General features: G+C 34.8%; 1 protein-coding gene across 2 annotated transcripts; it reads left to right on the top strand.

Moving 5' to 3' along the window:
• Positions 1–55,508: 55,508 nt before the first annotated feature.
• LOC148944063 (homeotic protein spalt-major-like) lies at positions 55,509–132,710 on the top strand. Of its 2 annotated transcripts, XM_089100081.1 has the most exons (7): positions 55,509–55,708; positions 99,382–99,456; positions 110,124–112,745; positions 119,601–119,734; positions 120,964–121,264; positions 129,254–129,424; positions 131,688–132,710. In XM_089100081.1, coding segments are annotated over exons 1-7 (3,402 nt in total). In that variant the 5' UTR covers positions 55,509–55,611; the 3' UTR covers positions 131,690–132,710. The 2 variants fall into 2 exon arrangements, with proteins under 2 accessions (XP_088956207.1, XP_088956208.1); XM_089100082.1 differs by lacking the exon at positions 99,382–99,456.
• The last annotated feature ends 11,469 nt before the right edge of the window (positions 132,711–144,179 follow it).

Raw genomic sequence — 144,179 nt, 5'->3', positions numbered from 1 at the left:
TATTTTCTTTTTCCCTAAGAGACTATGTCAATATAAAACGAATAGAAATTAATTAAGAAAAACTTTTTCCACAAAATAAGTCTTTCAAAGAAAAATAAAGAACTCCATTAAACCAAAATTGAGTAAAAAATAAAATAAAATAATCTACCAACCGTGAAACTACCACAAATCAGCATCGATAAATAAATAAAAGCCAAAACGAACAGAAATTGCAATAAATAACTGAGTCAAACTCAAAATGAGCAGAAATTAACATGAGTAGGGCTCAAAACCCCCATGCCTTCCAAAGGTCAGAACATAATCCCGTGGCCTTGGGATTTTAAGACGTTTTCAACATTTTTTACCTTCTCATATTTTAGTTCTTTAATACCATTCTTTAATTGCGCCGTATATACATTATGGATGCATTATTTGGTCTAGTAATTTCACGTGTAATTTTAATCGAGTGGATGTTCAGCCAAATAAAACAGTGAGGTTAATAGATAAATATGATACAGAAGTTATAAGTACAGGGTCGATTTTTTGAGTCAATAGGTTTTTGAATGCAGGTCAGATAAGAGATTTTAAGATTGGTATTTTTGTGTTTCAGAGTTTGAAAGGTTTTGCGCCTGATGTTTTTAGTAATTTTTTTTTGTTTTAACTCATTTTTCCATGGATATGCTACGAAAAATGCTGGAGACCTGGTAAGTGAGCCAAGAAGTACGGTTCATTCTAGCCATGTGGCAAGGCACTTGGGTCCGGTTGTCTGGAATACTCTTCCAGACTCAATTCGGGAAGCGGAAAGTATCCCGCAATTTAAAAACCGGTTAAAGAACCGGTTCTTGGGTGGGAGGCACTTGTGCTAAATCCTAATTCATGACAGGGTAAACCCTCTATGCTGAAGCTGCGCTAATAAGGTGTGTTGGAGGCTGCACTATTACCAATCCACTGAAGCAAGGTTATAAATTTTCGAGCTTTGCGTAGGTATTCAATCGACAAGACAACTTTTACCTGCCTATTTAGCATCGATAAGACTAGGACCAAACTGCCATTTCGACGACGACCTGGAGCACGTCCACCGACCATCCAAACGGACCTGTTTACGGTAGCCCACTGCAATATACGAGGTCTCAGATCTAAGTTTGACAAGTTCCTAGATTTGGTGAACTCGGTCAAGCCATCTATCATGTGCATCACTGAGACCAATCTAAACCAAGAAATTCAGAGCAGTGAGGTTGCCATACAGGGATACACGCTCCTCAGGCGGGATCGAGAGCGTACTGACGGCGCTAAATACGGAGGAGGAGGTGTCGCTGTTTATATACAGAGCCATATACCTTATTCATGCCTGAACCTACCAGATTCAGCAGGCGAAGAAGCTCTGTGGGTCAGGGTGACCCTCCCAAATAAATCCGTGATTGTTGGTACCGTGTATACCCCCCAACTTACCAGATTACCAGCTACCTTGAAACATCCCTTGAATATATTCGGGGCAAGTATGCTAAGTCTGTCATTATCCTTCATGGAGACTTCAACGTCCATCATAGCCTGTGGCTTTGCTGCAAAAATACTGATACGGAAGGGTCGGATTTGTATGATCTATCTCTCTCTTACGGCCTGAAAAAACTTGTCGATTTCGATACGTACCACGGCCCAAACGGATCATCTCGTATTGACCTATTCCTTACAGATCACCCTGACTCCTTTAAGGTAGACGCTCATGCTTTCACCAGTGACCACGTTACCGTCGTTGCACATGGAAACCTACCCAGTTCACCTCCATTACAACATGCACGAACAATCTGGCTATACAAAAGAGGTGATTGGGACGGTTTGAGAAACACTCTTTTTTCTCAGCAGTGGAGAGCCTTCCTCCTGGAAGGCCCAGAGAAAGCTGCAGATAGGTATCAGCAGACCATGGTTGACTCTGTCGAAAAGCATATCCCTTAAAAGTGGATCCAGGTGTCCAGTAAGGACAAACCATGGTTCAACACCCAGTGTAAGAAGACAATCCGAGCAAAGCAAAAGGCACACAAGCGATGGCTACTTTCGAAGAGCGAAGAGGACAGAATTGCATTCATAAATGCGCGCAAAGATACAGTTCAAGTAATTCGGTAGTCCCGGGTTCAGCATAAGGAGGAATTCGCCACCAAGCTTCAACTTGCCTCGGCAAAGTGTTGGTGTAAAATTATCAACGAGGCTTTATCATCGTCCAAGGGGACCGCAAGTCCTTCTCTTCAGAGTAACGGGACAGTAGTACAAGATCCACAGACAAAGGCTGAAGTTCTTGTCAACGCTTTTGCCGATTTCTCGAATCTAGACGATGACGTCAGAGAAGTGCTAAAATTATCTTACCAAACTAACACTGTCCTGAAAAGAGTGGACTTTTTTGCTCCCAAGATCATTTGCATTCCGGAGAACATGGATGTGACCAAAGCCACTGGTCCTGACAACATACCAAATGTTGTCCTCAAGTGCTGCAGTGCCGAACTAGCTGGACCCTTGTCATTGCTTTTCCGGCTGTGCTTTTGCTCCGGAACCTTCCCACGAATATGGAAGTCCGCCCATGTTGTACCTACTCTAAAGCCAGAAGGCGATCCAAGGAGCGTGGCCTTCAACTAGTCTATTAGTCTTATCTCCTGGGCTGTAAAAGTATACAAGAGCGTCTTCAGTAAAAAACTTCATCAGCACCTGGAGTCAGATATCCTAGGCAATCACCAAGACATGTTCCACCGGAAACGCTCAGCATTAAAGTATCCAGTGATCCAGTATCAGAGGTAGATAGAATTAGTGGTAATGGAATAGGACATCAGGCTACTATCCTTCGACATTGCGAAAGCTTTTGACAGAGTATGGCACCGTGGCCTGCTAAAAAAAACTCTATGTGTATGGTGTTCGTGGATGTCTGTTAAAAGTGATTGAGAGCTTTCTTTCCGATCGTTCACTGCGGGTTGTTCTTGACGGGTTTATTTCCCGTGAATATCCAGTGAAAGTAGGGGTACCCCAGGGCAGTGTCTTGAGATCTACGCTCTTCCTTATCTACATAAACGACATGGGAGATAACCTCGCAAGCCCTCTGCATCACTTTGACGACGATACTACGACACACTCAGGCGTCCCCAAACACGAAGACCCAACACAAGCCTCCCTTTCCCTACAGATGGATCTTTTGAAAATTGAAAAGTGGTCTGATGCACGGATGAACAACTTCAATGCATCGAAAACAAAGGAGCTTCTAATTACCCGATCAAAGGTGCCACGTGAACACCCCAGTTAGCTTTATAGCTTCAAAAATGAAGCTATAAAGAGAGTCGACGAGCTTCGTCTACTGGGGATTCATTGCTCCGCCAATCTCACTTGAAACAACCATCTTGATAGGGTGAGAACCTCCTGCGCAAGAAAGCTGGGAGTTACTCTTCGCTGCAAAAACCTTCTTCCATCAAGCTAAATCATCCCACTCTACAAGACTTGTATCAGACCCATAGCTGAATATGGATGCCCGCTATATGTTTGTGCTCCGAAAACGCTTTTGGCACCACTTCAGAAGATCCAGAATAGGGCAATAAGGGCGGGCTGCGCCTCTACACAAGAATTGCTCCAGCCTCTAAATGAAAGGTTTGATGTAGCGTCGATGGCTGTTTTCTACAAGTACATGAATTCGCCTCCCTCAGACGAGCTCTCTCGAATTGTGCCCCCCTTTGTCCAGCCAACAAGGCATACACGAAGGCACACAGCTCGGTTCAATTATCTAAAGGAGGATACACCGAAAACCGAGTACTTGAGGAACAGCTTCATCCGGCGTTGCACTTCTATCTGGAACGATCTTCCTGGGATATTACCCCTGGTGAGTTTGGGGCTGGAAGACGAGAGAGGCCAAATTAAGTAATTTTGTGTTTTGTTCTGTTATTAATATATTCGTTATATTATATTATTTTTTTTATTGTTTGTTTTTCATAATTTATTATTCAGTAATTATTATTATTATCTCTTTTTTTATTGTTCATTATTTGTGTTTATCTCAGTGATGATTTGGTTAGTTTTATAATTTAGTAAATGTGTACTGCTTGTGTTTTTCAAGCACATATGTGCTTTATTTGTAACCGGTCGTCAAGCCGGCATGAATCATTTTTAGTAAAGTTGTTGAATCCTGAATTGTCAGTTTAATATACATATACTGATATCTAGTAATCGAAATGTTAATATTATTTGATTTATTAAAGTTATAAAAGTAAAAACATTTATATTTTTCAGTGAAGTGTAAACTATGTTCTGGCTTTGAGAAGGCATAGGGGTTTTAAGCCCTACCCATGTTAATTTCTGCTTGTTGTTTCATTTATTTATCGATGCTGATTTGTGGTAGTTTCACGGTTGGTAGATTATTTTATTTTATTTTTTACTCAATTTTGGTTTGACGAAGTTCTTTATTTTTCTTTGAAAGCCTTATTTTGTGGAATTTTTTTTTAGTTAATTACCTTAAGGAAGAATGTAATTGGCCCATGAAAATACGCTAGACACAATACAATGAAAATATAGGATATATTTTGCCGCACAACAGCTGTAAAGCAATCTCTCTTTTTCTCTTTGATTTGAACCATTAACTTTGGAATCTTTTTATGATTTTGTTTATTTATGTTTTATTTTAAAACAAAAACAATTTGTGTTTATTTTGTATGTTATGTTTATGTTTTAATATTTGTATATTAATATTTATGTATTATATTTTTTATTTTCATATAATATATATAATTTATGTATTAATATCTATATAATGCTTATATATTGGGTCAGGAACAAAGGCAGGATTTTCTTTTGTGAGGGTGCAATAATAAAAACAAGTTTGATAATTTGAATACTTGCCCAAAAACAGAGATATTTAAGATTTTGGGGGAGGGAGGGAATCCAAGAGCCTCCTCTGTGAACGTCCCTGTTTTGAGTGATCAACTACTTGTTTTATAGATAAAGAAAAAGGCATGAAAATAATTTAGTGTGGATCGCAATGCTTTTCAATCCACCACTCAAATTCTTAGAAAATAGTCCATCCGGAAATTCAGGAACAGAATAACCCCATTAGATCGGTTTCAAATTTATATTATATGTATAAAGTTTTGGAAAATGTCATTAAATATTCATTGAGGGTAATCAAGTGAGCATGATTCTACATAATCAAATTGAGTGGTGTTCAACAACTTAGAAACAGTTTCAAAACAGATGTCGTGTCACGCAATGACCTGATTTATTCCAAGAAATTACTTTATTTTTACAAGGGTGCGTGACGGATGCCAAAAATATATTCTGTCATTTTACAGAATCGTAGTGCAGTTGGAACCATTTATGGGGGCCAATTCGGTAATAATTTTATTGATATATTATTCTTCCATTTATGCGTGCCAATTACCCAGATGCCAAAATATTCCTTTTATTTACTCTATTTATTTATTACCCACAAATAAAGAAAGAAAAAGACAACCTCATGAAATACAAGAAAACGTAAAATAACAAACATATTGAATAAACAATAACAAACATAACACAAACCAAACAAATATCATTGGCGTCAATCAGAGGAGGAGGCATTCGGCCCCCTCCCAATATTTTCTCTCTTCCCTGTATTTAAAAAATACGTTTTTCGTGTTTTCTTTGAAAAATGTTTTTTTTTGTACTTTTATAGAAAAAATGAAAAAAGGGTATTCTAACCTATATATATAAAAAAAAATATATTTTCATCCCATTCCCTTATTTATTTGGATTGACGCGATTGCAAAACATATTCAGTGCACAAGACAAAAAAAAAAAAAAACAAGACAGAAACTGACACAAGACAAATTATTATGAATGAATATGATAATTTTACTTATGCGATCATTTAGTTAACGGACAATGCCCGGGGTTCGGTTCCCGCTGTTGCAAGGTTTGGGGACAGGCTTGGTACCTGTTCCTGGAGAAAAGACCCTTGAACTGAAACGTTCGGAGTATTTCAGTCCTTTTTTTAAAGTTTCTTTCCTAGGCTTTAGATCTGTAAGTACCCACTGACATTGGTTCGCCGATTCGACTTTCTACTTTCTACTATTCTACTTTCGAGAATAAAAATACCTAATTGAATAGCATTCTATTTTGAATAATCAAACCGTTTGTGGAAATAAGCTGTAAGAAAGGAGTAACACAACTAAAAGGTTACTATAATTCTAAAAAACAATAGATTGATGTCAATACATACATCAAAAGAATCAGATTTTAATTTTAACTTCAAATATATAAGTTTCATCAAGTTTGATTTTACCCATCAAAAGTTACGCACCTGAGACAATGTGGATGATTTTCGAGAAAAGGGGAAAGACCCCCTAAAAGCTATAGAACCTTAATGAAAATCACACCACCACATTCAGCGTATCAGAGAACTCTACTGTAGAGGTTTCAAGCTCCTATCTACAAAAATGTGGAATTTCCCATTTTTTGCCAGAAGAAAGATCACGGATGCGTGTTTATTTGTTGTTTTTTTTTCCCAGGGGTGATCGTATCGACCCAGTGGTCCTAGAATATCTTGGGAGGGCTCATTGGAACGGAAATTAAAAGTTCTAGTGTACTTTTTAAGTGACAAAAAAAATGGAGGGCAACTAGGCCCCCTCCCACGCTCATTTTTTCCCAAAGTCACCCGATCAAAATTTTGAGATAGCCATTTTGTTCAACATGGTCGAAAATATTATAACCATGTCTTTTAGGATGACTTAATTCTTCGAAGCCCCCAGGGGGAGGGCTGAAAGTTATGAACTTTACCCAATGTTAACATAGTAAGGAGCGACCCGGCTCAATGGTAACCGAAACTCTAAAAAACGGTATTTTGATACAAATAGATACATTAAAAGAATCGGATTTTAATGCTGACTTCAAATATATAAGTTTCATCAAGTTTAATCCTACCCATCAAAAGTTACGCGCCTGAGAAAATTTGGCTGATTTTAGAAAAAAGGGGGAAAGACCCCCTAAAAGTTAGAGAACCTTAATGAAAATCACACCATCGTATTCCGCGTATCAGAGAACCCTACTGTAGAGGTTTCAAGCTCCTATCTACAAAAATGTGGAATTTTGCATGTTTTGCCAGAAGAAAGATCACGGGTGCGTGTTTATTTGTTTTTTTTCCAGGGGTGATCGTATCGACCCAGTGGTCCTAGAATATGGTGGGAGGGCTCATTGGAATGGAAATTAAAAGTTCTAGTGCCCTTTTTAAGTGACCGAAAAAATGGAGGGCTACTAGGCCCCCTCCCACGCTCATTTTTTCCCAAAGTCACCTGATCAAAATTATGAGATAGCCATTTTGTTCAGCATGTTCGAAAATATTATTAGTATGTCTTTTAAGATGACTTAATCCCCCAAATTTCCCGGGAGGAGGGCTGAAAGTTATGAACTGTACCCAATGTTAACATATAGTATTGGTTATTGGGAAGTATACAGTACAGACGTTTTCAGGGGAGATTTTTCCTGGTACTGGGGGGGGGGCTGGGGTTATTTTGGAGGATCTTTCCATGAAGGAAGTTTTCATGGGGTAAGGGACATTGCTATGAAGGGGACGCCGGACTTCCCAGCATTATTTAAAAAAAGATCAGAAATTAAATATAAAAAAACTAAGTTTTTCAACTGCAACAGCAGCAATATCAAAACTTTAAACGAACAGAAAATATTACATATATGATTGGGTTCACCCCCTAGTCAATACCTCACTCTTTAAGCCAGAGATTCTTTAGTACTTTCATAAGAGCTATTTATTCTGATTAAAGGCCTTTGTTATTAAGCGGTCATTTTTTAAGAATTGTAACAAAATACGAACTTTCGATTCAAGAGCAATTTATTGACTAGGGGGTGAAATCCCTAATAAAAGTATTAAAAATCCACGTATATATAAGTTCGTTACGTAAGTTAATTCGTAAGTGACTCATATTTATTACTAATAAAGAAGTTCGTAAATAAAATGAAACAAGTTTCGAGAAAGCCATTTAACCAAATAAAAGTAAATTAATATGAAAATTTTGTTTTAATGATTCATGTACTGTGAGCCAAGATCTAAACCTGCATTTATTCAAAACGTTCAAAAATTAAATAAAAAAAACAAGTTTTTTTAACTGAAAGTAAGGAGCGACATTAAGACTTAAAACGAACAGAAATTATTCCGTGTATGAAAGGGGCTGTCCCCTCCTCAACGCCTTGCTCTTTAAGCTAAAGTTTGACTTTCTCACAACTCTATTTTTTTTAAACAATAAAAAACTTTAGCGTAAAGAGCGAGGCGTTGAGGAGGGGACAGCCATTTTTAAAGAATTGGAACAAAATTCGAACTTTTGCTTAAAGAGCAAGGTATTGACTAGGGGGCGAACCCCCTAATATACGTATTAAAAATGTATGAATATAGAAGTTCGTTACGTAAGTTAATTCGTAAGTTACGTATATTTATTACTAATAAAAACGTTCGTAAATATAATTAAACAAGTTTCGAGAAAGCCATTTAACCAAATAAAAGTAAATTAATATGAAAATTTTGTTTTGATTATTCATGTACTGTGAGCCAAGATCAAAACCTGCATTTATTCAAAAACGTTCAAAAATTAAATAAAAAAAACAAGTTTTTTAAACTGAAAGTAAGGAGCGACATTAAAACTTAAAACGAACAGAAATTATTCCGTATATGAATAGGCTGTCCCCTCCTCAACGCCTCGCTCTTTACGCTAATTTTTTTTATGTTTTAAAAAATAAAGTTGTGAGACAGAGTCAAACTTTAGCGTAAAGAGCGAGGCGTTGAGGAGGGGACAACCCTTTTCATATACGGAATAATTTCTTTTCGTTTTAAGTTTTAATGTCGATCCTTACTTTCCGTTTAAAAAACTTGTTTTTTTTTATTTAATAAAAAAAGGACACAAAGACAATGTAGTCGAATCCATAAGGTCAATGATCTATTCAAGGTCTTTCATTATAAGGATTCTTTGAATAGTCTGTTCAAGGGAGCTCATTGTAAAATTTCTAGAGGGTGAGGCGAGGCTTCAAAAATCACCTCAAAGTGGTGAATTTTTCTATTATTATAGTATTTTTGGTATTAAATTTTTTCAACCTTCCCAGGGTGTCGCTGATTATTTGGTTTTGAAGGGGGTTAATTTTGTGGCCCTTAAGCCCATCCAGAGTCGCCTCAGTTCTAAATGGGTATTTGGAGAAATCTGAGGGGAAAACACAAGAGGTGTCAAATGATTTGCCCCCAACAACGGATTGCACTCCCGTCCAAAGGCATTGAATCAGGAGATCGGCAAAAGGAAAACACAGACCATTAGTCAGGATACAAAAAAGTTTTTTATAACTTTTCCAGAGTAGGTGGCCCATAGCCTTCACTGGGGCCCACCTAATAGGAGTAGCCCATCTTGCTTAAAATACAAGCCGCCTAAAGTATAGTTTAAATGTTCGTGAGCCTAAGAATGATTGTAAAACTCATTAGATGTCCTGCTTTGATTGAACTTACTTTGCATAAATTATGAGGCAAAAAGTGAATTTCCGCAAACCATATGCTAATCAAACAGCTCTTGGTAACGACGCATTGTAAATTAAGTGCAATCCATACCAATAGTAACCAAGCAATTCGCGGTAAGAAAACGTAGATAAGGAGCGACTTGGCGAAATAGTAACCGTAATTCTAAAAATATGGATTCTGATAACAATGCTCAATTTTACAAGAGGAGAGGATGTTCTGAGGGAATTGTCCGGTGGAAATTTCCAGCGGCGAGGAAAGTGTTTGGGGCGATTTTTCCTTGGAAGAGGGATATTCCACGGGGAGAATTTCAATAGGGTGGAATGTTACAGCCCGAATTTTTCATGGAGGGGGGGGATAATTTTAAGCATGATTTGAAAAACGATTAGAAAATAAATAAAAACTTTTTTTTAAATAAGAGTAGGCGAATGAGAATTTTCCAGGAGAACTGTTCGGGAGAACTTTTAAGGGGGGATTTTTGAGGGGGGGGGGTTTAATTTGACGTAGTAGGAATTTTACATGGGGGAAAATTCCTCCTACGTCAAATTTTCTTTGTAGGAATTTTTTGTGGGGGAATTTTTAGGGACGTTTGCCATGAAGTCGGAGGCGAATTTCCTGACATGTTTGAAAAACGATCAGAAATTAAATTACAAAAAAAAAAAAAATTAAACTGAGAATAAGAATCGGCATTAAAACTTTAAATGAAAAGAAATTATTCTGTATATGAGGGAGCTGTCCCTCCTCAACTTCTCGCTCTTTACGCTAAAGTTTGACTTTTTGTCCCAATTATTAAAGAACGACTCCCGAAACACAAGGTCCAATTAAACACCGCATAATTGGAAAAAGAAGCTTTTTTAAAGCATTAAAAATTTTTAGTAGGACGAGCGAGGGATTCAGAAGGGGGTGCCTCTCTGATACATGGAACAATTTCTGTTCGTTTTAAGTTTTAATGTTAACCCTTCCTTTCAGTTGAGAAAGAAAGTTGTCTTTTTATTTAAAATATTCTTATCAATTTACTCTAGGAAATTTGATAACAATAAATGCACCAAAAGATTCATCTTATGTAATATACATAGATTTTAGTAACTTATCAAAAATTCCTGATATAACAAATGTGCATAATTTAGAAAAAGGCAGTGAACATACCCAATGGGTAGATTTATCTTGATGGCGCTCGGCTAATACCTACAGGATAATTTTCCATGGAAAATTCCCCTACGTATACAATTCCCCTCAAAAATTCCCCTGGAGAATCCTCCATGTACAATTCAGCCCCCCCCCTCCTTGGACAATTCACTTCATGGACAATCCCTCCGAAAATCCCTCCCTTGCCCTCTTCCCCCTCTTGTGGACAGTTCCCTCCCGGATATCCCCCCACCGCAGTAAATTCTCCCCAGAAAATTCCATCCCGCGGATGATCCCCCACCCCTCACAAAATTAACTCTCGGAGACTTATCCATACATCTGAAATTGAACAGCCAAATCTTGAAGATTCTACCTATGCTCCAAAATACAGGTAGAATATATAGTGTAGAATGTCCTATAGGATTTATTTACATATATTTTCTTCTTGTTTTTTTCGAGGGGGGAGGGGTCGGAGGCTAGACCATAATAGCAGGGTAAGATAAAGGATAACACAAATATATGAACTGTTAAATACTAAATACTATAGGATAGTCAACACCATATAGTTTACCTATATTTCGGAATATATGTAGAATATTCCAAAATCTCTTCTTTTCATAATTCACTTTCCCTTTGGCTGCTCAATTTTACATGTGAGGAGGGGGTGAGTTTTCAACGGGGTAGTCGTCTGTGGGGGGATTTCCAGGGGAATTGTCCGAGGGGAATAATCTCCGTGGGGGATCTCCCAGAAGGAATTGCCCACGGGCGAATTCTTCAGGAGCGCGATTAGCCTAGAACTGATCTTGATGGAAGCTACTAAGTCAAATTCACTAATTAAGAAAACCTCGGGTCTCAGAATGTGCATTGTTAGGCAAAAATTTTCAAACTTTTCATAGTAATTGTTTTTTCTTTGGGGTGGGGGCTCCCCTTTTATTTCACAAATGAGGTTTTCACAGGTTCTGCTGGTTTTTAAATACTGAAGTGCTTTAATAAAAAAAATTGAACTTTAGTGTAGAGAGTGGCTGTTCGATTCCTCCTTATGTAGGAAAATTTCATTTTATTTCAAAAAGTAAATTCACCTTAGTAGTCCCCTTTCTTGGAGCATTGTTTTTCAAAAGTAAAACTTAAGTATAAAGAGTGGAGAAGGGGGTTAATTGACGGCTGCCTAATCACATATATAATATCTCTAAATGTGGTGTTAAAATACTAGCATTAATTATTTCTACAAAAACAAGTGTCCAAATATAAGGTTTCAAAAGCAATATTCAACTTAAAACATTCAACAACAATATTCAACAGAAAATATTTTTTAAATTAGGAATTCCTCCCTCCTCCCCCCCCCCTCACTAGAGATATCTTTACCGGAAAATAATACATTTTAAGCGTTTTGACTTTTTTAACTCTAATAAATAAGAAATTGTTAAGACTTTAAGGAATAAATATAAGTATATTTATATTAAACTAACAATTTATATTCCTTTGTATTTTTTTCATTGAAGTACAAAATATATTCTGGTCTTGGGAAGGCATGGGGGTTGTCAGCCCTACTCATGTTAATTTCTGTTTGTTTTGAGTTTGATTCGGTTATCTATTGTAATTTCTGTTCGTTTTGGGTTTCATTCATTATTGATGGTGATTTGGGGTAGTTTTACGCTTGGTAGGTTATTTGATTTCATGCTTCTCACTTTTGGTTTAATTGAGCTCTTTACTTTTCTTTGAAAAAATTACTTTGCGGAAAAAGTTTTTAAAATTATTAATTTTCATAAATCGTCAACTAACTAGCAGAACTAATGGCTCACTTTAAAGTTCTTTGTGAAATCAACGTGCTTTTTTGTAAATTCTTCTTGATAAACTCATTGTAAACTGCCATTTGACACCAAAAATTGCACTTCTTGGTGCCATTTCCAGAGTTAAAAGGCTAGCTAGCATAAAAAGGTACTATTAAAATATCAATGCTTGAAAATATTTAAATAGACATTTAAAGCTCCCCCTTCTTTTAAAATCTTCCTCCCAGCGTCCTTAGTAAGTGAAAACTAAAAAAATATTCTGAAAAAACTGCCCAATGAAAAAATTTTCATTAATTTTTTTTACGATAACAATTGTTGTTTATATATATCGTAGCAGTAAAAGTTAATTAAGAAAGCAATATTTAGGAGATTTCGAAAAATCGATTTGACGCGTACAAGAGACATTGGTACAATGTGTTCAATAGCTTAATTGGCTTTATATCATTTTGCGTAAAATATAATTCTATTTGCGAAAAAGGGTATAGCATTTGCGAATTGGACTGTATGAACGATATTAATTTTTGATTGAATAATAGGGATGTGAATGATCCTAATTAGTGATCGGACCGTTTGAAGGTGGAGAAAAAGGGTTAAACTGATTAGCAGTTAAGATTACCCCTCTGGTATGTTAACTCATAGCTTATTTATTATAAACTTGGAATACCATCAATCTATGAAAATGGTTAACAATGATAAAATGGCTTTGTGACTTGACCTAACTTTACTTCTTCGATGTGTTCTGTATAATACACAAGTGGCGTTTGAACAGTGTTGTCAATTTAAAATAGAGTCTAACGTTATAGTATACTAAAAAGTTGATACTAAGAGAGATTTAAATGGCAAGAAAAGAATTTAAAAAAAGAAATTCAGAACAATCCATAGAAATCCTTACAAATCAAGTAGTGAGGTGAAGATAGGTTTGAAGCATCAGGGATCATAAGCACCAATGACCCTAACCACCAGGGACCTCAACCTCCAAAGGTCCCATACCTCCAACCTCCAAGGGGCCCCTCATCAAAACTTTTTGTCCCCCCTCTTCCCCCAATTTTTTTATTTTTTTTAAGTTTTTTTCTAAATTTTTTTAGCATGTTATATTTTTCAAATTTTTTTATATCTCTTAGAATGACATGTAACATACTTAAAACAAAAAAAAATCACATTTAATATTTTCCAGATTCAACATGAGAATGATATAGAAATGTTAGTCGAGACTTTTACTATTAGGAAAATATTGTTTGTCTAGCACTTTTTTTATTGGACTATATTTGTTCTTGGACTTCGAAATTATTCAATTTTTTTTACGTATCTTAAAATGACATGAAATATACTTGTGGCTGTAACATTTGTACTCTATGCTTGCTCAGAGACACAATGTGGCTTTCCCACTGGTACTTTATGGCGGGATTATAAACACTACCTATTCTTTTGCACACATTAAATCAGTATTTTTTACGCAGTGGAGCGATATATACATAATTCAAATATTTAAAAAGTTGAATATGGTAGATTTTGAAAAATTGGGTGCATTTGTTAGTAGTATATTAGCATTGAATGATTATAAAAAGAAGCATTTAAACTATGAAATAAGTACAAGTGGTAGAACTATCGGAAACGTATGCGTGCATTGTCATGACAGTAAGGAATGAAATTTCCTTGGAGTACCGAAAAAATTCATCTCATGTGTTGGTGGATATGCGAGATTGAGATCTCCAGAGATGATTGCACTCAAAGAGAATGCCAACATAAAAATAATCGTTGATGATAGAGGACAACTCCTTGCTACTGTTGCAGGTAACACATTACCTACTGATACATCCTATCGTCAGCTTTCGGGTATTAGCATTCAACGGAAGGTCAAAAAAAGAAAGGCATACTCTTCTACTAATATCATAAACCATATCTTGTCTACGTGCAGACACTGTTACCTGTGTAAAAATAATGTTGTAATACACAGTGAAATTGCCGTAAAAATAAAAAGGGCATTTGTAGAAAATTTCACTATGGAAAATAAAGATGTATCGATGAAAAACATACTACCAGCAAACGTTACGACCATTGATCAAACAGTCAATGAACCAAATAATACCAAAGATGAAAAACATATTGAACCTGTCGGTGACATACCAGTAAAAATTGTGTATGAGTCAAAATTGAATAATGATTATTCTATTGATTACGAGCTATGAGAAGATAATAGCTACAATATCAAGAGAGAACATGGTGAACTATTTTATGGAACAGATTCAAAATGTCCAATGTTGATCATTGATATTAATAATGTTTCATAGTATATTTTTGTGTTAATATTCTACATGGCATTATTTCATTAAAAATATTTTATGCATTACATTTTTATATGTTCATTATTTTTAGTATGCTAGCATATCAATCGTTTTTAAGGTCTATTAAAACATTGGAGATGCAAAAAAAGGAATTTGCGTACATGTATTGTCAGAAACATGGGATAACATTCACAAAATCTAGGTATCAGAACGAACAAATTTTTTCTATCAACATCTTTGTTAGATACATCGGATAAAATTGACTAAATCTAAGTATCAGACTGAATAAATTCTTTTTCAACATCATTGTTGAATATGTCATTATGAAAAAATTGTAAGTAAGTAAGTAACAAACTCTTTCTTGAATTCACCTCTTGGATACACAATACGGAAATTTAATTAAGGAATTTATGAAAAAAATTGTAAGTAAGTAACAAACTCTTTCTTGAAGTCACCTCTTGGATACACAATGCAGAAATTTCATTTTAGAAATTATGAAAAAACTGTAAGTAAGTAGCAAATTCTTTCTTGAATTCACCTCCTCGATAAATAAAAAAGATATTTCATTCGAAAAATTATGACAAAATTCTAAGTAATCAACAAACCCTTTATTATTTTCACCTCTTGGATAAACGATGCAGAAATTTCTTTCAAGAAATTATGAAAAAATTGTAAGCAAGTAGCAAACTCTTTCTTGAATTCACCTTTTGGATACATAGTACAGATATTTTATTCAATAAATTTTGAAAAAATCTCAAGTAAGTAGCATATTTTTTCTTGAATTCGCCTCCTGGATAAACAAAAAAGACATTTCATTCAAGAAATTATAACAAAATTCTAAGTAGGTAACAAACTCTTTCTTAAATTCGCCGTTTGCATGCACAATGCAGAAATTTCATTCAAAAAATTATGAAAAATTTCTAAGTAAGTAACAATCTCTTTCTTGAAGTCCCCTCTTGGATACACAATACGAAAATTTCATTCAAGAAATTATGAAAATATTTGTAAGTAAGTAACAAACTCTTTATTGATTTCACCTCTTGGATAAACAAAAAAAGACATTTCATTCGAGATATTATGACAAAACTCTAGGTAAGTAACGACCTCTCTCTTGAATTCGCAGTTTGCATGCACAATACAGAAATTTCATTCAAGAAATTATAAAAAAATTCCAAGTAAGTAACAATCTCTTTCATGAAATCCCTATTGGATACACAATACAGAAATTTCATTCAAGAAGTTATGAAAATATTTGTAAGTAAGTAACAAACTCTTTCTTGGAGTCATCTTTTGGATACACAATGCAGAAACATCATTTAAGAAATTAGTGAAAAAATGTAAGTAAGTTTAGTAACAAACTCTTTCTTGAATTTGCCGTTTGGATGCACAATACAGAAATTTAATTCAGGAAATTATGAAACAAAATTGTAAGTAAGTAATAAACTCTTTCTTGAAGTCATCTTTTGGATACACAATGCAGAAATTTAATTTAAGAAATTATAAAAAAAATCTAAGTAAGTAGCAAATTCAGTCTTGAATTCGCATCCTGGATAAACAAATAAGGCATTTCATTCAAGAAATTATGAAAAAATTCTAAGTAAGTAACAAAATCTTTATTGTTTTCACGTCTTGCATTGTGTATCCAAGAGGCGACTTCAAGAAAGAGTTTGTTACTTACTTAAAATTTTTTTTATAATTTCCTGAATTAAATTTCTGTATTGTGCATCCAAACGGTGAATTCAAGAAAGAGTTTGTTTCTTACTTAGAGTTTTGTCATAATTTCTTAAATGAAATGTCTTTTTTGTTCATTCAGGTGGTGAACTCAATGAAGAATTTGTTACTTACTTACTTACTTACAATTTTTCATTATTTATTAAATGAAGTTTCTGCATTGTGTATCCAAGATATGACTTCAAGAAAGATTTTGTTACTTACTTGCTATTTTTTCATAATTTCCTGAATGAAATATCTGTACTGTGTATCCAAGAGGTGAAAACAATAAAGAGTTTGTTACCTACTTAGAATTTTGTCATAACTTCTTGAATGACATGTCTTTTTTATTTATCCAGGGGGCGAATTCAAGAAAGAATCTGCTACTTACTTACAATTTTTTCACAATTTCTAAAATGAAATTTCTGCATTGTGTATCCAAGAGGTGACTTCAAGAAAGAGTTTGTTACTTACTTACAATTTTTTTCATAATTCCGTAATTGAATTTCCGTATTTTGTATCCAAGAAGTGAATTCAAGAAAGAGTTTGTTACTTACTTACTTACATTTTTTTTCATAATGACATATCCAACAACGGATGTTGATAATGAATTTATTCAATCTGATACTTAGATTTAGTCAATTTTATTAGATGTATCTAGCAGAGATTTTGATAGAAAAAATTTATTCACTCTGATACCTAGCTTTTGTGAATGTTATCCCATGTGTCTGACAGTAGATGTATGCAAATTCCTTTTCTTACATCTCCGATGTTTTAATAGACATTCTAAACGTTTGATATGCTACCATACTCTAAAAATAATGAACACATAACAATGTGGTGCATAATTTATTTTTAATGAAATAATATCATGTAGAATATTAATATAAAAATATACTATGATACATTATTAATATCAATGAGCAACTTTGGACATTTTAAATCTGTTCCATAAAATAGTTCACCATGTTCTCTCTTGATATTGTAGCTATTGTCTTCTCTTAGTTCGTAATCAGTAGAATAATCATTATTCCATTTTGACTCAGATACAATTTTTACTGGTATGTCAGCGACAAGTTCAATATGCGTTTCGTCTTTGGTATTATTTGGTTCATTGACTGTTTGATCATTGGTAGTAACGTTTGCTGGCACTTTGTTTTAGTCCAAAAGTGCTACTACAAACAATATTTTTCTAATAGTAAAAGTCTCGACTAACATTTCTATATCATTCTCATTTTGGATTTGGAAAATATTAAATGTGATTTTTTTTTGTTTTAAGTATGTTACGTGTCATTCTAAGAGATATAAAAAAAAGTTGAAAAAATATAACATGTTAAAAAAAAGTTAGAAAAAAAACTTAAAAAAAAATTCAAAAAAATGGGGGGATGGGGGGCCAAAAAGTTTGGGTGAGGGGCCCCTTGGAGGTTGGAGGTATGGGACCTTTGGAGGTTGACGTCCCTGGTTGTTAGGGTCATTGGTGCTTATGATCCATGATGCTTCAGACCTACAATCACCTCACTACTTGATTTGTAAGGATTTCTGTGGATTGTTCTGAATTTCTTTATTAAAATTCTTTTCTTGCCATCTACATCTCTCTTAGTATCAACTTTTTAATATAATATAACGTTAGACTCTATTTTAAATCAACAACACTGTTCAAACGCCACTTGTGTATTATACAGATCACATCGAAGAAGTAAAGCTAGGTCAAGTCACAAGACCATTTTATCATTGCTAACCATTTTCATAGATTGATGGTATTCCAAATTTATAATAAATAAGCTATGAGTTAACAACCCCAAGGGGTTAACTTAACTGCTAATCAGTTTAACCCTTTTTCTCGACCATCATACGTTCCGATCACTAATTAGGATCATTCACATCCCTATTATTCAATCAAAAGTTAATATCGTTCATACAGTCCAATTCGCAAATGCTATACCCTTTTTCGCAAATAGAGTTAGCTTTTACGCAAAACGATATAACACAAATTAAGCTATTGAATACCTTGTACCAATATCTCTTGTAGGCGTCAAATCTATTACGCATCTAAGCATATTCTTTGTATTGTTGATGCATTCCATTCCTCATTCTTTAATTACCCGTGACGCATTCTTAACCAACGGAATACCTTTTCGAAAATACCTTTTCGCAAAAAAAAATTCGTAAATAGAGTTATTTTTACGCAAGTGGTACAATTTTCAACTTAAAACCATTCTAACTATAGCATTCTATTCCTCATTCTTTAATTACCCGTGACGCATTCTTAACCATCGGAAATTTAATTTGATTATTGAACTTAGAAGTAATTACCCTTTTCAAAAACATTAGTTGTTCTATTAATGAAACCGTGAAACGAAACCAGTCTGATTGCATTACACAATCTCGCTCCTAGTTCCAAAACGTGGGTGTTGCCTTAGAAAACCGTCTGGTAACTCATGTATCGTTCGTAGTTATAGGTGACTGTCCTTGGTAAGCCAATGTACCGGTTAAACTGCACTGTATATTCATGCCTCAGGCTTGTAGTCGTGAAAATACTCTGTATATTCTTGTGTCCCTGAAACTGTACACACTATCACTACTTTTCTGTAAGGTTTATTGTGTATACTTTTAAAACCTAAAAACGAACAATATTAATTAAGAAAAAAGTTTTTTTGATGAAAGTAAACCTGATGCTTAAAGCCAAAAAAGTAAGCGCATCGCAATTTATGCAACATACACTTCAAATAAATTGACTTATGATATTTCAATATGTTTATAGAATTTTGAAAATTAGTGCTTTACTGAAAACACAAAACTGACGCAACAAAGCAGGATTAGGAGCGGGAAAATCCTTAAGGAGCCTGCAGAAAATAAAAGACTAATATTTAAGGATCTAAATAATCTTATATTGGCCATAAAATTAATAAAGTATACTAAAATTAGTGAAGCACTGGTTTTACAAAACCCAAAAATTATAGTGAAATATCACAAGTCAGTTTATTGAAAAAATCAATGAATAATTTTTATTGCCCATCATCAGTAAATAAATTTACAAAGATGGAGTATGAAATGAAAAAGAAACAAACAAAGAAAAAAAGTACACATCAAGGCCGTATCCAGAAGTGTTACAAAGGGATTTGAACCTCCCTCTCGAAATGTTTGACTGACTTGTAAAAACATAGCAAAAATGTATATAAACAAGTTAAGGATGCGTTTTTCCAGGTTTTTTTTGTATAGTTTGCAACTAAAATTTTAGACAGTTTGTGGCAGGGTCACCCATAAGGGGTGGGGAATATTAGATATTCCTCCTGTAAAAAAATAAATACTACTTAAATTTAACAAAATCTTTAAAAATCACCAAATAGATTTCAAACCTTAGGTTCACATCATTAGATATTCTGTATGCTTACCCAGGACCGTACTTTTGACGACCAAGGACATTTTTGGGCCAGCACATTTTTTTAAAAGAAGGTTTCCTTAATTTTAACGTTTTTGTAAATGCAATGGCGTCTAAAGCTGCTGTGGTAAGATTTTTTTTGCTGACTTGAATTAATAAGGACCATAGTCTGTTTTACTTTTCTTCATAAAGACCAATAGCAAAGATAAAATTAGTTTTCCGCCCGTCTTTGGAAAACGTGAATATTTCCAAGAGCATTCTGGAAAATGAAAAAGGCAAATAAAGACATGACTTCTGTATTTTTTTTTAATTACAATAATATTAATATTGTAAAACAAATTGTATTGTAAAAGTAATTTCTTACTGGTTTTCTTACGGGTTTAAATCATGGATCGGAGGGGCTTTTTATTCATATTTAAAAAATCGATAAAATCGGATTGTCACCCGTCCCACATCCCTTCCCCCAAAATGTCACCCCTGGCTATAACTTTGGCGATCCGCACAAATTCTACATTTCGTATAACACTTACACGCTTATTGTCCCCTAACAGCGTTTTAGCTGCAGTTTTTTAACTTTTGGTGCTCATAGTCATATGCTGGTCGTCTATTTCTTTGATTTGATTACAGGCATACTTTTTTTTTAACCTCCTGATCCTCCTGATATCAATAGGCCTACATGACAATAAATATGAAAATGATTGTTTCCAAGGCAAATAGGACAATTCAAAGCCAAAACTCTTGCCCCCTCCCTCTTGATGAGTATAATCTTCCTAAAGATTAATTAGTCATAGATGCCAGACAGGGTTGCCACTCCTAGTGACACTACTTCTAGTGATTTTTTATATTGCCTAAAAGAAGGCACTAAATCAGCACATAAACCACTAGATTATTGAATAAAACCACCAAATCAGCCAAAAAATCACTAAAAATCTAGTGATTTGTTCACCGGGTGACAATCCTGGTGCCAGCCCAGAAGAATGGGAGCTAGAGTTACTCTAGGGAAACTCTCTAGGGGACTAGGGCTATTCTAAAAAAAACTATTGATTTTTATTTTTAGAACTCTGCTCAAGGTTAAAGCTTGGGGGTCCAACCTTTTTGGAAGGAATAAAAACTTGGCGTTCATGACGAAAACCTTTACTTTTAAAAGGAAAATAGGTTGCTTAGTTTCGTTTATATTTCTTATCAAAGCGCTTGAAATATTAACACTTGGAGCAAGTTAGAATTGTCAAATTCTGTCTAAGAGATTTTCTTTTAGAATAATGACAGGCATCTCATTAACGTATCAGAAAGACAATACGAATAATGATGGCAGACTTGCAATTAAACAACGTGCTTTCTATGTCTCCCTTCCTTTTTATCTAAATTGCTCTTCTCTCAGCATTCTTCTCGATGCTTGCTTTCTCAAAATGCCCTACCCACCAGGAAAGGAATTTTTGAGAGATATCTTGCTTTTAAAATAAAATAAACGCAATCTTTGATCTACGCTGTTGATATCTCGGTAAATTTGTAGTTTACAACATAGTTTAGCTAGGATGAAAGTAAATACATCACTCGATACTTTTTTATGCTCTTTTATAATTTAATAATTGTTTGTTACTGAAATTACATTTTGAACCATTAAAGGACTAAAAGGGCTCAAAATGGCCCATAGTAGCCAAAAAGTTCAAAAATATATTTGTAAAATAACTGGCTAGTGAGAAAAGATTGCTATTTGTAGCTGATTCAGGAAACGTAATTATTAGTCTTAGCAAAATTTTAGTTGGAAAACAAATTTGCAGATATTTTTAAAAAGAGCCAGAAACCCCTTCAAAAATGATCTCGGTTTTATTGTTATCATTCTCTAGAGTTTTCAGGGTCTTTTTAAAAAATCCTTGCAAAGTTGTTTTCAACACACCATTTTCCTATTAAAACTAAGGAAAATAGCAATCACCATTCCTGAATCAGCTACAACTGGTAAATCTTTCTTAATAGACAGTTTTTTTTAAGAAACCTGTTTTTCGACTGTTCGTTACTATGGACTGTTTTACCTTTTGGGGCCCCATTAAGGGCTCAAGATATAGGTCCACGCCCCCCCCCCCCAGAAGCGATTATTGAATTATGAAAGGCCATAAAAAAGGCATCGAGTTATGTATTTACTTTCATCCTATCTATTTTATGTGTTCAACTACAATTTTACCAGCATTTCTTTACCTGCTTTATAGTGTGTATAGACATTTGAAAAAAAAAGATCCCAATAGAAACTTACTAATTATATCTAAATATTTTTGAAGTATAAACTTCAAACAATTTTGAAGCGAGCTCAAAATGTCTTAAGGGGATGAGGGTGCTTCTGATGAAATTTCTGTTGAGGGAGGTTGTTGTGGTAAATTTTCCTTGAGGTGAGGGAAATCCTAAGAAATTTCACGAGGGGGGGGGTAGTTTTATTAAACTGATCATAAATTTTCGTTTGACAGTCAGTTGCAATGTGAAGTAAACTCCTAGCAGAATGAATCTACAAGATTTATTATTTGCATTCTTTCAAGAGAATTTTCAGTTGTTTCAAAAATTACGTTTGTATTTACCAGCGGCATATCCAGTTTAACCATGTTTGTTTTGTGTTTATCTTTGTTTCATTTCAGCATTATTTTCTTTCAGTATTCATTCAGAGTTCAAAGTGAACGCACCTGTCTAAAATTGAATATTTTATTAACATTATCAAACCAGTAAGCTTTTCCAGTGAGCCAGTTTTCAATAAATATTAGTAAAAATAATTTATTTTAGGATTTCGACAATATAAAGGAAAAACTAATAAAGGAAAAACTAAACTATATTTGTTTTTTCTATTTTTTGGTGATTTTCGGGTAATTTATATTATATATTTCTTATTTTAAGGCGAGTCGAATCACTGGTGTCTTATAATTTTCTTAAATAAATCTGCATGTATATCTATATTACATTATAACATCTGTAGCCTATACAGTGTGAATCAACAAATATTTTATTTCAAAATAAAATATTAAAAAAAATTTTTTTTTAGACAAAATTGGGCAAAATGGCATATTTTAATGGGCAAATTAAGTTTAGATCTTATCTAATTGAAAAACCTTATTTAAAAGATGATTTTTAGTCCACCTCTCGTTACATAATCAATTTGAAATCATTTAAATCAATCAGTTCAAATTATATGAGTCAAATCGTGCATTCTTGCAAATAAGCTCGGGCAGTGAAGAATAGGTGAAATGACGGAAGAGGCATAAAACCTACTCCTTTAAATAGAGCAGTCTTTTCAATATTTTTGTATATTTATTATCTTTTCTAAATTGTTTTTGCTGAACTTATAACTGCTTTAACCTTTTTTGCACCATTTCCAAGCAAAACGCAAGTCAGTCCCTAAAAAAAACATTAAAACATTAGAATCAGAAAAAAAGCATTAAATCATTAAAACAGATATACTAACGATGATTTTTAGTCCACCTCTCGTTACATAATCAATTTGAAATCATTTAAATCAATCAGTTCAAATTATATGAGTCAAATCGTGCATTCTTGCAAATAAGCTCGGGCAGTGAAACCTACTCCTTAAGAAGGAGTAAGAGGTATAAAACCTACTCCTTTAAATAGAGCAGTCTTTTCAATATTTTTGTATATTTATTATCTTTTCTAAATTGATTTTGCTGAACTTATAACTGCTTTAACCCTTTTTGCACCATTTCCAAGCAAAATGCAAGTCAGTCCCTAAAAAAACGTTCAAACGGGGCAATTCCATTTATTAGCCAGTGAAAACAGATACAAAAGTCTGGATGTTTCGACCACATATACAGGGATTGTCATCAACAGATATACTAAAGCATAGAGCAGTCTTTTCTATATTTTTGTATATTTATTATATTTTTTCTAAATTGATTTTGCTGAACTTATAACTGCTTTAACCCTTTTTGCCCCATTTCCAAGCAAAATGCAAGTCAGTCCCTAAAAAAACGTTCAAACGGGGCAATTCCATTTATTAGCCAGTGAAAACAGATACAAAAGTCTGGATGTTTCGACCACATATACAGGGATTGTCATCAACAGATATACAAAAGCATTAAAATTAAAGATAACATATTTATTCAGAATAGAACGATAACTTCCGGTCCACAAACAATTTAGAGTTTATTCACTAGATTTGTCTAAGAGAGTTCATTAACAGGGCTCATCCAAAGTCTTGAGTTGTAAATTTTCTTCTTTATCAGTGCCTAAATGCAGGGCCGTATCCAGGGGGGAGGGATTACCCGGTTTAAACCCCCCGAAATGTTTGTGTAACTCGTATAAACGTAATTTGTATGAGTTTTTTTAGTTTTTTTTGTATAGGCTACCCCCCCCCCCGGAAAATTTTTTCCCCTCCAAAAAAAAATCCTGGGTATGGCCTTGCCTAAATGTAAGTTGCATTTCCGATGAAGGTGGCAAATCTTCTTCATCTTCTCATTGCAAAAGAAAAGTTTTTGAATTTATAGTTATATAGGCTAAGCTACTTGACTGGTCACATCTCCCTATATACACGACGTATTTTTGACGTAATACCTTAAATTAGATAAGTTTTTCCAAGACTGCACTGCCTTTCTATGACGAAGAAATAAACGTTCAATTGGGGCTAAGTCCATTTATTAGACAGTGAAAACAGAATCAAATGTCTGAATATTTTGACCACATAAACCAAAAAAAAAAAACACAGGATGTAAAATGTTAGAAGCAGAGGCTGATGACCTCAATAGTGTCCCATAACAATAGTACCTTTTTATTCAGACCAAAAGCACTACTAATTGTCTTCTAGCCTTCAAAAATTGCAAAATACTTCTTCCATAAAATGTACACGACAATTTGTAGTTATACACTGCTTACTTTGAATAAGTCATTTTTTTCCAAATTTCCTTTATTAAGAATTTTACTATTTGAAAAAGAGGACGACTTTGATTGATTTTTAATTAAAAAAGTCTTTGTGGGTATAAGTGTAGATCGCGGATATAATTCAGCAAAGTTAATTGGATTTCTTATATTTGATTAAATAAAAAAAACAAGTTTTTTTAACTGAAAGTAAGGAACGACGTTAAAACTTAAAACGAACAGAAATTATTCCGTATATGAAGGGGGCTGTCCCCTCCTCAACGCCTCGCTCTTTACGCTAAAGTTTTTTTATTGTTTAAAAAAATAGAGTTGTGAGAAAGTCAAACTTTAGCGTAAAGAGCGAGGCGTTGAGGAGGGGACAGCCCCTTCATATACGGAATAATTTCTGTTCGTTTTAAGTTTTAACGTCGTTCCTTACTTTCAGTTAAAAAACTTGTTTTTTTTATTTAATTTTTGAACGTTTTTGAATTAATGCAGGTTTTGATTTTGGCTCACCGTACATGAATAATTAAAACAAAATTTGCATATTATATTTGGTTAAATGGCTTTCTCGAAACTTGTTTAATTTTATTTACGAACGTTTTTATTAGTAATAAATATACGTAACTTAGAATTAACTTACGTAACGAACTTCTATATTCATAAATTTTTAACACGTATATTAGGGGGTTCGCCCCCTAGTCAATACCCTGATCTTTAAACTATAGTTCGAATTTTTTTTCCAGTTCTTTAAAAATGACCTCTTAATCACAATCAGTTGATCAGTTGAAAAACTTGTTTTTTTTATTTAATTCCTGATCTTTTTCTTTAATAATGCTGGGAAATCCGGCGGCCCCTTCATAGCAATGTCCCTTCCCCCATGAAAACTTCCTTCATGGAAAGATCCTTCCATATAGCCCCCGACCCTCTCCTTCCCCCACCTACCAGAAAAAATCTCCTCTGAAAAAGTCTGTATACTTCCCAATAACCAATACTATATGTTAACATTGAGTAAAGTTCATAACTTTCAGCCCTCCCCCTGGGGACTTTGGGGGATCAAGTCATCCTAAAAGACATTTTTATCATATTTTCGACCATGCTGAACAAAATGGCTATCTCAAAATTTTGATCGGGTGACTTTGGGAAAAAAATGAGCGTGGGAGGGGGCCTAGTTGCCCTCCATTTTTTTTGGTCACTTAAAAAGGGCACTAGAACTTTTAATTTCCGTTCCAATGAGCCCTCCCACGATATTCTAGGACCACTGGGTCGATACGATCACCCCTGGGGGAAAAAAAAAGAAAAAAAAAAAACAAACAAACAAACAAACAAATAAACACGCATCCGTGATCTTTCTTCTGGCAAAAAATGCAAAAATCCACATTTTTGTAGATAGGAACTTGAAACCTCTACAGTAGGGTTCTCTGATACGCTGAATATGATGGTGTGATTTTCATTAAGGTTCTATAACTTTTAGGGGTCTTTCCCCCTTTTTTGAAAATCAGCCAAATTTTCTCAGGCGCGTAACTTTTGATGGGTAGCTCTAAACTTGATGAAAGTTATATATTTGAAATCAGCATTGAAATCTGATTCTTTTGATATATCTATTGGTATCAAAAACCCGTTTTCTAGAGTTTCGGTTACCATTGAGCCGGGTCGCTCCTTACTTACAGTTCGTTACCACGAACTGTTTGATGGATGGTTGGACTTGTTTAGCATCTTGTATAGGAAATCGACAATACAGTTACAAAAGCAAAATAAGAGATTGTCACGAAATAAGAAGTCATGACTCCTTTCAAATCTTTTTGAAACTTGCTTCATATTCCCGCGACCATAAATTGGGCACAGCTCATTGCTTACCCTTTTCCCATGTAGAAATATGGTCATAAAACTGCCCTGAGAAAAAAAGTTATTTTCAAAAAAATAAAAAGTCATGACTGTTTTTAACGCCATTAAAAACTTATTTTTATAGCCCCTTGATCATAAATTGGGTACACCTCCTTGTTTATTCTTTTACCATCTAGAAGTTTGGTCACAAAACTGCTTTGGGCAAAACAAGTGTTTCTCAAAAAACAAAAAGTCATGACTCCTTTTAACTCCATTTCAAACTGGTTTTTGTAGCCTTTTGACCATAAATTGGGTACAGCTCCTTACTTACCCCTTTTCCATGTAGAAATATGAACACAAAACTTTTTTTTAGGCAAAACAAGCGACTTTTAAGAAATAAAAAGTTATGACCACTTTTAATACCATTTGAAACTGGTTTATATAGCCCAGTGACCATAAATTGGGTACAGCTCCTTTCTTACCCTTCTCCCAGTTATAATATGATCACATAAAGAAATAAAAACGAGCAAAAATGGGGTTTTTATAGGCCAAATGAAGAGACTGAAAAAACAAAGCGAATGTTTCGAGATGACAAACGCCTCTCTTCTTCAGCGCGAAACAAAACGATGTATCAATAAAAGCTAAAAAATTAAAAGAATTAAAACCAACTACCTAACAACAATAAAAGCGAGTTATTCGCCAATATCCGCGATTTGCAGTTCGATGGCAGTTCATGTTTTTTTGGATTTTGTGCAAATCGCAGATATTGGCGAATAACTCGCTTTTATTGTTGTAAGGTAGTTGGTTTTAATTCTTTTAATTTTTTAGCTTTTATTGATATATCGTTTCGTTTCGCGCTGAAGAAGAGAGGCGTTTGTACTCTCGAAATATTCGCTTTGTTTTTTCAGTATTTTTATTTGGCCGATAGAAAACCCAGTTTTGCTTGCTTTTATTTCTTTATGGGATGTCAGGCCAATGTGATTTAAGAAATTATCTTAATCTGATCACAAAACTGCTTTGGGCAAAAAAAGTGATTCTCAAAAAATAAAAAGTTATGACTCCTTTTAACACCATTTAAAACTGCTTTTTATAGCCCCTTGACCATAAATCGGATACAGCTTCTTGCTTACCTTTTCCAGGTAGAAATATTGTCACAAAACTGCTTTAGGCAAAACAAGTGATTCAGAAGAAATAAAAAGTCGTGGCTCTTTTTAACACCATTCGGTACTGGTTTTAATAGCCCCTTGATCATAAATTGAGTACAGCTCCTTGCTTACTCTTTCCCCTTGTAGAAATATGATCACTATACTGCTTTTGGCAAAACAAGTGATTCTTAAGAAATGAAAAGTTGTTACTCCTGTTAACACTATTTGAAACTAGTTTTAATAGCCTTGTGGCCGTTAGCTGGGTACTTCTCCTTGCTTACCCTTTTCCTATGTAGAAATATGGTCACAAAACTGGTTTGGGAAAAAAATAAGTGATTTTCAAGAAAATAAAAAGTCATGACTCTTTTTAACAAGTTTTGAAACCTTGTTTTTATAGCCCCTTGAGTATAAATTGGGTACAGCTCCTTGCTTATTCTTTTCAATGTAAAAATATGGTCACAAAACTGCTTTGGGCAAAACAAGTGATTCTCAAAAAATAAAAAGTGATGACTCCTTTTAATTCCATTTCAAAGCGGTTTTTGTAGCCTTTTGACCATAAATTGGGTACAGCTCCTTGCTTACCCTTTTCCATGTAAAAATATGAACACAAAACTTTTTCTAGGCAAAACAAGTGATTCTCAAGAAATAAAAAGTTACGACTCCTTTTAATATCCCTTGAAACTGGTTTTTATAGCCCAGTGATCAAAAATTGGGTACATGTCCTTGCTTACCCTTCTCCCAGGTATAAAATGGTCACAAAAATGCTTTGGGCAAAACAAGTGATTCTTAAGAAATAAAAAGTCATGACTCTTTTTAACACCATTTGAAACTAGTTTTAATAGCCCTGTGACCGTTACTTGGGTACAACTCCTTGCTTACCCTTTTCTCATGTAGAAATATGGGTTCAACTGTCAACTCACGGCGTATAACGGCAGAAATGGTGTGAGGTGGGGTGGTTTTGGGTCAATCTTGGATGAGAGGAGATCAATTCTATTTTTCTTTCTTGTGCACAAATCAGTTCTTCCTCGGCAAGTAATTCTCAAGAAATAGAAAGCTATGACCCCTTTTAATACCATTTGAAACTGTTTTTTGTAGCCCAGTGACCAGAAGTTGAGTACAGCTCCTTGCTTACCCTTCTCCCAGTTATAATACGGTCACAAAACTGCTTTGGGCAAAACAAGTGATTCTCAAAAAATAAAAAGTCATGACTCCTTTTAACACCATTTGCAACTGATTTTTATAGCCAATTGACCACAAATTGGGTACTGCTCATTGCTTACGTTTTCCCCATTTAGAAATTTGGTTACAAAACTGCTTTTGCAAAATAAGTGATTCTTAAGAAATAAAAGTCATGACTCCTTTTAACAACATTTGAATCTAGTTTTAATAGTCCCGTGACCGTAAGTTGGTTAAACTCCTTGCTTACCCTTATCCTATGTAGAAATAAGGTCATAAAACTGCTTTGGGAAAAAAGTGATTCCCCAAAAAAAAGTCATGACTCTTTTTAACACCATTTGAAACTTGTTTTTATAGCCCCTTGATCATAAATTGGGTACAGCTCCTTGCTTACCCTTTTCCCATGTAGAAATATGGTCACAAAACTGCTTTGGGAAAAAAAGTGATTCTAAAAAAAATAACGCCATTTGAAACTTGTTTTAATAGCCCTTTGATCATAAATTGAGTACGGCTCCTTGCTTATTCTTTTCCCATGTAGAAATATGGTCACAAAACTGTTTTGGGCAAAACAAGGGATTCTCAAAAAATAAAAAGTCATGACTCCTTTGAATTCCATTTCAAACTTGTTTTTGCAGCCCCGTGACCAAAAGTTTGGTACAGCTCCTTGCTTACTTTTGCCCATGTAAAAATATGGTCAAAAACCTGCTTTGGGCAAAACAAGTGATTCTTAAGAAATAACAAGTCGTGTCTCTTTTAACACCATTTAAAACTAGTTTTTATAGCCCTGTGACCATAAATTGAGTACAGCTCCTTGCCTACCCTTTTCCCATGTAGAAATATAGGTCCCAACTGTCAATTCACGGCGTAAAACGGCAGAAAATGGTGTGTGGTGGGGTGGTTTTGGGTTAATCTTGGATGAGAGGAGTTTCTACATTTCTGTTTCTCTTTCTTGTGCACAAATCAGTTGTTCCTCATTATAAAAAAAAGTATGGAATACGGCATTGGACTTTACAGTCCCTACCGGCGGTGCTGATCTCCGTTTCTTGGCTTTTCAACCCTGAAATGGAATGGGGGGGCAACCATCCTATGCTTTCGCACACCCTTCCTGTTTAACTTCCCCAGATTTCTCCAGGTACCCATTTAGAGCTGGGTAAACTCTGGCTGAGCTTAGAGTCACGCCCTTGAGTACACTAGGGTTCGAACCCTCACCCTCTCGGACAAAGCATCCTAAATCCATGGCACGGATCCACTTCCTCATTATACCCAGAGCTTTTCTCCATAACGAGGGATTTCTGGGGGGGGGGGTAGTCATTGCCAATTATAAGCACTTATACTAAGGATATTCCTGCAAATTAAGGGAGGCTAGAAAGAAATGAGCTTATTAGAATCAGGCCTCTATTATCCCCCAAAAGGTCCTCTGACCTTCCTTCAAAAGTTGATTTGGAGGTGCAAAAAGTCTTCATATAAGTAATCGTTCACTCACAGTATAAGCTCTTAAATATTAATGGGGTTAAATGTGCCGCGACATGGTACTTTGTCCTTGAAGACATAGATGTTTTTATAAAACTTCTCAATAGTTTTAAATGATATCTTATCTTGGAGTTTTAACCCACCTGCTTGTTTGCTATATTAGCCAAATCTGTGGTTTTGGTGGGCAGAATGACCAAAACTGGAACTTTGGTGAGGAGCTACTGTTACTACTACTTCTACTACTACTAACAGCTCACCGCAGCACCAAGCCACCTGAGGTCAATACAGCTACGCACGCTCCTCCTCCATCCCAATCTATTCAAAGCCTTCCTTTTTGCACCCTCTAAGGAAGTTCCCATTTCCTTTAAACTCTTCTTTATGATATCTTCCCACCCCAGCCGAGGGCGTCCTGCTTTCCGTTTAGCCCTAGACGGTTGGCTGAAAAGGACATCTTCGGCAATCTGTCATCCTTCATCCCCACAACGTACCGTAGCCATCTCAACCTCTCTTTCATTAAAGCCATATAAAGCAGGGTGAACATTATTCTTCGTATTCTTCGCTTTTCTGAGCGCCCATTCTCCAGAGCCATATTTGACCACTGTCAGCACTGTAGCTTCTAATATTCTAGTCTTGGTTTGCAGACTTATCTTACTATTCTTTCAAACTTTTTTTAACTGTGAAAAAACACCCTGGGCCTTGGCTGTTCTACTTTTAACGTTTTCACAGAACACACCATCTATACTAAAAATTATTTGAAAAAAAACTACGTTTTCTAAAGAGTTAAAGAGGCCGAGTCAAAAGTTCGAACCTTAAAACGTACAGGGATTAGAAGGCACAGTTGGGGGGCTGCCGCCCCCAAAACCCCCCGCTTTCGCAGCCTTTAAATAAAAAAAATTCTTTAAACTGAAAGTAAGGAGCGACATTAAAACTTAAAACGAACAGAAATTATTACGTATATGAAAGGGGCTGTACCTTCCTCACCGCCTCGCTCTTTACGCTAAAGTTTGACTTTCTCAAAAATCTTTTTTTAAACAATAAAAACTTTAGCGTAAAGAGCTAGGCGTTGAGGAGGGCACAGCCCCTTTCATATACGGAATTATTTCTGTTCGTTTTAAGATTTAACGTCACTCCTTACTTTCAGTTTAAAGAATTTTTTTTATTTAAAGGCTGCGAAAGTGGGGGTTTGGGGGCGGCAGCCCCCCAACTGTGCCTCCTAATCCCTGTACGTTTTAAGGTTCGACCTTGTAACTCAGCCTCTTTAACTCTTTAGAAAACATAGTTTTTTTTCAAATAATTTCTGCACGTTTTTGTACAGTTTATTACTTATTATTGCTTGACTAACTGTTAGATGATTGTGTATTATTCTTTTCATTCTCGACAGGGTGTTTAAAAGGTCGACCTTGTAACTCAGCCTCTTTAACTCTTTAGAAAACGTAATTTTTTTCAAATAATTTAAAATAGAAACTGAGTTTCTTTTTTAAAATTTAAATTCAGTATATAAAAAATTTTCTCTGACGGTGAATCGAACCCGAGTTTTCCGCCTGACAGTCAGGAATCTCAACCGCTGCACTAAAGAGACATAATTGTAATTGTTTTTTAGTAAGGGGTATCTTTTTTTGACGCAAGCAAAACTTGATATTCGGTTTTTGGAAAACAGGGAAGGAGTGATCAGATTGAGCTGAAATTTCAAAGATAAGCTCCCAGGCCCCAGGAAAGCTTAACCTCTAAATTTCAGCCCAATCGGACAACGTTAAAGGGGGGCTGTGGTGGGAGGGTCGAAATTTCCTTTAAAAAATTTCCGAAAATTCTTTAAACTGAAAGTAAGGAGCGACATTAAATCTTAAAACGAACAGAAATTATTCCGTATATGAAAGGGGCTGTGCCCTCCTCAACGCCTCGCTCTTTAAGATAAAGTTTTAATTTCTCACAACTCTTTTTTTTAAAAAATAAAAACTTTTTCTTAAATATCGAGGCGTTGTGGAGGGCACAGCCTCAGTCATATAAGGAATAATTTATGTTGGTTTTAAGATTTAATGTCGCTCCTTACTTTCAGTTTAAAGAATTTTTTTTATTTAAAGGCTGCAAAAGCGGGGGTTTGGGGGGCGGCAGCCCCCCAACTTTGCCTCCTAATCCCTGTACGTTTTAAGGTTCGACCTTGTAACTCAGCCTCTTTAACTCTTTAGAAAACGTAGTCTTTTTCAAATTATTTCTGCACGTTTTTGTACAGTTTAATACTTATTATTGCTTGACTAACTTTTAGATGATTGCGCATTATTCTTTTCATTCTCGACAGGGTGTTTAATAGGTCGACCTTGTAACTCAGCCTCTTTAACTCTTTAAAAAACGTAATTTTTTTCAAATAATTTAAAAAAGAAACTGAGTTTCTTTTTTAAAATTTAAATTCAGTATATAAAAAATTTTCTCTGACGGTGAATCGAACCCGAGTTTTCCGCCTGACAGTCAGGAGTCTCAACCGATACACTAAAGAGACATAATTGTAATTGTTTTTTAGTAAGGGGTATCTTTTTTTGACGCAAGCAAAACTTGATATTTGATTTTTGGAAAACAGGGAAGGAGTGATCAGATTGAGCTGAAATTTTGAGGATAAGATCCCAGGCCCCAGGAAAGCTTATCCTCTAAATTTCAGCCCGATCAGACAACGTTAAAGGGGGGTTGTTGTGGGAAAAATTAACATGGGCTATTATAGGAAAACGAAGTTTTTCGTAAATGTAAATTCGGGGGATAATTTTTTCGGTCTGAAAATATCAAAAGGCCTTAACAGGTCAAATTATGCTTTGAATGAGTCCTCATTCACCCAGATCAGTTGCCAACTGTGGCCTGTAGGCGTGGATAAGAAAAAAAAAGAAATGAATTTTAAGTGGCTATATTTGGTTTTTTGAAGGAGTGATCGGATTGAGCTGAAATTTCGAGGATAAGCTCCCGGGCCCTAGGAAAGCTTAACCTCTAAATTTCAGCCCAATCGGACAACGTTAAAGGGGGGCTGTTGTGGGAGGGTCGAAAATTCTGGCCCAGTTTACCCCATAAAGATAAAGTCGGAGGAGGATGAAATTTTGCAAGTTTCTTAGTTTGAGCTTGGGCTACAAAATGCGATTACCGCCGTCTCTCTGCGACCTCTAGGACCTGAAATCGCTTAACATTGTAGTGGGTCACCTCTTTATAGAGGCACAAGTGTGCCTCCTTTATAGAGGCACAAGTGTGCCTCCTTGATACTACCAAGGTAAGTGAAGCTGCCCATCTGATCAATCTTTTCGTTACCCAAAGCCACCTTTTCATCTTCACTTAGTCCTAGCCTTAGTGACTTAGTCTTCTTAACATTAATTTTCAGACCTATTCTAGCACCTTAAACTCGCAAAACCTCTAAAAGTTCATTCGTTTTGTTCAAACTTTCATCTAGGATGCTTAAATTATCAGCATAATCTAAGTCCAGGAGAGTTTTTCCTCCTCATTTGATTCCGTGGTCTCCCATTGCCTTTCCTGTGCTCCTTAAGACGAAGTCCATCAACATGATCCATATAAAGGGGGATAGAACACAACCCCGCTTAACTCCTGATTTAATACGAAACCAGCTGCTAACCTCATTTCTTACCTTAGTCGCAACAGTGTTATTCTTGTATATAGCACTAATCACTTTAACGTATTTGTCTGGTATGCCATACAAGGATAAGACCTTTGCTAAAGCTCTTCTATCAACTTTTTCGAACGCTTGCTCATAATCTATAACACTGAGGACCAAATGTGTTTGACAACTCAGGCAGTTCTCAATTATTAACCTAAGAGTGAAAACTTGGTCGACACTTCCTCTACCTTTTTTAAAACATCACTATTCTTCTCTTAAAACTTTGTCTTCAGCACCTCTCAGTCTAAAAAGTATCATATTGCTAAGTAAGTTACTACCTACAGAGACTAGACTAATGCCTCGATAATCACCACACTCACTCTTATCACCTTTCTTATACAGGGGTTTAATTAAGGTTTTCCTAAAATCGTTAGGTACTTCTCCTTTTCAAAAATTTTTCATAATCTCCAGTAACTACTGCTTAAGAAAACTATTATTGCTTAAGAAACATTAACTAAAAATTACATCTTGAAATGAACCTTCTCCAAATAATTTACAAGCGTTTGTTTCAAAAGACATATCCCCCCTCCACTTGTAAGAAAAGGATAAACATGCATCCATCATTGTCCCTCTCAAGCAATCAATTAAAATAAACTTTCCGAAAAAAAAGTTTTTCAAAGAAAAGTAAAGGCCACATTAAACTTGAGATCAGCAGAAACGAATTCCTATAATAATTCAAACCCAAAACAACCAGAAATTACTATAAAAGAATAAATAAAGCCAAAAACGAACAGGAATTAAATAAACAATCATAGTCATGGCCGTATCCAGGATTTTTTTTTTCTTTTATCACTTTAATAACTATGATGTCTTTTTATGAAAAATGGATCAATCACTTAGATTGGAATCCTTATCCTTGGGAATTTGTAGGAAATTTACTTCCCCTTGAAGACTTTAACCTTTTCATTTTGAGTGAAATGAACGTCTTAAATTTTCAGCTTGATGTTACGGCGGTTAGAAGTGTCCTAGAAGGCTAAAAAATTGTATGGTGGAGGGTGTGATTAACCTCAAATTACCTTCAGCGGTTAAAATAGTACATGCGTTTTAATTTCTGATCAAGTGCCCCTCCCCCACCCAAGCTATTAAGATCATCCCTTCTGCACGAAAGGCCGCAGGGGAAATAACAGAAATACATCAGAGACACATGACTCTTTATATAGTCATTACATCTGCGTCGACTATGAAATAATTTGAGCGTAGCAAGAAGGACCACGTTCATATGTCTACTTGCATAGAACAGGATAAGGATGGAAGATCCCCCTAAAAATGTTCGTCCGAAGAGGTCCCTCCCTCGAAAAAATTCGAAAAATATGACTTTAAAATTTTTAAACTAAATTTTTGAAAATTCACTCATTTCAATTCCTATAAAGGAGCTAGAAAAAAACAAGTTTATTCATTTCTTATATCTGAGGGAGATGATATCCCCTTAACTCCCTCGCTCTTTACTCAAAAGTCTTACTTGCACTTTTCTTATATCACGTTAGAATGCAATTAAATAAAGAAACAAGTTTTTTCAACTGAAAGCAAGAAGCTACATTAAAACCTTAAAAGAACAGAAATTATTACGCATGTGAGGAGGGTTGCCCCCTCCTCAACACCTCGCGCTCAACGTTAAAGTTGTTTAGTACTTTTAAATAGGCTTCTTATTGTTCTAATTAAACAAACCTTGTATTTTAGGAGTCATTCTTAAAGAATTGGGATAAAATTCAAAATTTAGCGTAAAGAGCGATGTATTGACGAGGGGACAACCCCCCTCATATACATAATAATTTATGTTCGTTTTAAGTTTAGTGTTGCTTCGTACTTTCAGTTGAAAAAACTTGTTTTTTTAGTTGTTTTATTTAATTTCTTGTCTTTTTTAAATAATACCAGGAAATCTGGCTCCGGCTTAAGGGAAAGATCCCTCCTCTCCACGGAAATATCCTCTAGACAATTCAATCCGGGTGAAAATTTACCCCGGACAATTACCCTTAACACATCCATGCTGAAAAAGTCGGCAAAGAGAAAGCAAGACATAAGAAGAATTTTGTGCAGGAATTCTGGAAAATTCCCCTGAAAAATTCACTCCCTGGAAACTTCCCTGCCCATGGAAAACTCTCCTTGTCGAAAATCCACCCAGGAGAAAATTCGCCTCCCAACCCGAAGAATGTATGCATACTTCCCAATAACAAATACTATACGTAAACAATGGGCAAATTTTATAACTTAAAGACCTTTCCCCAGGGGTTGTGGGGGTCAAGTTATCTCGAAAGACATAGGCATTCGGCCTTTCAACTATGCCGAACAAAATGGCTATCTCAAAATTTTAATCGGACGAATTTGAGAAAAAATGGGCGCGAGAGGGGGCCTAATTGCCCTTCACTCTTTTTGGTTAGTTAAAAAGGGCACTAGAACTTTTAATTTCCGGTCTCTATGAGCCCTCCCGTGATATTCTAGGACCACTGGGTCTATACGATCACCCACAGGAATAAAAAACAAACAAACAAACAAATAAACACGTATCCGTGATCTTTCTTCTGCTTGCAAAAATGAAAAAAAATCCATATTTTTGCTGATAGGAGCTTGAAACCTCTAAGGCAGGGTTCTCTGATACGCTGAATCTGATGATGTGATTTTCATTAAGATTCTTTGAATTTTGGAGGTGTTCCCCGTTTTTTCGAAAATCAGGAAAATTTTCTCAGGCTTGTAACTTTTGTTGGGTAAGACTAAAGATAATGAAACTTATATATTGGAATCAACATAAGAAGCCGATATAAATTCCGTTTAATAGAGTTTTGGTTATTACTGAACCGGGTCACTTCTAACTTACAGTTCGTTACCACGAACTGTTTGAGTAAGACTAACTTTTGTTGGGTAAGACTAAAGATAATGAAACTTATATATTGGAATCAACATAAGAAGCCAATATAAATTCCGTTTAATAGAATTTTGGCTATTACTGAACCGGGTCACTTCTAACTTACAGTTCGTTACCACGAACTGTTTGAAAAATATGACTAGTTGGTAAATATGACTAGTTACAAGCGTTATTGTTTTCACTTGCCTTTCAAAACATTTATACTAAAATTTTAGTTGTTAAAAGCCAATATAGCTAAATGAGCTTTTGATTCTCGAAGTTTTTATATAAAAAAAAGTAGAAAAAAACGTAGGCCCTTTGCTCTTGTGTTCATTTCTGGACATCTGGATTGCTTTTTAATCCCTACAACGCTCTTAACTTTCATTCTAAAGCATTTTTTAAAGGAAAAGTTGAAAATCAAAACTAATTTTTTATCTTGATTATTTAATGATAAAAAATTTAAATTAAGTTTTATTTTACTTAAATTTATTTATATAAATAAAAATACAAAAAAAATTATTAATAAAAATAAAAAATTTGATTTTGAAAAGTCACTATTGAACAAATTAAAAGTTCATATTTTATCTAATACTTAAATTGCTTATGTTGGCCCTCTATTCTTATTGATAGGAGAACATCGCCAAGCATGAAAAAGCATGTTGTGAACAATATAGGGCCAGATTTGGACAAAGCCAACTGGAGATCTTGGTGACTTTTTGCTGTGCAGTTCTCAGTCTGCTTAAGCGCTCTGAGTAGACTTGAGGAGTGCAGTCCCTGACCTGCACTGATGGTAGACATTGCTTTTCTAGAGGTCAAAATATTTTCAATAATTCTAATGGTATTAGAATTACGAACATTAATCAAATATGTTTAATTAATTCGCTTAACGTAATATTAATTATATTATAGAATTACATAGGATGTTGCGACGTAGAGTTAATTGACATTTTGACTAACGAATACAGACGTTTTAAACTGGACTTGTTATGAGTGTTAGAAGCTCATCTTCCAGAGCTAGGAAACATGATTTTAAATGACATAAAATAGGCAGAGTTGAGTTTACAGGCAAGGAGTAGGGCCTCCATACTCCCAGGTTAATAAGGAAGCTTCTAAGTATTGCTTATATTTGGAACGTGTTAATGATAGAATTTTGACAATTAGGGGTGAAGATTATATAATGTTTATGATAGCAAAGGTATTTGTAGGATTTGTAAAAGCCATGTTTCCATTGATACATTCTTGGGTGTAGGGACCAAGAAACTTGGGTACAAGGGACTTCTGACACATACTACCTTACCCAGGTGTTTCAAGATCCATATAACTTTCATTTCATATTTTTTATAAGGTTTATCTTATAAGAAGTATAAGGTGAAAACGTATTTTTCACCTTTTTAAAGTTATATCTCCCTCTCCTCTCCCAAAGCCCTTCTGGGAAAAATTCCTACATAATTTTCTAATAGCGACCCAGAAGTAAAGCTATTTCAAGATACAAAATTGCAACTATCTCAAATAGAATTTAGAACCCCCGCCCCATCCCTAAATCCTTTCTCCCTAAATCCCTCTTCCTGTACAGAAAACAAACGCTGATATTACAACAACAAACAAGTATAAAAAAATCTCAAATAACAAAAATTACGAAATAAAAATTACGCAAAAACAGAACACTTACACAAAAAACTTATATGTTCTGTATGTATGTTTTCTTGATTTACCAGTGTTTTACGTTTTTCTATGTGTTTTTTGCAAATATTAACTTTACTCTTGTAATGTTTCCCACGCAACTTTTTCTCTTCTTTTTTTGAATTTTTTTATGACAGAAAACAATTGAAAAATAACTAAATTACTGCAAAAACTCTTTACAGTCTGTTTTTTTTTCTTCAGTGGTTGGTTTCTTCTAAACTTATTTTGCAAAAATTAGCAGTTTTCTTTCAACATTCCAACGTACCTTTTTATTCCTTTTTTTACATTATTTATGACAAAAAAAGCAATTGAAAACAACGTGATGGCAAAACAACACCAATTTCTCACGAAAGGTCCCTATTTACAAATGTCTATTCTATACCCTTTAACAGGATCCATGGAGCAATTGCCCTAAGTAAAGTATTGCGATAAGGGTGAAATTCAAGTAGAAATAAAAATGTCAATGTACAGAGACCGTAAAATCAAAATTATCCCTACAAAAATGTAATTGTTGCTTTACCGCAATTTCAAATACCTTTTTTCTGGTCTGAATATTGGCCACCTAATTAATATAAAGACAGTTTTTATGGCTTTTTGTTGGACTGGGACTGGATATTGATTCTTAAGAGGATTTTATTATGTAATTAGAATTATAAAAGAGAACACCAAAATTCTCATAACTTAATTTGTTTTTAGAACTAAGTTTTTCTGATGGAAGTAAAGAGCGAATTTCTTGCAAAGTCTCCCGATACTCATGGAAATCTTGGCATTGTGAACGATCCTTAAGCGTTCTTAGCTGATCGGACAACCAAGATCAAATATGCCTTCCTTGTTTTAATAAAAACCTTGTTTTACAAATGGTTGTTTTGATGAAAATTTGATATGCGATTGTTTTATTATAAGGAAATAGTTAAATTCTTATATGTATTTTCAGCAAAAAATAGTTATAAAGTTTTTCCCCCGGTCCCTAAGTGTTCCGGTGTCTTTTACCTCTGATCAAAATAATTATAATCTTCGCAATATGACAAATCATGTTCAAGTTCCATTTACTCCTTGCATAAGGTCAGATTTTAATCCTCTAATGGCGTGTCATATTGTTTGGAATAAGTTGCCTGAATCAGCTCAAGGGTGCCACTCATTCTGTTTGTTTAAAAAAATTTTTAAAATTCTTTGGCTTCGTAGAAGTTATTTTTATCTATGTTTTTATTTTTTATTTATTTTTTTTGGAGTCTATTTAATCTAATTAATTATTTTAGTTTATTTATTCTATTTTTTCTATACTTTTCGTTTTATCTATATTTTCTTTTCTTCTCCTTCGTATGTGAGTAAGTGATCATTTTAAATTTTCTTTTGTTTTTCATCTCTGAGTAAACAATTCATATGTCTTCCCCCTTTGTACAAGCCAATGAGCCTTTGGGGGAATAATAACATGTAATATTGTATGTGTATCTAATGAAGAATAAAACTTATCTTATCTTTACCTCTGATCAAAATAATTATAATCTTTGCAATATGACAAATCATGTTCAAGTTCCATTTACTCCTTGCATAAGGTCAGATTTTAATCCTCTACTGGCGTGTCATATTGTTTGGAATAAGTTGCCTGAATCAGCTCGAGGGTGCCACTCATTCGGTTCGTTTAAAAAAATTGTTAAAAATTCTTTGGCTTCATAGAAGTTATTTTTATTTATGTTTTTATTATTATTTTTTTTATTATTACTTTTTTTTAGTCTATTTAATCCAACTAATTAATTTAGTTTATTTATTTTATTCTTTCTATAGTTTTCATTTTATCTATATTTTCTTTTCTTCTCCTTCGTCTGTGAGTAAGTGATCATTTTAAATTTTCTTTTGCTTTTCATCTCTGAGTAAGCAACTCATTTGTCTTCCCCCTTCTCTACAGGCCAATGAGCCTTTGGGGGAATAATAACGTGTAGTATTGTATCGGTATCTAATGAAGAATAAAAATTAACTTATCTTATCTTTATATGAGAAGATATTGCAGATATTTCATTCAAGATCTGACATTCTTGGTGTTCGGCAGGGGTGGTTGAAGAAGTCTAAGGCCCTCTTTACGTATTCAATCTGAAAGTACAACCCTAAGGAGATCCCATCGCCAGGAAGATACACACAGGTTACCGAGGATGAACTATGGACCTAGACTTGCGACAGGAAAACCATCGAGCTAACAGGTGATACACATTGGCATGGTATACAAAACTCGGGACTTGGCAGTTCAAACAGGGTAGCAAATGTCAATCCTTTCGGACAAAACAATTCTGGTAGGATACGTTTTGACAGTGTTGGAGGGGTCACTAGCTCGATATTCTTCTTCAGTCATACAGATTAAAAATCTTCACGCGATTCCGGTTCAAACAAGGTGCAACATGCCCACTTCTCTGACGTCCATCTAGTAAGTCAGGAGCTTACAGGGCTTAGTATGTTTTTGCACGGAGTCAGGAGTTAGCTCCTTTTGCATCGAATCATGGCTTGACTCTCTACTGCTCTGATTCAGGACCTCTTTCATTTTCGTAATGAGTCAGAAGTTAGCTCGTTTGTGCAACAGGTTAGGATTTTGCCCGTTTTTGCCCCGAGTCAGTCCACAGATTTGACTTGGTTTGTATCGGTATCGAATCTGTGCACAGCTTTGATTTAAATCCCGTCTGAAAAGTACAAGGACTTAGAAAACTATTGAATCATGTCATTAAAATTCCACAACTTGAACTTCATTCTTTCTTTCACTGAATCAGAACTGACAACACGTTTTCAAAGTGAGTCGTGACATAACTCGTTTTGTTACTCACTTGGGGATTAGTTTGTTATTGCATCAAATCATTCTACTGCTTGGAATTATTGCTCACGTTCCATCTTTACTATTAATTCAACATTTCTTGAAATCTCAGTCTTTTCTCTATAGGCAAAGCCATAACGTCGCCTCTGATCAAGAGTGCATGTCCTATTCCTAAAATATTCGAATTTCATTGTGAAATTAATTTTTTTTAAACATGGTTTTTCAACTGAAACTAAAAAGCAACATTCAAACTTAAAACGAACAGAAATTTCTAGGTATGAAGGGGTCACCCCCTTCTCAACAGATCTGTTGGAATTCTGGCAAATTCCCCCCAGAGTAAAATTTCCCCTGAAAAGCTCACCGCCCCCGGAAAATTCCGTCCCCATGGAAAATTTTCTCTGTGGAAAATCACCCCAGCAGAAACTTCACCACCCCTCCCCCACCCGTAAAATATATGCAAACTTCCCGATAACAAATACTATACGTAAACAATCAGCATATTTCATAGCTTAAAGACCTATCCCCAGGAGCTGTGGGGGGGATCATGTTATCTCCAAAAGCATAGTTTTTGGAGCTTTCAACTATGTTGAACATAAGGCTATTTCAAAATTTTGATCAGACGATTTTGGGCAGAAACGGGGTGTAGGAGCGGGGCTAGCTACCCTCCAATCTTTTTAGTAACTTAAAAGGGGCTCTAGAACTTCTATTTTACGTTTGAATCAGCACTCTCCCGATTTTCTAGGAAAATCAGTTCGATAGAGTCACCCTGAAAAAAAAACAAAAACAAATAAACACGCATCCGTGATATTTCTTGTGGCAAAAAATACGACGTTTCACATTTTTGCACATAGGAGTTTGAAACCTCTACAGTAGGGTTCTCTGATACGCTAAATCTAATTCTGTGATTTTCATTAAGAATATTTGGCTTTTAAACGGCGTTTCTTCCCTTTATCAGAAATCAGGCAATTGATTTAATGAATTTTATATATTTTGAACAAGTAAAATAAGCCGATTATCTATTATAACTATTGATGTCAAAATCCCGCTCCTTATTTACAGTCCATTACCACGAACTGGATAATAGCTTTTGACAAGAAACTTAAAAAATAATACATTTTACATATTTTAGAATCAGTATAAATAGCATATTTTGTTGTTGTATATATTTCAATCGAAACTTCGTTTTCCCTAGTTTTGGTTTCGATTGACAAGGGTCGCTTTCACTTACAGTTTGCTAATACGAACTGCTTGATTCAAAGTTTTCTTAAGTGTCAGAGCGGCTACTATTCAGGGTCAATGCTCCCAGGCGAAACAAAATAAATAAAAAAGATGTGTATAAATAGGAAAACGAGAAATACTTCTATTTAATTTCCCTTTTATGTTACGTAGAAAGCTATGTTACATAGAAGGCTAATTTCTCCCCCCCCCCCCTCAAGCCTCTTTCTATCTGAAGGCTCAACAAGGGTTTATTTAATCTTTTGTGTTACATAGAAATATTTATCTCCAATAAGAGAGGAGGTATTACCCCACAGCCTCCCGAATTATAGGCTAGGTCCAGCAATGCTTCCAGGAATGAAGTGAGACTAGGTATTAATTTACCTCCCTCCACTCAAACCTCCTTTTGCTGAAGACTCATGAAGAAACAGAAATTTTGGGTATAACAATCTACTTTTTGATGCTTCGGACGTGCAACCCCTCTCCCATCCAGACAAAAATTCACCGGCCCTCCTTGACAATAGCTTATATGCAATTATACATCACGGAGTATAATTATATCAGGCAGAAATGAATAAACTTAGTTAAATGAAGCTTTAAAATAAATTTCTGTATTGACTGTTTATTTCGCATGGGCAACTTGCATCTTTTGGAACGAATGCGTCGCTGCGTGGCATTGTCTCTGAAACTGGGAATCTCAAAATATAGCTATTGATGGTTTTAACTTAACTGGCTATTCACAATTCTGGATGGATAGCTGTTTCTACCTCTTTTGAGGCAAACTTATTATTTTACATTACAAAATGGCAGAGTACCTCACTTTGCTGTGGCACAATCTTTCTTATTACTTCAAAAGGACACTAGAACTGTTAGTTTTTGTCCGATTGAACCTTCTACGGTTTACTAGTGCTATTGGTCCCTTGGCATCCCGCCTGAGAAAATAAATAAATAAACACGCATCCAGTATCATTTTCTTTGGATAAAAGCAAAATTTTGTATTTTTGTATATTGGGGCTAAAAAGCTCTACAATGGGGTTCCCAGATATACTAAATTAGATAACGTTACTCTTATCATGGTCGCTCACTCTTTTCGGGGGAGTTTTCCTTTATTTTCGAAGATTGGGAAGCTTTGTTGGCTAGTAAAGTTTGGTGGGTAACACCAAATTTGACAGATCCTTGTATTCTCTCCTAAGCAAATTTCTGTCAACCCTCATAGGAAAGGTCGCCTAAATTTATTTTAAGTTTTGCAAAGGCTTCTTAATGAAAATAATCATCATTAGCTTTTGAGATTTTAAGTTGTAATTTGAAGACGACTATCGTGGGTGTGATCTTTTCATAACAATAATGAGACTGTATGTGAAAAAATAACTTATAGAATCTACTAATCCCAACAATTTTCCATGTTCATTAAAGCAGAGAATACAACACCAATTTCTCGTTCCTCTTAACAAACTGAATATATCCAATTTGTACCATAGACGAACATTCCTAGCTGACCTAAGTCTAATTTGAAGCACATAATAGGTCTAAATTATATTATTCCTTACTGTCTATTTGACGCTTTTTCCATTGATTGCTCTATAGTGTGTAAAAGAGGAAGCATGGATTTCTATTGTACATTGTACAGATAAAGTCATGGCAATTAAGAACAATGGACTGTACCGACCAATTAGGAATAAGGGATTAGTAAAAACTGTTCGCCTGAATATATTTTTGTATAATAGGGATGTGTGTGAAGAGAAGTGACTTTGGGGCACGGGTCCTCCATCCTAGCTGTTACGTAGTGGACGGAGCCTTTTTTCTAATGAATTTGCGTTTTTATTTTGTCTTTTAATAAATCTGGCTCCTCCTACTTCTATGAGAAATTACTGAATGTCTACCAGAGATTTCTATCGAGCAATCTTTGTAAAGGAAGAAGGGGTAAGATCAAAGAATTTTAAGAATGACAAATTGATTTTATTCAAATCTCAGGTGTTTTTTTCTATTTTTTTAACTTAAAAAGCTTATAACTTTTTTGTATGCTGACTTATGATCCGCATTGCGCAGATACCGATCTCCTGATTTATTGCCTTCGGCCAATGCGTCCAAAGCAGTCCAATGCGTGGATGGGAGCGAATCATCCGCCACTTCCCGTGTTTTTCCCCAAGTAACCATTTAGAGCTGGGCCGACTCTGGTTGAGCTTACAGAGTCACACCATTGACTCCCATCTCAAAATAAATAACTAGCGACACCGAGACTCAAATCCGGGACACCGGGACAATCCGACACCGGGACACCGGGACTCAAATCCCTGTCCTCAAGATTTCAAATCTGGAACGCCAACTAATCGGCTAGATAGTGAAATCACAGTCTGAGAGCGAAAATAACTTTTTTTGTAAGAAACAATCATTTTGGAGATTTCTGCCGTTTTGTATAATTCTTCTGCTCTTTAAATGGTTTATATCGGGACACTGTTTACAATTCCTCCACGCTTGGCACGCATCCGCTGATGCACTTGATTTCTAAGACTCTGCACCTCATCGTCTCTTAGTAGTCTCTTAGTTGTCCAATACCCAGGCTTCAGCAAATCGAATGCAAAAATCGAAAGCGAAATTTGAAAGCAAAAATCTACTTTTTGGATTCAGCAATAGTCTAGTACCAAAACACTTGATCCTGTGTTCATTAAGATGAGGAGCTTCGGAGCTTTCAATAAGGGGCTTTCAAAGAATAGCCGTTATTTGGCTTGATGGTAGAAAAAACATTCGTGGCGGAAAAATCGTATTCCGGATTTCTTTGGTCCCTCTCAAAACAAATTCCTGAGTTAATTCCTGAGTTAATTCAGCTAACTTGATACTAACTTGATAACGAACTTCAATATTCATACATCTTTATTAAGTATGTGAGGGGGTTTGACCCCTTGTCAATACCTTGCTCTTTACGCTAAAGTTCGAATTTTGTTCCGATTCTTTAAGAATGACCCCTGAATCACAAAAGGTTAATTTAGAATAAATAGCTCTTATGAAAGGACTAAAAAAAATTTAGTGTTAAGAGCGAGGTATTGACAAGGGGGCGAATCCCCTCATGTGCGTAAAATTTCTATTCGTTTGAAGTATTAATGTTGCTCCTTACTTGCAGTTGAAAAAACTACATTTTTCGGAATATCTTGGCACTTTTCATTCAATATAATTGAATGTACTTTTATTATTATATTATTATTATTGGGTTTTCTGGAACAAAATTAGCTACGTACGTGCCTTTGACCTGCCCTCCAGCAATGAATATAACTTTTTAGAAATTAATTAAGTTTGATTGTTTTTAGTAATTTGAGCATATGAATAGCTTTGACCATTCTTTCAATTTTAGGATTTTTTTTTTAGGTAAAATCATTTAGAAGATGTTGGGAGTTTGGGTTGAAAAGGTTCCTGTATTGAAAAGAGTATCATTTTTTAACACACCAACTAGCTTGAGCCATGTTGATTGTTACGTTTACTACAGGGTAGAACATCAATACCTGACAGCGTCAAAAATCGGAAGTAGGCATTGTGTCTCACAGAAGACACTAGAATTGACAACCTAAATGTCCCCCGCATTTTTCAGCTCCCGGGGTAAGAACCCACCCATCAATTCCCTCCGACAAAGCATATGCCCCGTCGGGTCTTTTATTTTAAAAAATGGTAAAATTTCTATTATTGATCTTGTGCATGTACGGGTCACAGAGTGAAAAATGACCGTTCGTTGTCAAAGTCATAAGGATTTATCGTTTTATGACTGTCATTGCAAACGGACTCTGAAACCTTAAACTGAAGAAACCCTTAACCACTCATCTTGTGATGGATGCCTCAGAGACGGAAAGATTCTTAAAAAGTCAAGCTCACATTTCGGGTACTAATGTTCATTTTATGTTTTATTTTTCGTTCCTTCTCCCCCTACATCTGCTATGAAATCAAGGACCTGCGACAGTTATGAGTAAAAGTTGCTTTCTGCGCCGCAAGATCCGCTTTAAGATTTTGGTTCTTTGAGACGACACAATTGATCGGGTAATTAGATATCGACTATTGGGGTTCCACCGTAAAAGAAGTACCCTACACAATACATAAATGGTATTTTCCAGTTTTAGTTCATAATTCTGTTTGGCCTATATTCACGGCGTGAAGACTACAAAGCATCTGCTTTGTAAACGCAACTCCCTTTCGCCTTTTTCCGAACAAGACAATTGTAATGTTTTAGCTGTCTTGAATAAGCAAATATAATGGGGATATGTCACGTGATTTTATCACCTGCTTTTCATGTTTAAATACAAAAATAATAATAATTTACTTTTGTGCTTCGCAGGCATGTTTCAAGTTGTCTCAATACCACAGTTATGATGCTCGTGCGAGGAACGAGCTGTCAGCTCCAAGCGTAATCGCGTAAGGTCTATAGTACGTGCAAGCTTCAACACAAAGTTAATAAAATTTGACAAAATTTAGTTTTTTGTTCCAGGTGAGAACAAAGTAACTTCTGTAAGAATCGGAACTTAACTTTTGGAAATTATTTTTTGCGAAAATGGTTAAGTTTTGCGAATACTGTTAACTATCACCTTTCATATATTAATTTTTGCACAATCATTATCAGATTGGTAAAAATGGAGGCAAATGTCCAAATTTCTGAGAATGAATAAGCGTTAAGGCAGTTATGTTTTCATATTTATATTTCATAGTTTGTTTATATTTTTTTTATATGTTTGTGTTTTCATAGTATAGTATGTTTCATATTTATGTTTCATTTCATAGTTATGTTCATTACTCATTAAATTACTCATGTTTTAATAATCATTATAATACGCACTAAGGCATTAGTTAATAAATCGTTCCAGGTTCGCAGTTAGTTCCTATTAAATTTGAAGTAAATCCGTATTCAATTTTCAATGAAAGTTTTTACCTGGAAAGTGTTTTATGTTCTTTTTTAGCTATTGAGGAATAAGATTATGGGACATAAAATAACCATAATATAAGTACGATAACAAATAGTTGTTTGAGGTGTGTGGGGGAGTACAGTGAAATGTTCAGACTGTATTTTTGTTTTTTGGGCTTTTTATTGGTTTGGTGAACCCAATAGCAATTCATCGGGAAAACATGTTCGTACTTATTTGTATTGTCAGTATTGGTTGGGCCGTCATCTCATGCTGAGCTGACGGCTCATGCTACTGTCAGTCTTAAGGTAATTTTTATTCCTAGCACGCCCTAGCATAACTTGTTTTTGCAAGTTCATGGGCAGGCCAGAATATTTAGTTGAAAGACGTTGTTTTCCTGTATATATAAGTGTATATAGCTCAGCTATATTATATTAGTAAAAAAGCCTAACTAAAAACAGACATTGGGGTTGGGGGTCACAGGACTCTTGAACTCAGGGTCTTTGAACTTCTTGTCGTACAGTCATGTAATTCACTTGATTTCGGTGTTGGGATAATTCTACTATCCACTCCCTCCACGATTGAATTCGAACATATATTCCCGTCTGAACGCAAAACAGTTTTACGCATTGGAATAGCATTGGTCTGCTTCTACAAATACCATTGGAAGTGGGCCTAATGTAACAGAAAAAAGAAATACGTTTGGATAACGAAATTCATGACTTCAAGAGATAAAATAAATATTCTCCCTCCTCGAGTGCAATTCACTCCCTCTTAAAATGTGTAATTAATACACTAGAAGACTTAAAATAATTTTAAGTCTTCCGTTCTATATGAGCATATAGAACGCTATTCCGTTAGAACGTATGAATAAAAAACAGTGATACTAGGTACGTCTATCGAAGAGTGGACGGCGAAATTTTTCTAAGTCATTTCGTTGGTGCTTCAACCCCAGGGGGCCTAGAAATCTGGAAATCCTTGAGCTTGTGAATTGCTCTGTATTTTTTCTTAATTGCACCCCTCCCCCTCAAATCGCAGCTTCATCAAATTGTTACTGATTCAAATTGGGGTTATCCTAACAAACGATAGGAAAAAGAGCGCCAATTGGAGGCGGAGAGAGGTTTGCAATTGCTGCCCACTCCTCTTTTCCTACTAGATTTTGTGTTCCCCCTCGATTCGAACCTTTTTTTTTTTAATCTTCCTTGAAAAAGACATTTTTTGGTATTTCCATTGAAGGAAAATTGAAAAAAGTTGCCCCCTAGATTTTTTAAAATACTTTCCCCCTAAACATCAGTGAATTGGCACCCCTGGTTCGAAGGAACATACCCGTTCTTGTTGAAGTCAGACAGGTTGGTCCTGTGACAAGATGTTAGTAGTGCTTGTAGGTGCCTATTCAACATAAATTTTAAGACAAGTACTGGTAATGTTTTTTGAAGTTCAAGTCAGAGCAAATTTAATTTTACCCCTCTCCCCTCATTACCCCATTTCTCAGCCTGAATTTACCCAGGGATCAATTCTGACAATCATATGACCTATTACATGTTCAAGAAATTTCCTTAAGAAAGCACCATAGAATCCCATATTTATACGGCTTAGAGACAACGCGAATGACCTGTTTTTCTTTCAGTATCCAATATTCAATCAGGTCGTCCTTCTGACCTCTGTTATTTTAAGGCCTTAATGGGTCACAGTTTTGTCCTTATATCCTCAGTTATATATACACTTAAGGATAAGTATCTTTATTGAAGGAGAGAGTTCGTACAGTTGTCGTGTCCCACGGATATTGACTTGGATTATTGTATTTTGACACAATAAGTAATCCTGAAAATAGAGGGGATAGTGTAATCCGACACTTTAAACAGCATTGATGAAAATATAGATAAGTGTATATATTGAGCTTCGGATATGTCAAAACGCTTTAAAAATGAATAAAAAGGATCGCTGATCCAAAATGATTGAGGTTCTGAGGTTCTAAAACCATTTGAGGTTTAAAAATGAGGTTCTGAGGTTTAAAAATGAGATTAAAAATGAGGTTTAAAAATGAATAAAAAGGATCGCTGATCTAAAATGATTGAGGTCCTGAGGTTTTAAAACCATTGAGGTTCTAAGATAACTTCCTTTGAATTATTTCATATTCTGATTTTATAAGATGAAAAGTTAATATAATAGCTATAAATTTTTTTTTCCTCTAACACAGGGGTTCTGAACCGATTCTGGGCCATGACCCGCCCAAGCATGTCTAACATCCTTATACTCTTACCCCGTATTTTGCGCGTATCCACCTGAAGGAAGCTTAGGAGGTCATTAACTTTGTGACTTTTTTTAGTCATCCACTAGGCATATTTTATTCGAATGAAAAATATTGTCTATATACAACAACTTTCATGCAATGCATGACCTCTTTGATACTATATTTTTTGTATATTTTTTGCTCTTTAAATGCATGTACGTGTGACGTCATTCGCAAGATTTTTTTTTTTTTTTAATGGGTCCCTAGACTATATCAAGCCGAAGGGTGTACGTCCTGAAAAAGTCCCACCAAAATATTGTTATGCCCCACTGGCGGCCCCTGTGCCCCACGTTGGGAATCAAAGCTCTGACGGTTTGTAGAGAGGAGGAGAGCAAACCCCCCTTGAAAACCTGCCTGATTGGGGCTAGAGATAAAATATATATATATATATATATATATATATATATATATATATATATACAATTTTTACTGAAGAGGGAGACTTTGGGGGAGGGGGAAGGGAAGATCCCAAGCACCCAATTTCACTTTGAGAAATAATTAGAATTATGGAGACAATCGTAAAACGTTTCAGGCTTGGAGCGGGGGCCTGACAGCTGATGTTAACTTTATTAAGTCTTTAGTTCCATTTCCAGGGGCTATAGGGGGAGGAGAGGGTAGGCTTTTTGGCCAGAGTAATTATGTAGACGTTGTTTGGTTAAATTCAAGAAGCCCTCGCCAACCTTAAATTTCACACAATTTGAATGCTTTTTAAAGGGTCAAAAAATAAATATTTTTATCTTCTTTTGTCAAAAATAACGAAACAGGTAATCTTGCTAGAAAAACAATGGAAAACGTGGGACTATCGTAAAACGTTAAGATTTGGTGGTGGGGATCCTGGCAGTCATTGTAAGCTTTACTAAGCCTTTGGCTCCATCTTTAGGCTCTATGGGGAGAAGGCTAAGGCTTCTAGCCAGAACAACTCCCTAAATACTGTTTAGGCGAGTATAAAGAGTTCTGACCAACCTCTCCTTACAGAAAATTTTGATGAAACCTTCAAGAGAATACGCAAAAAATAATTTTGGGAGGGGTATATAATTGTTAAAAATTGAAAAACTAGGCGAATGACATCGGAAGAATAAGAAGTATAGGGGGAAATTTAAAAATTGGATGGAGAGGATCCTAAGGAACCCTTTTGTGAGTATAGTCTACTTGAATTAAAAGTTAATTATTTAAAAATTTACTCCATTTTTGTCATGTGGCCTCTTTATGAAACTATCATCGAATGAACGAAAGAATTATCATGTAGCCTCTCCAAACTATCGTCCGTTTTTTCTAAATAGCCATTTTCGGTGTTTGACATTGCCGTTTTCAGATTCTTTTTATTTCTTCTTGTGAGTTCCGTGGATATCTATCCCAGGAGAATTCTCTAGCTTTTTGACTGTGTGTGCCGTTTCCCCAAAGGAGTTTTAAATATGCCGCTGTTTCTAAACAAGGCCAAGTCAAGACAACGGGAGATCATGTAATTATGACTAGTCAAAAAATGTATACCGCTTCTCAGTAACGAAAAGAACTTTGCAGGTGAAGAGTAAATGTATTTAGAAATATATTTATATATATATATATATATATATATATATATATATATATATATATATATATATATATATATATATATATATATATATACATATACAGTATATATATATATATATATATATATATATATATATATATATATATATATATATATATATATATATATATATAACTGGTAATTGCAAAACTATTTGTATATATTTTGACAAAGGATCATAACAATTCAAATTGTTGCTAGAACTTGGAACTGATTCAATAATCAAATATCTTTGAACAGACTCAGTATGAAAAGACATTAAATTGCGTAAAGAGCAAAAAACATGTAATTGCAAAAATATGTGTATATATTTTAACAAGGGATTACAACAATTCAAAAACCTTAAGAAAGGAAACCAAAATTATGCAGTTTGGTAGAAATCGTTATTAGAAAAGGCATCATTACCGAATTTCATTTGATATAAGTATAAACAGTGTCTTTTTAAGACATGAAAAAAAAGTTACAAAACTTTTTAAGTTTAGTTCGGAATCGCTAAGGTTATTTTGTAAACTGCAAAAACATTACGGTGCCTGAGCAATAATTTTAATGTTTTAATTCAAACTAGAAAAGTAAATGAAAATTTTAAATTAGTTTGTTATTTTGTTAGATAAAAATCAAATCGCTAAGTGATTAAGCTTACAGGTTTGAACGCAACCAGTTATATAATGTCAGTAGGAAGGCCCAAAAAAAGAAAATTTGCAATTATTATAAATGATGATTAGATATTTTAACAAGGGATTACAACTATTCAAAAACCTTAAAAAAGGAAACCAAAAAATTGAAGCTTAGTACAAATCGTTGTTAGAAATCGGACTAGCTTTAATAATCAGATGTATATATTTCAACAAAAGATTACAACTATTCAAAAACCTTAAAAAAGGAAACCAAAAGTTTGAAGCTTAGTAAATATCGTTGTTTATCGGAGTAGTGATAAACAAGTACAAATCGGAGTAGCTTCAATTATCAAATATTTTTGAAAAGACTCAGTATGAAAAGATATTAAATTTCGTAAAGAGCTAAAAACTGGTAATTGCAAAAATATTTGTATATATTTTAACAAGGGATTACAACAATTCAAAAACCTCAGGAAAGAAAACCAAAAGTTTGAAGCTTAGTAAAAATCGTTGTTAGAAATTGGACTTGCTCTGATAGTCAAATATCGTTGAAAAGACACAGGACAAAAAGACATTAAATTTCGTAAAGAGCAAAAAGCTGGTAATTGCAAAAATATTTGTATATATCTTAACAAGGGATTACAACAATCCAAAAACCTTAGGAAAGAAAACCAAAAGTTTGAAGCGTAGTAGAAATCGTTGTTAGAAATTGAACTTGCTCTAATAGTCAAATATCTTTGAAAAGACACAGGACAAAAAGACATTAAACTGCGTAAAGAGGAAAAAACTGGTAATTGCAAAAACATTTGTATATATATATATTTTAACAAGGGATTAAAGCATTTCAAAAACCTTAAAAATGAAAACCAAAAGTTTGAAGCTTAGATAGTAGATATCATTGTTAGAAATCGGACTTGCTTTAATAATCAAATATCTTTGAAAAGACAGCAAATTGTTTCAAATTGTCTGCGGTTAGAAGAAAAGCGACAAGGAGAATTCATATATAGAAGCCTGAGACGGGCAGAGTGCCGGGGCCCGGCGGCAAAGCCACTGGGCTCCCGGTAGTATATATATATATATATATATATATATATATATATATATATATATATATATATATATATATATATATATATATATATATATATATATAGTATACTTATAATATATGACAAAAGATTACAATCGATATACCTATCAATACCTATCAATGTATCAATCGATACATTGAAAGCACCCTAACATAAATAAAAAATAAAATAAAATAAAAATCAGATTAACATAGAAATACCTGTTTTTTACTATTTTTAGAAAAAAATAAGGCTTAACGGTGGTAGGCCTACCTCGATTGCGGGAACGGCTATATATAGACATTCATAAGCAGGAGGCATATAAGGCCAATGTCCCCGAAAGCTTGGGACCTCATTCGATTTCATTCTATGTTTTCCTCATTTTTCTTATAATTGTTCTTTCTTATGAAGTCCCTCCGTCCCCTCACAAAATAAATTAATTCTGGCTAGAATCAACAATTTTCAATCTTGGGAAACTCTCAGTGGAATTTAGACTATTGGAAAATCAAAAAGCCCCACAAGTTGGAACCAAAACAAATTAAATTAAGAATATCAATGAAATATATAAAAAAAAAGGTCACAACAACTAAATCCGTTGTATGCTCGGTAGCAGAGGCGTCAATTCATGAAAATTTAAGGAGGGGGGAGGTAAAAATTTGGTTTAATATCAAAGGGTTATTGTTCAAAATCTAGGAAAACAATATAGGGGGGGGATTACAGGCCCCTTGACCTCTCCAATTGATACCACTGTTTGGTAGCTCTTACTAAAGATAAAAATATCATACAAAAAATCGTCGCCATTACGTCGATAGGTCGTATCTGACATTTCGAAACTTCCGAAATAATTGGCAATAACCGTTTGCTGAACTGCGTGGAAGGGGAGGATCAGCAGGCCAATGTAGGCTCAAACACACTTACACCCTCCAGGTCAACATATTAATCAGCTGATCCTTCCTTTGAGAACAATTTAGAAAACGACAATTATAATAAATTTCATATGACATTCAATGACATATGACCTTTAGGCGTGATGGCAACAATATTGAAGTTCCATTGGTCTTTTGTGATGTAATTCCGTAAGTCAATCTGATATTCTATGTGAGAAAGAGAAATCTGATAGCTTTACCTTTTTTACCTGATATTCTGTTTTCCCGTTGTTGGTTTGTCAAATTTTGAGCTACTAAAAAGAACAAGCTTATTGAAACTTACGTACGAAATTTTAAGCAAGTAAAACGAACTGAAATTTTGTAGTCGCAATATTTTTTACAAGTGAACTCTCAGTTTTTCTGTAAACACAGGGGTGGATCCAGTGGGTGGTTTTAGAGATACGTCTCCTCTCTCCAGAAGATCAAAACTAAAAAAATATCAAATAACATAGAAAAACCAGAAATTATTAGAATAATTGGGTAAATATTTAGTGGTTGACCCCTTCTGAAGGAAGTATGTTAATAAAGTAAAAGTAGTGTCATTAGATTCGTGAATTTACGCTCTTTCCGAGTATCAAGGTATCTTTTCTGACAATGTGCAACTTCCCTCTTATGGTACCAAATATATCCCTAGTAATCATGACCGTATCCAGAATTTTTTTTTGGAGGGGGGGGGGTAACAAAAAAATAAAAAAACGCATAATAAATTTGTTTATATTCATTTTGTTTAAGTGTTTACGTGTCGGACAAAAATTTCGGGGGTTCAAATCTACTAGCCCCCCCCCATCCTGGATACGGAATTGCTATGTATTTCTCCGTTAATTGAATTCCAATATACGTCAACGGTTCTTTGTTGGAACGAGTTTCTGCATTCTAAACCGGATGATATCCTGTGTCGCCGGTGAATCATTGTAATGTTGAATACCAATATTATTTTGAACGGTTAAAAAAAGTAGATCATAATGGAAACAAAAACATTATAATCTGATATATAAAACATCCTAGATATTATAAAGTAAAAACATTGTTTTTGTGTCTTTCTTTAGTATTATGTATTCATAGGGCTCTAGTTGGAGCCATCAATGGGGGTGGGGTGGAATGCATTGCCAGATAAGCGACCGTGATATTTGGAAAGACTGTGAGATAATGAATCTAATGATACTATACTATTTTTATTTCCTTTGCAAGTTTCCTTCAGAGGTGGTGAACTACTAAATATTTATACATAATCATCAAGTTCTCATGGGTTCAAGGGCTAAGATCTTGACCCCCCCCCCCCCACCCCGCGCTGCTTATTTGCTATTACAAGACAGTTGAGCGAATTACTCCAATGTTTGAAAAGTCGTAATTTGAGAAATTCTCGGCTACTTCAAGATAAATGTTGCCCTTTAAGATAGCCCCTAACTAAATATGGGCGCTGTAAAGGTTTTCTTGTTTCTTTCCTCTTTACCAAGGAAAATGCTTACCTGAATATGAATCACCATTTCCTGAGCTTTAAAATGACATACAGCATGGCAGGATTATTTCCATCCTTCTTAAACATATTAATAACTTATGATCATAATCTATCATATAGCCAAGAGTAATTACTGTTATGAAAAAATTGGCTCCTGTTTCGCCGCAGGGGGGAGGAACGTGGGAGTTGCGACCGTTCCATCCAATTGGGATTACCTGAAGGTGACTAGCAGCCAATCAGAAGGCAGATGAGGCGGGTTTATATATTTATTATAATCCAAGTGAAGCATATCCATATCTGCGCAACGCTAGTATGATGAGGGGATCTTAGAACACGGATCTTAGCTGTCATAACCAGACCAGAGGTCTAAAGTGGATATTTGTGAAAGTGCGAAGAATTGTCTTGTGATAAAACTGTGTGGAGAGTGCAGTGCTGGATAGAAAATGTCCAGGCGTAAACAATCCAAACCCATTAGACATTCGGATGAATTTGGTGTGGAACAGTGTATAGTAGAAAATAGATTTGAAGGCAAAGTGTCAGGTGAGTCATTTGAAATGGTGTGACCTTGAATGTACTATCACTTCACAATGTGCTACCTAATCTTAATGAGCAGGAATAAACACAGATTTGGTCTATAATAAGACAAATTCCGTAGATACAGAAAAAAACGAGATTATCACTAGTTAAAGGCGAAATGTGACTGAGTCTCGGTCTGAGTATTTGTTTTTCTATCCCTACGCTAAATAGATTATGCCAATGTTTACCAAAATGTTATAAAATCATATTGCGGGGTCATCCCGAATTTAGATATTAATTCAACTTTTGCATTATATTATGTATGCTATAAAATTCAGTTAATGATCAAAGTGCTAAATTTATTAATCATTAGCGAATATCCATGGGCGCCCATAAGCTAAATTGCAGGGTGGGGGGCTTACCAGGTCTAATCGGCATTTCCAATGCTGTATAATAGAAATATAAAAACAAAAATATAAGCCAGCATCATTCAGCCAGGTGGGGAAGGGGAAATAGAGCCACCCTCTCCCCCCCCCCATATGGGTGCCCATGTGAATATGGCCGTATTGTAATTCCAGAATATAAGAAGGCTATTATCTTTAAGGCCAGATTTTGCTAAGCTTGTCTGTCATTAGAAAATATCAATCAATATTTAACTGGTATTATTTTAATGATTTGGTCACATGAATAGCGAGACTCAGGTGGCTTGGTTTTGCGACAGTTTGGGTTGTCAGTAGGCCTAGCAATAGGGAAATTTTTCATCGAAATTCAAATGAACGTTGCTATGGAACTCCAGGCTAGCTTGATTTATATTTAATTCAAACCCAAAAAATAGCAATACATATGTGTTGCCAGGGGCGTCGTTTGGGGGTGGCAAGGGGGCAGTTGGCCCCCCTCCCCCAATAATGTAGATAAAAATATTATACACCCCATGCCCTTTGACTATTCAGATATGGACCCTTCTTGCCCCCCAATAAAAATGCTGGAGATTCGCTCCGGTGTGTTGCTGTGGTACAAATTTACTCCACAATGCTACTCGTTTCCCTCTCAATAGCTTATTAAGCATTTAACACAATCACTTAATTTACTCTAATAAAACTATACTTTCAATTCCGATAGAATTACTTTGAGACTTAATAATGTTACTCACTCTTTTGATAATCTAATTTAGTAAAAATCTACTCAATTTAAGATTCTAATCCAAAATATTACTATAATCTCCACCATAAAATATACAAAATTTTCACCTATCCATTTATAAGTATTTGCTTAGCAAAATAACGAGCCGCTTTGACGTATAGGGTTTTCTGTACCGTTTCAATGTTAAATATTAAAAACTAATGCACCATCTTACATGAGTGATATACAATATCGACAAAGATGGGCCCTTACGAAATGAGAAATAACTAATAATTACGTGTCTAAATGGATACTAATAATTAAGAAGGCAACGGAATGGCATAGAAACAGGGCTGTATCTTGGGGGATGATTACCCAGTTTGATCCCCCCCCCCTCAAGAAATTTTTTCAGACTCATGAAAAAGTACCAAAAATTCATAAAAGCAAACTTTGATGTGTTTTGTTAAATTTTTTTATAGCCCCTCCCCCCCCCCCAAACAACAATTGGATACGGTCTTGTACAGAACGAAAAAAAAAATGTACATTTTAACAAACGTTTACATGGTTTGTATGAGAATTGTACTCATTAAACTAAATTTTGAAACAACAGCTTCAAGCAATTCAGTTGCAAGCTCTTGTAGTTTTACTTAATATTTTATTTAACAAAAAATTTTGGCTTATTTTCCTCTTTTGATACAATTTTTATTCTAAGCTCAGTATTTAAAAATCTACCAATACTGATTTGAGAGTGATTCAGGTATTGGTGCTTACATTTGAGGGCCAGGGGGTGACCTGGGACAGGACCCCCCTGGGACACAGGTTGCCATCTAAAAAGTGTATCAAAAGAGGAAAATAAGCCAAAAATTGACGGCCAAAACTTCTGCTAAACTGTCATCTGTACAAAAAAAAGTGATAAAAGTGTACGAATACAAATAAAAAGACGAGACTCTAACAAAATTAAAACCACTTAAGGTTTTCCTGTCGGGAGTTCTCTCCTTATTATTATTATTTTTTTTTTGGGGGGGGGGGTCGCTCACGATAAAAGATAAGTGATTATAAAGGTTTATGTGTTCGGAAATTCGTTAACATTGATTTTTGTTACTTTTGTACGGGTCGGACAAAAGTTTTGGGGGATAGGGGTTCATACAGGGTACCTCCATTCGATATGGCCATGCTTTTGGATTCAGGTAAAATATATGCCTTAAATAAAGGCATCAAATAATTCACTTTGAAATGACCATTGTAGAAGATAATAGCTTATATAGTTGAGTAGGCTCAGAGGGCTGTTATTTTTTCTGTTTGTCTTGCATTCGATAGATCTTCTGTGATCTCAGCCGAGACTGTCACTTATTGGCATTTCCCCAAGATCTTGGGGTTTCAGTCCTGACCTTCGGAACTTAGGATATATATATATATATATATATATATATATATATATATATATATATATATATATATATATATATATATATATATATATATATATATATATATATATATATATATATATATATATATATATATATATATATGTATGTATGTATATATATATATACATCCTACGCTTAGGCTAATGAACTTACAGATGTGACAGTCAAGGCTGTTCCTATGAATGGGTAATAGGATCAATTTTACCTCTGAAGTGTGAGGAATTACGTGAAAATGCATAATTGTTGTGTATTTATGGTTAAAAGTGACAAATCTTACCAATGTCTGTTTGGATTGTCCGCTGCCAAATGACCTGTCCTGCTCTTGCAATTCAGCTTCCAGGGTACGGACCTTATGGTACTTCCCACCTTTTTGGTGGGAAGTTAACGCTGAAAAACTTGTTTTTGCCTGGAATTCAGATCGAATAATTTATCCATACATTAGCCTAAATTTCCAAAAATACAGGGGGGGGGACAAGTATTTTTCTATTTTTAAACAAAAATACAAAAAAAGTATTTTCAAAATCTAGGAGAGGAACGTGTTTGACTTTTTTAAATCCTTGGGGGGGGGGGGTAGTTTGTGTCTGCTAATCAATCGCTGCCATTTACACCCCTTGTTAAAAATGAAGTACGAGAAAACAGACTGCATCAATTCGTGCGGCCCGTTTAGCTAATTTGTTTTATAGATCCAAGTTCCACAAAGAATTTAACATAGCATCTTTTGAGCTAACACATCCAATTTCCCCCAATTCCCCCTGTAATATAGTGATTCTGTGATTCAAAAGACACTACTCACATGCAGCAAGCAAAGAAAACGGTTGCAGAAGGTCACATGATTAAGGAAATTTATTTCGACTTTTTTCAATGCATAAAGCTAAATCAACATAATTGTCGTTTATATCAGAACTATAATCTGCAGAGATTACGTTATGAATGGCACTGGCGCTATTATGACACTGGCTCATCATTTTTAAGGCACAGGTTGTTATTCAATTGCGTTAGTATTACATCCTTTAAAAAAAAGTAACTCTGGCATTACCCCTTTAACTCAGAGAATAAAGAGAAAGATACAAACTATGAAATATTATGTTACCTATCAAATAAAATTGATAGGAAAATCGAAATGTAATTGAAGTCTGTTTCTAGAGTATAGCGAGGGATCTCTACACTTAGCCCCCATACCTGGGCTATCATACTTTTAACCCATAATTCACAATAGCTTTTATACAATGTCTCTGCTTTTGCTATTTGAACAAATTTGTCCTCTAATACAAAGGCTTTTACATTTGCTCTCTAATTTGCCCTCTATATTATAAAGCCTTTTATATTTGCTCTCTAAATATACCCTCTAATAATATCCTTTAAACCTGGCTGGATATTGTCATTATCTCCTTATTATTTAATAAAATTTAAAAGGTTGCATACAGGCAATTACTCAATATTTATTTTGAAGACTCATATGAAAGGAGGAATGTAAGCTCATCAATCCCCCTCCCTAAGAAACAACAGGTTGACTATGTGGACAAAATCTTTAAAATTTGCATATTTAAGGGGTCTAGTCCTAAGTTCCCCCTAGCAAACCTCCTGTGTACCAGCCTGATTGTACAGTACTGACGTCAAAGCAATGAGCTAACTTCATTGCAATAGACCCTCAGTTTTAGGAACAGATTAAATAAAAAAAAAGTTTTTCGACTAAACGTAAGGAGCAACATTAAAACTTAAAATGAACAAAAATTATTACGTATATGAGGGGATTGCCCCCTCCCTCTCAGTACCTCGCTCTTGGCGCCAAAGTTTGACTGTTTGTTCTAATTATTTAAGAATGATTCCTAATTCACAAGGACCGTTTAAGTAGAATGAAAAGCTTTTTTACAAATTTACTTTATTTTATAAATTTACAATAAATTTGTGTTTCTTAATAAATTTACAAATTTATTAATGTGTTTATTAATAAATTTACAAATTTATTAATAAACACGATTATAACACTTCACAACTTACAACTATTGCACTAATGAAAAAAACCTAAGTTAAAAAAAACACAACACTATAGCGTAAAGAGGGAGGTACTTAGGAGGGTACCTCTCATATACGCAATAATTTTTGTTCGTTTTAAGTTAAATATGTATATATATATATATATATATATATATATATATATATATATATATATATATATATATATATATATATATATATATATATATATATATATATATATATATATATATATATATATATATATATATATATTTGTGTTCGTGCTTCAAAGACCCTTTATCTGCAGGCCAAAGACTTGTGTCACTAAATTGCATATCGACCTAACGTTTACTTTTATTTGTCACTTTCATACGAAACTTAAAAAAAAGCGGATTCAATGGTCGAAAAGCCTCTACAACCACAGAGATTATGATCATATACCTTTCAGAGGGATACCTCATTATAAGGGTTCATTTTTTGCGATATTCTCTTATCTGCATTGGGTTGATCGCTAGTATTCCCGCAAAGACCCAAAAGAATTAGGGGTTTGAGAGCGTCAGTATTGTACACACGAAAGACAGTTTTGACGAATTCCAAACTGCTTGACCTAGTTTAGTATTTCTGCTTTTTTCTGTGGGTAAATAACGCAGTTTTTTCTACATTAGTAGCCATTTCTCGATCAATACATAAAGCTTACCTGAAAATTGCTTACAGAGATGAATTTTGAAACAACGAATGCCTCAATAATTTGTCCTAAAACGAACTATTGACCTTTCCACTTGGAGAAACAGCACTCATTTTACAAGTCAAGAAATCGATAATTCTTCCACTACCTTAACACATTTAGAAGATAGTTATTCGTTCACATTGGTGGTTCCCAGGGGCATCAGTGACTATAAATGGGAGGAACCAGGGGAAATTCCTTCCCCCCTTAAATTTTGATCTTTTTTTTTGGGGGGGGGGGATTTTCATTTTAAAAATGAAGAATCAGCCCCCCTAGATATTGAAAAATTCATTTTCCTCCCCTCCAAATAATCATGTATTGACATCACTGATGATAAATACAGATTTGAAATAATGTATTCTTATTACCCCTTGAAAGGCCCCATAGCCAGGGACACCGTATTACACCGTTGTAAACACCGTAATTCAAAAACTCATTTATCGCACAATCTGTATATGAAGTCATATTATTTCTTAGTCCTGTTAGTATAGCCCCTATTTGAATAAATCCTGCTTTACCCTGAATCTATTAAAAAGCTCGGAATTATTTTTTATATCATTTTATATAATGTGATTACAATTTAACGCATTCCAAAACTTTCTCCCCATATATCCTCAACAAATTCCTTATCATAAATTAAGGTGGTGCTCCCTAACTGGGACAATCCCAGACTACTTCCTCTCAATACCTTAACCTCTCAATATACCGTTCAAAAATACACAAAAAGTAGATTTCCATACATTTGAAAACAGTTTTTTTTTAATTTTCCCCGTAAAAAAATTCTTTGACTTTCCAATGACTTCGCTGGTCAAAGGGGGTTCCAAAAAAATAGTTTAAAAAATGTATTAAAAGTTTATTTACATTCATTTGTGTTACGTTTTTACGAGTCGGACGAAAATTTCGGGGCGGGGTGTCAAACCCCTTACCCCCTCCCCCTGGATACGGCTTTTTTTTCATTCGATAAATATAACTTTTATTGACACCAAGTTCATGTCCTTTTCTCTAGTTAATATAGCAAGTCCGTGACATATATCGTAAAAAAAACATGCAATTGTTTCAACTTTCAAAGCTACTTGCTTTGTAAGTACAATAATAAAAAACCCTAAACATCAATAAAACATTGGATTTTTTATTGCTAAAAGAGCTTATTGCGATAAGAACAGACCTAATTCGTTTCGCCTTGCAATATTTTTTCTACCTAAAACCTTTTCTGGGTGTAAATAAAGGCCGACATAAAAACCATATTGTAATTACTTCAATTTCAATATTTTATTGTACGGATTTAAATTGCTTCTGGTATGTATTCTAGACAATATTATGTAAATTGCTCAGCAAAAAGTGCTCTTAAGGTACTTGAATATTAAACTATTACATCAAGTTTTGTCTTTGCATATTAATGCACTGCATTTTGAGTAAACCTGGTGCACCAACTCTGGTGCACCGTCATTTATGACTTTGGCTTTTGAATTGCTTATTTTTCAAAGCTACTTACACCTGATTTGCAATAACTGGGCTAAATTGGACTCAGTGGTATCAATTGTAGAACATGTTGTTGGAGAGGGGGGGTAAGACATTTTTCCTGATTGTTTTTAATGTAGAAAGTAATGGGTATGCATTTTTAACAATCTAGTGAGGGGCATTTTTCAATTTTTTAATGAAAACAAGAAAAGTTCAGTTTCAAAATTTAAAGGGGAATAACTCCCCACTACCCTGCTCTTCCCTCTAGTGTACGTCCCTGTTTGGACCACGGAAGCTATATAAAAAAGAAAATAATTCAAATATAAATCGGATATCCATTTTAAAGATCAAACTTTTCTTCATGGACACCCGTAAAACGATGGGGGTTGAGGAGAGACATTTACCCCTCTTTTCTTAGAAATCAAAAAGCATAAAGTTTTGAAGCATTTGGAAAATATGAGACTTCACTGAAAAAAAAACAACACTTCAACCTTCACACCGCCTGGGAACCACATTACTGGCTTACCTCCCCCAATCCTTTAAAATGTTTCAGAAAAGAGTGTATTTGTATTTAAATGGTTGTGTTGCGTTTCCAACTCATTTTCAGGAGCTTACCGTACATTTTTTACGTGGCTTCGGAAATGTTGTAGTAACGGATCTCAGTTTTATTCTTTGTTTGTTTTGAGAATTCTGAATATTAGGCCATTTTGACTGGGTTATTAGTCTGCTAATCTTGAACACAATACTTTTTTGAAATATGAAATTGCAGTAAAAATAATATTAGAACTTGAAACAAGTAAGCCACGCTGTGTTAAGGGACCTCAACCTTCAACTCTAGCAACTGCAAATGGAGGGGAGAATTCATCCCCCTTGATTCCATTTTTTTGTTTTTTCATTGAAATATACATTTTTTAATTTTTTTCATTGAAGAAAAGTAGCCCAACTTAAATTTTTAAGATATGTCCCCCCCCCCACACACACACACACATTTTCGTGAATCCATGCTACTGCTCAATCCCTCTTTTTCAAGCTAAGATTTGGTTATTGCCTTCCTGAAAGTATTTAAAGGGCAAAAAGTATAGTATAAAAAAAATATAAAAGTAGCATTTTATAAAATAGGCTACTAATTGCCTTCTAAAATATTCAAACTGAAATGATTTTTATGTTTAAAGCGTTTGCAAAAAATAATTTTTTTCATTCTCGAAGCACTGTGACAAAAACTTGTCACACACACATACCGTAAAAAAAGCTCTTGCATTGCAACAATTCATTCTTGAAGAACTAGGCAGGGGGATTCCCAAAGCTCCCTGAATGCCCGAGGGATTGAATATTCATTCCCGAAGAATTGCGAAAGTTTTGAAACTTAAGACTGGACGGTCCAGTCTGGACGGAACTGAACGAGAACTCTAAGCGGGCACCAGCTCCTCTCATATATAGTGTATTTTCAATTCGTTTAAAGTTTTAATATGGCTCCATATTTTCATTTGAAAAATTTATTGCCTTTTTTAATTTATCTCAGTCTTTAACATCATATTATACTAAAATTCGGCTTTTGTAGACATCTGCTTCCAAACACAAGAGATCATTCAGCCAAGGCCATACCCAGTATTTTTTCGGGGGGGGGGGGGATTTTACTCAAAGATTTTTTCGGGGAGGGGGGTACACACAAAAACTCAAAAAACGCATAAAAAGTTTGTTTATATCCATTTTCGTTACGTTTTTACGTGTCAGAAAAACATTTCAGTCGGAGTTCAAACCCACCCACCCCCTCCCCCTGGGCATGGCCTTGCATTCAGATGTATTTATTTTAACCAATAAAATAAGAATCTCCCAAGCATGAGAGAGGTAGCCCCCTACTCTTTACGTTTAAGTTCAAATTTTTGTCATGATGCTTGTAAAAAACACTCACCAAGCATTTTGTATGCTAAGTCCAAATAATAGTTGGACTATTATATATATAGGCTTATATATAAGTATATATATATATATATATATATATATATATATATATATATATATATATATATATATATATATATATATATATATATATATATATATATATATATATATATATATATATATATATATATATATATATATATATATATATATATATTATATATATATATATATATATATATATATATATATATATATATATATATATATATATATATATATATATATATATATATATATTTATATAGGTTTTATGTAACCCTAAATCCAAATTTAGGGTTACATTTCCCAACACCCACGGGGGGCGCTATAGGGGCTGTAGTCCCGCCTCAAGAAAAAAGGACCTTCCCTTTTTATCATTCTCGATTTTTTCTGCTCGGTTTTATCATTCATTCCTTCGTCCCTACTCAAAACTTGAAATCAAAGAGCTATAATAAACATAAGGCAATGCCTTAAAATACCGTTTTTTCTAAGGAATTTTTAAAGTTTTTTGTTGGTTTATTATAGGCATACACAAGGCCGTACCCAGGGGGGTTAGGAGATTTTGAACCCCCCTCCTCGAAATGTTTGACTGACTCGTAAAAACGTAACAAAAATGGATATAAAAAATTTTGCATGCGCTTTTTGAGGTTTTTTGTGTAAAACCATCTCAAATTTTTTTTTTATCAAAACCCCCTCCGAAAAAAATCCTGGGTACGGCCTTGGGCATATACTCAACAAATTAACAAAAAGAATTGGCGAAACACCATCAATCTAGTTGATGGAACCGAAATGTATGAAAAAAGAAAAAAAAACTAATAATAATAACATCCAAAAGATTGTTTGAACAAGGAACTGAATTTTTACCTTTACTGAAACAGTTATACTTCTCAGGAGGTATTCAGGTTACTAAACACTTTACCTGATCAAAGGGATTTCAAACCCACAATTCAATCAACAGGGGGCCTGCGCCAAGGTTAGATGCCGACAAAGCTAATTTCCTACATTTTCAAGATTTCATTTAATATTTATATTTGAAAGGTATGATGAGAGGCGTAGTTTTCTAAGAAATAGTCGACTTTTCCAAGAAATCGCAGAGACGCAAAAATAACTGGTTCCACTTTTGAACCGTCTAAGGTAAGGGCTTTTGGGGTGGCTATAAAATTAGGACGAGCTGTTATATAATGTATTTTATTAGCTCTGTTTTTAAAGTTATTCAGCATTATCATTTTTACTCGTTATTATTATTTCATAAAGAAAGAAAAATGAGCAAAAATGGGGCTTTTAAAGGCCAAATGAAAATACTGAAAAAACACAACAAAGCGAATATTTCGAGAGGACAAACGTCTCTCTTCTTCAGCGCGAAACGAAATAATGTATCCAAGGAAAGTGCCGAAGAAAAAAAAACAAAAAACTAACGCGGAAAGTCAATGTTAAAAGAACCAAAAAACCAAAGAACAAACACTTAAAAGATTAATAAAACTCAATAAAAGCCAAAAATTATAATAATTAAAACCAAATACCTAACAACCATAAAAGCGAGTTATTCGCCAATATCCGCGATTTGCACAAAATCAAAAAAATTATTAACTGCCATCGACGGGTACTAGCGAACAACTGAGAAATAAAAGAAAGGAAAACAATTCATTCACTCAAATACAAAACTTACCTGCAATTAAATAAGTTGGAGAACTATGTCATCTGATTTTGGATTTTAATTATTGCATTTCTTGCAGACACCCTTTGAGACCTAAGGGGTAGTTCACGAGTTTGATTATATGACTGGGCAAAGTGGTTCAAGAAATTATCTTTATTATTATTTAAATATTTATTCTTGGTTATTATTATCTAGTCATTATTCTGTATTATTATCATTACTAAATATCATCATCAGTAGTATTTTCATCTACCTCTTCACATTCTTCGTTAGTTCTTGTTAATCATTATCGTTTTGTTTTTTCTTTTTTCCATGCTGTTGGCAGAATTGTATTGTCGTGCATTGCCCAAGATTTCGCTAAACAATAAATTTTGTTTGCAAATATATTATTGAATTTGTTTAGCAAGCCCAACTGTCAAATACATACTTAGGTACTTGAATTATGTGTTGCTACTAATCTGAACTTCCGCTACCCATCTTACTGTTTACAAATAGTTCGCGGCAGCTAACAGTAAGTAAAGAGCGACATGTGGCAGTAGTAACCAAAACTCTAAACAAATAATCGAGGGGTTGCCGACTCTCATCACCTGGCGTACCTGGTCTTCCGCCACGCAACGTCTCTTGGAATGCTTCCACTACACAACGTGAAAACGATTTTTTTAAACGAGTGACCCCTCGAAGCTACAGCCTTACACAAAGGGTTTTCCACTTTCTGTCATCTGGTGTATATCTTGGAACCGTGCGCCGCACAGTTCCGTTAAGCTTTGCATCCAACACCTGCTGTACGTGATTTTTTAAAATTGGTAATCCCTCGAAAAGAATGTATGCATCAGAAGAATCTATTTCTCATGGTGATTTAAATATAAGTGTTCTTGGTGTTCATGGTGTTAACATTCCCATGGTGTTAACGTTAACATGGTGTTAACGTTCATGGTGTTAAGTGTTCATGGTGATTTAAATATAAGTGTTAACATTCCCGTTGCACGTCTTTTTTGGCTAACTTGATTTTTTCGTTTGCCATCACGTCCCTTTCATATCTTTTTTTACATTCTACCCAAAAATTTGATCAAAAAGGGCCCTAAATGTTAAATCAAGATTAGTTTGAACAGAGGTTGTCTATTAGAATTGTAATAGTTTATTTTTAACCAACTGTAAAAATACATCTAAATACTGGAGTAACCCCAAAAAAAAGAAAGAAAAATAGAACACAAATCTAGCAACAAAAATAATCGTTGCTAAAAAAGAAAGTCAGGTAAGACTTGTGCTAGCTTGTGTTAAATTTGATATTACTAGTTTTAATTTGCTAATTTGTAGATCTTTTCTTCAGCTAAAAGTTTATGGAGTCACAAATAAAGGAAAGGGTATGAGAATTACAGCAGATGCCTCTCTTAATCTTAGTACAACATTCTTTTAGAACAAAAGTTTGAAAAATTGGCGGAACAAAAACCAATTTTAATCAAAAACAGAAACTACTGACACAATTTTGCTCTTATTTCAGATGTAACTTTTGAGCCCTTTCCCTGCTATTAAAACTTTTGCAATTCTCTGCCTCGGGGGCTCTTAAATTGATTAAAAAAAGTTTTTTGAAGTGAAAGTAAAAAATAAAATTAAAACTTAAACGAACAGAAATTATTATGTTTGCGAGGGGTTGCCCCCTCTTCAACAACTCGTTCTTTACGGTAAAGTTTTTTAGAACTTTTAAAAAAGCTTCTTGTTGTTCTAATCTAACGACTCTTGTCTTTCTGGAATCATTCTTAAAGAATTGGTATCAAATTCAAACTTTAACGTAAAGAGGGAGGTGTTGAGGAGAGGATAAACCTCTTGACATACGTAATAATTTCTATTCGTTTTAAGTTTTAATGTTGCTCCTTACTTTCAGTTGAAAAAACTTGTTTTTTTATTTAATTTCTGATCTTTTTTAAATAATGCCAGGAAATCTCGCCCCACCTCCACGGAGAAATCCCCCTTCCCACGGAAATATCGTCTAGACAAATCAATCCCGGTAAAAATTTACCCCGGACAACTACCCTTAACAACTCCGCGCGTAAAATTGAGACGAGAAAGAGAAAGGAAGACGTATAAAAAGAACTGTGAAAAGGAATTCTGGCAAATTACTCCATTTTAAAATTCCCCTAATAAGTTCACCCCCTGGAAACTTCCCTAACCGTGGAAAATTCTCCCTCGGAAAAACCCCAGCAGAAAATTCGTCACTCCCACCCGAAAAAGTATGCATACTTCCCAATGACAAATACTATGCGCAAACAATGCACAAATTTTATAACTTAAAGACCTAGCCCCTGGGTCTGTGGCGGTCATGTTATATTCAAAGGCATAGTTATTGGGCCTTTCAATTGTGATGAACAAAATGGCTACCTAAAATTTTGATTGGACAATTTTGGGAAAAAAGGGTTGGAGGAGGAGGCTTAGTTGCCTTCCAATTTTTCGTCACTTAAAAAGGGCACTAGAAATTTTAATTTCCGTTCGAATGAGCCCTCTCCCGATATTCTAGGAACATTGGGTCGATAAGATCACCCCTGGGAAAAACAAACAGAAAAGAAAAAAACACGCATCCATGATCTTTCTTCAGGCAAAAATAGAAAATTATACATTTTTGCAGATTGGAGGCTGAAAACTCTGAAATAAGGTTCTCTGATACGCTGAGTTTAATGGTGTGATTTTCATTTAGATTATTCGACTTTTAGGGGGTGTTCTTCTTGGAAACCAGGCAAATTTTATCAGGGTCGTAGCGTTTGATGTGTAAGACTAAACTTGATGAAACTTATTCGGAATCAGCATAATAAGCCGAATCTTTTAATATATCTATCGGTATCAAATTCCATTTTTTACAGTTTTGGTTATTATTGAGCCGCGTCGCTCCTTACTTACAGTTTGATACCATGAACTGTTTTTATAGAAATATTTGTTGTTTTTATTTATAATCATTGACAATTTATTTTTCATGTAACCCCCGAGTTACAGGGGTTACGGCTATCTATATCTAGCCCTGCCTGCTTAAATGAAGATAGCATTTTTTCCAAGAATAAAATTTGTTAGAAGATTTTCTCAAACGTTCCACGTGAGGGGAGAAATTTGGATTTCATTTTTCAGTAAGTTCAAATAACGTAAAAGAAATTTTTCTCTACAAAAAGTAAAATGTGAATTAAACATTTGAAAATAAACAGAAAATAGCTTATCGAACGAGATGTCAAGCTAAAAACAAGCATATCATAGGATGAATGATAAAATATAATGTAAAACGAACAAGAATTCCAATCGACAATGAGTTCAAGCTTGTAATAAATAAAAAGTTACGTTAGGTAAGTGTCACCCCCCCCCCTAAATGTAATTAAGTGTGGTGTTGTGCCCCTGAACCAATTGCAAAATTTAGTGTGTTCTTAACTTACTTGTGATTGAATATAATGGCAACTACAGAGACAATATGTTGTTAAATCCTTCTTGTATAAACCCACCCGTGAATTTTCTTGAAATTTACTAACTGTCCCACTTAATAACGATGAGAACCTTTTCACGGGCGATCTCCTTGATTACGCATGAAAAACGTGAATAAATGGCAAAGTGCCAGGTGAATTTATTCAATTTGAGCACGCGCGGGGGTTGTGTTGAAGCACATTGAGTAACAGTTAAAGACATGAGTCATTAAATCGTTTTGGGCGAGTAGCTTTAACCAAAGGTGTGATCCAGCTATATTGAATTTAGTTCGCGTGGGTGGATTAAATAAATGACCTTAATCGACAGGGGGTATCTGGACTATGTTGGTAATTCATAAATTTGGACGACATCTGCAGGATTTATTTAGTCGAAAGTGGTTTATTGTGAACAGTATCTGTATTAAAGGGGCAGGGAACATTATCAGTTATGTAAAAGCGAATTTTTAAAAGTGCTGATGTTTCCCGGATTATATCTGAATGAATGTATAAAGCTTGACCCCCCTTGGTTCAAACTGATACTTCACATAAACAGCTGATGTAATGTAAATTCTGGCAAGGCTTCTAATAGACGGCTAGACGTCAGGGACATTATTTGGGGAAGGACTAGAGGATCTTAGCCCTCTATTAATGCCCAGAAACAAAATATTTCGCAAAAATGAAAAAAATTTCAGGAAAAGAACAAAGATTGAGATATTTTCACTCACGGTCCCCCTAACTCTCGGCCCCCTTCCTCAAAGAATAGAGGAAATTGTTTGGTACTCCTTTAGTATACCTACTCTTTTATATACTGCTAGTTTGGTTAATGCTAATGAAATAAAATAAAATAGGATGACTATATAATAATTTAGAAACAAATTTGGGCTATATATTTGCACATTAGGGGAGGGGGACAAAGCATAGCATATATTAAATACGTAACCTAACCTTGGTACCTTTCTTTCCCCCCCCCCAAAAAAAAATAAAACGAAACAAAAAAAGAACACTTTAAATACCGTATACGCAATTAAAACCACGCTATACATTGTGTTTCTCTACAGCCGTGTGTTGAATCATCCCGTAAAAACGGGTTTTTCATAGCGTCTCCAGTTTGAGATATATAAAAGAGTAGGTATACTAAAGGAGTACCAATTGTTTTTATGTTAGATATCGGAAAATTTGATTAGATTCAAATCCTCTAGGTTTCAAAAAATTTTGTTAGTTCGTGCACAACTTTTTTAGTTTCGTTTTTGTAGAAATTTTGTTAGTTAGTACAATTTTGTCAGTTAGCATGTACCGATGTTTCCCGGATTATATCTAAATGAGTGTCCAAAGCTTTACCCCCCTTTACTCTAACTAATGCTTCACATAAATAGCTGATGTAATTTAAATGCTGGCAAGGCTTCTAATAGACGGCTTAGATCTCAGCCCTCTCAATTAATGCCCAGAAATAAAATGTTTCACAAAAACGGGAAACATTTCATGAAAACGACAAAGATTGACATATCTCAACTAACATTATATCGGTTCTATCCCATTATCCGGGCCTCTCGGCTTAATCACTATAGACTCGGCAATGATAAAACCCGTTTTCTGACGTCTTAACTGTTGTAGAGCAGGCAACGATGACAAGGTTTTCATTGCGTATACGATATTAAACTTGTTTTTTTTTTTTTTTAGGGGGGAAAGGTACATAGGTTAGGTTACGTTACGTATTTAATATATGCACTGCTTTACCCCCCCACTCCCCCCTAATATGCAAATATATAGCCCAAATTTGTTTCTAAACTATTATATATTCATCCTATTTTATTCTATTTCATTAGCATTAACCAAACTTGACTTTTTAGAGAGGCCCGGATAATGGGATAGTACCCATATACCTTATATATTTTAAATAATATATAATAAATTAGATATATAATATAATATAATTATGTAATAAGTTATATATATATATATATATATATATATATATATATATATATATATATATATATATATATATATATATATATATATATATATATATATATATATATATATATATATATATATATATATATATATATCTTAACTTGACTGTCTCAGAGTCCCCCGTAACTCTCGGCCTCCTCCCTTAAAGAATAAAAGAAATGGTGTTTATGTTTTAAACCCTATTAGGAGGATTTCAAAAAACTTGATTCGATTCGTAGCCTCTAGGTTTCAAGAAATTTTATTAGTCCAAAACATAAGCAGCGAGTCACATACGTCACGGATTGTCTCATACGTCACGGATTGATGAATCGACCTTTCTAACCCTCTTTAGTCTATTTTCTGTCACTTCACTTTTTTTAATGAATTGACTTTATTATCAATCTCAAAACTATTACAACAATTTCAATTTAGATTTATCTTGACAAAGGTATCTTATCTTATCTTATCTATGTCTAAAATTGAAGGAAACTAGTTAGTGTATACAACACAGGAATTAGAGTGCCAAAGACTTTAATATTTTAGGTACCTTTGGACATATCTTAGATTTACTGAAACCTGAAAGCTACGATTTTCTAATTTTTTCTTTTATTCGCTTCAAAATTATGAATTATTTAGGGCAGTCTCACATTTTCGCTAATGTTACCGTAAAAACGCTGAACCGTAAAATTAATTAGTAAAACTAATTAGTGAAATTTGACAACGGTATTGTCCGTAAAAATTCAAATATTAACACGGATTCCCAAAAACAATTGCACCTTCAAAGGTAAGCTATACCTCTTAAGACGTTTAGTGCCATCTTATTTATGCCGCTAATAGTGCCGCTCTATATTTAGCTCATTTTTTTTATGATTTTTCACCCGTGTTTCTTTTTCTTTATTGGGCATCTACCCAAACTGCTACTGCAACTACTCAAAACGACTGCTACCCAAATTGCATAACTGCATAAGCTGGTCTTTTTGGTTCAAAATTGAATTTCTAGTTTTTCTTAATTCTTTAGACATATATAAGCAGTTAAATGGCACAAGTTTCCCCTTAACCAATTCTATTTATCAGATTTCATTTTCTCTACCCTTATTACTGTAAGGAATTGAGCAGTTAAAAAGACATTAGTGTTTTACAATTGGTACAAGGATATACGGAGGGAGGGCTTGGGGCCTGGGTCCACTCGAAATCGTAAGTTTTGTTAAGTTTTTGAGAACTTCTTAGAATTTATCAAATACTATTTGTTTTCTCGTTATTGCCCCTTCCAGAAAATCGCGTTTAAATTGTTCCCCCGCCTTAGAAAATAATTCTAGGTACGTGCCTGAATTGGTATCGATTTGAATACTGTATTGATTGCATTGTGCCTGAATTATTCGCAGTAGCTACAAGCAGATTGACTACGGAATGAAATCACCTTAGAATGCGATATTTTCGATAATCCAACTCTTGTGGAATCAGAATATTGTGTTTTAAGGATGTCTTAACGACCTCACTTTATCTCCGATTGTATCAAATACAAGTTTATCAGACACAAAAATACCTTAAAGGCAATTGACGGGTTATTTTTAGAGGCTATTATTACAAAACGAGTTACTTTTGGGTAATATTATGGGCCATAAAAAGCCAAACCCATTAAAATCCTACTACGAGATTCAAAGTCACCTCTATTTTCGTTACCATGATTGACACTTTAAGTATGGTTCGTAAAATATTTTAGATTTGCGACAATCCCAATTTTCTGATCTTTTTAATGACATTCTCAAGAAAATGCTAATATTAAATTTTATTCCTAAACCCTTTGCCTCTAAGATTTAATTTATGGCTCTCGTATTTACTGGAATTACGTACTTTTTCTTAACAGGAAACATTACATGATACTAAGAAAAGATAAAATTTAGCCTTTCACATTAATTTGACAATTAAAGAGTTGAGTTATTGCAAGATTGCGTGAAAAACTTGAGAATTTTGAAGGTGGGTTCAATTAAGGAGTGGAAAGTTGTCAGGTAAATTCAATAATAAAGGCAATTAAACTTGCTCGCTCAATATAAACTTTGATTTATATTATATTCTAATGAAGATGTGGTCATGTCTAGCTTCTAATGACGAATTAATATATTTGAAGGGGGGCTCATGCTAGGAGAGCTTGTGCACACAAGAGAGACTGATGGCCAGCCAAGAGACAGAATAGACAGCGTTGGGGACACAAAAGTATTCATATTTGGGAAAAGCAGTACGTCACCCCTTGCTGTAAACTCCATTGAGGTAACCAAGGGCAGTTAAAATATAATCCGATTGTATTTATTGGTTAAGTTTACACTTGCACAACCATATTCATCTTTAAAAAAAATGCAAAAACCAGGGGTACTTATGACTTATATCCACCACCCTCAAGTTCTTGGTCTGAGTAGAACCAGTTTTGTTCTGTATTTCAGTATATACTCAATGATAATCAGCTTAGGGTGAGAGAGATAAACTATAATGTAGGTATATTTTAATTAAGTATTTTATATATAGAGTTGATATTTTGGATAGGTCAGGTTAGAAACCATTTAAATACAATTTAATATAATGCATTCTGGGTGGAATGGGTGCCTGGAGAAATCTGGGGAAGGTATACATGACGGGTGTGCGAAAGCACAAGATGTTTGGCCACCTGGCTGAAGGGCCGAGAAACGGAGATGAGCACCACCGGTAGGGACTGTAAAGTCCAATGCCGTAATATTTACCTTATTTACCATTCTGGGTGGCCTGATTTCCATAATTCTCTTTTGCAGTTGAAATAATTTTGTTACTAAAGTATTTTATTTTCATCATATTTAGGTATATTTCATTAGGATAAACCTAACTTCACTTCTTGAGTATGGTGGCTATAAGGCTAGAGTACCAAAAAAGGAATTCATCATTTTCCTCCCCTTTCTTATGAAAAAGACCTTCATATGCAGTTGTGCAGATTTTGTTAGTAGCGAGTGCTAAATTAGAAGAAACGTGGATCAAAATTATGAAATACAAGCTGAAAGTGTTGGATGCAAAACAGCATGAGAAGGTGTAGCTTTCCTTTGCAGATGTTGTTATCTTTGAGATTCAACATATTTTATTGTTTCATAGGATGTAACAATAAAGGTAGTTTAGCTTTCCAGGTTGCATTCCCAAACGAATTTTTGCTCTTTTCACCGTGAAAATTTTCTTAGGTGCTTGTGTATTATAGCGACCACAGTGTTGTTCTTGATCTGTCGTTAAACCGGTTCCTCTGTGTACACTCGGAGATAGGATGCTTAGGATGCAGTAGGATGCTTTAACTCATCCGAAACACTGATATTTTCAGTATCCCCCCCGTGTATATGCTACGTATGCAACAGACGGTGTGCATCTCCATGGTAATTAGAATACCAAATTTAAAATGGTAAGATGGTCTTTGGGCCCTACCGGACCTGCGATCTTAGTAAATAGCTTTTCCGGTGCATTGAGTCTGATCCCAGTGTAAGGCTGTTACGAAATTAAATATAGGCTATATTTAAAAATTATTTAATATATCTAATGGATTCATCGTTAATGGTGAACTTCGAAAGCCTTGGGTTCAAACCTCCAAAAGCAAGAAGTTCGTTTACTTAATGCCAAATACCATAGATCACACATATCCAAAGTTGAGCTATTCAGTTTGGGCTTTAATGAATCTACCACATTAGAAAGTATAAAGAAAAGAAGAACAAAACAACACACTTGTCATTCTTGAATATAACACAAAACAAAACAACATAAATAGTCTTCTGGCCAATTCACAGTTGTTCTCATCAATCAAGCTTCATACCGTAAAATATCTATACAGCAACCGAATTACCTTACATAACAAAGGTAAATAGATTATCATAAGAAATTATTATTAATCATTTAAATCAGGGACGTACGCAAGGGAGCCTTGGGGCCTGCCCCCCCCAGGAATCCTAAATTTTTCCGAATTTCTTGGCACTTTTTATTCTAATTATAAAATAAAATTTTCAAAGTTTTTTCCCCCCCCCCCCGAAAATTTTCTTTTGTACGTGCCTGTTTTCAAATAGTGGCGCATACCCTATAAATAATCGACGGCCCAACTGTATTGCACGTTTGTCTTTTCTTATTCATTATCACAATGGGACCTTTCGTACCATTATTTTTTTAGCATTGAATTTAGACAAACCGAGACAAAAATTCCCCAGATAAAAACAAGATGTTTTGATATGTGAACAATTAGAAGCATTAAAAAGCCAAATAATTATGCTGCATAGATTTTTCTAGTGGCTGCAATCCATTGGTTTCACTTGTAAATGTGTGTTTGTCGAGGGGCTGCCCGCTTCCCTCCACCTAATGTTCATCTGGGAGCACCACGCGTACCACATAGTTCGGCTACGCCTGGCACAGAACAACAACGTTTGGGGGCACGCGCCATCTGGTACGCATAATTTTCGAAAGTCAATGCCCCCTCGGCATTTCCTTCAGAGAAGGTAGGGGAGATTAATTATGACAAAACAATTATCGGGTCAGTTCAACATTAAGTCGACATTTGTCCACAAACATTAGTCGACATTTAGGTGGATACTATATACCCATTCAATCAACGTTTTTCAGTGTTAAATTTTTTCAGTTATTTTCTTTTTTGAATTAAGAAAAAAAAAACGGCCCGGGAACGCTGAAAAATCTTAACTTTTTCCTTTCCAGCTAAACCCATACGCTTTAGTTTGAATTTAGTGCATCCACTACCCCCAAATTTGTAATTATTTCCCTAGTTTCATTAGCGTTAATTATTATTTTATTATTTGATATATTGATATACTTTAAGCATACGTCAAATAAAACTTTGAAATATTCTAAGATAGCTGAAGATCGAAGTATGCATGCAGAGGGTGTGGGCATGGACCCTCTAGCATTCTGCATTCTTTCTAATTTCTGGATATTTCCTATTCAAATTATCAAATAGTTTTTTTCTATTGGCCCCTCTCCATAAAAAAGTTCCCGCGTACATCCCTGACTGACTGCACTGTTTGAAGCGCCTTTTACTTCGGGTACAATAGTGCATAGTCAACTTTTGGAGCAAGTAATGTCTATGTAAACCAGATTCTAGATGAAACCAAGGATTCAACTATTCTTTTCTTTTCTTTAAAAATTACTAAATTCTTCATTTTGTCCCATAACCTCCAGTGGAGACAGAAAAAAAGCACTTGTAGTGTGAAAGTTGAACTACTATCCCCGGTAATCTGAAATGATTCCCAAATCTACTCCAGAGTTCCCTCTCCCAGGACAAAGTCCCAAATTTCCTTGGGAGCAATTTTCATAGCTATATTCACGTTAGAAGGGTGTGTTTACCGAAAAAATGTACCGAAAAATGTATAAACTGGATTGGGTTCTTAAAATGGGTGGACCCTGAGAACAGAAACAATTCCTGTTAGTTTTGTTGGTACTTGTGTATTTTATGGTACCCACGAAAGAAGTCAGGTTTGGTAAATGCTAACGAAATATAATAAAATAGGATGAATATATAATAGTTTAGAAACAAATTTGGGCTATATATTTGCACATTAGGGGGGAGGAAGCATAGCATATATTAAATATATAATCTAGCCTAACCTAGGTGCCTCCCCCTAACCCCGCTCCCCCCCAAAAAAAACTATTTAAATATTGTAAATGGAATGAAAACCACGTTTTGCATTCCATTTCTTGATTGCAAATACCCGTTTGACGGGTATCCATTAGCAGTTCCTTGTACAATATATAGCTGTGGGTACCATAAAGTGCACAATAACCGTTTTGTTTAAATTAGGTACAGATACGTAGTACCAAAGCATTACTTACTTTCAAAAACTGTTCAGTCTTTTTACTGCCATAAAATTTCATACAAAAGAATCAATCTGGTTTTGTATATTTTTTAGAAGCTCAGAATTTGCCATAGCAACAAGAGGTAAATATAATAACGGGTAACAGGAGGCGTTATTCTGATATACGCTTGAAGAACAGAGTGATTGGATCGAGAAAATTTGTCACAGAAATAAACCAATGGAATCAATGCACACTTTTAACATGGAAGTATGCCTATATTGTATAATTTATCTTTTTTCGACATCCAGGTATAACAAAAAAACAAATAAAAAGATGAACTATCATAAAAAAAATATTTAGAGTTTTGAAATGTCAGAAATGGAATGTCAGGTCAAAAGTTACACGTTTTTCGAAGAAAATTTTTAGCAAAAATCTTGTGAAATAGGGGCAGGAGGCGCACACTTAGGATTCCTAATTGTTAAACAAAAATCATAACAAAACTAATTAAATCCGCCTACAATATCATTAAAACAATAATAATAAACTAGATTGCAAATTGCAATTTTCCTCAAGGGCGTTGTACATGAAATATATTCGTCATACAGGTGCTAAGTACCCTACAAATAAGAATGATTTAAGAAATTTATTACAGGCAACATAAAAGAAAAAACACATTTCAAAAGTGATTTTTAACTCAAGCGAGTTTTATTACTGTGACAAAATGGACGCTTTCCGTCCCATCATATTTCATTGTCTGATTGACGTTTGAGATAACGATTAAAGCAAAAACTTCGACATTTAACTTTATGGTGGTCCTGGAAGTCTTTAACGGGTATTCTTATAAACATATTCCATCACTTACTGAATGAGATAGCAATTCCCCCTTTTTTGTTGACGGATTTGCAGGTCAAATGAAATATAAACAGATTTATTGCTAAGCATAGTACAACTCCTATTCAGTATGACATGGAAATTAAATTTGCTCTTTGGATACCTTAACCTTCCCTTCAGATTAATATTTAACATTAATAATCAGCACTAACAATCTAATAATCTTTTTACGTGTTTGAAACTGATGAAAGTCTTTCAGTCGTGTCGTTCAAATCTTTAGCCAACAAATAAATAGGATAAAGGATAAAAAAAAAATTGGAAAGAACAGTCAACTTCCGCGTAAAGTTGGCTTTTCACGATTTGTTTGTGAGCGAAAACAAATAGATGCATAACCAAAGCCTTACTTACTTACTTAAATCCCGTGCGGCTGGGTTGGCCCACTTGGGGCTTCTCCTCTGATGGCATGAGGACAGCATTATCTATATGCCTCCCTTTTTGTCATAGCCCCCAGCAGTACTGAGATGGGGCCGTCCTGTCAATGCTTAGAAGGTCGTCCCTCTTGCTAAACTCTTATGTAAATGGGTTACTGTTCTATTAACCGGGCTCTTTTATATAGTGCTAGTTTGGTCTATGCTAATGAAATAAAATAAAATAGGACGAATATATAATAGTTTAGAAAGAAATTTGGGCTATATAATTGCACATTAGGGGGGGGGAGGCAAAGCATACCATATATTAAATAAGGAACCTAATCTAACCTAGGTACCCCCCCTAAACACCAAAAAACAACAATTTAAATACAGTTCTTGCCTTTGTTTATATCCCAAAAGGCATTGTAAGCCTGTTTACATCAGGTGTCTCGATCTATTTCGTGACTGATATCCATTGCCGTATTCAAAAGAGCCCGGTTAATAGAACAGTACCGTAAATGGTTATGGTAACCAGGGCTGTATCCAGGATTTTTTTTTCGAGGGTGGGGGGGGGTACAGAAGATTTTTCTGGGAGGGGGGTTACAAAAAAAACTTTAAGAAACGCAAATTAAAATTCTGTTTGTATCCATTTTTATTCTGTTTTTATGGGTCGGACAAACCTTTCGGGGGGAGGGTCTAAATCCTCTAATCCCCCTGGACACGGCCTTGATGGTAACTAATACCAAATTTGATGTAACTTCATATCGAAGTCCTTTTCACTAAAATTAAATTACGGATTATTTGTGTATTTGTGATTATTTGTGATTATTTTTGTATGGTTAAATAACTTTCCACTTAATTAATTCAAACAATCAGATTTCATTTTCATTGTTCGTAGTCCTTTAGGAATGTTAAAGCAATACAAATCTTGCTGTAGTACAGGGGGCTGTAGATTACTAAATATTCACTCTTCAGATTGTGACACGCTTCGCAAATGCTAACCATTGATAAAAAGAAAATACAGTTTAGTTTTAGTGTATTTTGTGTATGAGATAAGTGTATATTAGGTTTTGGTGTATTTTAGAATTTAGGTTTGGTGTAAAGAATTTAGGTTCCTACAAGATATACTCAAACTTTAAATGATTTTCGTAGTTGAAATGTGTGGAACGAAACCCGATAGTGATCAACTGGGAACTAAATAAAAGTGTTAGGCATAAGAACTTTTTATATTACGCCTTACTTTTACGCCTTTAATAAGAATTGAACTTTTACGCCTTCAATAAGAATTGAAGGCGTGCTTCCGCAATCCCCAGTGTTAATGGGCATGTCTATTAGCTTTCGGGGGAAATAAATATTGACTACAAAACCTTATTAACAACAGTTTGTGGGGATGCATGATTTGCGACTAAATTTTAATAGTTATGTACAGATGTAACTAAGATTTAAGACTTTATATAAAACTTCAAAGCAAGTACAAAATGTAATACGAAAGAGTGAAACGGATAAATCGTCCACATTGTAAATTATGTTTTTACTGTTCGAATTTCTTAATTCCAAATTTAAAATAAGTAAGGAACAGTTGTTTCTAACACAGTTTCGATTTGTTAGAGAAATTCATTAACTGTTAGCAACACTTCATTTATCTTGCGGAGACATTTTCCTTAGTAAAATTGTTGCTAACGAAATTTTGGTAGGACTGTGGAAAGACAACGTGTGTTCAGCCCTTTTATGAATTTTCTTGAGAGAAGCAGCTTTCAATTCAAAATGACTGCAAACTAAATCTTTATATTGACAAGTGGATGCGAATCCTTGATTATGTCTACATCTGTAGAGACAAGTTTACATGGATTTGAGAACAATTGCCTGCTAAGTATACTCGTGATTAGTTGGGTTTATGGCACCACCTAACACTTAGAACAGGTAACTCACCAAGTAGCAACAGATTACTAGCGAAGTCCAACTAAGAAGGTGGTGATACAGGGGTCACATGGCTCAAATGAGGCAATGACAACTTCCCTACACCTTGGGAGCTATACTCCTACTCCTCCGAGAGAGCCGTAGATAATGGATCAGGATTGTCCGCTCCCTTAAGATAAAGTAAAAGATCTACGATCTTGACTCAACGAGCTGTAGTCTTTGGGTCGGAAGGTCAAAGTTACTACCCTATACGCCACTAAGTGCATGAGAAACGAAGTCTAAATTATCTGCAGAGAATAAGCACATTATTTGAAGTTTTTTAAAAACAATTATTAATAAAGGTTATAGGGGTCCAGACTCCTTAGCCCCATTCCATTTCTTCACATAATCAGTGGCGTCAATTCATAAGTTGTTTTTTTTTGGGGGGGGGGCAAAATGATTTGTTCAATATCTAGCAGGCAAATTTGTCGTTTTATCACTGCAAATGTGAAAAAGGTATATTTAATGAAAATACTCCAAAAAAGTTTATTTCAAACATCTAGGGGGGGGTCTAGGGCCACAGCCCCTTTCTCTCAATTTAAGCCACGCTGTCGACAAAGTTGTGCACTGATTTTCTGAAAAACTCACAATCTTCTGTCTCAAGCCCAGTATTCTGTTGGCAATCCTGACTATGTGCCTCGGCGCAGATGAAATAAGGTTATTCATTACCCTTTGGTCCAAAAATATAGAAAGGAGTAATCAGGGCCGATGTGGGAAAGCTTTCAATTGCGGAATTAGCAGTAAACGGTATTTTTTAGTTATTTTATTAAAGTTGTTTCTAGCTTAAAGCAAAAAAAGCGGGTATTCTCGAGAATTGATCCTATTAGCAGCTGAAAAGTTGGAACAATATTTTATTTATTACATAGTTGTGAATGTATATTTAATCGTATACGCAATCCCTATGCGTAAGCCTATGACAGTTGGACGGTAACCAAAGTTTTAGTGAAATTCTTTAAACAACTCGCACTGTGCTTTTCAAAGGTTATCATTATTTTAATATGCCAAACCTAGTTATTAATGTTTAAATGCCTAAATATCTGATTTGGTTTTATATAGCCTTTAAAAAGGCAAAACATTCAAAAAAGCCAACACAAGACCGGGGAAGATATTGAGATTGTGCACTTTAGATAAACAATATGACCCTCTCAGAGGTTTATAGTTTGCAGAAAAAGTTATAACGGCCTCTTATCACTATTATTGTTTGAAAAGAAAAAAAAAACTGACAGATATGAAGGGTCCCTAGTCTGTTAATGGTCTTTTCTTGTATAATACAGCTTTAGAAGCAAGTATTAACGACCCGGGTCTGTTAGCAAATGCTGTAATTGCGTCAATTAAATTGGAACTAAGAAAATCACCAGCCCTGTAAAAATTAAATGTTATCTGAAATCATCGGTTTGCAATAAAGGTGTTTTATATGGGGTCTCATAGACGTATATGATTCGTCAAAATCAAAACTTGTTAAGGAACATGAAGCTATTGCAGTCTCCTTTGCACACGCATAAAGGCTTCGAAAAGTATAATATTCCAGAGTTTTTAATCCCCGTGCCCTCGGTGTGATTCATGGCTGGACTAGCTCAAACAGGCCAGAGTAGGGCCGTCTGAAATAACGAAAGTAACATTAAAATTTCTTCTAACAATTTATTCAATGCCCACTTTTCAAATGCATAAGAAATTCCAATAACGATTCTCTTTTATTAGAATAAAATCATCAACAAAAATTCTCAAGGTTTATGCAGAAACTGTCTAAACCATGCCTTTCTTATCTTATTGTTAAGCAATTTTATTCTTTTGAACAATTCTGTAAGCTGGTTTTGAGAAAAAATCTGAAATGTGATTCAGAGACATAGGATTGTTTCGGATTTTTTTTTCATTACTATTTTTTTTAGAAGGATCTCTTCTGGTTCAAACTACATTTCAGTTTGGGAAACAGCTTTCAATTTTTAGGCTGAATTCTCAAACGTGAATTTTAACCGTGTTTTTGAAAAAAGAGAGACTCGAACTCCGCCGATTCATCTGCTGTTAATTTACACAAAAATATATTTAATAGGTGAGTTTCACTAAAAAGACAACTTGACAGTTTTGAATAACACATCTAAATAAGAAGAGCAATAACTTATTCCTATTTAAAGAAATTAAAAACCAGATTCGGTAAAGCAATAAAATACTTAACTGATTATGACCATTCCTTATATAAAATATGCAAAACAAGGATTGTCTCATATAGGAAGCATATGAATAAATCAAGTTATTAAGATTGAGTCAGATGACAAAAGCAAATTTTAAGTTCCTGGCTTTAACTAGCTTCACGGCTTATTAAAAGCAGACTCAGGCTTAATCTGTAAGTCCTATGTCATAAAGTTAAGAATTATACCGTCTGTTGTCGTTATAGTGATGGCAGAAACCACATATAGACATAGTTATTTATGCCACTGTCATTTATGTTTTACAACTCTCATATATTTTGCTTGACAACTTTTCTGCAAGTAATCATATAGATTTAGTAGTATTATATACAGGTGCGCAATTATAGTTTATAATTAAATGATTTTTCCTAATCTAACTTTCTGCCCGGTAGCGATCTAATTTATTTTCTGTCTTCAAAGATTGGGCCGATAAGCTTTAGCGAACCTCTTCATTCTTGTCTTGATCATCCTGACTCTTTGAAACCAATCACTATTGGATTAATTCACCTTAAAACATGTATAAATTAAGCAATTGGTTAGAGAGGCAGAACCTGGAGACAGGCACATTCGGAATTTTTTTCTTGGGGGGGGGACACCCCAATCAAACATTTTTTGAATAGTGGGGAATGATATACCGACAAAATTTATTTTATGATTTGAATACACAGAAATTCAAGAAAATTTGGGATTTCAGAAAGCGGTCGGGCCTCAGAGCGTGGGTACGTCCTTGCCTGGAGGGTCTTACTTCTTGCTTGCTTTACCCTCTGAGCCTTTCCAAGCTCATTTTGAATGTCAGCCCTGTTAATAAATCTTACACCCGTGTCTGTGATTCACCTCGGGAAGGGGAAGGAATAAAGTCATTTAATGGGGTGCAACAATGGAATAGGTTTTTTTTAATTATTAAAGAGCAAAAATAAATTATGGGGAAAATTGTAGCAATCTTGGAATCAAATGGGCCCTGACCAATAGTCCCCTGCCACGAGATACGTAGGTCCACTCGGTTCTAAGGACATTGTGAAATATATCAGTTGCTATAAAATAAAACTTGGAAAATTGTTGCTTGAGTGAGTTTGTGCTAATAAGATTGTGCTCTGTTTTATCGTATCACAACATAAATGGTAGACCCATAGACATACGCTCCCCAACTCACAGTCCATATCAATATCCTGCACTAAGAAAAACCAAAATTTGACCAATTTGTTTTCTTTAAAAAAATAAGACGAATTCTAATATAGACACAGGATTTGTACTTTTGGGTTTTTTAGTTTAAATCTAAATAAGAGAAAACATGTTATCGTCAAAATGTGTTTATACTTTTTAGTCAAAACATAATTGAAAGTTAGGTACTTTCCCATTATATGGGCATTTACAACGAAACCAGTCACGAAAAACCCGTTCTTGACGGGTTAATTCAATAGAAGGCTTCAGAGTAATGCAATCCATAGCGTGGTTTTCATTGCGTATACGATATTTAAACTGTTGTTTTTTGGGGTTTAGGGAGGGGGAAAGGGTACCTAGGTTACGTTAGGTTACGTATTTAATATATGCAATGCTTTATTCCCCCCCCCCCCTATTGTGCAAATATAGCCCAAATTTGCTTATAAACTATTATATATTCATCCTATTTTATTTCATTAGAATTAACCAAACTTGACTTTTTAGAAATGACCATATAATGGGAAAGTACCGAAAGTTATAATACGTGCGGCCCTCTACTTTCGGACATTTTATTTTCTAACAGTCCGCTTTTTCGAATATTGAAAATATAGACATAATAAAAAAAACTGATTCAAAAGTATTTAAAGACAACCCCTGAAAGCTCTTAAAAATATCTCGTTGACTTGATTAAACATATATATTAGCAAATATAGATTTAAAAATTTGGTTATGGTACATGTGGTTTTACTTCCATCTAATTCCGAATGATTTGACATTCGAACAAGCTTCAAGAATTATGTTCGAAAGAAGAGAACCACCTATGTAAGAAAAGAGGAGTCAATATTTGTCACGAGGAGTCAATATTCCTGGATATTGGCTCTAATCTCTTGTAAAGAAGCATGGCCTTACATAAGGTCATGGGTTCGAGTCATACCAAAGCCAGGTTTTTCACAGTAAATATTCATTATTGTGATTATCATGTTGTATTTCAACAAGTGAACTATATTAGTTTCAAAATAGAAAAGTGTAATTGCTAGACTGATTTTAAAAACTAAAAGCCCCATCCCCTCCGATGTAAATCATTGCTTATTATATTTCCAGCATCTGTTTTCATAAAATCACGTTATGTCTGCGCCATCCGTCTTTCCAATAAGTATTGCAACTGTTGGGCTCGTAATATATATATTATTTGTAAATTTTCTCAGAAAAATATATGAATACAGAGAAACTTCAACTTTTTATTTAGAAGTCTAAGAATGTATTAAGAAATGTCCGAAGGATTAGGATATCATCACCGCCTCTTTATAATAATTAAATAAATAAAAAACAAGTTTTTTAAACTGAAAGTAAGGAGCGACATTAAAACTTAAAACGAACAGAAATTATTCCGTATATGAAAGGGGCTGTTCCCTCCTCAACACCTCGCTCTTTACGCTAAAGTTTTTTTATTTTTTTAAAAAATAGAGTTGTGAGAAATAGTCAAACTTTAGCGTAAAGAGCGAGGCATTGAGGAGGGGACGGCCCCTTTCTTATACGGAATAATTTCTGTTCGTTTTAAGTTTTAATGTTAATCCTTACTTTCAGTTTAAAAAACTTGTCTTTTTTTAATTTAAGTTCTGATCGTTTTTTAGTTAATGCAGCTTTTATTTTGGCTCACCGTCATTGAATAAGTAAACAAAATAAAAATTTTACTCTTCGATTCCTAAATGGCTGTCTCTAAATTTGGTTCTGACGTAATTTACAAATTAACTTACGTAACGAACTTCTATATTCGTATATTTTTCTTCTGGCAAAATATACGTTGCAGATATGGTTGCAGATTTTTGCATATATGAGCTTGAAACCTATGTAATAGGGTTTTCTGATACGCTGAATCTGACGGTGGGATTTTCATTAAAATTCTTTCACTTGTAGGGGATGTTTCCTCCCTCTTTAAAAAATCGGGTAAATTTTCTCAGGCTCGTAGCCTTTGATGAGTAATACTGAACTTAATAAAATTTATATATTTAGAATCAGCATTATAAGCCCATTCTCTTGATACATTTATTGACATCAAAATTCCGTTTTTAAAAGTTTCAATTACTATTGACCCGTATCGCTTTCTTTTTTTATTACGTATATGAGGGGGTTCTCCCCTTAGTCAATACCACGCTCTTTACGTTAAAAGTTAAAAAAAAATTTAATTCACAAACCCCTGAATCACAAAGGTCGTTTAATTAGAATAGATAGCTCTTTTGAAAGCACTAAAAAAACTGTAGCGTAAAGAGCGAGGTATTGACTTGGGAGAGAACCCCCTCATATACGTCATAATTTCTGTTCGTTTTAAGTTCTAATGTTGCTTCTTACTTTCAGTTGAAAAAAACTTGTTTTTTTTTATTTAATTTCTTATCATTTTTTAAATAATGCTTGGAAATCCGGCGCACCCTTCAGAGAAATATCCCTTACCCCAAAGAAACATCCTCCACGGAAAGATTCTCCCTAGTAACCCACTCCTCCCCCCCCCCCAAACCAGAAAAAAATTCTTCCTGAAAATGTCTGTATACTTTCCAATAGCCAACACAATATGTAAGCAATGGGCAAAGTTCATAAATTGCAGCCCTTCCCCTGGGAACTGTGGGGGATTAAGTCATCCTAGAAGACATATTTATTGGATTTTCGACTATGCTGAACAAAATGGCTATCTCAAAATTTTAATTGGGTGACTTTGAGAAAAAAATGAGCGTGGGACGGTGCCTAGTAGCCCTCCATTTTTTGGAGGGCACGCATCGTGATCTTTCTTCGAGCAAAAATTGTAAATTTCCACCTTTTTGCAGATAGGAGCGTGAAACTTCTTTAATAGGGTTCTCTTATAAGCTGAATGTGATGGTGTAATTTTCGTTAAAGTTAATTAAAAATGCAAAATTCCACATTTTTGCAGATAGGAGTTTGAAGCTTCTTTAATAATGTTCGTTGATAAGCTGAATCTGATGGTGTGAATTTCGTTAAAGTTAATTAAAAAAATTTGCAATTAAAACCAAATTTTATTGTTTAAAAAAAATTGAGCTGTGAGAAAGTCAAACTTTAGCGTAAAGAGCGAGGCGTTGAGGAGGGGACAGCCCCTTTCATATACAGAATAATTTCTGTTCGTTTTAAGTTTTAACGTCGTTCCTTACTTTCAGTAAAAAAAACGTGTTTTTTTTATTTCATATGTGAACGTTTTTTAATTAATGCAGGTTTTGATTTTGGCTCACCGTGCATGAATAATTAAGACGAAATTTGCATGTTAATTTTACTTTTATTTGGTTAAATGGCTTTCTCGAAACTTGTTGAATTTTATTTACGAACTTTTTTATTAGTAATAAATATACGTAACTTACGAATTAACTTACTTAACGATCTTCTATATTCATATATTTTTAATACATATATTAGAGGGTTTGCTCCCTTAATCAATACCTTGCTCTTTAAGCTAAACCTCGAATTTTGTTCCAATTCTCTAAAAATGACCCCTTAATCACAAAGGCCGCTAATTAGAATAAATAGCTCCTATGAAAGTACTAAAAAATCTTTGGCTTAAAGAGCGAGGCGTTGACTAGAAGGTGAACCCAATCATATAGCTAATATTTTTTTTGTTTGTTTTAAGTTTTGATGTTGCTCCTTACTTTCAGTTGAAAAACTTGTTTTTTTATATTTAGTTTCTGATTTTTTTTTTTTTAAACAATGATGGGAAATCCGGCGCCCCCTTCATAGCAATATCCCTTCCCCCATGAAAACTTCCTTCATGAAAAGATCCTCCCATATAACCCCCCACCCACCCTCACTCCCCACTACCAGAAAAAATTCCCCCTGAAAACGTCTGTATACTTCCCAATAACCAATACTATATATATTGTAACATTGGGTAGAGTTCATAACTTTCAGCCCTCCCCCTAGGGGCTTTGAGGGATTAAGTCATCCTAAAAGACACAGTTACAATATTTTCGACCATGCTGAACAAAATGGCTACCTCAAAATTTTGATCGGGTGACTTTGGTAAAAAAATGAGCATGGGAGGGGGCCTAGTTGCCCTCAATTTTTTTGGTTACTTAAAAAGGGCACTATAACTTTTCATTTCAGTTCCAATGAGCCTTCCCACGATATCCTAGGACCACCGGGTCGATACGATCACCCCTGGGGAAAAGAAAAAAAAAACAAATAAATAAAAACAAACAAATAAGCACACATCCGAGATCTTTCTTCTGGGAAGAAATGCAAAGTGCAACATTTTTATAGATAAGAGCTTGAAAACTCTACAGTATGGTTCTCTGACGTGCTGCATATGATGTTGTGATTTTCATTAAGATTCTATAGCTTGTAGGGGGTCTTTCCCCCTTTCTTCGAAAATAAGCCAAATTTTCCCAGGCGCGTAACTTTTGATAGATAAGATTAAACTTGATGAAACTTATATATTTGAAATCAGAATTAAAATTTAATTCTTTTGATGTATCTATTGGTATCAAAATTCCGTTTTTAGAGTTTCGGTTACCATTGAGCCGGGTCGCTCCTTACTTACAGTTCGTTACTACGAACTGCTTGACAGTATCATCGAGGCTCAGAAGCCGGTGAAAACGTGCTTTATTTTTCGTGGAATTGATTTGTCCTTTGTTAATTATGCCGACGATATTTTAAATCTGAGTAGATCCGTCAGTGGCATAGAGAGTAATTTCAGAGTTTTGTCTAACGAATATGCTAACACAGGCCAAGAATTCAACTCCAGCAAAGTTCTAGTGCCCTTTTTAAGTGACCAAAAAAAATGGAGGTCAACTAGGCCCCCTCCCACGCTCATTTTTTTACCAAAGTCACCCGATCAAAATTTTGAGATAGCCATTTTGTTCAGCATGGTCAAAAATATTGTAACTATGTCTTTTAGGATGACGGGGGTTCGAGGGATTAAGTCATCCTAAAATACATAGACATAGGATCTTCAATTCCTTTGCCACCCCTCATATCTTAGCTTTGTCACCTTTCTGGTCTTTGTTTACTTTTGATGATAAAAAAAAACAATCCGTGCTTACGATTTCAGTAACGTGCTGAAATCTGGCGGTTTCTTCGCCAGGGGGGATGGCTAAGCAGATATTTTGCAAACCTATAGAACTCGGTGACCCCTTCTTCGTGATCGCGACCAGGGGGGAAAAGTTCCTGAAATCTTTAGACCCAGCGCATAGTATGTTTGAAGCTATAGTCAGTAATGTGTAATGGTTGTCTTTTTATGTAAATAGTTTCGCCATTTTTTTTTTTTTTTTTTTAGTTATTGAAGTATTAATTTAAGTTGTTCGTTTGTTCGATGTGTTTTGTTGTTTTCTTTTAATTTTTTCTCTACTCCATTTTATTTTTTTGTATTGCTAAAGATGGCAGGAACGTACGCAGGGAGGGGCCTCCGGTCCCGCCCCCCCCCGAAATCTCACGATTTGTTTCATTTTCCCATAATTTTCTGATTTTTCTCACAGAATAATGGGTTTGAAGGATTTGGCCCCCACCCCGAAACAAATTGGGCCCCCCCCCCACCCGAAACAAATTCCTGCGTACGTGCCTGAAAGATGGGTAATAAAAATCATTCATTCATTCATTAAAAATTTGTTTACATTCTTGTTTGTAATTTTACGAGACGGACAAACATTTGGGGGGGGGGGGTGATGTTAACCCCCACCCCACGGCCGTGGTCAAGTTTCAACTGAAGGGCCCGTAAACGAATAAAAAAATACATATTGAATAGTGGTACAGGTATAAAAGAAAAGATCTTCCATGCGTTTAATTGTTTAATCCCAATTTTCTTTGTTTAATTCAAAGGGCATGGAGAGTGGAGATTGTGAATCTCTGCTCAAGTTTCATCTTGAAAGTTAAATAAAAAAAAAACACAAAAAGAATTATTTAGGAATAATAAAGAAAGAGTCATTTTAGGGGTTGGGTTATGACGGTTAGAAATTTCGGCCACTGACATAAAAGTTAGACAACAACTTAAAGGAACGACATTTTAAGAATTTTATGTCATTGGAACATCTTTTTAAACGCAAAATAAATAAAATGTTTCACGCACCATACCCATGCGACTTAAAACCGAAGATTTTTTTTTTTTCAGGCAACTGAACTAACAATATAAATCAACATTAACAGTTTCTTTCTCCCCTGTTCACACCCTCCGAATAGTTTCGTTTGACGTTTTTAATATGCGGAAACTCTGAGAGCTTGTTATTCATTTTACGATTATTAGTGGAGGATTAAAAAGTTTGACATTCAGTAATGTATTGTAAACAACATAAATGTATTTTAACGACAAAAATTATAGGCCTTTCATATGGCGGTGAAAGAAGATGATAAGATTAATATCAACTGTCATGCTAAAAATTAAAAGGAAAAATAAACTAAGTCACTTTATTACTTGACTATTCAATTAATTATATATATATATATATATATATATATATATATATATATATATATATATATATATATATATATATATATATATATATATATATATATATATATATATATATTACAAATGAGAAAAGATTAAAAAGTTAATTTGGTCGTTATAACTCTCATTTATATAAAAAGCATATCTAGCAATGGAAAACGCTTTCTTTTTGAACAGTATTTAAGTTTCGCATCCGGATTTTTTCTAATTAACGTAGATTTATATATATATATATATATATATATATATATATATATATATATATATATATATATATATATATATATATATATATATATATATATATATATATATATATATATATATATATATATATATATATATATATATATATATATATATATATATATATATATATATCTTAGTTTTTTTTTACGCTATAAATCGCAATCTAGATATTTTGTTTTAAACGTTTAACAGCGAGATCCGATACCTATGAATAGGTTAACAGATTTAAAATGCATTAATTCTTTCACTAATGCTTGTTATGTATTAATTTTGATATTTAATTACACTTTCTGCAAATAATAGCACTCCCATCGAAATCAGCACATACAGAAAATTGTGCTCATCCCCACCAGATTTCCCATCATTTTTAAGGCTTGCCCCATATGTTTCGAATTAAGTCACAGTTTTTCGGCTGCTATGAGGAACTACCCCCCCCCCCCCCCGCACATACACAGATGCAAGATTATGCACTGTTTTTCTTTGTAAGCGTTTGCCAGCAAGACCCGTTACCAATAGAAGGGTCAACAGATTTGACATAAATTAATTCTTTCACTAATACAATGTTGATAAATCAATCGGGGAAAGGGTTATCAATAAGCAGACCATCACAGTCTGTTTCATATAGAATGGTATCCATCAGCTGTCCCATATTCTTTCAAAACCACATATCAAATCGCTTTCGCATATCTTATTATGACCAGATGGTCCAATTTGAGGACGGTGTCCACTTCGGTCCAATTTGTTCCAATAGGATCATGATTGGATATACTAATTCAGTGTTCCCCTTTGGGGCCCCAGATTACAACCTAGGATACTAGATCCTATTGATAATGGGTCACTAGAGATCCTAACAAATATGTCTCTTGCTAAATGAAAGACAGTCCTTTCGCTTAGTTCTAATAGAAATGGATGTTTCTCTCAGTTGTAACTATGACATGATTAAATTAATGTCGTTTTCAGAAGCCAATCTGTCCAACTCTATTTTTTGAAATTCTACGTTCAAAGTATTAGGCTTTTGGTTTTTGGCTTTGCACATTCATTCGATAATTGTCTTAAAATAAGGATAGATGGTGTTCAAACAAATGGTTGAACACATTTGTAACAAAAGACAATTTTCCCAAAAAAGATGGTAAGTTTACCAAAATCAGAACAAGCAATAAATCTTCTTTTTTCAATTTCCCCCGCTGTTTGCTGCGGAGCCTGCTCAAACTAACGTCTCTACCCTGTAATCAAGAGCGTATCCAGGATTTTTGTGAGGGGGGTGGGGAGTTAAAAAACATCCACAAATTTGCTTATATGCATATTGTTACTTTTTACGAATAAAATTTTTTTTTGAGGGGGTGGTAACTACATATATTACAGACTGTATATATCGGGGGGAGGGAGTAAAAAACTGCCCCCCCCCCCGATAGAAACGGCCTTGCCTGTAATATATGTATTTATTACCTATATTATTTGAAAAAAATACTTTTCTAAAGAGTTAAAGAGGCTGAGTCACAAGTTCAAACCTTAAAACGTACAGGGATTAGGAGGTACAGTTGTGGGGCTGCCGCCCCCAAACCCCCCGCTTTTGCACCCTCTTTTGTTAAGATTTTTTAAGTCCTGTAGCCTGCAAACAGTTGGTCGTACCAACTCGAATGAAACTGTTTGAATGGCATTTTTTTTTAAACTTCCGAGAATTTGGCAATGACAACTCAGTCTGTTACAATTATAACTACAAACTTGTCTCTGCGCCAGGTATAGTTATGTATTCAGTGTGATTATGTATGACGGAAAAATAGATGAACCTGAACGTACCTGAACCTAAACTGCTTGTTTATGCTGAGCCCTTCTTCTGTTCCCTGTTTTTTCTGTTCAAAATTGTTAAGTTCATCACATTATAGCTTGTTATCGGTTAGGGAAAAATCTCCTGTAAAAAATGAAGCAAACAGGCTCAGTACTGTTTCTAATCATACAGATGCAATAGGATGTTCTTACGGTACAAAATTCAAGCAGACTTCGTTCGTGTTGCAAAGCATTTCTTTGCAAGGGAAAAAGCGGGGGTGGAGGGGGGCGGTAGACCCCCAAAATAAAAATCTTAACAAAAGAGGCTTTAACTCTTCAGAAAACGTAGTTTTTTTCAAATAAATTTCTGCACGTTTTCGTACAGTTTATTACTTATTATTGCTTGACTAACTGTTAGCTGATCGTGTCAGGAGTTAAAGTTGGGGGGCTGCCGCCCCCCCAAACCCCCTGCTTTTGAAGATTCTTCTGTTAAGGCTATTAATTCCTGAATAGCCTACTCAAATCAAATGCACATTAAGATTTTCTTTTTTCAACTTTTCTTCGAGCATGCGGGTATACGGCATGTTATCAAAGCAGTGGAGACTTACCTGTAAGCTGAAGGCCGACTGTGGTATTCTTCTGGAGACGCCTGTTGAGCCGAAGGATTTAATAGATTGGATTTAAAAAAGAAACTGAGTTTCTTTTTTAAACTTTAAATTCAAGAGATACTACTTTAAATTCAATATATAAAAAAATTACTCTGACGGGGAATCGAACCCGGGTCTTCCGCATGACAGACAGGAATAGTGACCACTGTACTATCAGAGACTCTTGTTAAATCATTTTTAGTCTCTGCAGTCTATTTTCGACGCAAGCAAATACAAAGTAAGATTTTCGTTTTTCGACAAAACAACTTCTGGGAAAGCTGGAAATTTTGGAAGCTTGCAGTCGGTCTTTTCAGGTTAAGAGGACTATTTTGATCTAATTTAATAATGAAATACTATGCTTTTAGGAATTTCAAAAATTAACCTGGGCTTTTATGGGAAAACGAGGTTTTTCGTAAATGTAATTCGGGGGAAAATTCTTTCGGTCTGAAAATGCGAAAAGGCCCTAACAGGTCAAATTCCGCTTCGAATGAGTTCTTATTCACCCGGGTCCATTGCCAACTGTAGCCTGTAGGCGTGGCTGAAAAAAAAAACTTGATGAACATTAAGTGGCTATATTTGGTTTTTGAAAAACAGGGAAGGAGTGATCGGATTGAGCTGAAATTTTGAGGATAAGCTCCCAGGTCCTAGGAAAGCTTATCCTCTAAATTTCAGCCTGATCGGACAACGTTAAAGGGGGGATGTGGTGGGAGGGTCGAAACTTCCGGCCCACTTTCCCCCATGAAGATAAAGTCGGAAGGGGGTGAAATTTTGCATGTTTCTTAGTTTGAGCTTAGACTACAAATTGCAATCACCGCCATCTCTCTGCGACCGCTATGACCGGAAATCTCTTAAAATTGTAGTGGGTCGCCTCTTTAAAGAGGCACTGCCTCCTTGATGGGCATAATTTGGAGTTTTAAATTATAAGTAAATATAAATAAAACCATATTTAGTAAACATTCGCTGTAAGTAAATTTTATTGCAAGTCTAATTTTATATTTATCGATTTGCTTTTCTGCTGACGACTCTTAGAAATAGATATATATATATATATCTCTTTGTCCATATTAATTAAGTGACTTTGTCTCATTATCACTAATTTTCAAATCGAGTCTCACGCACAAAAGTCTCAAGATCTCCAAAATTCATTCATTTCGTTAACTTTGTTATCTATAGCACTTAATCTACGAGAGTTCAGAGAGCATAGGAGAGTTTTACACCTTCCACTTTGATACCAAGTTTTCTTGTTCTTTCATAGTGGCCCACCCCTTAGGACCAAATCCACCGAAAAAAAATCCAAATAAACGGGTGATAGACACGATTCTATATAATTCTGGCTAAACCGCATCATAAATAACATAGCAAAAGTAGGCCAAACAGTTCAAAAAGCCCAGCAAAACAAACAAAACCCAGAAGAATTATACGCATTGCTCAAGATCCAGCACAGTGCTATGATGTATGCGAGGCTGTACCATTTTTTGAAGGATACCGCCTAAGGTCACCATGCAGTGCTGTTCCCAGCCAAAGGTCTGTTTGGGTGAATTCACAAAGGTCCAATCTGACCCCACTGTGAGGCCATGCTGGTAGATTTTTCCTTTCCAGGATAGGGGCGGAAAAAAGAGCTTGTGGCACACCAGCGACGACAAGCATCTCACAAAACAGGAAAAAATCCAGTCTTTTGTACCCAGCGTTCTCCCATCAAGCCTAAAGGCTTTAAAATAGTGTAAAGACCAACTACTGTCTAGATAGCAAACCTTTACCCTTGGAGAAAAGTTTTGCATGCTTAAGGGGGGGCTATGTAACCGATTAAACTTACTACTCGACATTCCCCTTAAATTGAAAACTGCCAAGTCCTTGAGCAAGACTTCACTGGACCCCTTAACCTGCTGAGAAATCAGTAGAGTGCAGACTGTGTTACAAAGTTATTCTTCTTTCAACATACATGCTATTCCTTTTGGCACTTATCGGGTAAGCTTCGTGTTAGCGAATCTCACGCAGAGTCAGAAGCAAAAAATCCCGCTGAGTTGAATGCATACATCGCAGCACGCGTCACTGTTATTAAATAAATTAGCATGCTTCTGTGATCTACACTTGCTGCCTGATTTCAGCAGACGTAAGAGGTTTTTACAGGAATACGAATTATGTTACAATCTCTCATTCCTGCACTACATTATGTAAGGCGTGCGAACAGGGTTGCCGTTTCGATATTTTCCCAATAGAATCCAGTAATTTCAAAACAAAAGTGAGATTAAAATCTGACTTTAAATTGGTTGAGTGGAAGCTTAATACAAACATATATCTTAGAAAAATTTGAAAAAAACGGGGAGGGGGCTCAATTTTTTGTGAAGAAGTCTCCATATGAGGTTTTTGGTAGTAGCGGGTGCCAAAATAAAAAAGACGTATTTGCAGGAAAATAGCAAAAACTGAGCTAAAAACATTTGGTACCAAACAGCTTAAGAATGGGTAGTTTCCCTTTGAAGGCGTAGTTCTGTTTGTGGAATTAAATAGAAAAAACAAGTTTTTTCAACTGAAAGTAAGGAGCAACATTAAACTTAAAACGAACAGATATGATTACGTATATAAGGGGTTCGTCCCTTAGTTAATACCTCGCTCTTTGCACTAAAGTTCGAATTTTGTTCTAATTCTTTAAGAATGACCCCTGAATCACAAAAGCCGTTTAATTAGAATAAATAGCTCTTATAAAAGTACTAAAAAAACTTCAGCGTAAAAAGCGAGGTATTAACGAGGGGGCGAGCCTCTTCATATACGTATACCTAATAATTTCTGTTCGTTCTAAGTTCTAATGTTGTTCCTTAATTTCAGTTGAAAAAACTTGTTTTTTTATTTAATTTCTGATCGTTTTTTGAACAATGCTGGGAAATCTGGCGCCCTCTTCATCTAAAATTCTCCTCTCCCATGAAAATATTCTCCATGGAAAGATCCTCCCACGTGACCCACTCCTCTGGATACCCTCCCCCACCACCACACAGAACAAAATCCCCCTGAAACGTCTGTATACTTCCCAATAACCAATACTGTTTATAAACAACGGGCAAAGTTCATAATATCCAGTCCTTCCCCCGGGGACTGTGGGGAAATAAGTCATCCTCAAAGACATAATTATTAGATTTTTCGACAATGCTGAACAAAATGGCTATCTCAAAATTTTGATTCGGTGACTTTGGGAAAAAATGATCGTGAGAGGGGGCCTAGTTGCCCTCCAATTTTTTAAGTCACTTATATGGGCTACTAGAACTTTTAATTTCCGTTTGAATGTGCCCCCTCGTGATATTATAGGACTACTGGGTCGATACGATCACCCTTGTGGAATAATAAAAAAAATTAAAATAAAAATAAACATGCATCCGTGATCTTTCTTCTGGCAAAAAATGCAAAATTCCACATTTTTCCAGATAGGAGATTGAAATCTCTACAGTAGGGTTATCTGATACGCTGAATCTGATGGTGAGATTTTCAATAAGTTTCTAAGATTCTACGATGGGTCCAGGGGGAAGAAAATGATTTTCTCATCATGTCCTTGGTGCTGAAATCAAAGCTATTTGAATTATTGGGGTTAATGATCACCATATAGATCAGAAAGCACTAAGCAGTCAGAATTCAGGAAGTGGTTGAGCAGCCATGTGGTAGTGAAGAGATTTCCTCCTGAAGAGCAAAACAGGAGTAGAAAGACAATCACGAGATATTACTTAATTCCAGAGCAAGGTTAGCAGTAGCCCCAAGCTCTCAACACTCTTTGGATTTTAGTCTTTAATTGTCAAATGCAATGATGAGGAACCCGCATATTCATTTTTTTATTAACTCATATGAGTAAAGTCATCAAACGTTAAAGCTACTAAGAGGCGGCACCGGTTCACAAAAATGTCGGAGGAGGATCTTGGTACTTGTGCATTATATCTCACCCACCGCTATATACTGTACAAGGTAAATAAAATAGGATGAAAATATAATAGTTTAGAAACAAATTTGGGCTATATATTTGCACGGTACTTTCCCATTATATGGGCCTCTAGGGTTAACCGCTGCAGAGAAGGCAATGATAAAACCCATTTTTGACATGTTAACCGCTGTAGACTAGGCAATGATAGCGTGGTTTGCATTGCGCATACGACATTAAACTGTGGTTTTCTGGGGGTTTATGGGGAGGGGAGAAATGTACCTAGGTTAGGTAGGTTGCGTATTTAATATATGCTATACTTTACCCCCCCCCCCTTAATGTGCAAATATATAGCCCAAATTCGTTTCTAAACTATTATATTCATCCTATTTTATTGCATTAGCATTAACCAAACTTGACTTTTTAGAGAGGCCCATATAATAAGCAAATACCTATTTGCATATTAGGGGGAGAGGTGGTGGCAGGGGTGGATCCAGGATTTTTCTAGGGAGGGGGGCGCAACATAGGTTGATCCGAAAAGAAAATTAGGGGGGGGGGGCAAAATAGGTTGATCCGATAATCTTGCGTTAGGAGCAAGTTTAATTAACGCAAAATTGAGTTAATTAAGTAAATTACACTACTTTAGACTACGCTGGGGGGTGCGCTCTCCTCAACCCCCCCCCCTCTGGATCCGCCGCTGGGTGGAGGTAAAACATAACATATATTAAATACGTAACCAAACCAAGGTACCTTCCCACCCCCCTAAACCCCCAAAAACAACAGTTTAAATATTGTAAGCGCAATAATAAATCACGCTTTGCGATCCATTTATCTAGCAAATACCCGTTTGTCTGGTTTCCTGCAGTAGTTCCTTGTACAGTATATCTAAGATATATTATATCTAGGTGCATTATATCTAAGATATAATGCACAAGTATCAGGATCTTTTCTATTCTTTATTAAGTAAGATACACAAAGGTATTTTTTGAAAATCAAGGGGTCAACTTCGCCTAAAACACCCTTCCATTGGCTGTCGTGGCGACCGACTATCGGGATCATCAATTAATGAATATTGTAAATCGACTTTGTATCTTCCTAAAAATTTCAGTCAACTAAAAAGAAGAAGGTTGATCATTTGTGGATGTTAAAAATAGGTTAAATACCTGACTCAAAAGAATGCACAAGGCTGAATTTTGTATTGTAATTAATTTACAAGACAACTATTATTACAAAACAAAATCTCGTTGCTTGCGTGGCGAAATGCCCAATCCATAAACATCGAAACTGTGAAAAATCAAAGAATTTAATTTTGTTTACCGATAATTTTATGACGACGAAAGATAAGAATAGATCCAGAGATTGAGGCAAAGGTTCCTGAACCTTTTCAGATGACCGACTAGATCAGGGTCGATCAAATCAATTGTTGACCATATCGTCAAGTGTAATAAAAAACATGAAATTTTATACAATTGTAAAAAAAACCATAAATTTTTTAACCACAAAACTTTAATTTAAAATTCTCACAAAGACTCTCTCAGTTAAATTTGTTTGAAAGCTGTGATAAGTTTTGAAGGAATAGCTACAGTTTTAAAACAAAGTAACGAGGTAAGTAATGAGTAACGAGTAACGAACAAAGTAACGAGTATCCAAATAAAGAAAAAATAGCATTACATGCAAAAAATAACAGTTGTAGGAAAACTATATTGTTAATATTTTTTATACCTTTTCAGACGACCTACAAGGTTTAGTGCGACTAAATCAATTGATATCCACACCAATAAAGATATTTTAAATATGAATTGTCACCCAACTGCGGTACAAAATCAGTTTTAATGTAAAATATTTATTATATTATATTTTTAAATATATAATAATAATTATTCAGTTTTAATATATAATATATAATACGTCAAAACATTTTCTGAAAAAAAGAACTCTCTGATTTCCACTTTATTTGTCTGGAAAACTACTTATTTTCACATTTAAAACACTATTTGAGTTTTTCGCAAAATTATGTTAAGTTGTCAACATTTATTTTTGTATGCTGAACATATCGAAAAATGTATCATTAAAATTTTCATTAGACAGTGCTTTTTAGAGTATATTGCAAAAAATGTACCTTTATAAGGTTTTCTTGGCTTGATTAAAGGCAGCTGTCATCCAAATCTGACCAACAAGCCTTAATTATAGAAAAACCAGATTTCCTTACTTGTTTTATCTGGGCTCGTAGAAAAATGAGTGAGTATGAAGAAAAACGATAGTTGAACAATCATTATCTAAGTTAAACCTACATTAATTTTGTGCCAAACAGCTATTCCAGTAAAACACTGCATTGAGCTGCAGGCCGCTAAAGGGCTGTATTATGAACATGGTTTGACTGTTTTTTTATTTCACCACCCTCCTTGTTAATTTCTACGTATTTTTCTGAAGTCAATCATCAGAAAAACTTGGAGCGGAGGGGGTGAGGGCTCCCAAAAATTCTGAGTTTCATTTAATTTCTGGGCATTTATTATTCAAATTATCAAATAAGATTTGCTTTTTTACTCTTACCCTCAGAAATTGTTTTATTACCCCCCCCCCCCCCAAAAAAATCGTTTTTGCGTGTCTGCCAATCACTACTAATACTTTTAAAGAGAAGTTGACTGTGTTGTTGTCCAAATAAATCTAGATAACTAAATTTAAAAGCCAGTTCTCTTTTAGGTAATGACTCGGCTGAAGAAGGTGCTGGAAACCCTGCCGCCGATTTGATATTTAAGGGAGTGTTCCCTGATAAAGGTAGAGCATTTTTCTGTCGGCTTTTGTCCGAGAAGATTAAATAAAGTATTTGAATGACGAATTTGTTGCCTTGAGCACTTTTTTAACCGCAGAATGGCAGAAAACTACTTTAATGAAGAAGCATTTGAAATACGAATTTGTTACCTTGAATATTTTTTTTTTAACCACAGAGCAACAGAGTTTATTTGTAAAAGAAAAATTGGGGCTCAAAAATTGTCGTTCTTTTTAGCGGCTTAAATTTTCATACACAAGAATCAATCAACTGTGCTTTTGTTTTGTTTCTTTCTTGTTTTCTTTTTTCACTGGCTCAAAATTTGATGTGTCGGGCCTAAGGTGATAACGCACCTCAAAACAAACATGTGCCAAAACGACGTGATTGACCTATCGAAAATACGTCACAAAAATAAACCAATGGAATTCAAGCACACTTTTTAGTACGGGAGCATAGGACAGTGATACGTCTCTTTCTATTTATAAATATAAAAAAACAAGTTTTTTTTTTAACAGAACGTAAGAAGCGACATTAAAACTTAAAACGAACAGAAATTATTTCGTATATGAAAGGGGCTATCCCCTCCTCAATACCTCGCTCTTTACGCTAAAGTTTTTTATTATTTTAAAAAATAAAGTTGTGTGAGAGATTCAAACTTTAGCGTAAAGAGCGAGGTATTGAGGAGGCGACAGCCCCTTTCATATACGGAATAATATCTGTTCGTATTAAGTTTTAATGTCGCTCCTTACTTTCAGTTAAAAAAAACTTTTTTTTTATTTAATTTCTGAACATTTTTGAATTAATGCAGCTTTGATTTTGGCTCACCGTACATGAATAATTAAAAAGGAATTTGCATATTAATTTTACTTTTTTGGCTAAATGGCTTTCTCGAAATTTTGTTCTGACGTAACTTACGAATTAACTTACGTAACGAACTTCTGTATTCGTATGTTTTATTTAGTATATTAGGGAGTAATAATTTCTGTTTGTTTTAAGTTTTAATGATGCTCCTTACTTTCAGTTGAAAAAACTAGTTATTTTTATTTAATTTCTGTTCGTCTTTTTAAATAATGCTGGGAAATCCGGCACCCCCTTCATAGAAATGTCCCTTCCCTCAAGGAAACATCCTCCATTGCAGGATCCTCCACCGTAGCCCCCTCCTCCAATACCCCCCCCCCATCAGAAAAAAATCCCTCCTGAAACGTCTTTATACTTCCCATTAACAAATACTATATTTAAACAATGGGCAAAGTTCATAATTTCCAGCCCTTCCCCCGGGAACTGTGGGGGATTAGGTCATCCTCTAAGACATATTTATTAGGTTTTTGACTATGCTGAACAAAATACCTATCTAAAAATTTTGATTGGGTGACTGGGAAAAAAATGAGCGTGGGAGGGGGCCAAGTTGCCCTCCATTTTTTTGTTCACTTAAAAAGGGCACTATAACTTTTAATTTACGTTCAAATGAGCCCTCTTACGATATTCTAGGACTACTGGATCGATAAGATCACCCCTGAAAAAAAAAACACACAACAAACAAATAAACAAGCATCCGCGATCTTTCTTCTGACAAGAAACACAAAATTCCACATTTTTGCAGATAAGAGCTTGAAACCTCCGCAAAAGGGTTCTCTGATACGCTGAATCTGATGGTGTGATTTTCATTAAAGTTTTATGACTTTTTGGGGGTGTTTCCCCCTTTTTTCGAAAATAAGGCAAATTTTCTCAGGTGCGTAACTTTTGATGGGTAGAATTAAACTTAATGAAACTTATATATTTGAAATCAGCATAAAAATCTGATTCTATTGATGTATCTATTGGTATCAAAATTCCAGTTTTTAGAGTTTCGGTTACAATCGAGCCGGGTCACTCCTTACTTACAGTTCGTTACCACGAACTGTTTGATTTCAACTTGGAAGAAATGAAAGGGTTATATCGCCGTGCCGAATTGAAAGGGCATGTCAAACACTCTCAAAACTTTAGAGGAGAGCGGAAGTAATCAGGGACGTCAAATCAGGAAAAATCAAGAAGGGCAAAATTTATTTTTCAGTAATCAAGGGAAGGGGGAGGAATTTGATTTTTTTTTCAGCGATAATACGAAAAAAGGTTTTTTTCAATGAAAATGCCAAAAAATGTATTTTTCAAAATCTAGGGGAGGGTGGCGAAAACTATAGGGTCCAATCTCTCTGCCAACCCGCAATTCCAATTATTGCCCCTGGAAGAAATTTTTCTTAATTTTATCGAACAATTTACCGTGTTTTTTCTAGGACACAAACGAGGCAAAATATTTGAACAATTTCAGGGTGTATCTGAGTAACATGGCTCAATTTAATAAATAGTACTTAAAAATAATGTAGATGGTCTTTAATCTAGACTTTTTGAGGCATTTTTCGTCTCATTCACAAACAATCTTCCCAAGTGGTGGATTCAAGATTTTAAGAAGGGGGAAGCAATGGAAGAATTCTGATGAATTTTTTACTCAACATGTACAAATAGATGAGAGAAAAACTGTAAGGAATAAACTGCGACCAAGGCAGGGGGTTGTCCCCTCCAAAGAATATGCTATTTCCCCTGCTTTCTACGAAGTTAATATGCCTGTGGAACAGTAAAAAGTGGATAAATTTCCAATCGAAGAGTCTTTCTCTCTTCCCTGGTCGTTTTTAAAAGCTTAAATTGCTCTTGCTTTTGAGCAGGGGGGTCCAAGCAGGGTTGCCAACTTGCTCCCTTTTCGTGTAAAATGCGCTTTTTTTTCCTCAGAGGGGATGCGGAAGAGTGAAAATCACTCTTTTTATGTGTCAGTTTTCATTCGCTTTAAACGTCAATAGTTAGCAACTTCGTCAGGAGTGTATGTATCTATGTATAAATTTATTGCCCAATATATACGTAAAATACAACACTGATGGAGTATAAAGAAAGAAAATGGAAAGAAACAAATAAATTCTGACAAATACAGACAAAACCAAAACAAAGAAGAACTGACAGGAAAAAAAAGAAATAGAAAAAAAATACAAATAAGGGCAAAGTGCATTTAATACAAATACAAGAATGCATTTAATCCAAGAAACAGGGCTGTCAACGTTCCCCCTTTTCGTGTGAATTACACTTTTTTGTACCTCAGAGGGGATGCGTAAAAGGGGATGTGCACAAATTAATTGACTTGCACTCTTTTGTTTTAGCAAAATTCACTATTTTTGGCCTTGATTTACGCTCTTTTTAGACGTTGGCAGTTGGCAACCCTGGCCCCAAGCCCACCCCCATCGACACCCAAAAATTATTCTGAATTTCTTGGATCTTCCTAATCAAATTATGAGACATTTTTTTTTACTGTTCCCCCCCCCTCTCAACTGTATTTATGCGTACTTAGCCTATCTGTTTTTAAGACCAACGGCATTTCCTTTACAGTATCTTGATTTGAATCTTATCATCTCTATTATCCCACTGGCTGGCAAGCAATACAGTAACTACTATGTCTTGCTTGATGGATAAATGTTGCAGTAAAAACTTGGGTTGGCAGACACGTCCACAGGAATTATTTAGGGGCTGCCCAATAATAAAATAGCAGGTTTAATATGACAATTTGAATAAGAAATCCCCGGAAACTCGAAAAAAAATTGGGTTTTGGGGCAGGCTCTGAGTCCCTTCCCCCAGGCACGCTGCTGGCGTATAATGTTTAGTGTGCTGTATTTGTATCTTGAATTGTGTTGATATTTTTATTACTGTTAATTAGCTCTAGAACTGCCAATCATCAATCTACAGATCCTAATTTAGATCCTAAAACACATCTTACAGATCCTAGTACAATTTTATTAGCACAAGTCCCGAGGTTCAAGTCCGTAAGAAAAATGTTTCAAATTTCTTAACAATATTTTATTAAAGAAAAGATGTATTAGGTAATTTTTCAAACGTCAATTTATGAATCGAATAGCACGATTGAACTCATTTGATGAATTAAAAAAAAAATGTTTTCACAAAACTAATAAAATCTGATGGGAAACGCAAAAAGACCGTTTTTTTTCGCGGAAATCTGCTGTGCGAACACAGGATAAAAGGTTAAAGCGATCATGACGTCAGTCTACTATGACCCCATTACTGGTGTACAATACTAGTTTAAAATAGCCCTTGCGAAAAATGAGCAAATCTCATACTCATTTATTACGGTTATATACGGTTATACACGGTTATATACGATTTGAGTTTGCCACAAAATTCACTATAGGTGTGTGCAATTTACACGAATAATAAGGCTTGTTTAACGACGGCTCAAATAATATTTGACAGCAGCGTTCCCTTTAGGTGTTGCGCGTCATTTCCACAATAATTCGACTCCTTGTTAAGATAATATCGGCTATTTCTAAAATCTATGGATAGTCATTTCAAAGAAAAATCCATCTTAAGCTTTAGATAAGCTTCTGAAATCAAATCCCCCTATTTCCATGATATTTGATCTTCTTATCTCTTGGAGAGGGTGGAAGTTCTAACACCATGGAAAACATTGTTCTAAGATTAATTGGCGGATGGTTTGTCAGTTAAGGACTCTTGGAAAAAAGAATGGGCAATTCCCTTGAATCATTTTCTTTTAATCCCTGGATCTTATAAAGGAAAACACAATATAGCACGAATTCTGAAAAGCTTGGCTGAATAGAAGATATTAATTCTTACTTTTTTCCCGCTCCAGAAGATGTTCATTTGTCCTAGCAAATGGCATTTCACAAGCAATTTACTTCCACTAAAATTATCAGAAGAGGTAGAAAAGTCTGGAATCTTTTCTCTAAAATGACACTTGAACAAATTGCACGTTTTTTGTATGGTGGCACATCATGGGCGTAGGCAGCATATTGTCTGGGGGGGGGGGGCATTCGATTGTGTGATGGAGGGGGAGATGAAGTTATGTAGGCATGGGCGTACGTAACTTCTTGCCTAGGGGAGGGGGCAGCCACTTCTGTGATGAAGGACGGGGGGGGGGGTCGAAGTTATATTGACAGTTCACAAAACCTTACATTGCCAGCAAGTTCTGTCATACTTATGAAATCCTTATTAATAAGTAATCACCAAAAATTATAAATCATCAATATGCTTCAGCATATTGATGATTGTCAGCAGATTGATGAATGTCAAATATCGGAACTGATATTTGGACATTTCTGTTTATTTCCAGTTTTTTCAACCATCTACCTTTTATCAACTGCTTATCCAACCATCTGCTGTTTCAGCCATATCTAATGTAAATTTGAAGGTCCAGGGGGGCAGCCCCCCCCCCCCCTGCCTCCCCCTCGCTACGCCCATGTGGCACATACGAACATCAAAGGACGCAACCAGGGGCTTGGGGCCTACCGCACACTCCAGAATTCCTAAGTTATCCCGAAGGTCTGCACTTTTATTGAAATTATGAAATGATTATTTTATGTTTCTTATGTTGCTATAAAGAAACATATTTTATGTTTCTATAATTTATATTTTTATAATAAAAATAATATTGTATGTTTCTATAAAAGAAACATTTATTAGATTTCTTTTATTGTCGGTGCACCTCTCCAAAAAAAAGCTGGGTACGTGCCTGCGAGCATCATTAACATACTTATAGAAATTAATGTTTAACACTTAGTTTCTCATACAAACGGCTTAATTTGAGTGGGGGGGGCTAAAACCCCAGCTTTCCCCGAATTCCTAGGCACTTTTAAATCAAATTATAAACACTTTTTTTCACTGGGCTCCTCGTAAAAATTTCTCCGTCTGAGCCTAAATCTGAGGCATAAAACGCAGTTAAAACACCCCCCCCCCCACCTCCCCAAAATAATTGATCTTTCAAAACTTATATGAAAGATCAGTAAAAAATGATCTAAAAACACATAGTATCAAACAGCTTTAAGACGGTGTCGCCTTACCTTTGAAAGTGTAGTGGAAGCTAGCAATCAACTGATTATTAATATTTTAAATTTTACGGAAGAAAAACAGCGGAAAATTTAACTAATTAATTTTGTGCCAAAAGAAAAATCTTACAAATTCGTGGTTTTCAGACATAAGCAGACCTAAGCAGGGCCGTATCTGGGATTTTTTTTTTGAGGGGGGGGGGGTACAAAAAACACATCAAAAATGTGTTTCATGCATTTTTATTACGGTTTTACTAGTAGGACAAACATTTCTTTTTTTTCGGGGGGAGGGGGTTCAAACCTTTGACTCCCCCCTGAATACAGCCTCGGACCTAAGATAGGTCAAGGGGTTAAAAGGTGCTTTTATTTTGATGTCATTGGTACTTTATAAAGCAAATTATTCCGCTGTAACTTTTTATTGAATTTAGCCGTCAATGAAAGCTAACAAGGAAGACCTGTTGCATTAACAGATCGAATAAATTTTCCCTGAAAAGCCTTCTTATCCATCTGTTCTATAGCCTTAAGGCTAGGTGTCGTTTAAGAGAATTCATATGTAATTCAATATGAGGGTAAGATATGTTTTGATCAATAGAAAAATCAGAAAAGATCCCAAGGCTAGTCAAAACTAAAAGTCTTTTCTCCTGGGAATTTGGAAATTGCCCATTTCAAATTTAAATCTGTCACGAAAACGGAGACCGGGTGTCTATTGAAAGGACAAAGACCCGTGTTCGATATTTTGTACTTCTAATCACTTAATGAAATGCCATTCACAACTTTTTTTTCGAAATAAGTATGAAACTGGTATAAATCTTATACTTTTATGAAATCCAAACGCAAGAAAACTCAGAATAATCTATATTAAGTAAACTGTACATTATCTAGCCTGCCAGAATGTTATTTGGTATGTATTTACTTTAAGATTGATTTGCTTACTATAAGGAAACTAATTGTAAGCGTCTATGTAATAAGATCTTCCCTGAGGTTGGCTTTTTAAATATCATCAGCTATATAGATTTTCTTTTCTTAACAGTTTTGATAAAAAAAAACCGTTTTTAACTGAAAGTATGGAGCAACATTAAAATTCAAAATGAACTGAAACTATTCCGTATATGAAGGGGTTGCCCCTCCTCAATACTTTGCTTTTTACGCTAACTTTTTTAGAACTTTTAAAAAAACTTCCTATTGTAATTAAACGGCCCATGCTTCAGGAGCCGTTCTTAAAATATCTTAAAGAAAAGAAATTCTTAAAGAAAAGGTCAAACAAGTTTCTTGCTGATTTTTCGACAGCGTTTCTTTTTTTCCATCTATTTTCTTCTGATTGGGCACCCGTTATTAGCAAAATCTGTAACTGTACATGGAGATCCTTTTCATTAAAAATATAAATTTTGGTTTTCCCTAATTTCTTTAAAAAATACGTTTTTTAAAAACGCATTTTTTTAAAAAGCTTAAAAAAAACGTAAAAAGCTTTATAAAAAGGTGAATAACTAGGGCTAAGAATTAACTTGTTTAACATCTATTTGGCATTGTTAAGTTATTTCAACTTTAAAAAGTTTTTTTGGTATTTCCTTATTAGCCAGTACACACTCGAGAATTTGGATCTGCATGATCATAAATAACCGGTTTATAGCTCTCTGTATACGGAGACAATTAACTAAAGCTTTGTTGAAATCTACGTTGTAGATATATTTTTGTTAAATATTTAATATATAGAGATGGTATTTTGGTTGGGTTAAGTTAGGTATTTAATATAATGCGTTCTGGGCGGCCCCTTCCATAATTCTTTGTTGTAGTTTCCATAATTTTGTTACTAAACTATTAAATTTTCATCATATTTTGGTATATTTCTTTATGATTAAAATAACTTCAATTCTCGAGTGTTTACTGGCTAACAAGGAATACAGTTGTTTTGCCAACTAACCCTTACACTAAGCTTATTTTACATAAATCTAAAGCTCACATATCACATGGAATTCCCAATACAAAGATTTCCATCCCCCATCTTTTCTATTGTGACAATCCAATGAAAAGATCAATATATCGCTCATATACCAACAAATATTCTACACAATGTACACCTATTTTGACATACAATTGTATGCGATTTGAAAACGTCAATTGATATGACATATAAAACTGACATCGCTCAAACAATTGAAGAGTGTATCGTCTTTTCAAATCCGGCATTGTCAACTGTGGTCGAACAATGTCATACTTAATGTCCATTCACGCATGCGTTGGAATTTTATCTCTTTCGATTGATACCCTGCCTTCAGGATTAAATAATCATGTTATGACGTCCTTTTGTGTTTTGAGTAGTTGGTAATTTATTTTACCGTCAATAAGTGTTTTTCAATCTCATCAAATTCTTGAATCGGTTCGATTGAAAATTCAGAATTGAGAAAAGATGTTTCGTTGCTTTCCATTTTCTTAGAGCTGTTTTTGCATTTTTGTCTTTTGGCTCTGTATTCCACAAAACCAGAGGCAAAATATGTACAGGGGCGGATCCAGGATTTTTTTTAGGGGGGGAATAGATGGATCTGATAAACTTGCTTTAGGACCAAGTTTAATTAATGCAAACTTGCGTTATTTAAGTAAATTACACTACTTTAGACTACGTTAGGGGGGCGCCCCCTCTGCATCTGCCACTGAACAGGTAGGGAGCCAGGGATTATTTTAGATTTTTTTACGAAAATACAAAAAAATATACATTTTAAAAATATAGGTTTAATTTGATTCTCTTTTGGTTTGATTATACACTTGCGTTAGATTTTGCGGCCGCGTATGATTCAATTATCCATTCTTGGGCTTTTCTAAATCTTTTCTAAATCGCTTTTCTAAATCTGAATCAAATACTTTTTTAATGAATACATATAAAATAAAAACCCTGTTGATGTTTTGGAGAAAAAGCAAAAGAAATTTTTATCCAAATTACCTCTTTTTTCTCATAATTTATATAAAGCTGCGCATGAAGCTTAATTATTTTTTTGTATTATTATTTTTTCTTTTTTCTTTATTAATTATTGAATGAAGTGTTAATTTGTGAAGCGTTAATTTTAAGTGTTAATTTATTAATTATTGAATAAAGTGTTAATTTTTCTGGTAAGTTTGATTTAAGGCCTTTGCGTACTTGTTGTTATATAGTTTAAAAGAATTTAATAGCCTGTTGATTAGCGGTTATTTTCTTTAAAATGTTTACACTTCGTATTCGGAGGAAATAAAAAGTTTGAATTTGAATTTGATATTCTGATCAACCGTAATTGTATCTCTTTTTATTAATACCCTACCTTTATTATTTAATAATCATGCTATGGCTTCGCTTTGTGTTCTGGTAAATTATTTTACCGTTAATAAAACATTTTTGGCATATCAAATTCTTGAACCAGTTTGATGAAAATTTTCAGAATTAAAAAAAAGGTGTTTTCACTGCTTTACCTTTTTTAGAGCTTCTGTTGTCTTTTTGTCTTCATGATTCTATAATCCAAAAACCGTCCGTTTAAGTGGTGCAATCTTGAGAAAAGAGTTCCATCAAACAAAGAATGTGTGAGAACCACGAAACGATGGTTTCAATGGCATGTCTACAAAAAATATATTTTTCTTTACTAAATCTTCCTGTTTCCGAGGATACTGGACGATGACGTATTGTGTCCCTAGACAAATATAAAGTCAATTAAAAATTAAGGTTTTTTATAAACACTAATTTAAAGGCTCATTTAAGAGGGTCGATTCTTTTCAAGCTTATGTACTGTTGTAATGCATAAATTACAGGCCAGCTATTAGGAGAGCATTATTTGGATCTTTCTGTCATGGGGGGGGGGGGCTAATGCCTCAAGAAACAATTTTGTTTCCAAATTTTTTCTGTTTCTGCTACAGATCCTTAAACTTAATTCCAAAGATAGGAGAACGATCTAGTCCCAGTATATTTTCATTTGAACCAATATATTTAGAATAATTGTAAGAATGGGTGCTGAGGGGGCAGTGACCCTTCTTTATTGCAGAAAAATTATTAGCGTAAACTGGAACATTAGAATCCAATGCTTAGTAACGAAGAAATTAGGGAAGATTCCCATAGGGCCACACCTTTCAGCCTAAATAGGGCTAGTCTCACCGGACTGGAAATTTTGGTTGGCCATTCAGTTCAAGATATCATATAGCCTCATCGAAACCTACCTATGTAAGTGGATGCTTCCAGACAGTGCAAATAGTTGTGCTTTTAATAACATTTTAATAATTTTTTGTATTCTTTAAGAATTTTAGAACATTCTATGTCATCTTTCAAGATATAGATGACAGTTTTACCCTTGATAATGAAGAGTAACACGAAAATTAAAACAGATAAAAATAACCACAGTTATGAGTGGAGACATGCTTAAATGTGCAGTAATTTTAGAAAAGTGGAATTTAACCGTAGCTGTCCCTACTCGTTTTTACGATGATTTACGTATGCGTTTCTGTGCCGTAACCATACTTTTTACCCACCCATCCCCACCCTTTACAAAAAAGACGAATATATAGTTCTACCTTATAATTCTAGATGTTTGCTTCTTTATTTATTAATCAATAACAGCTAGAATTCTTTCGTTTTTTTGGCTCGGAAAACTTTATTTAGACACAAAATTATTTGCGACAAAAAACACTTTTCCATCTTTCCATTAGTTTTAGAAAAAAATGGTATGTAAATCTAATCAAATGTATATGAACTCATTTTATTTTGTTATTGTGAAGAAATTATGTTGATTGTCTTGAATTTGACAGGTTAAATATGGAACACGTGCGAAGATAATTCACGCTAGGATTTTTCTTTTTTCTAGGGAATTTGGCTGGGACAAGCGTATCGGGAAGTGTATCTCAAGATGAATCGGAGTCCGAGCAAGAACACGAAGACCACCAGGACTCAACTAATAATAATCAAAGACGGAAAAGGGAGAGACACACGAGTACTGAAAGCTTGGATGAAGACAATCAGGTCCCTGAATCGATGTCTGAAGCTTTAAGGATGGCTAATCCCTTTTTGAATGGTAACGCCCTTGAAGCAGCATATTCACCTTTTTTGCCACCTGCCACAAATTTAATAAATATTAACAACGCTCTTGACGCGTTACAAAATACCAGAATGGCTATTGCACAGTTTGCAGCCTCTGCCTTCACAAATAGTCCTCAAAATCCCAATTCAATTCAGGAGCTTGCTTCACTCCAATCCACATTGTATGGACTTCACCAACAGCAGTTTCTTCAGATGCAATTGATACATCAGTTGCAACAGCAAGTACAAATAACTCAGAAAGGGCCAATCCCTCCTCAACAGATTGAAAAGGCAGAGGATATAGACAAAAACGAAAAGCCGGAAGAGGACAAAGAATCACAAAAGTTACCTCAAGTATTAGACGTACAAACAGGGGAAAACGACATACATTATGATAATTTACCATCACTAGCGGATTCAATCCTCCAGACTTCGGAGCCTCTCCCTGCACCAGATGCCCCCAGCACTTTAGAAATGCTGCAACGTTCCACCCAACAAGTTCTAAATAATGCATCTCAGGGTTTATTGTCATCGAATTTAGCCGATGAACTAGGCTTCCGTGCTGCTTCTGCTAATAGCTCAGACGGGAAAAATTCAAAAGATGGTATGTTTAAACACCGTTGTCGGTACTGTGGCAAAGTTTTCAGTAGTGATTCTGCATTACAAATTCATATTAGATCCCATACAGGGGAGCGACCTTTTAAGTGCAATATATGTGGTAACAGATTTACAACGAAAGGTAACTTGAAAGTGCATTTCCAAAGACATGCAGCCCGGTTTCCCCACATAAAAATGAATCCTCACCCAGTTCCAGAGCACTTGGATAGATTTCACCCTCCTCTTCTGTCTCAGATAGAAATAGAGGAATCTCCACAAAACGAGGCTAAGTCTCCTGGGTCAAACAGTTCTTTAACAAACGTCCCATTAGCGGTCTCTGGTCAAAGTTTCCCTCGTCCACCCATGGGGGTTATTTCCAATTTTCCATCGCCTTTGTATCGATCCTTTAATCCAGATTTGATACGTGCTAGACAGCCACTCATGTTTAATTCTGAGATTTTGCTGGACAAAGAAGAAGCGGTACATCGACAAAAAAAGGACCAAGAAATGCCGCAAAATTTAATCAAGGAATATAAATCTGACACTCCTGTTAATGGAGAACCAAACGAAGCTATCAAACTATTAGATAAGATCGAAGAAAAGCAAGAAAATGAAGATAAAAAAAATCAAGAAGAAAATCTATTAGAAAACCAAAATCAATTATATGATGAATGTAGTTTAGGTAGTAAATATAGCTCCGATGAGGAAATGAATCAGGAAATTGATGACGAAGAAGAACAAAGCTGCGATGAAACACCAGAAAATCTAAGTTTAAAGCCATTGCAATTGCAACCGCATCAGATTCTACCCCCATTTCCACACCCACATATGCGCTTCCCCCTTAGCATTCCAGGCAATCCATTAATTCCGTTTAGAGAAGGTCCTCCTGTTTTGCATCATGGTCAAGGGTCTATTCTACTCCCCTCAGATGTCGATCCTGCTAAAGACCCAGCGATTTATACTAACTTGTTGCCTAGACCGGGCTCAAACGACAATGCATGGGAGACATTAATAGAGGTTACGAAAGCCTCTGAAACTACTAAGCTACAACAATTAGTAGATAGCATTGAAAATAAAATGAGTGATCCAAACCAATGCGTCATTTGCCATAGAGTGCTTAGCTGTAAGAGTGCGTTGCAAATGCATTATAGAACTCATACAGGTGAAAGGCCCTTTAAATGCAAGATTTGCGGTAGAGCTTTCACAACAAAAGGGAATCTTAAGACTCACATGGGGGTGCATAGAGCTAAGCCGCCGTCTAGATTATTACATATATGTCCAGTTTGTCATAGAAAATTTACGAATGGGATAGTTCTTCAACAACATATAAGACTTCATACAGGTGAGCCGACAGATCTCACACATGAGCAGATACAAGCGGCAGAGGTTAGAGATTTCCCAGTATTTCCTTTTATGGGTGCGTATCCAAATCCCTTTTTTACAATGCCGCATTTTGGTCTTAGAATTCCTAATGAAGAGAATGATAAGTCTTTCAACAATATCAAAAGCGAAGCAAGAAGTGGGTCCCCTTTTGATTCCATACCTTCTGAGCCTCCGGCATCCAGTCCTGCGGGCTCAGAACGACGAAATGATACAGATGAAAAGAAAGCTGCTAGTGAATCTGAGAGTGATCAAAGTGATGAATATAGAACAAAATCTAGTCAAGGCTCTTTTGCACCACTTGACCTCACTTCAGTTTCTAATGTTGCCACGGGACTGGATCAAAAGTCTCCTGTATCGTCGCCACTTGCATCGTTGACGAGTACATCACTACCTACGACTTTCAACCCCTTAAATTTACCATTAGCACCAGGTAAGAGTAATTTCTTTTTCTTTTAAGAATTCCAAAATTAAATGTATTATAATAAGAAGAAGAATAGCGGTATTAAAGCATTGGAAAGGAATATGTGCTACTTAGTTGCCCATAGTCCCCTTCATTTGTCTGATTGTGAAGCTAGTCTTATTGTAAAAGGTATCAATAAATGATATGCATCATAAAATAATTGCATGAAACCTTAAAGCTTAACGTATATATTCAAAATGAGAAAACGATGTTTTCTAAAATGAAAACTGTTTGTTTCAGGCAATAAAAAACATGGCTTTTAAAGTATTTTAATGATTTGGAACCTCTGTACCCTGGACGTAATTTGCTATGGGGCAGGGGGACAGCTGCCCCTCCCAGCCCTCAGTTTGAACCCCCCCCCCAGAACCCAGCCCCCCCCATATGAAATATAGTTTCTTAACAAATCTTGTCAAAACTAAGATAAGCCTGCATAATTCAAACATCCACAGAAACAGGTCAGTCTTCTTTAATATATCTGTACCTTTATGGTACTATATGGCTCATTTTTCATTTTTCCCGGTCAATTTCACTTGATTTGGGAAAATCGGCCCCAAATTATCCCCCCCCCCCTCCCCGATTATTTTGACGAAATTAAGCCGCTGCTCTGTAGGAGGGCTCTCTCACCAATAATACAATTTTCATCAAGATTCTTCTCCTTCTTGTGGGTGTTCTCCACCTTTATCTAAATTTTGCAAAACAATTATCAGGCTCGTAAATTGCAATGACTATTTTTAACACTGGCTAAATTTATGTATATCAGCCTAATAGGTAGACTCTTTTGATATATGTACTGTTATCAAAATCTTTTTAGGAGTTTCGGTTAGTATCGGCATGATTCGCTTCGGCAAGCTGTTCGATTAGACATTTTTACCTTAGAGCCCTGGTATTGTTACTGCCCTGGTAGTCTTTTATTGTTATAGCCCTGGTAACAATTTACATAGACGTAAAGACAGCAAATGAAAAATGAGGATTTTTATGTTCAAACGTTTTTAGAAAAAGCTTCCTCATTAGCTTGTTAAATAATTTTACGCCAGACGCCTCAAAATAAAGAGAAATAGGAACGAATAATTGTTTAGAGATTGAACGCTAACTGTCGTATGATGTATTTGAAGTTTTGTCTCCAGCTATACCCCTGAAACCATCTACTGTGCTTCCAACACTGTATTAAGCAATGCAACCAGGATTATATTGCAAGTCAGACGGGGGGGGGGGGGTTGAACTGTAAAATTAACTTTCTTAACCATTATAAATTGATAAAGAGAATATGCATCATGCTTTTCTCGCTTTTAAAAGGTGTCTGGATCCCCAGCTTCTGACTACGACACTGTCTGCCTCTTATATCTTAGGACTGCCAACCTGTTCTAGCCACGGTTCTTTAAACGTACATCCGTTGATCTGTTAGGATACATGGGAAATATTTATTGCGAGATAATTTCTTTAAAAAAAACTTTAAAAAATCTTTGTTCAGCTTCATTGGGCCGGATTCAAATTCTTTTTTTAGGTTGTAATTGCTGCTGGAACCATGATGGTGTCGATGATTTTGCATGACTAATAAGCTATCTCAACTTTTCTCAACTACTAACATATACATTAAAATGTATTTAGATTGTAGTATTTTGGTGTGATTATTATTTTCCTCCAGTTTGAATGTGTATTCTTTGGTGGAAGTTCATGTAAAAACATTTAAATTAAAAAATTAAAATAGAGGATCCATTATTTTATTCTTAAAGGGGTCTTTAACCCCAGGCCTTCTGCTGACTTCTGCTCTTTGGGTGTACATGAATTGGTTTATTATGATACCCCTTGGAAAATATACCAATAGTTAATTACATTTAAATCCATAACAGAAGACATCTGGATGGAAATAATAAGATCATATCATCTATCAATTTAATCCGCATCTAACAAACGTATAAAGACATACCAGGAGTTGAACACGGAAATGCTAATGAAACACTTCTAAGGCTTCTGAAAGCAAATATTTTGCTATGTCAAAATTATATTTAATTGCTTTGATAAATTAGGGCTATTTACCTGTTTAAAATGGCCTAAGAGTCATAATTTAAGACTAGAAAAAAGCATGTGGTTTTGTATACGTAAGACTTAATTTAATTCTGGGCAGGACTCGTAAAAAAAAAAATACTCAGGGGTTTTCAAATTAACGAATTGTTTCATTTGCAAAATCGATTAACTAAAGAGAAGTTTGTTCAATATTTATATCTGGAATTATATTTAGGCAAATTTTAACGAAAATCTTATTTTGTTCCTCAGAACAAACACTGATCATTGTTCCAACGTTCCAACCATATTTGCACACCAGTCTTGTCCATAAAACCTTGTTCGGGAAGGGAGTAAGTTCATTTTCACATTTCGAGGGAGAATCAAACTTGACACTCCTCAATCAGTCGTCAAAGTAGTCCTGTGGTACCCCCCCCCCCAACCAATGAACCCAATGACTGAATCCTAGAAATTAAAAGAGCAAACAATTGAAACTAAGAAATTCAATTTTAAACTACCCCACCTGACATCTTCCGATCAATGAACCCAGCAACTGATTCCTGGAAATATTAAATAAAAAAAAACAAGTTTTTTTTTCGACCGAAAGGAGGGAGCAACATTAAAACTTATAACGAACAGAAATTATTATGTATATAAGGGGGTTTGCCCCCTAGCCAATACGTCGCTTTTTATGCTAAAGTTCGAATTGTGTTCAAATTTTCTAAGAATGACCCTTGAATCACAAAGGCCGTTTAGTTAGAATTGATTGATCTTTTGAAAGTACTAAAAAACTTTAGCGTAAAGACCGAAGTATTGACTAGGGGGCGAACCCCCTCATATACGTAATAATTTCTGTTCGTTTTAAGTTTGCTCCTTACTTTCAGTTGAAAAACTATAATTTTTATTTTATTTTTTTTATTTAATTAATTTAGACAGTTTTTTTTTATTTAATTTCTGATCGTTTTTTAAATAATGCTGGGAAATCTGGTGCCCCTTCATAGAAATGTCCGTTCCCAAGGCCGTATCCAGAGGGGGGGGGGGTTAGGGGGTTTCCCCCTCCCCCGAAATGTTTGACTCGTAAAAACGTAACAAAATTGGATATAAAAAAATTTTTTATGCGTTTTTTGAGGGTTGTTTTTGTGTACCTCCCCCCCCCCCGAAAAAAATCTTTGAGTAAACCCCCTCCAAAAAAAATCCTGGGTACGGCCTTGTCCCTTCCCCTATGAAAACATCCTCCATGGAAAGATAATTCCACGTAATCCCCTCCCCCGACCCCCCCCCCCCCCCCACCAGAAAAAGTCCCCACTGAAAACGAAAACGTCGGTATACTTCCCAATAACCAATATTATATGTAAGGAATGTAAAAAGTTCATAACTTGCAGCGCTTCCCCCAGGGACTGTGGGGCATTAAGTCATCCTCAAAGACGTAGCTATTAAATTTTCGACTATGCTCAACAAAATGGCTATCAAAATTTTGATCCGGTGAAATTGGGAAAAAATGAGCGTGGGAGGGGGCCTAGTTGCCCTCCAATTTTTGTCACTTAAAAAGCGCACAAGAACTTTTAATTTCCGTTTGAATGAGGCCTCTCGTGATATTCTACGACCGCTGAATCGATACGATCACCCCTGGGAAAAACAAACAAATAAACATGTATCCGTGATCTTTCTTCTGGCAAAAAATACAGAATTCCACATTTTTGCAGACAGAAACTTAAAAACAATATATTCAGGTTTCCTGATATAATGAATCTGATGGTGTGATTTTGATTAAGATTCTGTCATTTTTAGGGGGGGTCCACCTTTTTTCGAAAATAAGGCACATTTTTTCAGGCTCTTAACCTTTGATGAGTAAGACTAAACTGATAAGACTAAACTTGATGAAACTGATATATTTGAAATCAGCATAAAAATACGGTTCTTTTGATGTATCTATTGGTATCAAAATTCAGTTGTTTAGAGTTTCGGTTGCTATTGAGCCTGGTACTTACTTACTGTGCTATTGGTCCTTACTTACAGTTCGTTATCACGAACTGTTTGAAAAGAGCCAAAACTTGAAGCTAAAACTACAATTTCATATGGTGTCTGCAACGCAAACCACGGGAATGGGCTTTCCGTGTATTCTCACTAGTTTCAGGATGTTCCTGGTCCCCGACAGAAATCCATCCGAGTCCACTGGGGAAATACTGAAAAATCTTCTGCAAGCTCAAGGCCAATATGGGTTTTAATTTCAAAACAAATTGTATTGTCGATTTTTCTGTATGTAATGTTGAGTCGATTTTTCGGTACTAGGCACAAGTAAGGTATGGTACAATCAATTTGTACATGGGAGGTTTCTTGAAGCATCCATAATATAACGGGGAAAAGGTTTTTTGGAAAAAAAAACAAATATCTTGAGGGCCAAAGGTACGAGAAAATGTAACTGATGTAGAACTCACAAACTTTTTGAAACCCAGAGTTTGTGTAATCTAATTTTTCGGTGATATCTTAAAGGGTCAATATTTCCTTTTTTACTGTCATCAAACAAAATTTAATTGTCCTTTTTTTACGTCGTCGAAAAAGTTTTTTCGCTTTTCTGTCGACGGACTGATGTTGATTTTTTTTTTTTTTTTTTTTTTTTTTTTTTTTTTTTTTTTTTTTTTGCGTGTGTGTGTGTGTATCATTGAAAAATATTCAATGTTTCCATAATTCTTTACAGAAAGCAACTTTATTCTTAAAGTAAATGCGTCTTAGCAATTTAGGAAAAAATCCCCACCCCCCTCCTCCAACCACAGAAGATTTTGTTTCACAATAGAATGATAAGATATCTGTCTTCCAAAGAAGTATTATACCCAAGAAAATCGCATCCATGGAATATTGCACCAATTCCACTTTTCAAATGCCATGAATAAGAAATAGAATAGAAAATGATAAAGATACAAAAATAAGAATAATAGCTTTGTCAAATGATTGATGGTAGCCGAAGCCAGAAAACAAAAAAAAAGATAGTAACACTTTTTGTAAGATAATAATGCTTCTGGCCGTGAGCAAAATAATTGGTGACACAAAAAATGATGACAAAAACATTTTCTCAAAATTTTTCAGAACCTCAGTTGAGAATTTCCATTCGTTAATTGACAATAACGTGATATAAAAATCCACTTTACGGAAAAAGTAGGCTACTAAAAAAAGAAAATTTCATCAAATTATTTTGCTAGAGTCGGAAGAAAGGAAGCCTAACAAATTGATTAATCTACAAAGATTAATGTGATTCCTATCCAAAATACTTACAGGAGGCTTCTTTTTAAGTTAAGTGCAAACTGTGTACGCTGTTAAAAGTTATCAAACAGTTCCGGGTAACGAACTGTGAGTAAGGAGCGACTCGGCTCAATAATAACCAAAACTCTAAAAAACAGAATTTTAATGTCAATAGATACATCAAAAGAATCAGATTATTATGATTCACCGACATTATTTAAAAAATGAACAGAAATTATTCCATATATGAAGGGTTGCCCCCTCTCAATACCTTGCTCTTTACGCTAAAGTTTGACTGTTTATCCCAATTTTTACGAGCGGTTACTAAAACACGGAGCGTTTAATTAGAATAGGAAGCGTTTTTAAAAGTGCTAACAGTTTTAGCGTAAAGAGCAAGGTATTGAGGAGGGGTTCAACCCTTCATATACAGAATAAATCTGCCAAAATTAATATGCAAATTTTGTTTTAATTTTGCATGTACGTTGAGCCAAATTCAAACCTGCATTAGTTCAAAAATGTTCATGTTCTAGAAAATCCAAGACTGCTAGAAAATTTGCATATGATTTAGGCGGGAAAATCTTAAGACTACGCTATAAAATTTAAGACTACTAGAAAAGAACTAAGAAATTCTATAAAAGTGCTTATGGCTATGGTAGAAAATTTGAGCATCATTATCCTAAAAAAAAAAAATTATTTGGTTTAGGAAGCCTCATATGGAGTGAAGTATAATTCTATCCAACTGCATAGACAGTTAAATAGGGAGAATGCTCCTCAGAGAAACATAATGTTCAATATCCACCCATATTACTTATACTTATGTTGACATAGGTCAAACATACTAAATCATACTAAACCAACTTTAATTAGCATAAAGACCTCAGCAGTTTCTTTTTCTAGCATTCAGTTGCCCCGAAAACTGGAGTAAACATAATTTATTTGGACTTGATTCAAAGAATTTTCAGGAATAAAGCTTTGTTATTTATTTTATTGTTGAAAATGAGAGTTAAGTAAAAACCAAGGTATTTAACTGACATTTCAGAAGTTGAAAATGATGTGCTATACGATTTTAACAGCCACTTGTGGTTTCACTCATAACGGACATTCAAAATAAAACTTTATCTTGGACGGTCGAGCAACTGTTTCTCAATGTACCAAGAACATCAAAATAATAACATTTATTGCCCATTGGGTCTATCTATACTTGAAAAGCACAATTTTCTAAGATTGTTCTTTGGTTGTTCGAAATTATGAAGTAGGTTGGGCAGCATCATGTTTTCGTCAGTGTTGCCACATTGAACCGTGTAAATAAATAAGCATAACTAATTACTTACACTTGATAACGCTTTTTGTCGCCTCAAAACTTCAAACATTAATAATCGTCCGCTTCATAAAGACTAAATAAGTAAAACTAATCAGTTTAAGTTTGACATCTCTTTTTGTCCATAAAATTCAAAAATCAATATGTCTGTTTCAAATATAGGTTGTACGTTGATAACTTGCAGATTTTCACGTCTAAATATTTCATAAATATTCAATCTTCATATCACACTCGATTAAACTTCAATGATCCTAGAAAAGCTTATTTTTTGACAGGTCGCGGTAATACAACATGCAACATATGTTTCAAAACATTCGCGTGCCATTCCGCCTTGGAAATTCACTACAGGTCACACACGAAAGAGAGGCCATTCAGGTGTAATATCTGTGACAGAGGATTTTCAACAAAGGTAACATCCGTATTTATCTAGTGTAGTTTTATCGCTTGGGGGTCGGAGGAAGGATATATTTTCCCAAAAGTTTGAAAATAACAGTGGCGGATCCAGGGGGTCGAGGGGGCCGCGCGCCTCCCTAACGTTAGTCTGAAGTAGTGTAATTTACTTAATTAACGCAATTTTACGTTAATTAAACTTGCTCCTAATGCAAGTTTATCGGATCAGCCTATTTTGCGCCCCCCCCTTAAAAAAAAGTCCTGGATCCGCCCTTGGAAAACAATATCCGAATATTTACTTTTTGGGGTAAAACTTCTTGATGGGGGGGGGGGCCTTTTAGATGTCATGGAAAGCAGTCAAGTCAATCGAATGATATTTTCAAGGATGTGCCCAGAGCTAGAATTGTGCCCCGAGAAAGCCTTTTGAAGTCTCGAACTCTAATTTTTCCCCTACAAAGAGCACTTAACTTAGATGAACTTAGATAAAAATAGCGGCATAAAAATTAAATTTTCAGAAACAGATAAACTATATAATAGAGACCAGAAGAAAGTATTTTGAGTTTTATAACTTTGAAAATCCTGAATTATAATATTTAAAATACAATGAAAATATTGAAGAATGAGTCTTAAATTTGAGAGAGAAAAATCCTAACATGACTTTAGATCCGACTCATATCACTGGAATAGTGTTTTCACAGCCGATCTCCGTACATTTATAATTCCAGTGTTGTCTAGTAAGGTAATGACTATCCCTCCCTTCTAATATTTAACATTGTACCTGCTTTCTTCCAGATGCTCTTTTTTCCATGAAATTTAGCTGTTTTTGTTCGGTCATAGAAAGAAACGGTATCTGGGCGTAAAACTGCGACTAGGGTTATGAGGAAGGATTTCGGGAGCGATCTTATAAAGAACACCTATATGTTTACCTAAAAGGGTATAAAGAAGAAATTCTGGTTTGAATGGTATGTAATTAATTCTGCTGATATTCTAATGGCAATTCTAATGGTGTTCAAAGGAACAATTTAGCAGAAATCTTGTATTCGGGGTGCTAGATCGTAATATGAGGTTCTAAGGGGTCTACAGTTAAAGATAGGTTGGACACCCCAGTTTGGCACAAAATTGTACAACAATTAAATCAAAAGTAGTGCAAAGGAGATAATGAGACCTGTACGAGACAACTGAAAACGCACAAAAAGGGGGAGAATTGAAAATAAGAATTGTCCTTGACTGATCTCCAATAAATTTCAGGGAAATATGAAGCAGCATATGATGACTCACAAAGAAATGGAGGGGGATATCTCCAGAAACTCCAAAAGCTTATCAATAAGTGACGTATCACAAGAAGAGAGATCGAGTTCGGAACTAAGTCTGCCGGACTATAGGATTAATTGCACAGATTCGGAAAAGGAAAAAACACAGTCCATTTCCTTTTTTGCACAGTTTTGTCCAAAAGATCCAGTTCTTCCTACCCCTGTTGGATACTGGGGAAATTTCCTGAAGCAAGAAGGAGAAAAACGCTATATGGATAGGATATCACCACAAGGTCAAGGTAAGGACATGTGCAGTCATGGTTGCATACTGGAAAGATTAGTTCTATGATTGTTGTTTCTATTGACAAACTGCTGTTCGACAATCGGCTTCCTCTGTGAGCTGATTCGTAAATTACCCTGATCTGTTTATTCCCTGACTTTTTCTAAGAGAATGGTCCAAACTTGTAAAAAAAAAGCAAGAAAATTTTCCTATTTTCACATGTTTCTGACATAATGTATTTTTAGTAAATTTCAATTCAAGCAAATTCAAAAATTTAATTTCATATGTGGATAAAGCTGAGCCTTAGTTATTGAATGAGATTACAATTATCCTCTCACTTTGAAATATTGAAATTGCACCAGTATGGATAAAATATACAAAAAATTTAAGTAAAATAAATTTTAAGGAATTATATATTTAACAATTGTAAACTAATGCTGGTACTGGGGATCCTTAAATCAATCTCTCCTAGATACAAATTGGCAATGGATAATCTTATTTTAAAAGGTTAAGTATATCAGTTTCTTTCGTTTTTGTATATGGCTGTATCGAATTTGAATTACACATGTATACATCAGGCTCCTACTTATTTTCTTTTTTTTGGGGGAGATAATAATAACAAATTTGATAATATTATGTAGAAAGTACCCATAAAATTAGGCAATGTTTGGATTCTTGGGCGAGGTGGAAGGATCCGAGACCCGTCCCCTGCTCACGTCACTGGTATGCATATTTGTCTATTATATACCGCAACAAAGACGTCTCCAAAAAGTGAAAAGGAGCTTTAACGTCTTTAAAGACGTCTCCAAAAAGTGAAAAGGAGCTTTAACGTCTTTAAAGACGTCTCCAAAAAGTGAAAAGGAGCTTTAACGTCTTTAAAGACGTCTCCAAAAAGTGAAAAGGAGCTTTAACGTCTTTAAAGGACGTCTCCAAAAAGTGAAAAGGAGCTTTAACGAGTAAGCCCTTATTTAAACGCTGATTAAGCTAACTTATTACACACGAGGGGCTAGGAAAGATAATAAAACTTTGATTCGGAAATATCCCGATCGGAATTAAAGATTTTCTTCCTAGCGCATCTCGAACGAAAGAAATGGAAGCTAATGCTTGGTACTGGCTGTTAGAACAAAGATCCAAACCCAAAATTGAGCAACTGATGCAAATTATAACCTTAAGCAGAAGCAATTGAAACCTGAAACTATCAGCCGATGATTCAAAATATTCCGACACTCCCTATGTCTGTTCTAATGCGAGGTACGGTTAAAAAATGTTTAAGAAGAAATGTGATCAGTCGATTATTGGAAACTCTCTCTCTCTCTCTCTCTCTCTCTCTCTCTCTCTCTCTCTCTCTCTCTCTCTCTCTCTCTCTCTCTCTCTCTCTCTTTTTTTTTTTCTCTCTCTCTCTCTCTCTCTCTCTCTCTCTCTCCCGCTTTTCTAATATTTTCCCTAAAAAATTCTCAAGATAAATTACAGCTAAAATCAAACAGTTTGTGGTAACTAACTGTAAGTAAGGAGCGACCCGGCTCAATAATAATCGACACTCTAAAAACGGAATTTTGGTACCAGTAGATATGTCAAAAAAATTGGATTTTTATGTTGATTTCAAATGTATAAGTTTCATAAAGTGTAGTCTTACTCATCAAAAATTACGAGCCTGAAAACATTGCCTTATTTTCGAAAAAAGGGGAAAACCCCCTAACAGGGGTAGAATTTTGATGAAAATCACACCATCAGATTAAGTGTATCAAAAACCCTTCTATAGAGGTTTCAAGCTCCTATCTGCAAAAATGTGGAATTTTGTATTTTTTTTGCCAGAAGAAAGATAAGATCCCGCATGCGTGTTTACTTTTATTTATTTATTCGTTTTTTTTTCGGGGTGATGTATCGATCCAGTGGTCCTAGAATATTGTGAGAGGACTCATTCAAACGGAAATTAAAAGTTCTAGTGCCCTTTTTAAGTGACCAAAAAGGTTGGAGGGCAACTAGGCCCCCTCCCATGCTTATTTTTCCCGAAGTCACCTGATAAAAATTTTGAGATAACCGTTTTGTTCAATATAGTCGAAAATTTAATAAATATGTCTTTGAGGATGACTTACATCCCCCACAGTTACCAAGGGAAGGGCTGCAAGTTATAAACTTTGCCCATTGTTTACATATAGTATTGGTTATTGGGAAGTATACAGACTTTTTCAGGAGGGATTTCTTTTGGGGGGGGGGCGGGGTAGGAGGAGGGATTTACGTGGGAGGATCTTTCCATGGAAAGAAGACATGGGGGAAGGATATTTCTATGAAGGGGGTGCCGGGTTTCCCAGCATTATTTAAAAAACGATTAGAAATTAAATAAAAAAACAATATTTTCAACTGAAAATAAGGAGCAGCATTAAAACTTAAAACGAACAGAAATTATTATGTATATGAGGTGGTTAGCCCCCTAGTCAATACCTAGCTCTTTACGCTAAAGTTTGTTTTAGTACTTTCAAAAGAGCTATCTTATTCTAATTAAACGGTTTTTGTGATTCAGGGGTTTTGTGACTCGAACAAAATTCGATCGTATCGTGTCTGTCGTATCGTACGAAAAATCATAAATAAGTAAAATTAATGTGCAAAGTTCCTTTTAATTATTCATGTACGGGGAGCCAAAATCAAAGCTGCATTAATTCAAAAACGTTCAGAAATCAAACAGTTCGTGGTAACGAACTGTAAGTAAGGAGCGACCCGGATCAATGGTAACCGAAACTCTAAAAAATGGGTTTTGGATACCAATAGATACATCAAAAGAATCAGATTTTAATTCTGATTTCAAAAATATAAGTTTCATCAAGTTTAATCTTACCCATCAAAAATTACACGCCTGAGAAAATTTGGCTGATTTTCGAAAAAAGGAGGAAAGACCCCCTAAAAGTTATAAAACCTTAATAAAAATTATACCATGATATTCAGCGTATCAGAAAACCCTACTGTAGAGGTTTCAAACTCCTATCTACAAAAATGTAGAATTTTGCCTTTTTTGCCAGAAGAAAGATCACGGGTGCGTGTTAATTTGATATTTATTTATTTTTTTTTCCAGGGGTGATCGTATCGACCCAGTGGTCCTAGAATATCGTAGGAGGCTCATTGGAACGGAAATTAAAAGTTCTAGTGCCCTTTTTTAGTAACCAAAAAAAATGGAGGGCAACTAGGCCCCCTCCCACGCTCATTATTTTTTCAAAGTCATCCAATTAAAATTTTGAGATAGCCATTTTGTTCAACATAGTCGAAAATTTAATAAATATGTCTTTTAGGAGGACTTAATCCCCCACAGTTCCCAGGGGAAGGGCTGCAAGTTATGAACTTTGCCCATTGCTTACATATTGTATTGGTTATTGGGAAGTATACTGGCATTTTCAGGAAGGATTTTTTTTATGGTGGGGGGGACTGGAGGAGGGGGTTACTCGGGAGAATCTTTCCGTGGAGGATGTTTCTTCGGGGTAAGGGACATTTCTATGAAGGGGGCGCCGGATTTCCAAGCATTATTTAAAAAACGATCAGAAATTAAATTATAAAAAAAAGTTTTTTCAACTGAAAGTAAGAAGCAACATTAGAACTTAAAACAAACAGAAATTATTACGTATATGAGGGGGTTCTCCCCCAAGTCAATACCTCGCTCTTTACGCTACAGTTTTTTTTAGTGCTTTCAAAAGAGCTATCTATTCTAATTAAACAGCCTTTGTGATTCAGCGGTTTGTGAATTAATTTTTTTTTTTACTTTTAGCGTAAAGAGCATGGTATTGACTATGGGGAGAACCCCTTCATATACGTAATAACATATACGTAATAAAAAAAAAACAATAAAAAAACCCAGCGATACGGCTCAATAGCAATCGAAACTTTTAAAAACGGAATTTTTGATGTCAATAAATGTATCAAAAGAATGTGTTTTTAATGCTGATTCTAAATATATAAATTTTATTAAGTTTAGTATTACTCATCAAAGGCTACGAGCCTGAGAAAATTTACCTGATTGTTTAAAGAGGGGGGAAACCTCCCCTACAAGTGAAAGAATTTTAATGAAAATCCCACCGTCAGATTCAGCGTATCAAAAATCCTATTACATAGGTTTCAAGCTCATATCTGCAAAAATCTGTAACTTTTTATTTTTTGCCAGAAAAAAAATATACGAGTATAGAAGTTCGTTACGTAAGTTAATTTGTAAATTACGTCAGAACCAAATTTAGAGACAGCAATTTTGCAAAAGAAAAGAAAAATTCTTATGCCAATTTTGTTTACTTATTCAATGACGGCGAGCCAAAATAAAAGCTGCATTAACTAAAAAACGATCAGAAATTAAATAAAAAAAACAAGTTTTTTAAACTGAAAGTAAGGAGCGACATTAAAACTTAAAACGAACAGAATTTATTCCGTATATGAAAGGGGCTGTCCCCTCCTCAACGCCTCGCTCTTTACACTAAAGTTTGACTCTGTCTCACTACTCTATTTTTTTAAATAATAAAATACTTTAAAATTGGTTCTTCTTTAACTCTGAACTCTTCGATTACATCATGGAATTGGCTGTCGAAAACCCAAAAACACTAAGCTGGTATATACTACAGATTTTGTTTCAGGTGGGGGGGGGGCACCAAATTTCAAAGCAAATGTGTATTTCATGAAAATGATAAAACAAATCTTGAAAATTCGTGAATTTTTCAAGAATGAATAAGGAGAATTAGATTCTATTCCTTATTAATAAGGGCGCCAATTTGGAGGGGTTAATTTACTCCCTAGATTTTTCGCTCCTCCCCCTAGATTCTTAAAAATACTTTTTTTGTATTTTCACTGAAAAATAATCGAAAACAATGAAATTTTGTTTGAAAATGAAAAAATTCTTGTGACCTCCTCCTCATCCTCCCCCTCTACATTTTCGGGAATCAGCACCCCTATTAACTGATTATTTCTAAGAAAAGAAAATGCCTTTTGTCAAATTTAATGAGCAACATAAACACAATTTGTAAGAGCATGAACTTTCGTTAAGTTACTTCCCTCCCCTCTCAAATTTGTTTTCTAATAAAGGCTTAACTGCACAAAGCTCTTTGACAGAAAGATTTATTTTGCCTCTTAAACATCACTATTGATAGAATAATGTCTCTTAAACGTAGGGTAACTCAATTAGCAAAAAGGACCTTGCGGTTACCCCTTTTATACTTTTTAACTATGCCGATAGTAAAAAAAGAAATAGTTCCGACGGAAACAAAACTTATGAATATTTGATTGATGACGGACCAGAGTCAGAATTTACAGACTCAGGTGTCCGGTTCGGGACCATCTGTTTTCTTCGAATTCGTGTGCGGCTCCAAAGAGCAACTGCCGGCATTTAACATAAAATGGGGGTTGTTAAAGCGGAAGGGGTAACGGAGACAGGGAAAATCTGGGGCAAATGCCGAGTTTGACGGATTGATATGATTAGGGTGTCACAAACTTCGTTTTCCTTTTGTTTTCCTTTTGAAACCGGTGTATTTATTTTAGTGATTGGAACATATTGGACAAATAAGCTATTTAGTTCCGCGTTGATAAGGTTGGGGAGGGGAGCTTGGTCGATTAGTGAGTCAAAATTTGATAAGATATTCCTTTTTCATTTTTTTTACTTAATTATTTCTTAGCCCATATAATTAATAATAATAATCTGTATTTAAAAGCCAATTAAAGCCACATACAAAAAGACAAATACTGAAGAAAAATTACACTTCATTTGACATCCTTCCCATCAATACAAAATTTCCTACTGCCAAAATATAACGGGGAGTCCTAGACCTCATTAACTCACAAAGCAGCCTATCTCCCCCCTCTTGGATAATTAATCCCCTTAAATGAGAGACTTGCTTACACCGGAGGAGGAAATGGCCCAAATCATAATCATTTTCCCCACATCTCAAGCAACTACACCCGGCCTCCGGACCTTCCCTCATTTTCCTTACAATCTGAGCATATGGACTTTCTGTTTAAAATTAAAATGAAGTGAAAACACAATGACGGGTAAATATACGTATTTTATTATACGTATTATACGTATTGTCCTCTGTCTTAGTTAGAAGTTTCATCCATCATTTTATTTTTACATGATTTGAATTATGATAAGGAATGTTTTATATAAATAAAAAAAAATACTTTTGTTGTACCAAACGCTTTAATGCTCAATTACAATCCCAAGAGAGAAAATGGCATAAATCATACATGGCGAGAAGGGTATAGCAAGTAAAGCTTATAACTTTGGTTTTAGAAAGTTAAATTTGAGGAAAAAGTTTTTTTTTTAATGTTTAGTTAAGATCAGAAGTCCAGCTCTACTTTAGAATTTGTGTCATTTCTTCTTTTTTATTACTCATTATCATTAGTTGATACTAAAGATCCTTACGAAATTTGAAAATACGTGCTAAATTATTTTTGTGATCTCCGAAAGAAAGCTTAATGGGGCTTTGTACTCTGACAGAATGCATAATTTTTATATAAGAGACAAAGAGAAATTTAGAATATTATTCCTAATATATTACTTACAGATATAAATTTATCTTGTAATTGTTTTAACTGAAATTGAAGGCTGTAACATATTCAAAAGACAATATGGCACAGCATGATAAAGATATCAACAATCCGAAATCAAAACACGTTCAAAGAGAAAATCGAAATTCGATAAGAGAAAATCTATTTGGTTGAATTGGTAAAGGTCAGGAGCGCCAATTCACAAAACTGTAGGGGAGGTAGGGTCCAAATGCATTTACCGGAATCTAGGGGGATAATTGTGTTTTTTTACTTTTTTCTAAATTTCAAAAAGAGGTATTTTCCAATATTTATTAGGCCTACTGTTCTTATAAAGCGTTTTTTTTCAATGCTCGCTGTCTTAGTTAGAAGTTTCATCTGTCATTTTATGTTTACTTAATTTAATTATGATAGGGACTATTTTATATGAATGAAAAAATCCTTTTGTTGTATCAAATGCTCAATTTCAACCCCAACAGGGAAAATAATTTAAATCATACATGGCCAGAACGGTAGAGACAGTAAAGCTTAAAACTTTGGTTTTAGAAAGGTAAATTTGAAAAAAAGCAAAATTTTGTAAAAATGTCAAAATTCATTTACCAGAAACTAGGGGGTGCAGTGTTGTTGTCTTTTATTCAAAACGAAAACACCAACAAAATATGTTTTCAATGAAAAAAAAGTCAAAATAAAAAAAAGTAAAAAAAAGGAGAATCTAGAGTGAAATTGAACCCCTCCAATAGGTGTCTCCAACAGTGCTATTGATTGCAGGCTTACGAACAAGAATCAATAATAAAAAAGGAAACCTAGTGACATTACCAATAGGCGTGTCACCGTATAGACACATGACCAATTTATACAATAGGGCTGATAGTCATAAGGTGCATCTAATCAAAAGCTATTTCTACCTGCAATACACTCAGGTACGTACACAAGTTGACATCTCTCGGTCCCAGTGCCTTCCCCCTGAAACCCCAAGATTTCAACAATTTTCACCTTGATTTCCTATATTTTTTATATAATTCCCTCTTTTTTTACTATTTTCCCCATTCCCAAAATAATACTGGGTTGACTCTTATATAATTCCTGCTCAATTCTCACATAAATATGACGTAGATAATTTCGGAGACCACACTGCCTTTCCATGACGAAAAAATAAGTTCAAAATGTTTTACTACTGATGACGGTCACTGTCTATGTGACCGAAATATCTGGTATTTTTTTGTGAATTTCTATACGCTGTCCATTAAAAAGGATTTTATCCCTATTTTGAACTTTTATTTTTTCGTCAATTCTCACTTGTCGACATTACCATCGTTTGGAGGACTGGGTCTACGCCATCTGTCTTAATTGTGCTTCTGACCATGCCTCCTGTGACCTGTGACCCTCGACCGATAATCCGTTTGTATCTCCTTGCCTCCTACCCTGTCCTTACGCTTGATGTAATGTCAGTATTGTTCTTCAATTTGTAGAGATATTAAAAAAAAAAGGCTTATTTTTCATGTTACAGGGGTTACAAAAGATGGCCATAGTGAAGACGACCCAGCATCTCCAACTGGAAAGCCCGACTATCCAAGAGTCTTTTTAACTGCCTCAACAAGTGGATCTGAATTGGACTTATCGACCAAAAGCAGCCATTCTTTTGTCCAGCATGCCAGTCGCCCAATGCTCCCCTTGCCATGTGAGTCTTTCAAATCTTTCTAACGTTAGCAATAAGAACGTATCCAGGATTTTTTTTTTTGGAGGTGGGATGGGTTACAAAAAACGCATCAAAAATTTACATATATTCATTTTTGCTACGTTTTCTACGAGACGGACAAACATTTCGTAGGGGGGGGGGGGTATTAAACCCTCCTTCTCGGCTACGACCATGGTTAACAGTGGTGCTTTGACATTGTTTAATTTCTTATAAGTGAAAGATTCTGTAAACAAAGTCCGAAAAAATAGCTCTTAGGATGTAATAGCTATGATGGAAAGCTCAAATAACTATCAAATAAGACTTTTCAAATGAAAAGTCTTATTTTGGCTATAATTTTCTTTTTTCGCTAAACCACAGAGTAACGGAGGGGCTGCTCGTAAAGAGGGACTGACACAACTGTGTTTGTTACTGACTCATAATGTCACACAGGAGAAGCAATCAGGTGAAATTAAACTTTTGATTCCTTTTACTGGTTTAAGATTTCTCACAAGATTTTTTTAAACCAATCAGGTTTAAGATGACAGGGTTATTAGTTTCTCCAGAAATATGAAATAATTTTCTGGTTTACAGAAGTATCTAGCAGACGTCAAACAATGACGTTAAAGCTTACTTTTTGCCACATGACTATAGAAAGGTCTTCCCTTTACTGCTATTGATGAGAAAATTTTTTGGTAAAATGTTATGTTTTTGTGAAAATTTAGTGTAGTTTATTTTTATCTGGGAAAAAATGTTTCAAGACCAATTTGTGAAAAATAGGCCTAGAGAAGCTTCAAATCCTTAGTAACAAATTTGGTAAATTATCTTCTTTTACCCCATATGGTTTTGTTTGGAACGCACTCACAAATTCATTTTTTCGGGGGAGGTCAAGTAAGAAAAAAACTGAAGTAAATAAACTTAATGGAAATATATAACAAATTATGGGAAATATCATAAAAATATTTGCGTTTCAAAGAGATGGGCCTAGATAAACCACGGCTGTGTATATTATTGTCATTTTGTCCAGCCATTGTCCAGTCATTATTTCCAGCCATTGTAATTTTTTATGAGAATCTTTTAAAATATTTTTAGTTTTTTTTCTCAAAACAATCCAGGTTTTGGATTACTTTTTGTATTTTGGACACAATTTTGCAACAAATTTAATAGTAGTTGCACTATAGTACATTGGATGGATTGGTATTGAATGGGGGGTGACAGGTCAAAGCTTGTATAACCTTTCTGGTTCTATAGGACTGAAGGGATTCTTATCCCAGTCAACGTACTTGCTCGGGAACAGTGGGCCTACGGACAAGAGGTTTTTTTTTTAATTTTTTTTTATTTCCTTACACTTTTTTGTGATTTCCGCAGAGTTTACCGTTTTTTCATGAATTGTCTCCGCTTACTATCATCCTTAATTGAAATGGAATCTTGGGTGTGTATATTGTTGACTTAGTCCATTTCTATTAAAAAGAATAATTCTGCTTTTCCAAATGCTTACAGTCTCAGAAAACTTGTTAAAACCATTGACATCATAATTACTTTCGTGGTGTAGTTAAGGTTACCATTTCGGACTGGTGATCCAACTAAGCATTCCTGTCTGACTTAAAAAATTTTAGAGATAATTTAGAATCTAGACTCCTGCCTGAAAATTCGAGAAAGGACACATATTTATAGAAACGTAAAAGTTGCAAATTACAAGGGAAACGTCTGGAATTCTATGTAAAATTAGTAAAAATTTCAAGGTATCGGTGGAAATGACGGGGATATTGAGGCCCTTTCCCATTGCGACCCCGCCTACATAAGGCGACGTATGTAATTCATGCCTCAGTAAAATCAAATAAGCAAGTATTTTCTTACTTTTATTCTAATTTGATGTAATCAGCAGTGGTGTCAATTAATAAAAATGTTTAGGGAGAGGTTTATTTTTTTCAGAATCTAGGGGTAATTTCACTTTTTCTATTTTGTTGATGAAAATACCAATAAAAGCATTTTTAATGAAATTTCCTTAAAAAAAAATTCAAAATCTAGGGGGTACGAAAAAATGTCAACCCCCAAATTGACGTGAGCACCCCCTACTCGTAAGAGAAGCTTAACATGTTTGGCTCTCTAAGATAAATCAATTTCCACTGAAAATTTCATTTGTCATGTCTTAATCTATCAAATAGGATTCATGTAGAAGTGAGTCAGGAGATACTCAAAATCATTCTATAGAAAAAGGCATTCAATTGTATAAAGGGAACAAATCCAAATTCGAAGTTCTTTATTGCAGGAAAGATGTCACACAAAGAAAAAGAATTTCTTCTTGACAACTCATCTTGGAAAGGTTGCCAACGTAAGCCGGTCAAAAAAGCGACAAGACTTTCAGGTTTACTACGACAAAATGCGAATTTCTGTGAAAACGAAAAAAAATCGTATATCTTGGCATAAAGACATGTTTTAAAGTGTTATTTTCTCGAGCTATTTAAGCACGCAGTTTATACACTAATTTTATATTTTTAATAGAAATCGTTGGTGTAGCTAGTGGATAGCCCTTCTAAGCGTAAAAAGTGTACCTCAAGGAACCCTACGTTTTGGCGATGAATACTTTAAGGAAGTAATCTACGCCACAAGCCAAGGATGGATATTGTCTTATTACTAATTTTAGATAGTTTTAACGTGAAATATGGTAATTTACGTTTAAATGAGAGGAATGAGTCCTTATCATATCGAATAGGGAATATGCTATTTATGCAGTGGGGAGAGGGACTTATCCCAAGGTAATTCTCGAATTTTTTATTGGATTTGAAGGTTATTTGGTTTGAACTTTTCTTTAAGAGAGGTATAAATGCTTTTCCTTGGAGGCAATAATAAAAAAAAATATTTGGTAATTGGAATAAAAAAAATACCCGGAAATTTGGAAAAATCTGCGATTTCAAGGCCACCCTCCAACATATGCTTCTTGACTTAGGCTTTATTATTTCCTCTCAGCTATACCAACTGTAGACATAATTAAAAAAAAAATTATTTCTAGTGCTTATTTAGCTCGTCGAAGTCGTACGTAATGCCCTATACGGGTGTCTGTGATCCCCTTTCTACCCCTTAACCTTATTTGTGTTCTATGTGTTTTGCACTGCCACTGTGGTTTTATGTAGTTGAAACATATCGATAATTAGTTTTGTTCATCTGTTTTTAAATTTTAATTGTGAATATAGTTGATATCGTTAAATATTTTTCTGGTGTTCACAAAAACCTTAAGGTATATGAAGTACGAATTCCGAGGCGTAAAATAAAATGATAGCAGAGGTGTTATGAACCCAAACCGATTAAGCTTGTAAAACAGACAATATAACATAAATAAAATAAAATATAATAAAATTTAAAGTAGAATAAGACTGTTAGTGTGCTAGCTTTGATTTTAATTTGTGAGCCAATCTGGTTTTGCTTTGATTTGTGACAAACATTGCTTCGAAGCTTTGATTTGTGAATCATTTTTTTAATCATACAGCTTTTGCCATCAGTGGCAGATCCAGGGGAGGGGCGTGGGGGTGTGCACCCCCTAACATAGTCTAAAGTAGTGTAATTTACTTAATTAACGCAAGTCTGCGTTAATTAAACTTGCTCCTAATGCAAGTTTATGGGGTCAACCTATTTGGCCCCCCCCCCAAAAAAAAAAAATTCTGGATCCGCCACTGTTTTCCATGACTTCAGGTACAAAAAATGCACCTAGATACGTTTCAGGACTAACATAATTATTTAATTTGACTGTTAAAAAATTGTTTAGTATTTGAAGGCCAAAGCACATTTTTTCCTAATTTTGGTATTTAAGACGACACATTCAGACAACAATGTATTTATCCTTTCAAGTAAAGTTGTTGCGTCCTTTGTACCTTTCTCCCGCAATATACTACACGTTAACTAACATTTAGCTCAAGTATCGAACTATGTCTAATGTCGCAGATTAGGTCGTATGGAAAGCATATTTAAAGTTCACGGTTAGCCTTTTATGCACATTAACTAAAACCAATACCGAATTTTTGCTTTAGATTTTAAAATACCAAGGAAATTAAAATAAAAACATTTTTACTCCATCTTAGGTTTACTTAAACCTAAAAACCGTTTTTGTAAGTTTTTTTCTATTGTTTCAAAATTATGTGATTTTTTAGAACAGCAGGACATTTTTTAACAACAGCGTGTTGCCAGTTGAACCGTCAAAATAAAATGCAAAACTAATTAATTAAATCTGATAACGCTTTCCGTCGGTAAAAATTCAAACATTAAGAATCTGATGATTCCCAAAAATCACTACACCTCCAAAGGAAGCCTAATCTTCTTAAACTGTTCGCCGCCGCATGTTTCTGGTTTATTTTTACTTATTTATCACCACCAACGCAGCTGGGCACACTCCCCTTCACTCCGATATATTCGATATATTACTCTTACCCTCCCCTATGAAGTTCAAATTTGCTTTATATCCTTCCTTACTACCTATCTCCACTCCTTTTGAGACGTCTTTCACTTCGTTTAACCGCAGATAGATGACCAAAAAGTACAATCTTTGACAATCTGGAACCTCTTTTTTAAACCTAGCCTAGCTATCTTAACCTTCATTTCATTATAAAACGAGAAAGTGCATACGAATAGACTTTTGTACATAATTTCTGAGACCGCACTGCCTAATCATGATAAAACATAAAATCGCGAAGAAAGGAAGATAACGAGGACAATTAACAGCCAGTGAAAAATTATGCACATATTTCGGTCAAGACCTCCGCTTGAACGTCCTCAGTGCAAAATAAAACTGATAAAAATATAAAAAACCAAACCTTAAAATAAAAACACAAAACTAAAATTGAACAGCCCTTTCTCAGTAACGGCGAAAGGGTAACCGAATAAAAAAGACAAGTCTAAATGGCATTCCACAATTTCATTTTAATTTCATTTTACGTAAAGCACTCTTAAAAGCTAATCGCTTTCGAGTTAGATTATTATCAGAGATTCTATTTGATTGCACAATATAATTTTATGGATGAATGTAAAAACAATCAGAATTAAATATTTTATCATAAATGGGACTTAGAAAAGTTTCTCCAGGGTCTCTATTGAGAGCTACCTTTTGGTGAATGTGCTTTTTTATTTCAACTGCCTCCCTGAAAACTTGCGTGAGACCTTTAACGGGGACAACAATGGAGGATTCGTCAAACAAAATGAAATGGTGTGGACTGTCATACACATGTTGAGCCAAGATGGAATCAAAAACCTCTGAAATAATCTAACTGGAAAGCGATTAGCCTTTAAGAGTGCTTTACCTAAAATGAAATTGTGAAATGCCATTTAGATAATTCGACTTGTGTTTTTTATTCAGTTACCCTTTCACCGATATAGTTTTATGTTTTTATTTTAAGGTTTGGTTTTTTATATTTTTATCAGTTTTATTCTGCACTGAGGACGGTCAAGCGGAGGTCTTGACCGAAATATTTGCATAATTTTTCAATTTTTTCACTGGCTGTTATTTGTTCTTGTTTACTTCCTTTCTTCGCAACATTATGACTTTTTGAACAGCTAATTGTTTGATTTACTGTCAGTATCCTTAGAAGTAGCCTATACAGAGGTTGTGAAGCACTCGCAAAAGATGTTTTCCTGTACAAAATCAATTAGCGTTCTTAAGTGTTCCCTTCCCTTATGTATTCCTCTCAGTTAAGACTGTCAGAAAATACATCCAAGGGCATATGTATGCTCATGCATTAATCACCTTCCACCCTGACAAATTACCATATATCATTATTACCTACATAGCTTTGAAAAATCAATCTGATATATCCCATGTGTATTCTATCAGGGATATATCCCAGAGGGATCCTAGGGACAAGGTATCTCCATTCCTTCACATCATCATTCACTATGTAACGTCACATTTCTATGAGAGCCTTGTTCAATTATCCCCATATTTCTACTGTTTACATTTCCGCATAATGGGAAACGTAGAGTGAATATGGAATGATGAATTGAAATGACCTTTTGAAGAGTATTAACCATGATTGCTCTTGAAGGATTGATAAAACTGGTGAAGTTGAAATAACTGGACTGAGTGGTCAGACTTGAATCGAATGTGAAGGAAAAGCTTTCATCGTTTCTAGTTATTGGTATTCTTGGCACTCACTCTGTTTGTTGTGCTCCCATTAGGAATAACAGACATGTGATTGATGTGTGACTTGTCTTTTGTGTCGAAAGTGTGACTAAACAATCAAGGTGACAGAATCTGCTTATTTTAGGAAGAAAACGACTAGTATAATAAAAAGTAGATTATAATGCCAGTTTTGCGAGTGTTTTTTTTTGGGGGGGGAGTCACACTCAAGTTAATTACAAAGAAATAACGAATGAATACGTTTTAAACTCTTTTTCAAAAACGATTAGAATGTAGGAAATATGTTTTCTTTTTTGAGGATCGATAAATATAAGTAAAAACGAGGGACACACAATGGATTGGGCTTTACATAGCATAGGCATAAAATTACTCAAGTTATAAAGGCATAAATGAAAAAAGTCGACGAGTTGAGGAAAGCGAGTTAAAAAGATTAAATTATTCAAAGCCCCATAAGTTTTGCGCCCATAGTTCTCACTTATAATCGTCAATTTTTGAGAAAAAAAATTTCTACTTGATAGTCCATTTTAAAAACCTGTTTTTTAGTTTTATTTTATTTGTTATTATTAGCTTTTTAGTCTTCTCTAAGACTAAAGTTTTTAATCTTCTCAAAGACAAAAATTTGTCTTATCTAGGATTTGAATCTCAGTTACCACGGTCACGGGCAAGTGTTCTCACCGCTGCTCTATCAAGTCTTATATTATGGTGTTCGTTTTATAATCTTTGTCGTGCCCAATTATCCGTTTATTTTGTTTATTTATACGAGGGGGAGTATAAAAGATCGGGACGGGATTTTGTATTACTGTATAGTCAGGAGAAGTGCATATAAAACTAATTGAACATTCTTAGGGGGTAGAAATGGCTCACAAATTTAGCAAATTTATCTGACAAAACACAAAAATACAAGTCTTTGAGCTTAAGAAAATGAGTTAAAATTAAATAAAAACAACATATTTTGGAGTTTCTTAAGGGCAGATAATTGCAGAAACGTGACCCTATTAGTAATAAAAAGAGGACAACTTTAGATGAATGAGCTTGTCACTTGATGATTAGATTTTTTTTCGCACTTTTTGTGTAATATATTAAATATTGGTCGGGAGGTATCACAGCCGAGATTTTACAGTCTCTCACTTTCTTCTATATATCACCTCCTGCTTCAATACGACAATTTGAATGTTGCTCCATGGTGACGATAGGGCCCTAGGTTCCATGGTTGCCAAGCGTGACACTTTTAATACTTTTGACATTTTTTCTCTGGGAAACACCATGACACTGTTCTGTCAAAATATGTCGCCTTTTCTTGGATTTGCCACTTATTAGGCCTAAAAGGAGACTTTTTTGGTCTACTGTATTAAAGTTGTTATTACTTAAATTGTCTCAGTTAATCAAGTTTGACGAATTTTACAGAGACTGGGTTAATGAAATTTGTGTTTGGCAATTTACACGCATAGGTCCAATCAGCCACCTTGATGTGGAACAGGTTAATTGAATGATAAGAAAATGATCCCTATTGCTTCTTTTTTTGTCAGTTCATTTCTATTTTTCGCACCATTAGCCTGATGAAAGTTCATTGCAGCTTTGGCATTTAGTGTGAATCATATAATTCACTTGAACTAGACTTTTTGTAAAGCAAGGTTTTTTTCCATTTTTAGTCAAGATCCCCTTTTTGATTGAGGAAAGATCTTTTTCTTCAATCCATCAATGAAGTTAGGGTTGCTTCTTTACTCAGTTTTGCAGACCTCTGATACCTTTTTTGATAAATTGATTTTTGCTGATGTATCTTAATCAAGCTTTGAAATGGTTTTTGATATAACTAAGAATTCCAGAGCTGCGACCAGCATGTAGGGGCCAACACAAAATTTTAGCTTGAAGAGGGCATGTAAATGAATTAAATAGGGTTCTAAAAAAGCGCTAAATTATACGGAAAATCGTCAGTCGGGTATCAAAAGGACGTATCTCCATAATTGTATTTTCAGAAGAGCAGAAAAAAACCTCCACTTTTTTATTTCACATCCGATAATCGTAAAACAGAAACGGTATATAGATATATATTTATATATATTGATATATATATTTACCTTAAATATCGATTTTCCATGGTATATCGAAGGGGATGTAAAAAAGTTGTGAGGTTCTTTTTTTGCTCTTCTGAAAATTTACAATTATGGAGATACGTCCTTTCGATACCCGACTGAATAAATATTAGATACTATAGGAAAAACTATAGAAATCCCGAAATTTTGGGGACCACTTGCCTGATCACCCCCTTCTCATTTACTTTACCTGATTAATCGAGGTGACACCGAAAGCTCATTTTTAACCGCAATATTGACGCTTTCACAGGTCAAGCCTTAGCAGCCCTGCTAGGCTTTCTGTGAAGGGTTTAAATATCTCGATTACGATTATAACCAGCGTCTTTGTAACTGGGATTAAACACTTGGACGTCTTAGAAAGCTTGAGTTCGCGTCCAAGTACCTTTTTAGCATCCCCCATTTCTAAACCTTTCCCCCTCGCTTTCCCCTTAAGCAGATAATCTGTCACTTATTTCTGTATAGCCTTTTTAAATTTCACAGCACCAACCTCAAATTGAATATTTGCCCCTGGGTTCTGTAATTTTTCTAAGAACAACACAGGGGCGAATCCAGAATTTTTTTAGGGGGGGGGGCGCAAAATAGGTTGACCCGATAAACTTGCGTTAGGAGCAAGTTTAATTAACGCAAACTTGCGTTAATTAAGTAAATTACACTACTTTAGACAACGTTAGGGGGCACGCGCCCCTCTCGCCCTCCTCCTGGATCCGCCACTCAAACAACAAACACTTACTAGCAATAAATGGAATGAATACAAAAAAATTAATAAATCATATCATATCATAAGAATAATCACAAGAAACTATAATTATATCATAAGAAATCAAGAGAATAAAATGAATCTACTATCTACTGTCTACCATCTACTATAGCCTATGATAGTTTCTCCTTCATGTTCAACGGAGCAATTTAAAAATTTCGGTTTTTTGTGGTTACAAATTTTTCAAATCAACTTTTCTACGAGATTAGGCTAAAATATTTCACTGTGAAAAGAAAAATACTGTGAAGCTTCGCAGCTAAAATCTTTTCCTTTGAAAAGGAAAATCAAACAGTTTATGGAAACGAACTGTACGTAAGAAGCGATGCGGCTCAATAGTAACTGAAACTCTAAAAACAGAGTCTTGATAATAATAGTTACATCAAAAGAATCAAATTTTGATGCTTATTCAAAATACTCGAAATTTATCGAATTTAATAGTATCCATAAAAAGTTACGAGCCTGCGAAAATTCGCCAAATTTCTCAAACAGGGGGGAAACCCCCCAAAACAACAATTGATCTCAATGAAAATCACACCATCAGATGCAGCATAACAGAGAACCCCACTGTAGAGGTTTCAAGCTTTTATGTCTAAAAATGTGGAATTTCGTTTTTTTTTGTCAGCAGAAATATCACGGGTGCATGTTTATTTGTTTTTTTTTGTCGTTGTTGTTTTTCGTTTTTTTTTCTATGGGTGATCATATCAAACCAGTGATCGTAAAAGAGCGGGAGAGGACTCATTTGATCGGAAATCAGAAGTTCTAATGCCCTCTTTAAGTGACCAGAAACATTGGATGGCAGCTAGCCCCCCTCTCACACTATTTTTTGCCAAAGTCACCCGATGAAAATTATGAGATAGCCATTTTGTTCAACATAGTCGAAAAATCCAGTAACTATGTCTTTGAGGATGACTTAACTCTCACAGTCCCCGGAGAAGGGGTGCAAGTTATGAACTTTGTGTATTATTTACGTATAGTATTGGTTATTGGAAAGCATAAAGACATTTTCAGGTGGAATTTTTCTGGTTGGGAGGGGGGGAGGGGTGATACGTGGAAGGATTTTTCCATGGATTAATTTTTCGTGGTGGAAGGGAACTTCCCATGGAGGGGGAGCAGGATTACCCAGCATTATTTAAAAAAGATCAGGAATTGAAGAAAAAGACAAGTTTTTTTCAACTGAAAGTAAGGAGCAACATTAAAACTTAAAACGATAGAGATTATTACGAATATGAGAGGGGTTCGACCCCTCGTCAATAGCTCACTTTTTACGATTAAGTTTTTTTTGTACTTTTAAAAGTTTTTATTCTAATTAAACGGCCTTTGTGATACAGGAGCCATTCTTAACGGATTGAGACAAAATTCGAACTTTAGCGTAAAGTGAGAGGTGTTGAGGAGGGGAAACCTCCCTCATATACGTAATAATTTCTGTTCGTTTTAAGTTTTAGTGTTGCTACTAGCTTTCAGTTGAAAAAACTGTTTTTTTTTTTATTTAATCAAACAGTTCGTGGTAACGAAATGTAAGTAAGGAACGACCCAGCTCAATGGAAACCGAAACTCTAGAAAATGAGACCAACAGATACATCAAAAGAATCACATTTTAATGCTGATTTCAAATATATAAAATTCGTCAAGTTTAGTTCTACCCATCAAAAGTTACGCGCCTGAGAACATTTGGCTGTTTTTCGAAAAAAGGGGGAAAGACCCCCTAAAAGATATAGAAGATTAATAAAAATCACACCATGCTATTCAACATAACAGAGAACCATACTGTAGAGGTTTCAAGCTCCTATCTACAAAAATGTGGAATTTGGCATTTTTTGCCAGAAGAAAGATCACGGATGCGTGTTTATTTATTTATTTTTTTTTTTCAGGGGTGATCGTATAGACCCAGTGGTCCTAGAATATCGCGAGAGGGCTCATTGGAACGAAAATTAAAAGTTGTAGTGCCCTTTTTAAGTGACCCAAAAAAATGGAGGACAACTAGGCCCCCTCCCACGCTCATTTTTTCCCAAAGTCACCCGATCAAAAATTCGAGATAGCTATTTTGTTCAGCATTGTCGAAAAATATAATAACTATGTATTTGAGGGTGACTGAATCCCCTAAAGTCCCCGGGAGAAGGGCTGCAAATTATGAACTTTTCTCAATGTTTACATATAGTATTGGTTATTGGGAAGTATACAGACGTTTTCAGGGGGGAATCTTTCAGGTAGTGGGAGGGTCAGGGTTTACCTTGGAGAATCTCTCCATGGAGGAAGTTTTCATGGGGGAAGGTACATTTCTATGAAGAGGGTACCGGATTTCCCTGCATTATTTAAAAAAACAATCAGAACTTAAATATAAAAAATAAGTTTTTTAATTGAAAGTAAGCAGCAACATCAAAAACTAAAACTTACAGAAATTATTACGTGTATGATTGGGTTCGCCCCCTAGTGAATACCTCGCTTTTTACGCTAATTCTTTTTTTAATATTTTCATAAGAGCTATTTATTCTAATTAACGGTCTTTGTGATTAAGGGGTCATTTTTAAAGAATTAGAACAAAATTCGAACTTTAGCTTAAAGAGCGAGGTATTGATTAGGGCGCGAACCCCCTAATATACGTATTAGAAATATATGAATATAGAAATTCGTTACGTAAGTTAATTATTAAAATATGTATATTTATTACTAATAAGAAAGTTCGTAAATAAAATTAAATAACTTTCGAGAAAGCATCTAACCAAAAAAAAGTAAAATTAATATGCAAATTTCGTTTTAATTATTCATGCACGGTGAGCGAAAATCAAAACCTGCATTAATTCAAGAACGTTCAGAAATTAAATAAAAAAAAAGTTTTTTTTAACTGAAAGTAAGGAGTGACATTAAAACTTGAAATGAACAGAAATTATTCTGTATATGAAAGGGGCTGTCCCCTCCTCAACACCTAGCTCTTTACGTTAAAATTCGGCTCTTTCTCACAACTCTATTTTTTAAAATAATAAAAACTTTAGCATAAAGAGCGAGGCGTTGAGGAAGGGACAGCCCCTTCCATATACAGAAAATGACAATTTATTGTGTTTCTGCGTTTTTTTTTTATTTATTTTTTTTTTAGTTGGAAAAGGTGTTGACCTTTTAATCGTTAGTCTTACCGCTAAAAATAGTTACTGTTCCATCTGAAGCATATTTTTCAATTCAAAATTGCCTTTAGACTCAATTCAGCATTACTTTTAGACTTAATTAATTCAACATTTAGGCTTTATTCAACATTGCCTTTAAACTTAATTTTGATGATTTACCCTTTCGTCCACCATTGTTATTGGTTGCATAACTATTACTAAAAATTCAAAGTATTTCTGCACAATTAAAGAGCTATTAAAACTTAGAAAAATAGAAGGCTGGATTCCTCCCTCCCTGGGTCCTTTTAGTACAAAAATCAATAACGAGCACTTCAAGTAAAATCTTCAAGTCATACTATATTAAACATTTTCATTTTTTCATAGATTTCAGTATAAGGACACGAAGTGCTGCCGCGCTGCAGTGGTTTGCTAAATTTTGAAAGTCAGAGAATTTTTCAACAATTTTGTAGTAATTGGGCATATTAAGATTTTGTCCGACGCCAGTTTGACCCTTTTTGACCAAAAAATTGTTTTCTGGCGTAATACGGCATTAAATGGAATCTTTTGAATTAGATACCTAAATAATAAGATTACTTCTAGAAGCTAATTGCTTTCGACTTTTCCTTATTTAGCTAAGGAAAAATACAGACCAATACTGGTCCATTGCTATAAACTATCTATTTAGCTTTGCTTGCACGTCAGCTTAGATTTATATAGAGATCACATTTTCATCTTTGTTTCATTCTATCCCCGTGGCCAGATTTATTGACATGAAATAATGGAGACATGAGAATTCAATCGGGGTGGTATATGATCCCTATTCCAGAAGTCGAGGGGGATTTTCATCTCTCCTGTAAGTACACTTTGAAAATCTGAATTTGCGAAAATATAACATTCTTCAAAATGACTAACATTTACAAAATCTTTCATGGTTCGCAACGTTGATTCTAATTTAAAGAAAGTTTACCTTTTCAAACATTTCGTGGTAATGAACTGTAGGTAAAGAGCGACTATTGTCAATAGTAAACCAAACCTCTAAAAAACAAGATTTTGGAAACTATCTTTGCTTAAAAAATATCTATTCCATGCTAGTTTCAAATGTGTAAAATTAATTAAGTTTTATTATACCATACCAATCAAAGTTACTATTGTAAGTAAATTTCCACAATTTCAGAATTAGGTGGAACACCCTCCAAAAGTGATCCACGCTCGATGAAAATTACACCATCCAATTTTGGGAGGGCAAAATTTCCTTTAATGAATTCCGATCCTGCTAACTACAAAAAAAATCATATTTTTTCTGGCATGGATGCGTGTCCTTTTTTTCTTTCTTCTTTTTATTAGATGCGACCGTATGAAACCAATAGTCGTAAGTCAAAAAAGAATTGTATGTAAACTATAAACACTGAAAAACCCATATTTGCGAACCATTATAGTTTAGGAGTAATTGACATCCCTCCGAAGAATGCTTAAAAGAATATAAAAGCGGTATACACGTGTCATCTGCACAGGCGTAATCCCAGAATGAGAAATATCTACACCGCTGCTCACAAAGAGATGATGTAAGGTCTTCACTGTTTCGGTGTTAGCTTCTGAGGGTACAGGAGGACCTAAGGTCTAAGGTAAGGTTCAAATTTAACAATATTTATTCTGATGACAAAAAAGTTTTCATTCACTAAAAGGATGAGGAAATGGTTGTTATTGCCACAAAAATTCAAAGCATCTAAGTACTCCTAAAATAAAGCAGCCTGAAATATTGTATACCACATTGCTCAGAAAAATCTTGCAGTTCTTAATTATTTTCTTATCTGAAACAAAAAAGAGGATACTTTTGAAAAATTAAGGAAAAATAATTCTTTCTGTAGTCTTGGTCCAACATTTAAGAAAACCTTTGGCTTTTTAATTTTAACCCCTTCCTCAAAGAACGGCTGGAACTGTCTCCGAATACAAATAATCTGTTTAAGTGTGCTATCACCTTAAGTCTTAATGCAAAAGGATTCCTTATTCGAACAATAATTTCTTTTCTCCTCAGCTATTTCCTTTTCCTCAACTAAACATTGTTTTCTTTTAACTTGTTTTTTTTTCAACTTTATATTGCTGGTTGTCAGACAGACATTTTTTTTTGGTGGGGAGAGGGTGTTGAATAACCGAATTTATTTCATAACTTGATAAGAAGTGCAAAGAAATTGGAGAAAATTCAGGATATTTGGGGTGCTAGGGAGCAGGGGAGCAAGACAATTCACCCGAGGGCAGTTTTGTTTTTTCAATGTTGTCAATGAAAATAAAAAAATAAGATACATTCAAATTCTAGGGGAGAGAGCAATTGAGCCCCATCCTTCCCGCAGCCATCCCTTGGTGAATTAGGTCCCATGATATAGTTGCATCTTTTTTTATTTAGTAGTTACAATTACAGTTTATCCTTCTAATATTTTCCGCAATTTAGCCTAGTAGCCCCTCATCAAAATAGATATTTGATATTCACTAAGCGTCCAAACATTGAGTGGACACATAGATTTGCTATAGAATTTCCCCCTATCCAAGACTCTTGAAAACATTCCGAAATTGAAGAAAATATAAAAACGAAAGAGATAACAATCCTCGCATTCAAATATCAAATAGAGAAAGAAAATGATTTACAGGAATTGGTTTTACTGAAAATATGTTGGTTTTTGTGAGATATAATCAGATGTCTAAGTCTCCT

Source organism: Artemia sp. Qi Xiang Cuo, chromosome 14 (genome assembly GCF_049724085.1).
Source record: "Artemia sp. Qi Xiang Cuo chromosome 14, ASM4972408v1, whole genome shotgun sequence".
Classification (NCBI taxonomy): domain Eukaryota; kingdom Metazoa; phylum Arthropoda; class Branchiopoda; order Anostraca; family Artemiidae; genus Artemia; species Artemia sp. Qi Xiang Cuo.
This window is presented reverse-complemented; position numbering and strand designations above follow the sequence as displayed.

What these genes read in the sequence shown, in the direction of transcription:
- LOC148944063 (XM_089100081.1), top strand. Translation starts at nt 55,612, where the DNA reads ATGTCCAGGCGTAAACAATCCAAACCCATTAGACATTCGGATGAATTT. An exon ending in ACAGAGGATTTTCAACAAAG is followed by an intron (nt 119,735 to 120,963) that starts GTAACATCCGTA and finishes AATAAATTTCAG; the next exon opens with GGAAATATGAAGCAGCATAT. An exon ending in GATATCACCACAAGGTCAAG is followed by an intron (nt 121,265 to 129,253) that starts GTAAGGACATGT and finishes TTCATGTTACAG; the next exon opens with GGGTTACAAAAGATGGCCAT.